The following is a 144,179-nucleotide window of genomic DNA, read 5'->3' as shown; positions in this document are numbered from 1 at the left end:
ACACCCATGTTTTCAAGCACTTTCTATAAAATTGTAGTAGTGAAAACCGGAACCATGACCTTAATGACAGGACACAAACCAGAATTCAAATATTCCCATGATTACTTTTTGCTGAAGTACTCATTGAAAGAAAATTGGAGGGATGAATTCATAGAGGGGCGCGAGGCTGCCGTTCGGCCCCTCGGGGGCGGGGGGGGGGGTGGTGGTGTGAGGCGGCCATTCGGCCCCTCAGAGGAGGAACAGGAGGTGGCCATTCAGGCATATGGATGATCTATGTCACAACTCTGTATCCCTTAATACCCTCAACCGAGAAAACCGCTATTGATCTTCATCCTGATCATTTCAATTGACCCACAGCTCTTTTGGGGAGGGGAGGGGTAAAAGAGAGTCATACACTTGAAGCATTCATGCTCTCTTATAATATTAAGCATCTGAAAACAGAAAATATTAGAAGTACACAGCAAGATGATCAAAACCTAAAAAAAAAACGACAGATTAATGCTTGGATGGGATCTTTCAATCAACTCTAACATTTTGCTTCGATGCCATTCACCCTTCCACCTCCTGAAGCTACTGCAAGGAAACTAAAATTTGCTTAAAATACTTAAATAGGCATTCTCAATTCAGGCAATCCCTGCCTTCCTCTGGACAGGCCTGGCTGTGATAGTGAGTTATAAGAGGGTACAGTGCAGTAAACCTGTTTACATACTCCCTTGGGTAAAGAAGGACTTGTATTTATATAGCACTTTTCACAACCATTAGATGTCTCAAAGCATTTTACGGTACTCTTTGAAGAGTAGCCACTGTTGTTATGTAGCAAACGTGGCAACCAATTTGCGCACAGCAAACTCCCACAAACAGCAATGTGATAATGACCAGATAATCTGTTTGTGTGATGTTGACTGGGGAGAAATATTGGGCAGGGCATTGATGGTATATTCTTCATTGAAATACAAAAGGGATCCATTATATCCACCCGAGGCAGACAGGACCTCAGTTTAACATCTCGTCTGAAAGACTGCACTTCTGACAGTGCAGTACTCCCTCGGGACTGCACTCGGTTTTTTTGTGCTGAATAAGTCCTGGAGTGGGACCTGAACCCGGAACCTTGTGACTCCGAGGCCAGGGTGCTACCAACTGAGCCATGGCTGACAAAGATTAATTCCAGAACCCTCCTGCTTTCAGGATTTGGCTTCCCCCTACATTCAACTTTAAATAGAAGAAAAACTCAAAACATCTCTGAATGTGGGCCTGGAATGTGCAGTTTAGATTGAAAGTGCAGCGGAGAGACAGGGCCATCAGAGTTTGAACTGCAGGTATCCCCAAATCCCAACATTGATGCACTGAAACTTTTGGGGCAGGAATAGTGGGAATTTTCTCATCGAGGAACTACCAGGCACTTAGATCTTATTTGTTGCTAAATCTGTTAACTTGCTTCCACAGTTGTCAGAATAACAAGAGCTTTCCCATCAACAACAGACGCGCACTCCACCCACCCCCCCCAACCTTATCTTTTCATTAGTACTCTTCATTTCCCCCCCCACCACCATCCTTTCCCATCCATCAACTCCCACACAAGGAATCTCCCCTCCCACCAACATCCCACTCCCACCAATTCACAGAAGCACTTGTCTGATTCTCCCCCTGCCCTAGTTTGCCATACACTGTGGGAAGAGAATTCCCAATCCCGAGCATCACTGCCCATTCTGGACCAGGAGTGTCAGGTAAGGAACTAGGGGAGAAATGCTAATTACCATTACAGAGCACAAATCCAAAACATTAACTCTCTGCATGACACACGGACAGGCAGGGCATGTCCATCTCCTTTGAATATACGAGTCCTATTAAAGGGGTCAAGGACAACAACTTTTCTCTGTCTTCCGTGTGTTCAGGATTCAGCTCATCAGGACTGGAACATTCCCACATGCTGCCGATTCCTCACCCAGCCAAATTCTCCATATCAGGGTGGCTTTGGAGAGGGAATATGCAGTGTTTCATAACCAGTACACACCATGGGATAGAGAGTGTGTTGTTATGGCACAGCAGATGGTAAATGTCGAGCTGCTCAAATCCCAGAGGGAAACTTGAAAAGCTGCCATGGCTGTTTGCAATTTGTACTTTATTTTGAGATGCTTGCCTTGAATTCAGTAGTAATCAGCCCACCAAGGCTTAGGGTTTCTTTTTTTACAAAACTAAATTAAACATTTATTAATAGAAGAAAAGATTTTAAGCACATACATAGGTCTACAAATTACTACTGTAATAACACCAAAATCCCCTAGTAAATCTGACGCCTAGTTACACCGCAATTAAGGCAACAGTAAAACAACACAGATTTCAACAGACCCAGGCAAAGCACACAATACCCTGGACAGCAATTCTCAAAGTGAATTCTCTTAGCTTTGGTTCCTGTAGTCAGTGGCTTGATACATAAAGGCTGGAGGCTTTTCACACTTGTGTTAGATCTTAGAATACCATCTGACACTCCTGTGTCCATTGAAACTACTTGTTCCTTTTTGATAGTTGTCAATGGAGCAACCACACTGCTAAAGTTTGGTACAAATTTCCGGTAAAACCCACTCATGCCAGAAATCTCAAAACTTCTCATTTTGTTGTAGGCACAGGGAAATCCATGCTAGCCTTGACTTTCACATCTCTCGGAGCCACCTTACCATGTCCAAGGGTATGGTCTAGATATGTAACTTGCACTTTTGCAATTCACTTTTAGCCAAGTTCATCACCAAATTAGCTTCTTGTAACTGACAAAACAATTCTTCCTGATGCTGTAAATGGTCCTCCCACATTTGACTGAAAACTATCAAGTCGTCAATATAAACAGCACCATTGCTCAATCCTGCAATTACTTTGTTTGTCAGTCTTTGAAATGTTGCAGGTGCATTTTTCATACCAAATGACATTGCTTTAAACTATCTGGTGTCATGAAAGTTGATATCTCCTTTGCTCTCTCCAATAATGGTACTTACTAATATCCTCTCAGCAAGTCAAGCTTTGTGATAAATTTTGACTGCCCCACTTTCTCAATACAATCTTCCAACCGTGGTATAGGATCCGCTTTAGTCACAGCATTCACCTTTCGATAGTTCACACACAGTCTCTGTGTTCCATCTGGTTTTGGTACCAGCACAATAGGCGAACTCCAGTTACCGCAACTAGACTCCTTGATGCCACTTTGAAGCATGAATTCAATTTCTTTCTGTACTTGTGATAGCTTTGCCGGATTTAATCTATAAGGGTATTTACTTTATTTAAGATGAAGCTTCTACACATACATCATATATAGCTAAATTTGTCCCTAGCTTATTCCCACAAATACCTTCTTCAAATCACTTTCACACATGTCTGGAAGGTAATTCAATATTACATTTAAATTTTCAAGTACCCCCTCATTATCCAATTTGCTTAGAGGAAAATCAATTTCAGTATCCTTCATTTCTACCTCTTTCTCTTTATCCACCACCACCACTAATACCTCCTTATGGTCCTCTTCCCTGTCAAAGTAATTTTTAAGCATATTTACATGACACACCCTCTCTGCTCTATCTGGAGTATTTATTAAATAATTTACTTCACTCAGCTTCTTTTCAATCCTACAAGGCCCACTAACCCTTGCCTTTAATGAGTCACCCACTACTGGTAACAGAACAAGCACTTTTTCCCCTTCAACAAAACTATGAGCTGTAACTTTCCTGGCGCCTTCACGTTCATTATTTGCTGTGATATCTTTCAATATTCCCTAGCCAACTCACATGCTCTACCCAATCTTCCTCTGAAGTTTGATACATAATCCAGTAGATTCTGAATTTTGATCCACCAATTTCTCTTGAATCAATTTCAGTGGTCCCCTTACCTCATGACCATAAAGGGACTAAAACCAGCTGATGCATTAGGAGCGTCCCTGATAGCAAATAACAGGAATGGAATTCCCTTACCCAAACCTGTGGATAGTCCTGTCTATACACCCTCATCATAGCTTTTAAAGTTTAATGTCATCTTTCCAAAACCCTTGCGACTCAGGATGGTAAGCTGTTGACTGGAACTGTTTTATCCCCAAAATGTTCATGACTTCCTTAAACAACTGTGACATGAAATTTGAACCCTGATCTCATTGTATTTATTTTGGTAAACCATATCTTTGATCAATTCCTCCACAATTCTCTTTGTTGTAACATTTCTCAAAGGTATTGCTTCTGGAAACTTTGCAGACACATCCATTATCATCAGCAAGTACTGATTTCCACTTTTAGTCTTAGGGAGGGGTCCTACACAATCGATTATGACCCTAGTAAAAGGTTCTTCAAAAGCTGGAATTAGAATTAAAGGGTGCTGGCTTAATCATTGCTTGTGGTTTCCCTGTCACCTGACATGAGTGACATGTTCTACAGAATATGCTACAACTCTATGCAATCCAGGCCAAGAAAATTGTTTTTGTATTTTTGCCTGTGTCTTTCTAATTCTTAAATGTCCTCCCATTGGAGCAATTCTCAGAATCTCATTTCTATATCCAAATGGTATAACAATCTGATGCACTTCCCTCCAGGCTTCATTTGCTGAAAGATGACAAGGCTGCTATTTTCTCATGAAAACGTTATCCTTAAATAATAACATTCTGGAAAACATTCTGCCTCTGTTTCTGAGTAAACTGTTTGATGTAACTGTCTTATTGGCGTATCCTTTTTCTGTAACTCTACCAACTGTCTTGAACTAAATACCTCAGCTGTATTATCCTCCATTCTTTCTTCTTGAACAATCTTATCAAAAACAGCATCAACTAATTGGACTTCAACATCTTCTCCCTGCCTTTTCACTTCCTGTTTTTCCTGTTTCAACCTGTGAGCATGTGATCTTGTTATCACCCAATCTGGAAACAATCCAGGATGCTCTCTCTGCAACACTTCTGTGAAAACACTTCTACAGGCTGCTCAACTATCATCAGCATCACCCACGTCTGCAACCCAGCTATATCATTACCTAAAATAAATTGAACTGCTGCAAAGGGAATTTTTTTCCACTACTCCAACAAATCATCTCACCTGTTTTCCACTTACTCTTTAAATTTCACCATCCACAATGGAGTAGGTTTAGCATCACCATGAACCCCACTTATCACCTGTCCCTGCAATACTCCCTCTGAACAACAAATATCATTATCCCACACATTAAGGATTGAAGCCCCTGTGTCTCAAAATTTTAAGATCTTTACCTGCTCTACCCTGTACAAAAGTAAAGGCTTTCCCTTCACATACAAAATCTCTTAACCTGTCTGCAACCTGCTCCTCAGAACTCTCTTGGGTAAATTGTGAACACATTCCCACTTCTTTACCTATCACTGACTGTTTCTGTTTTACCTGTACACAAACCACTGGCTTTCCGTGTCTGAATCTCAGAACCCACTGTACTTTTGCTTCCAGTTCCTGGGAATTTCCACCGACTCCTCCTTTTCCCTGACTACCCACCTTCCTATATATATAGCTCTATATATAATCATCGGCTATCTCTGCTGCTTGTCTTACCGATTCAACCCTCTGTTCCTCCACTACCAAAGGAATTGAATCTTTAAATTCTTCTAAAATAATTACTTCTCTTAAGAGCTGCATATGTCATCTCTATCTTTAATGTCATCTCTATCTTTAATGCCCGTATCCACGGGTCAAAATTACTTTGTTTTACTCTCTCAAACTTGATATAAGTTTGCCTAGACTGTTTTCTCATATTCCTAAATTCCTGCCTGTATGCCTCAGGAACCAAACCATATGCACTCGAAATAGAAACAGAAATACCTGGAAAAACTCAGCAGGTCTGGCAGCATCGGCAGAGAAGAGCACAGTTAACGTTTCGAGTCCTCATGACCTTTCAACAACACTAAGTAAAAATAGGAAAGGGGTAAAATATAAGCTGGTTTAAGGGGGGGGGAGGGTTGTTGGGACAAGCAGCCAGTGATAGGTGGAGATAACCAAAAGCTGTCACTTGGTTATCTCCACCTATCACTGGCTGCTTGTCCCAACAAACCCTCCCCCCCCAACCAAAACCCCCTTAAACCAGCTTATATTTCACCCCTTTCCTATTTTTACTTAGTTCTGTTGAAGGGTCATGAGGACTTGAAACGTTAACTGTGCTCTTCTCCGCCGATGCTGCCAGACCTGCTGAATTTTTCCAGGTGTTTTTGTTTTGGATTTCCAGCATCCGCAGTTTTTTTTGTTTTTAGGCACTCGAAATAGCCTTTTTCACCACATCATAGTTCACCAACATTTCTTCTGACAGTGAAGCATAAACCTCGAGTGCTCTACCCACTAACCTGGATTGTAACAACAATGTCCAGTTTTCATGTGGCCATTTCATCTGTTTAGCTATCTTCTCTAGTGAAATAAAGAATGCTTCAACATCTCTTTCTTCAAACTTTGGAACTTGTACAAATTTAAACATCGCCCCATTTGGTTCTGATCTGGAAATAAGTCCTTCCGCATCTTCTAGGATCTCTTTTTTAATGCCAGCAGTTGAAGCTGGAATTCTCTCTCTCTTTTTTGCTTCAGTGCTTTTCAAACCCCACCAATTCTAACTCCTTCTGCTGCTTCTAGTTCCAATTTTTACATTTGCAACTGAATTTGAGCCCATTCCAATGGCCCACCTCTTGGAGAACTCAAGTCTCTCGGGTATTCCTTCCAATTTCAAATGCTGCGCTATACCTTCAATTATGTCCGATTTCCTTACCCCTGCAGGTAATCCTAATTGAAACTTATCTGCCAGTTCAATGAACTTAGCTTTATTTGCCTTTTGTAAACCAGCCAAAGTCGCAACTTCAACTCCCAGACAAATCTCAGCAACTGCGAAAGCCACATTGCAGTCTCACTGCTTTTAAAAAAGAACCTCACACCACTCCTGAATTCAAAGTGCTTTTCATATTCCAAACCTTAACATTCACCAACTCCAAACCAATCAAGGAATCTCAAATATATCCCAAAAAGACTCCCCAATTTGATATGGCACAGTGGATGGTAAATGCCGAGCTGCTCAAATCCCAGAGGGAAACTTGAAACAGCTGTCACAACCGTTTTGTTTTAAGATGCGTGCCTTGAATTCAATAGTAATGAGGTTTTTTTTTTTACAAAACTAAATTAAACATTTATTAATAAAAGAAAAGATTTTAAGCACATACATAGGTCTACTACTACTATGATAACTCCTAGTTCCTCTAATGAATCTGACACCCAGTCACACCTCCATTAAGGTAACAGTGAAAACAAATAAATTTCAACAGACTCAGGCAAAGCACACAATACCCTGGACCCGCAGTGTTTTCTTAGCTTCGATTCCTGCAGACAGCAACCTGATACCTTGAGGCTGGAGGCTTTTCACATGTTAGATCTTAGAATGCCTTCTCCTTACACTCTCCTTTATATAGCTTTCTCCCATTTAAATGTAAATCTCATTGGTCCAATACACCTTTGCAACTTTACTTTTTCCATAATATAAATATTTCATAGTGCTCATATTATCAGTAATCTTTGTGAAAACTAAACACATTGTTTGGTTTAGCCTCTTATGGCTAGGTGTAACACCTTACCATCTCTTTGAAATTCACTACTCTGGTTTTTCCAAAAATACAATTGTTCCTCACGCCTCACATTCTAAAACTTCAGCCATGTTTATGTATTTAGCATTTCAAACCTAGCTTCCCTTTTGAACACTGAAAAGCACCAGACTGGCTGTCTCTAATTCAATTAAATCCCCCACGCACATCTACACAGAGAAACTAATCCAAACCCCACTATTAACCTACCTTTATAATAAATCACAATAATATTATGTAAATTATTATATTTTCATGAGTGCCTCATGGACACATAACATGGCTCTCACCACTCCAGTTAGGTGCTTATGCTCCCAGTTCCAATCCAGAGACTCTTGTGCATAAGATCCAGCCTGACACTGCAGTACAGTACTAAGGGAGTGCCATACTGTCAGACACACAGTCTTTTGCAAGAGACTTTAAACTAAGGCCTTTGTCTTCCCTTTTGGACGAACAAAAAAAAAAATTTCCAAGAGCTAGCGAGTTCTGGATAAATACTTACTCCTCAACCGGCATCTCAAATTATCTGGTCAATACCCCATTGCTGTTTGAGAGAGCTTGCTGCGCGCAAATTGGCTGCCCTGTTTCCTACATTACACATCAAAAAGATCTGCATTGCCCGAGCTCGTGAAAGCTGCTTCATAAAAAGCAAAGTCTTTTCTTTAACACACGGGAGGGCTCATGTCCCTTTCTCTCCTTTGTTTACTTTTATTCCTTCCTGGGATGCAGCAAGGCAGGCATTCATTGCCCGCCCTCGATTGCCCCGGCTTGCGGAGCCGCTTCAGGGGGCAGTTAACCCCATTGCTGTGGGTCCGGAGTCACATGTAAGCCCGACCAAGTCAAGATGGCAGATTTCTGTCCCCAGAAGGAGCATTAGTCCCCTTTCTCATACTTGGAGAACTTGTTGGGCTTAACCATTAGGGGCAGCCCCCTCTCTGAGCCCACCCCAGTCAGGCAAAGGAGCAGAAACTATGGGGAGGGGTGGGGGTGGAAATCATTCAGCAAGACAAGCTCCTTTAAAAGGACACCACTGCTGTGGGTGGGTGTTAGAGGGGGGCGGGCACCTGACACTTGAAAGACGCGACGCAATGGAAAACATGAACTCCAACCTTCTGAAAAAAGAGGGTGGTGGAATATAAAAAAAAAATAGAAATATATATATAAATAACGTTTTAAGCAGTCAGGCTCCCCTCCTCCCCCAGCCAAAAAAAAACCCAAAACCCTCTCCAGCATTGCCTTGTTCAGCCTTTGCATGTTGTAAACCAAAATGAAACCACACAGTGTGTGCGAGAGAGAGAGAGAGAGAGAGAGGAGCTGATTGCAAAGAGGGAATTCACCAGCGGCTGAAGCTGAACCGATTTAAAGTCCTGCTTTGTGTTTGAATCAGCCAAATGTGTGCAGCCATCAGGCAGAAACTGCATTAGTTCAGGCTCGAGTCTGCCCACTTGCTTTGTCCAAAGAGAGAGAGAAAAAAACAAACCCCCAAATCACGAGAGCCTCTAATAAAAAGTTAACGCCGCTCTGGCAACACGAGGTGATTAAAAAGCTTCTTATGAATCGGCCTCTTAACAATGAACAAGAACATGTAGCAATTCGGCGCTGGGTCCCCGGGGGCGCATTTTTAATACAAATACTGCATTTGGAAGGGGTGGGGGGGGGGGTGTGTGGAATGATGTTTATGATTAATTTTCTTTTTATTTTGCATTTGGGTTAAACCCCCCCCCCCCCCCACTTTTTAAACGGAGTTTAAGGAACAGCAGCACTTCCCCCACCCCAGGGCCGCTCCTGCATTTCAGGGATTTGTTACTGACATGAAATGGCACAAAGCAAATGTTGCAATCTTACTGCGGGGGTGGTGGGGGGTAGGGAGGGAGGGAGAGGGAGGGATGGGGTGGTGGTGGTGGTGGGGGGGGGGTGTGGGGGAGGGAAGAGGGAGGAGGAGTGGGGGAGAGGGAGGAGGAATGGAGGGGGAGGGAAGAGGGGGAAGAGGGGGTGGGGGTGAAGAGGGGATAGAGGAGGGGAGGGGTATCTGCATTTGTCTTACCTCCGGGAGTGGTGGAGAAGAATGTCCCCCCTGGGGTAGTGCAATAGTCATGAGGTAGCTGCGTTGCATCGTTCAGAATAACCCTCCTGGTGGGGATTACTCGACATTCACTTTGCTGACAACTTGCAGACATCTTAAATCAAATTTCTGTTTTCCAAAAACAACAACAACAACAAAAGAAAAAAAAAGAAAATTAATGTTCGGCGGCTTAAAAGGGAGGAGAAGGGGGGTGGGGAAGAAGGTGCGGGAAGGAGAAATTTTAAAAAAAGCGTCCCTGTTCGTTCCTTTCTGCCTATTCCAACCCGTCAGCAGGACTTACTCTCTGGGCCAACAGTGAGGCACCACCTACTGGATGAGCTCTTTTCCGTGATGTCTGCTTATTGAAAGAGAACACACACAAACACACACACACAGCAAATCTTCATTTGTGGCCAATGCAGTAAATGGCAAGAATGTGACCTTTAAAGGGACCCCCGCCACCTCCCCCCTCACTGTCTTCATGAACCTTTCACAACCCTATAGTTTATTAATATACCATGCAACGTTACTTTGACTCCTTCCCTGAGCCCGTATTATCTGCCAATCGCACGAACGGACTTGCTTGTCAATCGTAAAGCAAGACTTGCGTTCATATAGCGCCTTCCCAGAAAGGGGGGGGGGGGGGGGTGGGAAACCACAACAGCTCGGAATTGTCAGAAGGCACTACCATGGGCACCAGCACCACTGGGTTCTTCCTTATTTATTCATGGGATGCAGGCATTACTGGCAAAGCCAGCATTTGTTTGCCCATAGATAAAAACAAAAAAACTGCAGATGCTGGAAATCCAAAACAAAAACAGAATTACCTGGAAAAACTCAGCAGGTCTGGCAGCATCGGCAGAGAAGAAAAGACATCCTTTCTTGGACTCGAACTCAAGTTCTGTCAAAGGGTCATGAGGACTTGAAACATCAACTCTTTTCTTCTCTGCCAATGCTGCCAGACCTGCTGAGTTTTTCCAGGTAATTCTGTTTTTGATTTGTTTGCCCATCCCTAGTTACCCTGGAACTGAGTGTCTTGCAGGACCACTTTGGAGGGCAGTTATGAGTCAACCACATTTCTGTGGGTCTGGAGTCACATGCATGTCAGCACAGAATAAGGATAGCAGATTTCCTTCCTTAGGGGGGCATTAGTGCACAAGAGGAGTTTTTATGACACTTGTTTCATGGTCACTAGAGACCAATTTTTCAATTCTAGGTTATTAAATGGATTGGATTGAAATTCCACCAGCTGCTGTAGTGGGAATTGAACTCATACTCCCAGAGCATTAGCCTGGGGCCTCTGGATTGCTAATCCAGTGATAGTACCACCATGCCACCTTCTAGTGTACTGCTACCCCTCCAGGTATTCAAGGCCAGTTTGACCAGTCATTTCCAAGTTTTACTGCTTTTTCTCTTCTGGACTTTCATGACCCCAAGGTGTCTCAAAGTGCTTTACATCCAATCATGTTCCGTTGAAATGTAGTCACTGTTGCCTTCACTGAATAGACTCAAAGCTAAACCAGACAGATTTCATGGTTATGGGGGCAGGAAAGAGTGCCATTAAGACACCATAAGAGACCAGCCATGATCTTATTGAATGGCAGAACAGGCTCGATGGGCCGAATGGCCTCTCCTTGCTCCTGTTTCTTATGTTCTGGCAGGAAACGGGACAGCCAATTTGTGCCCGACAGGTTCTGATGGGACTTTTGATATCGACTTCGAGTCCTGTGAGAAAGTCGCTCAGGATCGCTGCAACCAAATAAAAATCGGTGCAGTGTCCGTTAAAAGCAAGCGTGTAGCAGAAACGGAGAGAAGGTGCAAAGAGAGGAAATCCCGAGCCAGCAACTCATCCAAAAACTCAGTCATCCACGGCATCCTAGTCTGTTTGCAGCACATCCTCCAGGGCAGATTGGCCTCAGCAGTCACCTACACGCCCACCAGAGGGCTAGCAAATACCCCATTAACATGGTCACCTTCACCTCGAAGGATGAACGTTGAAAAAGTTAGTTACGAAGAAGACCTGCATTTATATAGCGCCTCTCACAGCCACTGGAAATCTCAAAATGCTTTACAGCTAATGAATACTTTTGGAGTGTATTCGCTGCTTTTTAAAAATTCGTTCATGGGATGTGGACATCACTGGCTAGGCCAGGATTTATTACCCATCTCCAATTGCCCTTGAGAAGGTAGTGGTGAGCTGCCTTTCCAAACCACTGCAGTCCATTTGGTGTAGGTACACCCACAGTGGTGTTAGGAAAGGAGTTCCAGGATTTTGACCCAGTGACAGTGAAGGACATATATTGGCGATATATTTCCAAGTCAGGATGGTGAGTGACTTGGAGGGCAACTTCCAGGTGGTGGTGTTCCCATGTATCTGCTGTCCTTATCCTTCTAGATGGTAGCGGTTGCTGGTTTGGAAGGTGCTGTCGAAGGAGCCTTGGTGAATTCCTGCAGTGCATCTTGCAGATGGTACACACTGCTGCTACTGTGCGTCGGTGGTGGAGGGAGTGAATGTTTGTGGATAGGGTGCTAATCAAGCGGGCTGCTTTGTCCTGGATGGTGTCCAGTTTCTTCAGTGTTTTTGAAGCTGCACTCATCCAGGCACACGGAGACTATTCCATCACACTCCTGACTTGTGCCTTGTAGATGGTGGACAGGCTTTGGGGAGTCAGGAGGTGAGTTACTCACCACAGGATTCCTAGCCTCTGACCTGCTCTTGTAGCCACAGTATTTATATGGCTAGTCCAGTTCAGTTTCTGGTCAATGGTAACCCCATTGTTGATAGTGGGGAATTCAGCGATGGTAATGCCATAGAATGTCAAAGGGGGATGGTTAGATTCTCTCTTATTGGAGATGGTCATTGCCTGGCACTTGTATGGCACAAATATTACTTGCCACTTGTCAGCCCAAGTCTGGATATTGTCCAGGTCTTGCTGCATTTGGACATGGACTGCTTCAGTATCTGAGGAGTTGTGAATGATGCTGAACATTGTGCAATCATCAGCGAACATCCCCACTTCTGACATTATGATGGAAGGAAATTCATTGATGAAGCAGCTGAAGATGGTTGGGCCTAGGACACTACCCTGAGTGATGTCTTGAAACTGATGTGATTGAGCTCCAACAACCACAACCCTCTTCCTTTGTGCTTGGTATGACTCCAAGCAGCAGAGAGTTTCTCCCCGATTCCCATTGACTCCAGTTTTGCTAGGGCTCCTTGATGCCACACTCGGTTAAATGCTACTTCAATGTCAAGGACAGTCACTCTCACCTCACCTCTGGAGTTCAGCTCTTTTGTCCATGTTTGAATCAAGGCTGACCTGAGTGGCCCTGGTGGAACCCAACCTGTGCGTCAATGAGCAGGTTATTCTAAGCAAGTGCCGCTGGATAGCACTGTTGATGACCCCTTCCATCATTTTACTGATGATCGAGAGTAGGCCAGATTGGATTTGTCCTGCTTTTTGTGGGAAAACACCACAGCTCATTAGTGCACAGCAAGATCCCACAGACAGCAATGTGACAATGACTAAATAATCTGTTTTTGTGATGTTGATTGATGGGTAAATTTTGTTCAGCACACAGGGCATAACTCCCTGCTGTTCTGCAAAACAGTGCCACGGGATCTTTTACGTCCGCTTGAGAGGTACTGCATTGGAGTGTCAGCCTTGACTTTTGTGCTAAAGCCCTGGAATAGGACTTGAACCAACAACATTATGACTCAAAGTCAGAGAACCAACAGAGTCTGAGTGGGCAACTGTTAGCCAGGACACAGATGGGAGAGTAGTGAAATGAAGCATAAAAATAGGTAATAAAATTAGCGTCATCACCTTCTTTCCCCAGAGCCTTAGAGGTAAAGATAGCCACGCAAGCCTTTGGGCCAGAAAGCTACAGGTTCAATTCTTGGCTAGGACTGAGTTCATCAATCTTGAGTTGGGATGGAAGCAACTGGCTTGGATGCCCCTAATTGTCACCTCTGGGGAGGTGCCAAGAATCAACCTGGTTTCACATTCCTGGTTATTACACTGTGAATTATGCTGGGAAGTGTATTTGGGTGGATGTTGAGAGAAAAGTCAGAATCAGGTCTGGATGGTGGACTTCCCAACAACTTGCCTTTATCAGTTAAGGCATAGATTACAAAAGTAGGGAGGTCATGTTGAAGTTGTATAGGATCTTGGTGAGGCCACAGATGGAGTACTGTGTGCAGTTCTGGTCGCCACATTATAGGAAGGATATGATTGCATTGGAGAGAGTGCAGAGGAGATTCACCAGGATGTTGCCTGGGATGAAACATTTAAGTTATGAAGAGAGGTTGGATAGACTTGGGTTGTTTTCGTTGGAGCAGAGAAGACTGAGGGGCGACCTGATCGAGGCCTACAAAATTATGAGGGGCATGGACAGGGTGGGTAGGGAGCAGCTGTTCCCCTTAGTTGAAGGGTCATTCACGAGGGGACATAAGTTCAAGGTGAAGGGCAGGAGGTTTAGGGGGGATGTGAGGAAAAATTCTTTTACCCAGAGGGTGGTGATGGTCTGGAATGCGCTGCCTGGGAGTGTGGTGGAGGCGGGTTGCCTCACATCCTTTAAAAAATACCTGGATGAGCACTTGGCACATCATAACATTCAAGGCTATGGGCCAAGTGCTGGTAAATGGGATTAGGTAGGTAGGTCAGATGTTTCTCATGTGTCAGTGCAGACTAGATGGGCCGAAGGGCCTCTTCTGCAGTCTGTGATTCTGTGATTAACCTTATGCTTGACATACATTCACATGGGCAAGGAGCAAGTCTGTGGTACTGGTGGAACTGTACCACAGCACCTTTTGATAGAAAGGGTCGTTGGCAGAGGGAGGGAAGAGTGGGAAGGAGGGGAAATTGGAAAACAACATTTTCACAAGAATACTCTCCTCACTAAGAGATGTCAAGGGTTAATCGAGGGAACCACATTATCATTTAGTGACATGTATTTGAGATTATTGTTGCAGTGAGCTAGGCCACTTGTTGCTGAAGCATGTTGCTGTATGTAGTGCTCAGGTGTGGTTCAGTGGTAGCATTTCCACTCATGAATCAGAGATTTGTGGGTTCAAATCCCATTCCAGAGTATTGTGGTTGATATATCAGTGCAGTATTGAGAGAATGCTGCAGTATTGGAGGCCCTGCCTGCTCTCTAAGTGAATTTAACAGATCCCAGGAGAGTTCTGACCAATGTTTATACATCAACCACAATATGAGATTATCACCAAGAAATCAAAGGGGGAATTCAGAAGAAACCTTACCAGGGAATGGTGAGAATGTTGAACTCATTCCCACAGGACGTAGTTGAGGTGAATTCTATAGATGCATTTAACAGAGAAAAAAAATTTATATAGCACTTTCACTGCCACTGATGTCTCAAAATGCTTTACAGCCAGTGAAGTACTTTTGAAGTGCAGCCACTGTTGTAATGCATGAAATGCATCAGCTAATTTGTTCACAGCAAATTCCCAGAAACTGCAACGTGTTAATGACAAGATGATCTGTTTTTTTGTGATGTTGATAGAGGGATGAATATTGGCCAGGACTCTGGGGACAACTCCCCTGCTGTTCCTTGACGTTATGCCATGGGGTCTTTTACACCCACCTGAACAGGCAGAGGGAGCCTTGGTTTAACATCTCATTCGAAGGACAGCACCTCTGACAGTGCAGCACCCCCTCAGTATGCACAGGAGTGTCAGCCTTGCTTTATGTGCTCAAGCACAAGTGGGACTTGAACCCAGAGGCAAGAGTGATACCAACTGAGCCTTGGTTGGAAGGAATAGAAAGTTACACTGATGTGACAATAAGGAAAGAGAGTCCAAGGAGGCTCGAGCAGAGCACAAATGCTAGCATGGCCTGGTTGGAGCAAATGGCCTTCTGCACTTTATATTCTGCATAATCCTGTGCAAAAATGTCACTGAAAAAGACAGTTGACCTGGTCATTTATTTGTTTGCTGTTTGTGGGAGCTTTCTGTGCACATATTGGCTACTTTGTGCAGCAGATTGCAACAGTGATTGACTTTAATAGTACATCATTGGCTGTAAAGCACTTTAGGGCATCCTGAGGTCGTGTAGGGTGATGTGTGAATGCAAGTTCTTTCTTTCTTGGGTCTAAGCTTCAAGCTCCTCATTCTGCATGAGGCGACATTCCAACTTTAATCTGGAGGAAAATTTGATTTACAATTTGTTGCCTGGTTCTGAATGTCTCATTCATTACAAGTTTCATGTGCCACTTAAAAATCATGAATCGTGACAGTCAGTAAAGAATGGGCCACAACATCGCAGTCTGTGATTTCTATATGAGATTCCAAGGGCTGCATTGAACTATTCAACCAGGATAAAAGATAGGCTAAAGTGGCTGGCACCAATTCAGCTTTGTTCACAGCCGCTTTGACTAAACTTTTAGTCCCCTGTTCTTAATTGTTCCTTATGTGACTTAGTTTCAAATTTGTTTGTAATCACTCGTGTGAAAACATCATGGGATGTTTTTAACTACATTAAAGTCACTATATAAATGCGAGCTGTTGCTGTTTTAGGATACTCTCAGCAGACTTTAGGATGGGCTCGACTTCACTGAACTTACAGAACACAGCGAGGTCAGCCCAAAGGGCTTTGGAATAGTTCAGTCCAAATGTAGCCATGTTGTAGATAAGGCTTTCAGCAGAAGATAAGCCAAGGCCGGGGTGGAGATGGGTGATGTAACAGGGTAGATGGTGGATAGGATATGAGGTCAGATGCTCAGCTCAAGGTCTAAGAGGACGTCAATATTTTGTGTGGTCTGGTATACCCTCAGTCATTGGCCTTGGAGAGGGAAGGAGTCAGTGGCTAGGGATCTGAATTGTGGTGGGGATTGAAGCCAATGGCTTTGACCGTCCCAATGCTTAATTGGGGGTAAATTAAATAATCTCTGCTGAGATTATAATGATGCATCAAAGAGTGTTTGGTATTAGCTTGTCTTGTATCACAAGCTTTGAAGCAGTTAAAAAAATCTAGGTGTTCATTTTAATTCAGTGGACCTGATTTCCAGTTATGCACAAGGTTATTTATCAGGATCCGCAATCTTTCTTCAGATTTTTTTTATTCATTCATAGGATGTGGGCATCACTGGCTAGGCCAGCATTTATTACCCATCCTTAATTGCCCTTGAGAAGGTGGTCATGAGCTGCCTTCTTGAACCACTACATTCCATGTGGTGTAGGAACACCAACAGTGCTGCTGGGAAGGGATTCCAGGATTTTGACCCAGCAATAGTGAAGGAACGGCGATATATTTCTAAATCAGGATGAGTGGCTTGGAGAGGAATCCTAGGTGGCGGTGTTCCCATGTATCTGCTGCCCTTGTCCTTCTAGAGGGCAGCAGTCGCTGCTTTAGAAGGTGCTGTCGAAGGAGCCTTGGTGAGTTCCTGCAGTGCATCCTGTAGATGGTGCACACAGCTGCTACTGTATGACGGTGGTGAAGGGAGTTAATGTTTGTCTATGAGGTGCCAATCAAGTGGGCTGCTTTGTCCCAGATGGTGTCAAGATTCTGGAGTGTTGTTGGAGCTGTACTCATCCAGGCAATTGGAGAGCATTTCATCACACTCCTGCCTTGTGCCTTGTAGATGGTGGACAGGTTTTGGGGAGTCAGGAGGTGGGTTACTCACTGCAGGATTCCGAGCCTCTGACCTGCTCTTATAGCCACAGTATTTATATGGCTAGTCCAGTTCAGTTTCTGGTCAATGGTAACTTCCAGGATGTTGATAGTGCGAGATTCAGCGATAGTAATGCCGTTGAATGTCAAGGGGTGATGGTTAGATTCTCTCTTGTTGGAGATGGTCATTGCCTGGCACTTGTGTGGCTAAAATGTTATTTGCCACTTGTCAGCCCAAGCCTGGATATTGTCCAGAACAAAAACAAAAATACCTGGAAAAACTCAGCAGGTCTGACAGCATCTGTGGAGAGGAACACAGTTAACGTTTTGAGTCTGAATGACTCTTCATGAGTTTTTCCAGGTATTTTTGTTTTTGTTCTAGATTTCCAGCATCTGCAGTATTTTGCTTTAATCTGGATATTGTCCAGGTCTTGCTGCATTTGGGCATGGACTGCTTCAGTATCTGAGGAGTCATGAATGGTGCTGAACATTGTACAATCATCAGCGAACATCCCCACTTCTGACCTTATGAAGTAAGGAAATTCATTGATGAAGCAGCTGAAGATGGTTGGGCCTAAGACACTACCCTGAGGAACTTCTGCAATGATGTCCTGGAGCTGAGATGATTGACCGCCAACAACCACAACCATCTTTCTTTGCGCTAGGCATGACAACAACCAGCAGAGAGTTTTCCACCTGATTTCCATTGACTCCAGTTTTGCCACACTCGGTCAAATGCTGCCTCGATGTCAAGGGCAATCACTCTCACCTCACCTCGGGAGTTCAGCTCTTTTGTCCATGTTTGAACCAAGGCTGTAATGAGGTCAGGATCTGGGTGGCCCTGGTGGAACCCAAACTGGGCGTCAGTGAGCAGGTTATTGCTAAGCAAGTGCCACTCGATAGCACTGTTGATGACCCTTTCCGTCACTTTACTGATGACCGAGAGTAGACTGTTGGGGCAGTAATTGGCCAGGTTGGATTTGTCCTGCTTTTTATGGACAGGACATACTTGGGCAATGTTCCACATTTCCGGGTGGATGTCAGTGCTGTGGCTGTACTGGAACAGCTTGGCTGTGGACATGGCAAATTCTGGAGTGCAAGTCTTCAGCACTATTGCCTGAATGTTGTCAGGGCGCAAAGCCTTTGCAGTATCCAGTGCCTTCAGCCACTTCTTGATATCACGTGGAGTGAATCGAATTGGCTGAAGACTTTGCATCTGTGATGCTGGGGACCTCTGGAGGAGGCCGAGATGGATCATCCACTTGACACTTCTGGCTGAAGACTGTTGCAAATGCTTCAGCCTTATCTTGAGCATTGATGTGCTGGGCTCCCCATCATTAAGGATGGGGATGTTTGTGGAGTCTCCTCCTCCAGTGAGTTGTTTAATTGTCCACTACCATTCACGAGTTAATGTGGCAGGACTGCAGAGCTTAGATCTGATCCTTTGGTTATGAAATCGCTTATCTCTGTCTATTACTTGCTACTTATGCTGTTTGGCATGCAAGTAGTCCTGTGTTGTAGCTTCACCAGGTTGACACCTCATTTTTATGTACGCCTGGTGCTGCTCCTGGCATGCCCTCCTGCACTCTTCATTGAAACAGGGTTGATCCCCTAGCTGGATGGTAATGGTAGAGTGGGGGATATGCCAGGCCACGAAGTTACAGATTGTGTTCGAGTACAATTCTGCTGCTGCTGATGGCCCACACCACCTCATGGATGCCTAGTCTTGAGCTACTAGATCTGTTCGAAATCTATCCCATTTAGCACAGTGGTAGTGCCACACAAAACGATGGAGGGTATCCTTGATGTGAAGGCGGGACCTTGTCTCCACAGGGACTGTGCGGTGGTCACTCCTACCAATACTGTCATGGACAGATGCATCTGCGGCAGGCAGGTTGGTGAGGAAAAGGTCAAGTATGCTTTTCCCTCTTGTTGGTTCCCAGACCCAGGCTAGCAGCTATGTCCTTTAGGACACAGACAGCTTGTTCTGTATTGGTGCTACCAAGCCACTCTTGGTGATGGACCTAGAGGACCTTCTCACCCTCAGTGCTTCCTCAAAGTGTTTTTCAACATGGAGGAGTACTGAGGGGGAATGTAGGGGTGGGGGTGGGGGGTTGGGGGTGGGTGGGATCTGAAAAACTGAAACATTAAATCAAGATTTTTTTGTGGTGAAAATACCCCATGAAGGTTAACAAAGTCTCTTTACAGTGTGAAAGCTGATTTGAAACTGGGTCAGTGTTTGTTGGGCTGATGACCAAATTGATTTTTGTTGAGTCACATGGTGGTATAACATTTGCTTTTGCTTCCTTGGCATTTATGGAAGGAGCAAAACAATGAATTGAAAATCATTTGGACCATTTAAAAGATTCTGGCAGTTAATGTAGAGGACAGTGTGTGTGGATGTGAATGTATGTGTAGTTGTGTTTGTGTGTGAGTTACAAAGATGGTGAATCATAAATTAACAACGGGTTTTACGAGTTGAAAAGTACCTTGAGATTTGGGCTTATTCTCTGTGTGTTAAACTGAGTGTTTGCAAATTTAAACTAATATTTATTATCAGATTTATTTTTAACTGTTCAAGAGTCAATATTCTTCTCTTGAGCTTGCCTTTGTTTACATTGAACTTACAGAACAGAAACAGGCTGTTTGGCTCAACTTTGTCTGTACCATGTTTACATTCCACACAGGCCTTCTCCACCCTACTTAACTTAACCCTATTGTTGTAATCTTCAATTCCTTCCTACCCCATGTGTTCATTTGGCTTTCCCTTTAGTGTATCTACGCCATTCAACTCCATTAGACCGGTGCAGGATACAAATGGAACATTTTTTAAAAACAGTGTAAAAATGTGGAAGACAAACAACTACCCAAAGTGAAAAGAAGGTAATGTGGCAGAAGAAAGACAAGATGGCTGACCAATTGTGTGCAAAGACAAAGAAAATCAAAACAAAACTGTTTCTATGTATTTAAGGAACCTAGCTGTCAACTAAACAGAGTTGAGTACGAGGAATGGCTAAGGAAAATGAAGACTGCTCACTGACGAGTTAAAGGGATCATGGAGAAGAGGATCATAAGCAATTGGCGAAGTAATGGGAATAGCTTTTCATTTATGTTAAGAGTGAGAGAACTGTCAAAGATTGCACTAGGCCTTTGAAGGACTCACGGGGTATGGCGGAAATATTGAATCAGTACATTGCACTGTAGAAGATGAGCCAAGGCCGGAGCAGAGTTGGGTGACGTTACAGGGTAAGCGTAGATGGTGGATAGGATATGGGGTCAGAAGCTAAGTTCAGGGTCAAATCGGACGTCAAAATTGTGAACGGTCTGGTACAGCGTCAGACAATGACAATGGAGAGGGATGGAGTTGGTGGCAAGGGAACAGAAATTGCGGTGGGGACTGAAGACAATGGCTTTGGTCTTCCCAATGTTTAATTGGAGGTAAATGACATAGATCTGCTCGGATTATAATGATGCATCAAAGACTTATTGGGACTTTGGAAAGGGTACAAAAGATGACCAATATTAGGGGTGGCTAAGGTTTATAAGATAGATTAAAGGAATGGATTATGTCCCAGTTAACAATTTGTTCAAGTTAAATAGGTTAGGGAAGAGCAGAGGTTACAATGCTCAATTGTGTAAGGCCAGATCCAGATTAGACATCAGGAGGTGTATTTTTCACAGAGAATAGTGAATGTCTGGAATGTCTCATCTCGATTCCTGTTACTAGCCAGGGTTGATGTTGCCTTTTGTAGAATCACAGGCTGGTTACAGTGCAGGTGGAGGCCATTCTGCCCATCATGTCCATGCTGGCTCTCTTCAAGAGAAATTCAGCTAGTCCCACTCCCAAGCCTTTTCCCTGTTGCCTTGCAAAATGCTTTCCTCTTCAGATAATTAGACATTCCCTTTTGAGAGAGTTAATTGAATCTGCCTCCATCACACTCTCAGACAGTGTATTCCAAATACTAACCATTTGCTGCGGAAAGAAAAGATTTTCCTCATGTCACACATACTTCTGGCAAACACCTTAAACTTGTGTCCTCTGATTCTTAACCCTTCCCCAATGGGAACAGTTTCTCCCTCCTTACACTTGGACTTCAACTTACAAAAGGGCAAGTATATAAAGGAATTCAGGGCCAGACTATCTTCTGAGCTATTTTTGATCACCTGGTTAACTAAGAGAGGAATTTTCTTGATTCCTAACTCTTCACCCACATATTGGGCAGACAATATAAACCAAAGGGTACAATTTGAGAGAGGGTGCAGGAGCAGAGAGACGTGGGTGTGTATGTGTATAAGTCATTGAAGGTGGCAGGACAGGCTGAGAGAGCGGTTAATCAAGCATAGAATTCCCTAGACTTTATTAATAGGGGCAGTATATCTTATAGATGGTACACACTGCTGCCACTGTGCATCAGTGGTGGTGGGGGTGAATGTTTGTGGATGGGGTGCCAATCAAGTGGGCTGCTTTGTCCTGAATTGTGTCAAGCTTCTTGAGTGTTGTTGGAGCTGCACTAGTCCAGGTAAGTGGGGAGCATTTCATCACATTCCTAATTTGTGCCTGGTAGATGGTGGGCAGGCTTTGGGGAGTCAGGAGGTGAATTACTTGGCGCAGGATTCCTAGCCTCTGACCTGCTCTTGTAGCCACAGTATTTATATGGCCAGCCCAGTTCAGTTTCTGATCAATGGTAACCACCAGGATGTTGATAGTGGGGGATTCAGTGATGGTAATGCCTTTGAAAGTCAATGAGAGACGGTTGTATTCTCTCTTATTGGTCATTGCCTGGCACTTGTGTGGCACGAATGTGACTTATCAGTACAACCCTGAACGTTGTCCAGGTCTTGTTGCATTTGGACATGGCCTGCTTCAGTATCTGAGGAGTCGCAAATGGTGCTGAACATCGTGCAATCATCAGCGAACATCCCCACTTCTGATCTTATGATGGAAGGAAGGTCATTGATGAAGCAGCTGAAGATGGTTGGGCCTAGGACACTACCCTGAGGAACTCCTGCAATGATGAACTGGGACTGAGATGATTGAGCTCCAACAGCCACAACCATCTTCCTTTGTGCCAGGAATGACTCCAACCAGCAGAGAGATTTCCCCCCGATTCTCATTGACTCCAGTTTTTGTAGGGCTCCAAGCTTTGTGCGAAGCCCAGGTTAAGTTGGAGCTGGACTGTTCCATGTTCCTTGACAGTGACAGGCAGCTTTCTGGCAGGCCTGCCAATGCACCAAGCATTTCAATGTACATGCCCAATAGCCTTTCTCTGTACACCAGTCCATTCCTTTGACAGCTGGCACACACACCATCCTTTCTCCCCTCACATGGCTGCAGTCCACTTGTCCTGGTGACTGCCCACTTGCAGATCACACACCTATACTACCCTCTGAGGTACACTTATGGCTGCATATCAGATCTAGTGATCGTGCTTCTTCCTCAGAGAGGTGCTCTTTATTGTCACACACCACTGTTTGGACAGGTGATAGGTCTTGGCCATCTGAAAACATGACTGCACAGGCAGATTGCTTTTCTTTAAATTTATTTGTTCACGGGATTTGGGCATTGCTGGCTGGGCCAGCATTTATTGTCCATCCCTAATTTCCCTTGAGAAGGTGGTGGTGAGCTGCCTTCTTGAACTGCTGCAGTCCATGTGGTTTGATACACACTTGCTCGGCCATTTCAGAGGGCAGTTAAGAGTCAACCACATTGATGTAGGCCTGGAGTCACACGTAGGCCAGACCAGGTAATGCCAGCAGGTTTCCTTCCCTAATCTGAATCAGATGGGTTTTTATAACAATCAACAATAGTTCCATGGTCACTGTTAGACTAGCATTTAATTCCCGATTTATTAATTGAAGTTAAATTCCACCAGCTGCCATGGTGGGATTTGAACCCATGTCCCCAGAGCCTAATCTTGCTGCGGGTGGGGAAATGGGGTGGGGTGGGGTGGATAGCAGAGTGGTTACATTTTCTACAGCTTGTGCTTGAGCCCAGATGAGGGTGAAGTGGGATTTGAAAAGCTACATCGGACAGAAGCATCTTGCCAGGCTTCAGCAATGCCAGTTGCAACAGGCTCTGTGACAGTCGTGCCAGGAACATGGGGCCCCATCTCTCCCAACAGCGCGAGGGCATGCAACTGTGTCTGTCCCCGGCTGGGTCATTGCTGCCGCCTTCCATTGCCACCCCACCCTGCAAAAGGCAGAGCAATGAGTATCAATGAACGTGTTGGGGTGACAGGGTGAATAGCTGACAATCTGTGCATGGACGCAAGCTGTGATCTATGAGCGTGAGGCTTGTAGCAGTGGTGAGTTTGTCAGGGTGATATGGAGCATATGAATGTTAGACATGAGTCCTGATTGTTTAATAGGTGGATATCCATTTACTGAATCAGGCAGCAGAAGACATTCTATGAATCACAACTGTTTTATTGCTAAGCTACAGTTCAGTACAAATTCTTGTCTCAAATCTCTCCAGAAGCAACCCCCACTACTGGAGAAAAAACCCAGCTCTTAAGTACAGGCTTCAATGAGCATCACCTGCTCACAATTCACTCTGAATCGTGCCCTGGTTTGCTGTTAAAGGGACCTGCATTTCTAACAGTGTCACTGGTTGCTAGAGACTTGGTTAGGGAGTCTAAAACAGGAAAAGGGACCGATCATTTAGAACTGCGATCAAGAGAAATTACTTCACTCAGAAGGCTGCGAATCTTTGGACTTCTTTACCCCAGAAGGCTGTGGATGTTCCATCGTCGAACATACTTAAGGCTGGGTTAGACAGAGTTTTGGTCTCTCAGGGAATTAAGGGAAATGGGGAGTGGGTGAGGAAATGGAGTTGAAGCCCAATATCAGCCATGATCGTACTGAATGGCAGAGCAGGCTCAATGGGCTGTATAGGGTTTACTCCTGCTCCTACTTCTTATGTTCTTTGTGGGAGAGTGCCCTCTCTCTGAACTCCTGCTCCATTTCTTGGCTTTCTCCCTGTTGGCAAAGTCTCTCCCAGACACTTACTGCAGCCAGAGTGCACTTCATGAGGTGCAGGCTAGTTTTATCTTATGTCAACTTCGAATGAACCTTGACCTCTTGGTGAACCTGTACCCCTCAGCATTGCATGTGGAGCTGAACTTGCCGCAAGGTCAATGGTGATGAGTCGGCATCACAAAGTTTGTGTGCTGCTGCATTACCTCAATCAGGCCTGGGGTATTGACATATCGCCATGCCTGCTAACGAATCTTAATTAGTTTTGAGCCCAACAGCCGAGAAAAATACAAAGAGATCAGGAGAGACACTAAACGAATGTGTCAAAGGTGATGAGATTTGGATGCAGAACTAGGTTGTCCACAAATGGAAACAGGTCCATTGCCCATACAATTGGAGAATTTTATTAATAGGTATTAGTTTTTATTCATTCATGGGATGTGGGCATTGCTGGCTAGGCCAGCATTTATTGCCCATCCCTAGTTGTCCTTTTGCAGAGGGGCATTTAAGAGTCAAGCCAAACCAGGTAAGGAGGGCAGATTTCCTCCCCTAAAGGACATTAGTGAACCAGATGGGTTTTTACAACAATGGTTTCGTGGCCATCATCAGATTTTTAATTCCAGATTTTTATTGAATTTAAATTCCACCCTCTGCCGTGGTGGGATTTGAACCCAGGTCCCAAAGCATGTTCTGATGAAGAGTCATACGGACTCGAAACGTTAACTGTGTTCCTCTCCGCAGATGCTGTCAGACCTGCTGAGTTTTTCCAGCTATTTTTGTTTTTGTCCCAAAGCATTACCCTGGGTCTCTGGAATACTTGACCAGTGACAATATCACGCTGCCACTGCCTCCCCTAGTGATTCATAAGCAAACTAGTCAGTGACTGATTTTCACAAAAGCCATTCAACTGTTCAATCCACCTCCTTCAGGTACCATGCCCTAAGACCATAGGCATCCATTGGATTGGTGCTTGGCAAAGTCCTGCGGAGGTTTGTCATTACCTTCTGCAATATGGCTGATCAGGAAACTCTCCCACATCAGAAGGATTTACAGGCTGATAATCTACCTGTTTACACCATGTTCTGAACACATCTTCCACAACCATTGAGGCCTGGAGTGGGACTTGAACCCACAGCTTCTGGCTCAGATGTAGGGACGCTACAGCTCTGCCACAAGACCGCTCTATAGCTACAGATAAAAATGGAAGTAAACAGCGAGATCTTCCAGTCCCACCCACTGGCGGGATTTACAGGTGTGACCAAAGCCAATGGACTTTTGGTTGGTTCACTGCATCTTCTGGTCCCGCCCACAATGGCAGGACAGGAAAATCCCAGCCAAAGTCTTTACATTTGCTGTTAACTTAGTGTCACCACAGCAATGGGGGAAAGGGACGAGAAAGTTTGTATGTGGATTTTACGGCAACAGGAGTGGCTGGTTTTTGAGCGTTTGGCAATTTCTAAAATGAAAGGCTGACACCAAAAAAATCTCATTTTTCAAGTGGATTTTCATTCTTGCTGTCTACATGCTTGCTTTGTGATGTAAGGCATGAATTAATTCATCTTGCTAAGGCTTAAGAGATCAGACTCAAACCATGACCCCAGCCTGTCTCTATTATATTTCAGGTCAGAGATTGGACATGGAAAACAGGCACGACAGTCCAAGCTGAGTATCAAAGCAATGCTCCGGGCAAATGATATTATGGGTTTCCTGTTTGTCTTAAAGTCTTTTTTGAAAATGTTTTGGGAGAGCACAGTATCCCCTTTCCAAATCGCTGAATTCTTGATTTCCAGTAACAGCAGATTATCTGGTTCACTTTAATGATCAATCAAATAAAGGGACCTAACCTTAAAATTCGAGCTAGGCCATTCAGGGGTGATGTCAGGAAGCACTTCATCACAAAAGGTATTGTGGAGCACTCTCCTGCAAAAGACTGTTGAAAATTGCAGATATGAGATTGATGGTTTATTTGTAAATCAGGGGATTAAGGGACATGGAAGATGTTTGATGGGCTGACTGGCCCTACTCCTGTTGCTATTTTTCTAAAGGAGGGTCTCCCATTTGTGGATATGCATTCACTTTCTGGTATGATGCACTCATTTGGAAGTGTCTTCAGTTGGCAGCACTCTTGCCTGAAGGTACAAGGCCCACTTCAGAGCTTGAGCACAGGAATGAAGGCTGACACTCCAGTGCAATCCTGAGGGAGTGATGCATTGTTGGAGACACTGTCATTTAGATGAGATGTTAAACCAAGGCCCCATAGATGGAGTAAAAGATCCAATGGCACTACTCTGAAGAACAACAGTTGCCTCTGGTCTCCTGGCCAATATTTATCCCTCAATCAATAATAGAGAAACAGATTCTCTGGTCATTATTACAGTGCTGTTTGTGGGAGCTTGCTGTGTGCAAATTGGCTGCTGTGTTTCCTACATTACAACAATGACTAGACTTCAAAAGTACTTCATTGACTGTAAAGTGCTTTGAGATGTCTGGTGGTCATGAAAAGAGCAATATATATGCAAGTCTTTCTTTTCTTTTTTCACCCTTATTGGCACCTCATTCTCCCACTTTTATCTTTAACCCTTTTCTTGATCTACCCCACAACCCATGCCTAATGGAATACTGAGTGTAGATTTCAATTGTACCCTTAAACATTCGGAAAAGGAACAACCTGGCAATTTGATTTCACTCACATATGCTTCTAACCTTGCACGTCCTCCCAACGTGGACGTGACTGCCTGTTCTGTGTGTGTGTGATAATATAGGTATGGGGATGGATAGCAAGTGGGGAAGTGCAAACACTGCCTTGTCACCTGTGTATTCTGTCCATTAGTGAGTGTGAGGATCTTCCATTGGAAGATGTGAAGATTTGACATTGATGAGTGTGAGATGAAGGCGTAATCCGACACTTTTGAACTGCATCTTTTACAATAGTCAGACTGAAGGATTGTGTTACTTGTTTTACATCTAAATTACTGATCTTCGAAATTAAGGTAAATCGATTGGGCCCAGATCATATTCCAGTAATTCTAATCTAGACTCTGCCAATAAGGAGATTGATCGGATGGCACTTCAGCGTTCCTCTTCTCAATGACTCTCAATTCATACTTCAGCTTCAGAAATGTTCCCGGATATTTTATCGGAATGTAATAATATTCCTGTGATATCGTTGCAGTAACCGAGCAGTACACCGAGTTCTTATTATTTGCAAAGCCTCCAATAAAATGAAGGGATTAAAGGCTTCAAGTGTTGGATTCTGTCCACGATTGCAAATCCATCATCAACTCTGCTGCTGTTAATAGCCCACTGTGTCTTTCAGGAAGCTGGTAAGGGTGGGGTTCCTTTTTAAAAAATAATTTTTGTTTGTGCATCTCACCAGCATGACCAGCATATAAAATCCTGAGGGGTCTTGACAGGCTAGATGTGGAAAGGGTGTTTTCTCTTATAGGAAAGAATCTAGAACTAGGGGCCACTGTTTAAAAATAAGGGGCTGCCCATTTAAGACAGGGATGAGGAGAATTGTTTTCTCTCAGAGGGTAGTGAGTCTTTGGAACTCTCTTCCTCAAAAGGCAATGGAAGCAGAGTCTTTGAATATTTTAAAGACAGAGGTAGCTAGATCCTTGATTAACAAGGGGGTGATAGGTTATCGGGGGTAGGTGGGAATGTGGATTTGGGGTTAAAATCAGATCAACCATGATCATATTAAATGGTGGAGCAGGCTCCAGGGGCTGAGTGGCCTACTCCAGCCTAGTTTGTATGTTCATATGAACGGCCCATCCCTAATTGCCCTTGAGAGGGTGGTATTGAGCTCCCTACTTGAACCACTGCAGCCCGTGGTGAAAGTACCCCCAAAGAGCTATTAGAGAGGAGGCTCCAGGATTCTGACCCAGTTATAGTGAAGGAATGGCAGCACATGTTAAGATGGTATTTGACTTGGAGGGGAACTTGGGATAGGCGATGGTGTTCCCATGCGCCTGCTGCCCTTGTCTTTCTAGGTGGTGGAGCTCACAGGTTTGGGAGCAGCTATCGAAGAAGCCTTGGTGTGTTGCTGCAGTGCATCCTGTGGATAGTACACGCTGAAGCTTGATGATGGAGGGAATGGATGTTTAAGGTGGTGAATATGCAGCAGATTAAATGACTGCTTTGTCCTGGATGGTGTCGAGCTCCTTGAGTGCTGTTGCAGGCAAGTGGAAAGTATTCCATCACAGTCCTGACTTGTGCCATGGTGGTGTTGGAGAAGTTTTGGGGAGTCAGGAAGTGAGCCACATGCTACAGGATACCCAGCCTCTGACCAGCTCTTGTTTATGAGGCTGGTTCAGTTGAGGTTCTTTCCATTTGCAGCCTCCAGTATGTTGATAGTGGGTGATTTAGTGATGGTAATAGTGATGGCAGTTAGACTCTCTCTTGTTGGATATAGCTATTTTCTGGCACTTGTGGTGCACAAGTGTTACTTGCCACTTATCAGCTCAAGCCTGAATATTGTCCAGTCTTGTTGCATATAGGTATGAGCTACTTCATTATCTAAGAAATTGCAAATGAAGTCAAACACAGTAATCATCATTAAACTCTACCATTTCTGACCTTATGATGGTGGAAAGATCATTGATGAAGCAGTTAAAGATGGACACTACCCTGAGGAATTCCTGCAGTGATGTTCTGGAATTAAAATGATTGACCTCCAACATTTCCCTTGTCATTCCCAGTCATTATAAATTTTCCCCCCCGGTTCTCATTGACTCCAGTTTTGCTAGGGCTCCTTGATGCCACACTCGGTCAAATGCTGCCTTGATGTCAGTGGCAGTCACTCTCACCTCACCTCTTGAATTCAGCTCTTTTAACGTTGTAATGAGGTCAGGTGCTGGTGGAACCCAAACTGAGTGTCAGTGAGCAGGATATTGCTGAGTAACTGCAGCTTGACAGCACTGTGGACAGTAGCTTCCATCACTTTGCTGATGATCGAGAGTAGACTGATGGGGTGGTAATTAGCCAGATTGGATTTGTCCTGATTTTTGTGGAAAGGACATACCTGGACAATTTTTTATTTTATCAGTTTCATGCCAGTTGCTATGCTGGAACAGCTTGGCTAGGAGTGCAGTTACTCCTGGAGCACAAGTCTTTAGCACTACAACCAGGGTGTTGCCTTTGCTGTGTCTAGCACATTCAGCTATACCTTGATATCACGTGGAGTGAATGGAATTGGCTGATGACTGGAATATTTGATGCTGGGAACCTCGGAAGGAGTCCGAGATGAATCATCTGCTTGGCACTACTGGCTGAAGGTGGTTGCAAATGGTTCAGCCTTGTCTTTTGCACTCCTGAGCTGTGCTCCCCCATCATTGAGGATGCAGAAGTTCATGAAGCCTTCTCCTCCTAGCAGCAGCTTAATTACCCATCACCATTCATGGAGTAGCAGGACAGCAGGATTTTGACCTGATCTGTTGGTTACGAAGTCTCTTAGCTCTGTCCAATGCATGATGGTGGTGGGGGAGTGAGGGGCATGAGGCCATGAGATTACAGTTGTGGTGGAATACAATTCTGCTGCTGTTGGAATCCCAATTTTGAGCTGTGAGATCTATTCTGAATCTATTCCAGTTAGCACAGTGGTAGTACCACACAACATGCTGGAGGATATTATAAATCGTGAAAACTATATTCTGAACATTAGATTTGTCTGTAAGTCAAAATGGACTCTGAGGCCACATGACTTTTGTGGAATTTAACCATTTTTTGCTTATCTCATGAGGAGACAAAAGGATGCATTTTCAAACATGAAAGATATTTGGAATTCAATGAACGATTGACAAATGTAAGTGGACCCCATTGATTTTGATGGTTTCCCATCAAACATAAGGACATTTTGCCTGTATGAAACTTTTTAAGGCATGAAAAGCCATTCAGCAGGTGGGAAGTGGATTCAGACTGTAATTAAATGATCATAATGTCTTATTTGGAAGATGACCTGGTATTTGTCACAGGGTCACATAATGCAATGGCCATCTTTACTCCATGTTAAAAATATAGCCAACTGCTACAAGCAGATGGAACTCCATGACAGAACTTCATCACATGGGGAAAGGGACCAATAAGAACAGCCATTGAATTGCTGGAATCAGCCAGACTAAATAAGGCCACATCTCAGTTCCTCGAAAGAGAAATAAAAAGAACATCCTCTCTCCCCAACTACATGGTTCCAGTTTCAAGCCTACCTGAGAAAACCAACCTCCTGCAGATTGACTTTGGGAGCCATCGCACCTGCTGAGACATCTCTGCAATTTCAAAGCCTTCATTTTAGACGACGTAACGAAGCAACCACGAAATAACAGGCCTGCATCAAAGCGGAGACTGAGATCCATTCCATTTTTATAAGTAATGTTTTTAACTTCATCTGTACCTAGTTTTGTGTGTGTCTGAGTGAAAGAGTGAGTAAGATGTAGTTTATTTTCAGTAATTTCCAGGACAAGGGTGTGGAAAAATAAACTGTTTCTTTTGTTTAAAAAATACATGGAGCTTGCTGCTGGTTATTTAAAATTGACTCACTCACTCCAGGGGTAAGAAATATACACATCTCATATAGAGATAGAAATAGTCATGGGTAATAAAAGGTCACACCTTAAAATTATCCATGACAGTATTCTCTGTGTGAAGACAGGACTTCATCACAACAGGGACCATGCATTGCTCACTCCTACCAATACTGTCATGGACCAGATGCATCTGCGACAGGTAGATTGGTGGCGACCAATTATTCTCTCATGTTGGTTCTCTCATTACCTGCTGCAAGCCCAGGCTGGAGGAAATGTCCTCCTGAACTCAGCCAGCTCAATCAGTAATGATGCTACCGAGCGACATTCGGTGATGAGACATTGAAGCCCCTGCCCTGGGTATAATCAGTGCCGCTGTGCTTGCTCCAAGTGATCTTCAACATTCAGAAGATTGATTCATCAGCTAATGGAAGGTAGTAGGTGATAATCAGCAGGAGGTTCCCTTGCGCTGAAGGAGAGTCATACGGACTCGAAACGTTGACTCTGTTTCTCTCTCTGCAGATGCTGCCAGCCCTGCTGCGTTTTTCCAGCATTTTCTGTTTTTTGTTTCCTTGCGTGTGCTGACCTAATGCCATGAGGCTTCATGGGGCCAGAGCCACTGTTGAGAACCCATGGAGGGTCACTCCATGCCAAATGTATACCATTGTGCTGCCACTGCGGTCAGATCTCTTCTGCTTGTGGAGAGGTCGTTCCCAGGGATGGTGATGGAGACATTTGGGGCCTTGGCTGGCTGGATATGATTCTGTAGCTACAATTATGTCAGCCTCTTGCTTTGCTAGCCTCATGGGACAGCTCTCCAAACTTTGGCATCGGTTCCCCCAACGTTCGTGAGGAGGACTTTGAGGATTGACTGGGCCGGGCAGGTGTGCCCAGGTTTGATGCATGGGTCCTAGGTAGTTGGTCCACTTGGTTTTATTCTTATTCTTGTTTGGCTTCCTTGGCCATTTCAAAGGGCAGTTAAAAGGCAACTTTTTGCAGCCAACCTGAAATTGTGGTCTGGTTAATATTGAGGAAGAATGCGATAAAATACAAGAAGACATGGGTATTTTTGTTTTGTGGAATATGGGCATCACTGGCAAGGCCAGCATTTGTTGCCCATCCTTAATTGCCCCTGAACTGAGTGGCTTGCTGGGCCATTTCAGAGGGCAGTTAAGAGTCAACCACATTGCTGTGGGTCTAGAGTCACATGTAGGCCAGACCAGGTAAGGATGGCAGATTTCCTTCCCTAAAGGGTATCAGTGAACCAGATGGGTTTTTACCACAATCAATGATAGTTTCATGGTCAACATCACTGAGACTAGCTTTGGATTCCAGAATTATTAACAGAGTTTAAATTCCACCAGCTGCCATGGTGGGATTTGATCCCATGGCCTCAAGAGCATTATCCTGGGTCTCTAGATTACTAGTCCAGCAACGATACCACTACGTCACCCTGCCACTCAACTTTGTGCAGTTATATGCTTTTTCCTTAAGTTTGATGCTTTCCTTAACTTCTTTGGTTACCCACAGATGGTGGGTCCTCCCTTTAGAGTTTTTCTTTATGGTAGGATTTTTTGTGTTGCAAAAATATACATTATTCAAAAATAAATATCTAAAAGAACATTATGACATACATTTCAAATTGTCATAACAGAGTGAAATAAATAATCAACTTTTTCCACAGAGCATGTTGCACTTTGAGGTGCCTCAAAACAATTGTATTAACTATATACATCCAGGACAAGCTTACATCCTGAGGGGCCTTACACCATTACCAGCGCTCGGTGTACTATGGCTGAAAGGCCTTGCACAATGCCCATTGCGTCTTTACAGTGGCTGTGCCAAGCTTGGGTGTGTCCCTTAGCACGTAGTTCTGGACCTTGGAATGTGCGAGTCTGCAGCACCTGGTCAGGGACAACTCTTTGCATTGAAAGACCAGCAAGTTTCGGGCAGACCAAAGAGCGTCTTTCACTGAATTGATGATCCTCCAGCTGCAGTTGATGTTTGTCTCGGTGTGTGTCCCTGGGAATAGCCTGTAGAGCACAGAGTCCTGTGTCATGGAGCTGCTTGGGATGAACCTTGACAAAAACCATTACTTCTCTCTCCTGCCTGCTTTGCAAAGGCACATTCTAGAAGGAGGTGTGTGATCATCTTGTCCCCATCGCAGCTACTTTAAGGGCAGAGAGCAGTGATGCAGAGACTTCAGGCGTGCATGAAGGATCTGATGGGGAGTGCTCTTCTCACCATCAGCCAAACTAGATCTTGTTTTGAAAGATTGGTGATGAGGCATTCTGCCAAGTGACTTTTACTGTCTGTTCAGGGAACCATGTGACAGGATCCACCATCTCCTTTTCCTGCAGATCCTCAAGGACTACTGCCTGATGGACTTGTGGTCAAAGACATTTCTGTACACAAACTTTTCCATGAGGGTCAGATGATACAGTATGGTGCAACTACTTGGAGCGTTCTGCAGCAGTGTGGCCAGACCCATCCTTTGCAACACTGGGGGCAAGTGGAACCTCAGCACATAGCGACACATAGGGCTAAATTTTGCCGTCGGCGAGCAGGTTCCCCCCGCCCCATTTAAATTTTCAGGAAGGCAGGGGCACAGCCAAATCAGCTGCGGGCCCGCCAACCTGTCAATGGCCAATTGAGGCCATTAACAGGATCATTGAAACAATTAAAGGACCTGCCCGTCCAACCTTAAGGTTAGCGGGCAGGCTAGGAGCCCCGGCGGGCAATAGAAAAAACATGAAACCTCATCCAGCGGTGGGATGAGGTTTCATGTAGGGATTTGAAAAGTTTAATAAAGTTTTAGTGTAATTAATGAACATGTCCCACCTCATGACGGGAACATGTTAAGGATTTTTTTTTCTATTTTTAACGTTTTTAAAAGCGTCAGCAATCTCCCTGAGGCTGCACTTAGCCTCAGGGAGATATGTACACTTTCATGCACATGCGCGAAAGAGCACATTCTCGCTTTTAGGGAATTCCAACCCCCCCCCCGCATTCTCACTTTTGGGGAATCCTCCCCCCCGCATTCTCGCTTTTGGGGAATCCCCCCCCCCCGCATTCTCGCTTTTGGGGAATTCCCCCCCCCACCCCCGCATTTTCGCTTTTGGGGAATCCACCCCCCCCCCCCCAGCATTCTCGCTTTTGGGGAATCCCCCCACCCGCACAGGAAGCTCATGGCGCTTCCCGGCAGAAGCCTTAATTGGCCCGCCCATGTAAAATGGTAGCAGGGCCCACTTCTCCGACGAGGATCGGCTCCCTGCCCGCTAGGGATTGGGTCGGACCTGCCCGCCTGGCAGGCAGGAAATTCTGCCCATAGTGTTTGTGTACTGAGGGTCCACACACAGCTTGATGCAGCCGCACACAAACAGGTGGCCATCAGGATGAGGGCGATGTCAGGTACGCATTTCATTCCTCTATCCAGAGCTTTGTACATGGTGTCTCTGTGGACATGATGAATCTTTGATCTCCAACTGAAGTAGAAGATGGTTTGAGTGACTGCTGTAGCACAGGATTGGGGTACGGGCCACACCATGTACAGCAACACTGAGAGAACTTCACACCTGGTGACCAGGTTCTTATGCACAATGGAGACGAAGCATCGCTCCCACATGCCCGGTTTCTGCCTCACCTTGGTTATATGCTCCTCCCAGTTTTTTTGGCACATGTCCCAGACTCTCCAAACCACATCCCCAGCACCTTCAGATAGTTTTACTTGATAGTGAAGGGGTCAAAGGTTCGGTCAGCCCAGTTCCCAAAGAACATGGCCTCACTCTTGTAATGATATATCTTGGTGCCAGAGGCTAGTTCGGACTGGTTGCAGATGCTACTCAGTCTGCGCACCAGCAGTGGATTTGAGCAGATAACTGTGAGACCGTCCATGTACAGGGAGGCTTTGACCAGCACGCCACCGCTGCCGGGGATTGTCACTCCTCCCGTGCTCAAGTCCTTCCTGATGGACTCAGTAAAAGGTAAGGTTCAATGCAAACACATGAACAGGACAGGAGGGAGACGGCAGCCCTGCCTGACTCCAGGTTTAATTGGAAAGCTTTCAGATTCCCACCCATTGATTGAAAGTGTGCTACTGGTGTTTGTGTAGAGCAGTTGAGTCCAATTGCGGATTCCCTCCCCCAACCCCATTTTGGAGAGCACATCCATCGTGTAGGTGTGCGATGCTCTGTCAAAGACCTTTTTCTGGTGCAGGTTGTTGGAGCAGGTGTCTACACCCCTATCCCGTAAATAGGCGAACATATCCCTGAGTAGCTTGAGATTATCAGAGATCTTCCTACCAGGTACAGCACAGGTCTGATCAGGGTAGATCACCAACGTCAGACCTGATTGGTGATGACCATGGACAGAGTTTTATGGTCCATATTCAAAATATACTTATTCTAAGTATTCTGGAAAATCCCCTTAAATGTCTGCCACTGCTTCTCTATTAGTATATTCTCTAGGCTTGCATCTCAGTTCACTTCAGCTAGCTCAGCTTTCACGCCCACACAGTTTCCCTTATTTAAGTTTAAAATACTAGTCTCAGACCCACTCTTCTCCCTTTCATACTGAGTGTAAAATTCAATCCTATTGTGGTCACTGTTACCTAAAGGTGCCTTTACCCTGAGGTTATTAAATAATCCTGTCAATTACACAACACCAAATTTAATATAACCTCCTTTCTGGTTGGGCCCAGAATGTGCTGCTCTAAGAAACTATCTTGAAAGCATTCTATGAACTCCTCATCCAGGCTATGACTGCCAATCTGACTTTTCCAGTTTACATGTAGATTAAAGTCACCCATGATTATTGCCATCCCTTTATCACAAGCACCAATATTTCTCCTTACCTACCTTGTCCTACATTGTGGTTACTGTCAGAGAGCCTGTAGACCACTCCTATTCGTGACTTCTTTCCCCTACTATTCATCATCTCCACCCAAACCGATTCTACTTCCTGATCTCCTGAACCAAGATCATCTCTAACTATTGAACATATGCCATCCTTGATTAACAGTGCTACCCCTCCACCTTTACCTAGCTTCCTATTCTCCTTGAGGGTCATATACCCCTCAATATTGAGGACACAAACCCTGTCATCCTGCAGCCACGTCTCCATAATGGCTATAAGATCATATTTATTTACTTCAATGTGCGCTGTCAATTTGTTTTCTTTGTTATGAATGCTACATGTGTTCAGATCGAGAGCCTTTAGTTTTGTCTTTTCAATCCAAGTGTGAGCTTTCATCTGCATTCCTGTATGGCGATCTCTAGCAGCTCCCTCTCTCTGGATCCAGAGTCCAAAACCATTCTCTGTGATGTTCAGTAGTATTCTAGAAAAAAAACTTGTAACCTGATCTTAACATGACTTCCTCTGACCTTCCCCATGACAATGTGAATCACATGGGCTGTGTATCTAGGTAGAAATGCTAATTAGCTATCCTGGCCAGCCCAACTATCTTTCATCTTGAAACTAAAGGGATAGTTTTAAGCACAGCTATTTATAAGACTACATTCTCAACATTTTTCTGGGTCTTTGGAGATTCACTGTTTGGAGTCTCCACTGTTAACGCAGAGGCTGCTGCCATCGTCTCCAAGCGTAAATACCTTGCACCATCTTCCCAATAAAACAATCTAAGCCTTCCTTAGATTTTTAACACTTCACCAACCAAGGCTTACTGTCAGGCAGACTTCAGAACAGGTCACATGACCCACTTAATTTTTACCTTAAATTAAAAGACACAGTTCCAAAAAATAACAATGTTATAAACCTCATAATTATAACAAGCAGTCAAAGCAAATAAGATAGATGCCTGTAAGGGAAAGCCATGTAAGTATGTGGTGGGGAGAGGAATAGAAAGAAATGCAGATAGGGTGAGATGAGGTCAGGTGGGAGAATGCTTGTGTGGGGCATAAACTGCAGCACAGGGTGGTGATCCAAAAGGCCTAATTCAGTGTTGTATGTTCTATGCAGTTCTATGTTAGTTTGGGACTTGTATTCAGATAGGCCAGACAAGCTCAAAGCAGCAGGTTCCTTCCCTCAAGGATGTCAGTGAATGGTTGAGCGAGAGTGGTATGCGGTTTTCAGCAAGAGATTTCCTTGTCCATTTTTGACCTGAAGCCATGAGTCTTCATGGAATCCACAGTCAAATGTTGAAATCTCCCAGAGATGTCTCTCTCCACCCAAACCTCAACCCCAATGATGAAGAATTTATTCTCATAACAGTGATGGTAATTCAAAGATACTCAACTACTGGCTACAGAACACCATGGGCCATTCGAAAGAACGTGATACAGTGCAAAATAAATTCCAGTTCTTTCTTCCAATGTTCTAATCAATCTGTTTTGTTTCTACAGTGAAATGGATGCATCATATATCGAGGCTATTGAGGACAAGATTAGGAACAAAGTTTTATCTGTAAGGATTCGTATTTCGGAGTATTTTGGAGATTATGACAAATTACATACTGATTATATCACAAGTAAGTTAGAAAAATCTTTCTGCTGAAAGACAACTAGAAAATTGTCAGTGTTAAATACATTCACTGTTTATGGGATTCCAGTACCAGTACTATATGGTCAAGGTTCATCTATTTAGCCTAGTGGGGGAGGCAGTGGTGTCACTAGTCTAGTAATCTATGGCCCAGGCTAACGCACTGGGGCCATAGATTCAAGTCTCACCATTGCTGGTAGAGTTTAAATTCAATTAATAAAATCTGGAATATAAAGCTAGCCTCAGTAATGTTGACCATGAAGCTATCATCAATTGTTATTAAAACCTCATCTGGTTCACTAATGTCTGCTAACTGTATCTGGTCTGGCCCACATGTGACTCCAAACCCAGAATGTGGGCAATTAGGGATGAACAACAAATTCTGGTCTTGCCAGTGACACCTGCTTCCCATGAAGGAACTAAAAAAAAAAAATTCCATGGCCACTGAACTGCTTTGTTTCCCTGCCCTTGGTGGGCCTGAGAATTCAACAAATGCATCCTCAGTACAAAGCTGTATTCCCACAAAACAGCCCTTTCTCATTTTTAAAAAATGAATTCACGGAATGTGAGCTTCGCTGGCTGGGCCGGCATTTATTGCCCATCCCTAATTACCCTTGAGAAGGTGGTGATGAGCTGCCTTCTTGAACCGCTGGAGTCCATGTGGTGTAGGTACACCCACAGTGCTGTTAGGGAGGGAGTTCCAGGATTTTGACCCAGTGACAGTGAAGGAACGGCTGATATATTTCCAAGTCAAGATGGTGACTTTTTTAATCACCTGTCCAAAACCTGGTTTACCTCAACTACTACGTGTGGTAGTGAGATTCCCATTTTTTTGATCCTTTGAAGGCAACGACTGTTGTTGGAGTAAGTTCTTGAACCAACTGGTGCACGAGCTGAGAGCAGCTAGCCTGGCATATGCTGAGATGAGAAGTTGGGGTCTTCTGCTCTGCAATGGCTTACTGCACACTACACAATGTGTTTCCCTCATAGACCAGCATGCAGAAAACTCCTCTATATATGACTGTCCATGGAGAATTTATTTTCTACTGTGGCGAGCATGTGTAAGACTTAGCTTACCATTTATTTGCCTTACAGAATCGCAGTTCCTACGATGCTTGGACCAAACTGTGGGGATTCATCTCAGCCCAGAGGAGATTAATGCCCTACTCAATAAATATGATTTAAAGTGTGATGGGACTGTCAACTACAGTCACTTCGTTGATGTCATTGAAAAACGTAAGTGAAGACTCAATGGAGGCCAGAATGGTGGGAGGGAGGCTGGAAGGATTCCAGAAAGTGGGATAGAACCTCCTGAAGACTGTTGCATTAGAAATAAGGTATTGGCCAACAGAGGTGCAGTGGCCAACGTCAATAGTACATCCAAAAGCAAAAAGGTCCGGGTGCTAGAAATCTGAAATAGAAACAGAAAATGCAGGAGATACTCAGCAGCATCTGTGGAGAGAGTAACAGAGATAACATTTCAGGCTAATGACCCTTCATTAGAACATCAATCAATTGTCCATAATTCTTTTAAGGACTTTTGCCCGAATTTCATAACCATCAATATGACAGCTTGCTGATACCTATGCTGACCCCACCCTACATACACACTTTATCCCGCCCCGGAACCTCTAACTTTAACCCTGGACTTCCTCCTGTTTTCTCCTCCCTATTCCCTGTTTACTACCAGGGCTGATGTATTTTAATAATTGCTATATAACTAGGCCTTTGTAACTTGGGTTTCCTGTGGCTTTTGCTGCTGCTGGACCTGAGCCCATCTCTTTTATTTCCACTGTTAACAGGACCCAAGTCGGTTGGTGAAGCCGAAACCAAGACACAGAGAGAATCTCAGTGCTCTCTTTACTGAGAGTTCATTGACTTGTTCAGTCCCACAGCTCCCCTCCCAATCAACCTAGTGTCCCAGCTATCGCCTATTTATATGTGCTCAAAGACACTTAATACCCATCACCTGTTTCTCTTAACTGTAACAATATAATTGACAAGACATTAACATCCACTTTTTATTTTTTCTTCCCCTTTTTTTACTTTTTTTCTCTTTACCCCTTCTAGACCCTTCTCTCCTGTCATCATGCCTCCTCTTATTTCCCCTCCTTTGTGTACTCTGCCCTCTCAAATTCACACACTAATCCTTCAGGACTTCTTGAACATACCACTCTCCTGCTGCCTGTCCACCATCCAGTACGATATGAGCAGAAATTCCCTCCAGCTGAATATTGGGAAGACTGAAGCCATTGTTTTCAGTTGCTGCCATAACCCCTGCTCTCTAGTCAACTACTCCCTCCCTCTCCCTGGCAACAGTCTGAGGCTGGACCAGACTGTTTGTAACCTTGATGTCCTACCTGAAAATGATAAATGAAGGGAGAGACGTTTTGATGGACTCAATGATAAAGGCAGGCCTAGCGCTAACCCATGAAGACTAGAAGGTCAATTCGAGGCACAGCCTCAGGATAAAGGGTCAGCCATTTAGGACCGAGATGGGGAGAAATTCCTTTCATTCAGAGAGTTGTGAATGTTTGGAATGTTCTATACCACAGCACATGATGCTCAGTTCTTAAATAAATTCACTGATAGATTTCTGGACTTGAAGAGGATCAAGGGATTTGGGGATCAGGCCAGTTGATGAAGTTGAAGTCAAAGGTCAGCCATGAGGGAGAGCAGGCTTGAGGGACCAAAGGGCCTAATCCTCCTCCTGTTTCTTATGATTCGGCGTCTGTGAAGAAGTGAAGCGACTAGGCCAGTGGTTTCAATGCCCAGGGGAAGGAGGAAGAAGACGACCATTTTATATTCATAAGCATCCAGATGTCCCTGCTGGAAAGGAACATGCTTGGCTTTGATGACCGCCCCCACCGTGGTCTACATTTTATCATGAATTACTGCCTGGGCTTCTGCAGACCATTTGGATGAGGTAACAAAGGATGTGGAATTCTATCATAGCACAGGCCTCTGTCTTAGGGAGAGGGCAGGATTGGTGAACAAATGTGGAAAATCATGTGCGTAATCCTCAGCTCTAACAAGCTACACCATGCTAGCCAATCTCCTCTGGTGTTGCACATGGAGTGAGTTAAGAGCAAATACAATCTTCAGGTGAAGGGAGATTGGAGGGCAAGGAGATGATTGGAGTAGAGAGCACAGATGTGATTCAACCCTCAATTTAACTTCGTACATTATGTCCTCATTTTTTAAATCATACTTCGATTTGTTATTATTTTATTTAAGCAAAATTTACAACAATTTGGAAACAGATAAATAAATTTGGTTACAGTATAGGATCAAAATGGAGGCACTACAGTGCCCCCACTTGCAGGAGGGTGTAACTGCAGCAAGGCAAGTTTCCACCCTAAATGTGGACATTGACATTTATAATAGAAAATGTTGACAGAAAGTGCATGCGGATAGAAGCCTTTACTCTATTGTAGCTAAAGATATTAGCCTGGTTATCTTTAATAAACAAAATCCTTCATTTAAGGTGTTAAATCATAGTGTGTGAGATAAATGAGATTGTTTCTGCATTAATTCCGTACTCTATTTGTCAATAGGTTTCGATCCCAATAATTTGAGGAAAGACCCAAGTCTACAGGTAGTGGAAGCTCCAGCATTGTGAGTACAGCCAATCATTATTACAGTAATCACTCTCCCAATGTTTATGATGTGCAATCTCAAAATGGCTTCATTGCTTATACAAGACCCGATAGGGATTAGATTCTGTATTAAATTCAAACACCATCCTTTTGCTTTGCGTCTGCAACCCAAATGAATAGGATGAAAGTCTTCTCCCCAAAATGAAAGGGGATTTGGAAGTAATTCAAGGCAATTGCTAATATCACAGCCCAAGATGCAGTGAATTCAATGCTGATCATGGATGCAAAGAAAAATTAACCTGTTTCTTTTTACTGTGTCAGCATTCAACCTGTCGAGCCCAAAACCACATTCATATAGAATATAATTTTTGAAACTCATGAGCGACTGGGTTGTATTTTCACAGCCTTGGAGAGGTCAACCCTGAAAATGACTCAGACTCCATGAAGTGCATTGAGACCCTCATGAAGCAGCTGTGTACCTATTATAAATACCATGGGATCGAAATATTGCCACCATTCCATGACTCAGACAAGCAAAACATTGGGACGGTGACAGATAGTCAGGTGAGACGAATGGATAGAGACTTTTATAAGTCAGAACTTCCAGCCAAGTATTGGTTTGAAGGTACTGTAGCTTACAGGCTGCAGTTTAACTGGAGTCAATTGCCAAGTTGTTAAAGAACCAAAAGGTACTGGTGACAAAAAAAAAAACAGAAGAGTGATGCTGGGGCAAAGTCAGTGTTCACCGTCAGCACTTTGAGATAATGTGCTGGACCCGATTGTTTCCAGTAATTCATCTACTGTTTGTTGTGCAGAAAAGGGCTTAGTGTACCCCATACCTGTGGAACCTGGTATCTTTTATAGATCTCCAGCAGGACTGGGTGCTAAAGATGGTGTGAGTCTGACTCACTAGGTTGAAGAAGCAAGACAGTAGTTACATGACAATTACTGGCTGCAGTAAAATATGTAGGAACGCTGTATCTCCTCACTGGCCTCACCCGCCGGCTACAGACTTAAGTTCATCCAAAATTCTGCTGCCCACATTCTAATTTACACCAAGTGCTGTTCTCTCCTCTGTTGACTGATCAACATTGGCTTGCGGACCACCAACGCCTTGATTTCAAAAATTTTCATCTGCTTGTTCAAATCCATCTCCCAATCTCTGTAAAATCTCTGGGAGCTTTGCATTCCTCCAATTTTGGTGCCTTACACGCTCAAAATTTCCATCACCTCACCATTAGCTTCTGCCAGCCATGTAGACCTGAGGATCTGAAACTGTCCTCACAGCCTCCTGCCTCTCTGCCTCTCTCTTAGTCCTTAAGATGCTCTTTAAAACCTACCTACAAGTTTAATATCCCTGCTGGACTAACCCTTCCATCTTCTTGACAATGGAGGAAATTATTGTGCTCAGAAACAAAAAAACTAATGAACTTCATCTAGATCTGAGCCATTGGATTCTGCCCAATCTATTTCAATTTACTATTGTTTAGTTAATTAGTTAATAACTACTAATTGGATCATTAAGCTGTAGGCAGTTCCTTCAGTCAGGTTATTATTTGCCTTTTCCCAGGGAATGTGTTTAAATGCATTGTAGTTTTAATAATCTGTAATATTGCATATCTTTCTCTTGCACTAGCATCTCTTACATGCATCTCCACCAGTGAGATGGTCTTAGATGATGTACAAGATTTCAGGGTGTGTGAATAGGTCATATCGAAAGGTATAGCTAGAGGAATGGGGAAGGATGTTGGGATGAAGGGAATGTCAGAAACTCATGATGGAAAGATTTCCAGTTAACAGGGGGAGCCCGCTGAATAAATAGGTGTTGAAATCTTGCTTTGGCCAGGACCCCAACTTCAACTGATAATCCGTCAGCAGTTCCAATATCACAAGGCTAATATTGGGGGGGGGTGCAACCTGGATGAGGGGGTCCCTTGGTGGGGGGGAGGGGGGTTTAACGAGAATGTTTAATGCAGGTGGGCCTGACATTCCAGGATCGTTGACGATTGATCTTTTTGTTCATCGCGTTGATTCGTCTTCTTGGTTGGTTCTGCAATGGTCAAAAGGATATTGGATCCTTGTGAAGAAGGAGGTCATGAAATTAGGGATGATGGTTTCAGTGTTAACGTACCCATGAGGTTATGAGAACGTCTTGTGGTGCAGTGCGTACTGTCCCTGCCTTTCAGCTAGAAGCTCTGGGTTCAAGTCCCACTCCAGGCCAAGAAAGGTGTGTCCCTAATGTGGCCAAGCAGGTTGAGCCTCAACCTACAAATCCTAGCAACACACGCCAGTGGCAGGCAGTAAGAATGGGATAGATTCCTGGCCAGCCATGTGACAGAAAGGACCTTGGAACCTCCACCACCACCATCCATAGCCCAGGCCTACAACATGCATGTTGCCACAGCAACTTGGACTCCCTGAGTGAACTGTAACACACCACCGTCACCATACTTCTCCATAAAGGCAGGTGCAGTTGCAAAAATGCTGAACTTGTGGAAAAATCCGAAACACGTTTGAAACTAGGTCAAAGGTTTAAATTTGACACACCAATGAGATCGCCTGCTTGTTCTAAAATAAACTCTCAGGCAGCTGTTTGCTTTTAGCATGTCTACATGCCAAGACTGCATTAATAGCAGTGGCTCTGTGGTACTGGATTGTCATGCCAACATTTACATTAATCCCATGTGAACATATATACTCAGGGTAAGCTAATTATAGGTAATAAACCTTTGCCACTTGGGTGCCATGCCAACCAATAAACTGCACTGTGATTTGTTGCCAATTATACACATTTCAATGCCACTGCGACACCCTGTGCCAGCACAAATAAAACCCACCCTGATTTCCCTGCTGCTTTGTCACATTGTCAGTGTGTCATTATTTTAGAGTTTAGACTGTTTATATAAAGCCTCTCGGCTTGTGAACAGCTCCGTCAGTTTAGGAAATTGAGCTCTGGGCTCGGCACCTATTAGAAACAAGGCAGTTGTGACTGTCCAAGCTCGTTATCATACGAAGCCTCTGGAAAGAGAAAGAGAAAAAATGGAGAGAGAGAGGGGATGAGTTCATTCCATCAGCCTCGGCCTGATTAAATTTTGGAGCACTGCTCTCGTTACTTGATGCAAGCTATTTTGGGGAGTTGCTCTGACTTCATGCAGCAACTGTGCTTTTACAGGTGAGGAATCTGATGCATGATGCATTTTATTCTGCTCTGCTGCATGTTGCAATACACCAGGCACGGGGTTGCTGTTCAGTTTTAAACGTTGGACGGCGTGCACGATTGTTGGTCCTATTCGAATCCAGTTTGTACAACATCCCACTGAAGCTGAGAGGTATTCAGAGCGCTGATTTATAACTGGCCTCGCAGCAGACAGTTTTGTTTCGCGTACTGGAGGATGTACTTTGACTACGCTGAGGACTGAGTGGGCTTTGCATTAACAGAATTACATGGGGCTGAATTTTCCCGTTGGCATGTGGGGACGGGTTCCACACGCCCACGTGTAAAATGACGCGCGGTGACATCGGGCGAGCGTCCCAGCGTCAGCACGCGCCATCGCGATATTTGGGAAGGTGGGCACTATAAGTTTGGAGGCATGTCCGCCATCAATTAACAGGTCAGCTAAGGCCCTTGAGGCAGCAATTGATCGTGTGTCGGTGATAGTGGTTGCATGTTACGCTCTCCACAATCTGGTGCTGGAAAGGGGCGATGCAGTGGACGAGGAAGGCATAGATGCAGTTGCTCCGGCTGCCGCGATGGGTCCAGCGGTAAGTCCGAGGATGAGCACGCACAGGGAAATGCTGAGGGGGTAGACGCTGACCCAGGCATACTGCAGGGAGGCAGGGACACTCGGGAGGCTTTAATCCAAAGAACCCTCAGCTAGCCCACCACAGGTGGACCTTCAATGCACGCCAGGGCTGCAAGCTCCACACTCGATACTTGAGTGCTAAATCAGCCTGGACACTAACATTAACTAAGACCCTTGTCAATAAAGCTCAATGTCAAACAACTCACTCATAACATCATGGGTTCCTGTTCACCTGCAGAAGTAAGGAATCACCCTGAGGCATGGCAACATGTCAAAATTTATTGAGTGAACAAATATAACTTCATCAAGCAAAACAAAAACGGTGTTGGACATCCAACAAGTCTTCCACTAAGTAAAATGGGCCAACATAAAAGCACCGGTGATAAACCCATGGTGTGCCTAAGGTGCCTTTTATTTATGCTTATGGGTGCTACGTCTAGGTGCTGTCCCCTCGCTGGCACTGGCACCTGAGACAGCCTCACTGTGCTGTCCTGTTGGCCTCGATGACCTTGGCGGACATCCTCTCACCCGTGGAGCATTGGATGGCCCCGCCTGGGAGGGAGCAGCCAGTTCCACAGCTGGCATCCCCCCAATCGCCGCATCAGCTGCCACAGTCACTGGCAGAGGGGCGGAGGAGCCCTCACCACCGTGCCCTGGGACACAAGCCGAAGATCTAACTCCCACTGAGGTGCTAGTACCTGCAATGGTGCCAGCCTGGCTGAGATGGTGTGACGCTGGTGAGTGCATTTGCTCGGGGGCTTCAGGGGTGAGAGGTGGGCCCTCCGCCACCTCCTCCTGGCCCTGCTCTGGTGATGCTGAAAGGAAGAAAGAGGACATTTGATTAGTTACAGTGCAGACAATGTCAACTTGCTCCCCCAGATCATTGTGAGCTCCATCCTTCCATAAACAATGGTCAACCCATGTTGCTAACTTCAATCACTGAGCATTCAGCAGTGCCATGACTTCTGGGACACACATGGTGACCTGAGTGCTCGCCAAACATACCTCCCCGTGGCACCCCAGCCTCACCGCCACCGGTGGATCTGGGGGTATGGCACCTCCCAAGATCCATGGCCTGCTGCTCGAAAGCTGTTAGGATGGCCAACTGGGCCTGGCCTCCACCAGTCCACATCCGATCAGCGGAATTGTGCGCAGTCTCTTCCTGAAAAGGAGAGGGGAGCATTGATTAGTCCAGTCTGCACCTGAATTCCCATCGCATCCCTGCCAACCCAGCCAGAGTGGGACATTGCAGGACTCCAGTTCTTCATCACCCTGCAGCTGCCACACACTCACCCAAACAAGCGGGGGCTGACCCACCGCCACCCCCCCACCACCCCCATTGCCCAAATGCTGCCTCCTTCACATGTGGCACCACCAGGTGTTACTTTGCTAAGCAAGGAGGCACAAGCACGTGGAGCGCCAACACCAGCAGATGGATTGGTGCCCCACCACCTGGAAGTTCCCCTCCCAGCCTGTTAGCACCCTGACTTCGACATGCTTCTCAGTTCCAGCACTCTGCCTGGGTGCAGACCCTTGACTTTCACCCCGATTCTATACTCTGGGTGTCAGTGTCACACATGCTGCAGATGCAGAACACGTCCTAGCTCAACCCTCTCAGGGTGAACTGGGCAAGGGCAATCTCTGTTGTCACACCCAGCGAGGGATAAATACGGTGAGAGTTTCAATGCCATTACCGTACTCAGAGTTGCCGGGGGTGGGGTGGGGTGGGGTGGGGGGGGAAGGGTGACAGCTGCATTAAGTGACTTGAGGCAACATGGTGCTCACCCTTCCCGAGCGCAGGAGGTCGTAGCATCTTTTGCGGCTCTGGAGCCATGTGCGATGCACCACATCATGGGAGCTCACACCTTCGGCCACCTCCTCCCATGCATGTTTGGTCAGGTGGTGGGGTCTCCACCTCCCACCCCTCGGAATGAGGACCTCCCGCCACTCCACCACCTCCTCCAGGAGGGCAGCTAGGCACTCGTCAGAAAAATGAGGGGCACACTGCCCCGCTGACCTACCCTCCGGCCTGGCCTGTCCTGCTGACCTACCCTCCAGCCTGGCCTGCCCTGCTGACCTACCCTCCGGCCTGGCCTGTCCTGCTGACCTACCCTCCGGCCTGGCCTACCCTGCTGACCTACCCTCTGGCCTGGCCTGCCCTGCTGACCTACCTTCCAGCCTGGCCTATCCTGCTGACCTACCCTCCGGCCTGGCCTGTCCTGCTGACCTACCCTCCGGCCTGGCCTACCCTGCTGACCTACCCTCCAGCCTGGCCTATCCTACTGATCTACCCTCTGGCCTGGCCTACCCTGCTGACTTACCCTCCGGCCTGGCCTGTCCTGCTGACCTACCCTCCGTACTGGCCTGTCCTGCTGACCTATCCTCTGGCCTGGCCTACCCTGCTGACCTACCCTCCGGCCTGGCCTACCCTGCTGACCTACCCTCCGGCCTGGCCTATCCTGCTGACCTACCCTCCGGCCTGGCCTATCCTGCTGACCTACCCTCCGTCCTGGCCTGCCCTGCTGACCTACTCTCTGGACTTGCATCATGAACATTCCCGCTCTGCTGAGCCCTGCTCCCAACCATTGCGAGCAGCCTTTCCAAGGCTGCCAGGCCTTTAGTCGCCATTGGACCCAGTGGTCTGAGCGTGCCCACCACCGCCCGCCCACTCCCACTGTGCACGGGAGTCATGAACTACGCTGAGCAGGCCTTAATTGGCCGGTCTGTGTAATATGGCGGTGTGGACCTGACTGTGGGTGGATTTTGGGTCCACCCGACATGGGGAAAGTTTTCCCCGTGGAAACTACAAAACAGAAACAGCTCGTTAGGCCAGCCAGTCTCCGTTCATTTTCTACGTAAGAGTTGTCTTATCTGTTCCCCACTGCTGTTAAACTTATTCCCTTTTCCTCAACCACCCTATCTGACCTATGCTTAAATGGCAGTACACCCTGTGTTTCAAACACCAACTCCAGTGAGTGTTGCTGACTGGGCCAGCATTTATTGCCCATCCCTAATTGCCCTTGAGAAGGTGGTGGTGAGCTGCCTTCTTGAACCACTGCAGGCCAAGTGGTGTAGGTACACCCACATTGCTGTTAGGGAGGGAGTTCCAGGATTTTGACCCATAAGTATCAGTGAAGGAACAGCAATGTATTTCCATTATGGGAACTTGCAGGTGGTGGCGTTCCCATGTATCTGCTGCCCTTGTCTGTCTAGGTGGTAATGGTTGAAAGGTGCTGTCAAATGAGCCTTGGTGAGTTGCTGCAGTGCGCCTTGTAGATGGTCCACATGACTGCCACTGTGCATTGGTGATGGAGGGAGTGAATGTTTAAGGTGGAGGATGGGGTGCTGGTCAAGCAGGTTGCTTTGTCCTGGATGGTGTCACATTCTTGCCTGTTGCTGGGGCTTCACTCACCCAGGCAAGTGGAGAGTATTCCATCGCACACCTGACTTGTGCTTTGTAGACGGTGGACAAGCTTTGGTGAGTCAGGAGGTGAGTTACTCACTGCAGAATTCCTAGCCTCTGACCTGTAGACACAGTATTTATATGACTGCAAAACAAAAATAGAATTACCTGGAAAAACTCAGCAGGTCTGGCAGAATCGGCGGAGAAGAAGAGTTGACGTTTCGAGTCCTCATGAACTTAGTTCTGCTGAAGGGTCATGAGGACTCGAAACGTCAACTCTTTTCTTCTCCGCTGATGCTGCCAGACCTGCTGAGTTTTTCCAGGTAATTCTGTTTTTGTTTTGGATTTCCAGCATCCGCAGTTTTTTGTTTTTATTTATATAACTGCTCCTGTTAAGCATGTTGATGGTGGGAGATTCAGTGATCTTATTGCCGTTGAGCACAAGGGGAGATGGTTGGGTTCTCTTATGTTGGAGATGGTCATTGCTTGGCACTTGTGTGGTATGAGTGTTATTTGATTATCATATGCTTCAAACATCCAAAAATTACTTTTGAAACAGAGTCAATGTAAAGTAAAGAAGTCTAGCACGTAGCACTACAAATGTCACAATAATTGGTTTCCTCTGTTGGCTATGATATCCTAACATAATCTAACTATTGATATATAAGCTGAAACTTCTCTTCTGCTTCCCCTGCAGTTTCGCCGTGCTATAATACGTCCTGTTGGTCTGACGGATGAGATGGTGTCAGTAATTGCCTCTCACTATGTAGTCCCAGGGAAGCCTGGCTTCATCAACTACCTTAACTTTTACAATGACATTCTCGCCGGGATCAAGGCCATGGAGACAGATCACCCCATTAGGCCACCAATTCCCTATGGCTACTGGCCACCTGAGGTATGTGTTCATTTTCCACATAACAGTTGCCTCATCTGTCCCCCCTTTGCTAGTAAATTTATTTCCTTTTCCTTCAACTGCCTCTCTGACCTATGCTAGACCTTAGAGCAGAGAAGGCTGAGGGGGCACCTGATAGAGGTATAGAGAATTATGAGGGCCATAAATAGGGTAGATAGAAATAAACTTTTTCCCTCAATGGAGGTGTCAATAACCAGGAGGCACAGATTTAGGGTAAGGGGCAGGAGGTTTAGAGAGGATTTGAGGAAAGGTTTTTTCACCCGGAGGGTGGTTGGAATCTGGAACACACTGCCTGAGGGGGTGGTAGAGGCAGGAACCCTCACAACATTTAAGGAGTATTTAGATGAGCACTTGAAATGCCATAGCACACAGGGCTATAGGCCAATGGTTGGAAAACGGGATTAGAATAGATAGGTGCTTGATGGCCGGCATGGACACAATGGGCCGAAGGGCCTGTTTCTGTGCTGTACAACTCTACGACTCTATGACTAAGCTGTGTGATGCTTTGAGTCACAATGTCTCAATGATGAGGCAGAGCGGCAGCTGAGAAGTAAAGAAAGGAAAGCAATTCCTGCATTCCGAATCCCACGACCTCGTGGGACATCCTGTGCCATGTGCCCAAAGATCTGTGGGTCAAGAATCAGTCGCATGAAGACCCACGGCAGAAAGACACAACCCTGAGTAGATGTCATCCTCGACCCGAGGGAGAGCCGACCATGATGACGACATCCGGGTTTCGATGTCGAGTTTTGGTGTTTCTTTGCATTATAGTATTTGAGTTTTGGTGTTTGGGATTTGTTATTCAGGTTTTAGTGTTCGGGTTTTGCTAGATCTTTGGGTTTTCCTGTTTGGGTTTCCGACCTTTGTTTCAACCATTCCTTGTACAAAAATTCAGATTTTCCTTCGTTGTTTCCCATTTCTGTTCAGTTTTTTAAAAATAATAGCGGAATAGTTTGCGCTCAAGATGTTTGCAGATTGTGACAGAGACAGGGCGCAGTTTGATTGTGTCAGGTGGATGCCTCAGCGGTGAGGTTAGTGCCAGAAATTTGGGAAAACTGGACCTGGGGTTGGGATGTAAAATTCTCCATGTGATAAAATCGACCTTCTTGTCATCTCCTAAAAAGATCTGGTAAAATGGAAGCGTGTCTCCGAGGTTTGTCAGAGTTAATCCAGTGTCACGCCTGGTTCTGGATCACTTTATGGGATGTGTGCAATGGGTTTTAACCAGGTTCTTGCCTGATCTGGGGGTACTTGATAAGAGAGAACCATCTCCTCTACATCTTATCTTGTATTTGTTTAAAGGATGGTGCTGAAGGAATGGTTACTCTGTAGCTAATTCGTGCAATAGCTGTGATTACTTGAAAAATAAGAAAATCTTTAGACTGAAGTCCTACTCAAATAGTCACGATAAAACAAATCTCAAAAATATATTAACAATGGCAGCGACCGAAGACGGGAACTGATTAGGTTTCGAAAATATTTACAGATACCCAAACTGCCTTGGATTCTTGAGGTGTTTGACAAAATCCGAAGAACCGTTTTCCTGAAGGGTATTCGGACTTCAGAGTTCTTCAAAGATTATGACAAACTGAGGACTGGGCTTATCACAGAGAGCCAGGTGAGCTAAAGCACTTTGTGCGACAAAGGCCAAGTTGTCAACAACATAAGGAATGGGAGCGTGGGGGGCTATTTACCCCTCGAGCTAGCTGTGCCAGTCAATAAGATCATGGACGATCTTCTATCTCAATTCCACTTCCCTGTCCAATCCCCACGTCTCATATTGAAAACTGGAGCAGTCCTGTCGATTGTGTAGAGATTTCCCATGCAGAGGGCTACAGTATCAGTGACATTGCTGTTGTGGGTCATAGGAAATGAACAGATATGAGTGACATTGACCACCATCAGTTGGAGAATGTGGTCCATCCCTCTTTCTCTCTTACCTCCTCTCCTGTCTTTGACTCGCTGCTTTTCATTATTTCTCCCCTATTTTTGCCTCTTGTTTCCCTTCCTTCCCTGTCAGGTGTGGGATGCCAGGTGGTGACAGAGTACAGAGCAGCCAGGGAGACAGATTGGAGAAAATGTGGGCAGAAAATGTGGCCTTTCCACATCCCTCCCCCCAATACACATGCTGCAGCCCACAGCCATACTCCCACCGTGAGTTACCCCTCTACCTTCCTATGATCTTCTTGCCATCCGCCCTCATTCCAAAAACTGGCCCTCCCTCCTGCTACCCTTGACCATTCACCCTAGAATAACCTTCTCAACTCTTGTATTGTCAACTTTACATCCCCCCCCTTCACTCTTCTCATCCATAATCCACCATCTGCTGTCCACTCATTCCCAATGGATTTCCCCACAAAAGCCCCCTCAAGTTGACCCTCAACCTGTTTGCCCTCCTCTTCCCTACTCCCTTCCTTCCTGATTCAACGCCTCTGCAATTCCATCTGTTTCTTCTCACGTTGTAAGTTTTGTTTTTTGAAGTTGTCTCTCCACCATGAGTAGCAATAATAGTGATGGAGGCTGCGACTATAGCCAATCGTCCATCAGTTGTGCCATGTTCTAAAAACACAACTGCATTAAAATCCAACTTTTGCGGAGGCAAATTTAGACATTTTTGAAGGGGAATTGAATGTTGATGCAAAGTTTAACTCCTAGTAGAGCCTTGGTGCATGCCCTCCTGTCAACTTGATGTTAAGAAAAGAAAGGCTTGCATTTACATAGCGCTTTTTGCAATCATCGGGTGGGATTTTCTGGCCCCACCAGCTGCTGAGACCATCCGGTCCCACTGAAAGTCAATGGACTTTTGCCTGGGCCACCAAATCTCCCATGGTGGGTCCCACCACAATAAGGCTGGAAAATCCCAGCCATTGGACATCCCAAAACACTTTGCAGCCAATGACATTCTTTGGAAGTGCTGCAATGTAGGGAAATAGCAGCCAATTTGCACACAGCAAGCTCCCACAAAGAGCAACGTGATAATGACCAGATACTCTTGTTTTTTTGTGATGGTGACTGAGGGATAAACATTGGCCAGGTCGCTGGGGAAAACCCCCCTGCTCTTCTTTGGAAAAGTGCAATGGGATCTTCTGACATCCACTGAAACAGGCAGGTGGGGTTTTGTTTTGACATGTAATCGCAAAGACAGCACCTCCAACAGTGCAGCACTCCCTCAGTAGTATCACACTAGAATGTCAGCCTTGATTTTTGTCCAAGAGAAGGGCTTGAACCTAGACCTTGTGACTTAAAGGCAAGAGTATTACCAACTGAACCATAGCTGACCTGCCTTTGGAATGTTTTCTAGGTGCTTTTTCCAGCATTTTGAAGTGCATTGCGATTCAGCATTTGAAATCCTGATTAACTTATTCTGAAATAAAATAATTTATTCTGAATGCATAGTTGTACGTGATAAATATTAATGTAAAGCAGTTGCTATGAACCACAATTGTCTCTTGATTTTTGTATCCCTCAGAGTGTAATACTCAGTAGCATCTTTTGGTATGTCTATAGATGTCAATGAGAGAATAACAAAAAGAACGATAGTCAATTGGCTTGCATCAGAAAATATAGATACAAATGTAAATAATAGAGTATTTCTCATGTAAAATCTATTTTTTGTAAAAAAATGGAGAGCCTGGTGGATAATTCAGATGGAAACACTGGTAACAGTCGCTATTCCAACCATACATGTAATGGAAACCAAAATGGTTGCAGCCTTTACCACAGGGACATAATTGTGTGATTTATTATTCATCCTTTTCCACAGTTTAGGCGAGGTTTGTACCTGACTTGTGGAAAGGAAGGCACCTTAACAGAGCAAGACATCCAGACACTCCTCAAATGCTTTGGCACAGGAGATGGCAAAGTTCGCTATCGTGATTTCTGTGATGTGATGGAACACGGTGAGCAGGGCTTCTCCAGTATCGGCGAGCTTACCTTCTAACTTTTCTTTCGGAAGAAGGGACCGACATGTTGGCGTTCCTGCTTTGCTATCCCAATCGAGGCCCTGTAGCCTTGGCGTGAACCCTGCCCTTCACCCCGCCAGCCCACCGTAAGACAATCTGCACAGTCACATGATCACCTGAGGCAAAATGACAGCAAAGGAAGAGATAACCGGAACAGCCATTTTGACCTTCTTAACCAATCAGGACGCTAGAAAGCATCTCCAAATTGGAAAAGTTACGTGATCATACCGCCTAAATGGGATAATGGTGTACACCAATTTTTTTATAAGATAGATGGATGAAATTTGGACAGAATTTTTAACCTCCAGTACTGGGCCATCGGGAAGAAAAATAAGTGCACCTCAATCCAAGTGGCACAAAGTGGCCTTGATCCAATTGAGACTTAATATTCTCTCCCAATAGGTCATGTTAAAGATTAGGGAAGGAGCAGGAGCACTGAGGGTGCAGATTCTGTTGCTTAGGGGAGAAAGCTTGTTTGTTTTCTGTACATCTTTGTGTGTTTAAGCTCCCACCCCAGCCCACACATCCCCCCTACCCCACACACCCCCGCCTACCCACCCCACCCCTCCTCATTTGTTGGCTGGTACTCACCTCCATGCTTTGTCAAGTGCCTTCAGCTGTTCTGATATAGGCACTTTATAAATATAAAAGGACATTTTACAGGTAGTTAAAGGACTGAAGATATTTAAAGGACTAGTTAATGTTGGAGATGTTACTTATTGTGAATGCAACAGCAGTCAAACAAAGATCTTTTTAATAGATCAACAAGATCCTTTTGGAGTTAAATGTAGCTGAATGTGTGTTTTTGCATCGGTATGCAGTACTGATGAGATTCTATCCCAAAACTTTTCTTTTCTCAGCATATAATGTCCCTCACCTGGAAAAATATCCCACGGCGGATGTGTGCAGGCCACCAAGAGGAACTCTGTTCCAGGTGAATGTTCAAATGTTAAGAAAGCATTCTCAGGTCTCGAGTGAAGTCTAGTCGGTTCCGTATAGAGATGGCATAGTTGCTGTCAGAACCAGGTTGTACATCACATGGACAGACCGTGAAGTTAAAGTGGGCTGAATGGCCTCCGTCTGTGCCATTATGACTCTATGGGTTGAATTTTGCCGGTGGGTCATGGGCCCTTTAAGAAGTGGCTTGCAGGGACCACCATCCCACTATTGGCAGTGGCCTGCCTCATAAAGATTCCGGCTTAATCACAGGGAGAAGGAGAGGGCGCCTCTAGTTGAGGCATCCTCGAAGGGCCAGGTTCAGGTAGGCAAGCAGGCCCTGGCGTTCGGCGGGGTGAACCCTCCAGGGGGCAGCCATTGTTATTGGCGTACCCCTTCAGTGGGACATGAAGACTCTGGGAAGGAAAGACCCTCCCCTCCCACAAATTCCCTGGGAGGCTATCTCAATGTACCTGGTGGTCTCCCCAGGTGGCCTGACACTATGACAGCAGCAACATCCCAGCGCCATGGTACAACAGCCATTAAAAGGTCCGTTAGTTGGATTAATTGGCTTCGGTCAGTGGGCGGTTTAGTTGCTGCCTTTGGATAAACCCAGGCAGCGGGTAGATGTCAGGTTCCCTCCTGACACTTTACGCTGTCATTTTACCGCCCACCCTCATCACCTCCTGCCTCCAGCCTGTTTCCAATTGGCTGATTCAATCCTAGCCCATGATTCTATAAGGCTTTTTTTTTAAAAAACAGCATGGAATCCTTGGCTTTACAAGTAGCGATGTAGGTTTGTATTATGTAGCATGGGAAGGAAGAGTTGCGGTTTTGTTAAGTGATACTTTAGTATCGCTAGTTATAGACCTTGACAGACATGTGTCTTGTCCCTGTGGTACTTGGAGGGAGCTTTCTGTTTAAAATAGTTGAAGACAATGCCTCCAGTTACAGATCTTTCCTTTTAGAAGTTTTGTCTAGAGAAGACATTCAAATAGGCTTCACGTTAAATCTCAGTGTGTCCCCCACCTTTTAGAAAAACATCAACACTGTCAGTCAACTGAATTAATATTCCCTGGAGGTTGTGTGTTAGCCGAAAAAGGAACGCGATAGAATCATAGACCCTGATATTGACAGGCGGGCTGGGGAGGGGTTAGGAGAGGGGAAGCCAGAAGCTGAATTTAATGGCAGATCCTCTTTTAAATTTTTGTCTCTATTTCCCGGCTGGCACCCGGTCAGATTGAGAGGCTGATTGTTTGTTGGGTGGGACGGCCTGTGCTAGAAGGCCACTGCCAGGGGACAGAGAGGAGGGACGGAGAGATCATGGGTTAGATGGTAAACCAGATTTGGGGCGTGGAGAAGAGAACTGTGGGGGCCAGGGCCTAGAATAAGGAAACAGGTTTACTTGGGGGGAGAAGGGGGGATGCGGGAAGCTGGCGGAAGCATTTCTGCTCCTCTTGGCCCACAATCAGTGTTGTAAAGGTACCTAGCTGATGGGTCTAGCCCTTTATGCCTCCCCTCAGCTGCCAAGTTTCTCGATCCACAGCCTGAATGCCTAAAAGTAAAACTGTGGTAAAATTCAAATTGATGGACTCACCTCTGGAGAGCCTCTAGCTGGTTTCCCTTTCCTAAACCCACCTCCATTAAAGCCATGTTAAAACTACCCCCCCATGGAATCATATGCTATCGAAGGAGGCCATTCTGCCTAGCATGTCTGTGCCAGCTCTCTCCCCACAGCTTTACAGCAGATATTTTCTTTTCAATTATATATCCTGTTCCCTTTTGAAAGTTACTATTGAATCTGCTTCCACCGCCCTTTCAGGCAGCGCATTCCCGATCACAACAACTCACTGAATGAAAAACATTCTTCTCTTTCCCTGGCCATTTTGCCAATTATTTTAAACCTGCATCCCCTGGATACTGGCCCTCACTATCTCACTATCTACTCTAGCAAACCCCGAGATAATTTTGAAATCTCCCCTGGACCCTCTCTGATCTAGAGAGAACAACCCCAGCTCCTCTAGTCTCTCCAGAAAATTGAAACTCCCTCATCCCTGGAACCATTTTAGTCAATCTCCTCTGCACTCTCTTCAAGGCCTTGGTGTCCTTTCTAATGCCTGGTGCCCGGAATTAGACACCAGAATTTGGCTGAGGCCCAACCAGTGATTTATAAAGATTTAGCATCAAGGGGATCTCGCTCTTGAGGTTGACTAACATTGTTTTGTTTCCTTTCTCCCATAGCTTGGGGCAGAGCTAACAGATTTAGAAGAGAAACGTGTGAACACAGTGCTCAGAGAGTTTGCCCAGCAAGTGGAGATGAGGCAATTTTTGGTGAATCCATTCTTCAAAGATTTTGATGAGGTGAGGATATAGTTTGGAAAGGCTTCCAGATCCCTCAAAGCCATGGGCTTCCCACAGCGACTGGCTGAGATTCCATATCTGCAGTATCAATGCTCTCATTATATCATATTTCCCCAATCACCCATTAACCTCCTCACCCCCAGGCAATATAACAAATTCTCACCATTGCTTCATTTCAGGCATCCTCCTGGGGAATCATTACTGAACTTTCTCCAAGGCAATATACCCTTCCTAACTGTAGGTTAGATTTCCAACAATTCATATTCAATGGGCAGAAAGTCAAGAATGTTCCAGATGGCCAGCACTTGACGTCATCATCACCATCTTAACCATGGTCCTAAAGGACCATAGGCATCTCTCTCCATTAGAGAGAGACAATTTTGACACCTCGCAGCTTAAGGGGTACCACTCTGCAAGTTCAGGGTAAGGCTAGGAGACAGGGCCTCCATAAAATACCACAGCCAGTCCGGAGATTGAAGCCGCACCGTTGGCATCATTCTGCATCACATGCTAGCCATCTAGTCAACTGAGCTAACCGACCCCCCCCGCTCTTATTATAATTTGCCTTTACATCCTGTACACTTGTGATGAAATAGTATTTTTGGTCACTTTGGTTCCTATGAACTAGCTTCTTACTTGTTCACCTAAATCCATTTGTTTGTCTACTCCCCCACTGCTTCACACTGGATTCCCATTGTTCCTTTTGAAATTCACTTCCTCTTTATATAGCCTCGTGATCATTTAATCCTAAGTGTCTGAAACTTTCCCTACTACAGGTGTAATTATCCAGATTAGCTCAGCCTCCCTTTCTAACAATGGTTACAATATTGGCCTTTCTCCAGTCCTTCAGACGTCTACACCCAGCGGAAACATAGGCCTGGAATTTGACTTACCTGTCCCGCTGGGAGTGGCGGGGGGAAGCAATAGGGTGCGGGTCTGGGGAGAGTCGGAAAGATGTTGGGAACCGGGCATTGGAAAGGGAATGGGGTGGGGGGGTGGGGGGGGGAGTATTGGACTGGGGTGTATGGAGGTGATTGGAAGGTCAAGTGGTGCCAGTTGGAGGGGATTGCTCAGGCAAGCACGCTGGATCCAGATGGCAGGTGCAAACCCACTTACATCCTGGATCCCCAAGTTCTCGGTGGGATGTAATGGTTGGGAAACCTGGTCAACAACAGCTAAAGCTGTAAGGCTGAATGACAATGGAGCTCGCAGCCTGATTACCATATTTAAAGCTGCAGGCCACCTCCTTAAATCGGATTATAAAGAAAAACCAGTAAAACTTGGGGAATGGCTGGCACTGGTCCGAATTGAAGATCCATATGAAGGCAAACAAGACCAGTTCAGACCAGTAACCAGCCAATTCCCACATTTAACTGGCTTTTCCTTCTGGTTTCCCTTGCAACTTGCAGCCTCAGCTAACGCTGCACGCGAGCAGGTTGGAAAGGCGGGCTTAGGTCGGGAATATGATCTTTAAGATTTTAAGTGCACCTGCACACCAACCTGACCCAAACAGTTCAACACCACCCACCCCCCCAACTCACTCAAAAGAGTCTCACTAATTAATATGTGGGTGTGTTCAATTAAACAGAAAGTTGCGTACAGGAGACTCCTGACTAAGTCCCAGTTTGAGAGGGGATTGGATTACCTGGGGTTCACCGTGCTGCCAATGGACTTCAAGCTGCTCTGCAAGAAATTTGAGGATCCAGTGACTGGAGAAATAAACTATGTGGCGTTTAGCCAGGCTATTGATAAAGGTAGGAGAGTCTCGATTTGATTCCTGTATTCCACTGCTTAAAAAGGTCTTGAGGAAAGCAGGTTGTGAAAACAAGTGCTTCCCAAACTTTTCCCCAATGTGACTTTTCTATCTTTGTGTGACCCCCCCAGAGTGAAGATTGGGTGGAGCAGGGTAGAGTTGTTGAGCAGGGAAGTGGGGGGGGGCGGGTGCTAAAGAGTTGTTGGGCGGAGGGGGGTATTTGTTGAGTGTGGGGGACGCGTGGAAGCTGTGGGCACTAAAAAAAAGGCAAAGACCTACCTTTTCACCGGCTGTGGTAGCAGCTAGGGTTGGCAACCCTCCAGAACTGACCTGGAGTCTCCAGGAATTGAAGGCTAATTTCCGGGACAGTGCTTGTGTGCAACCCTGGAGAAAATTCATTGGGACATTAAAAGAGAATGGGGTTTTCTGGTCATTTTCTTTGAATGTTTCTCTTCACCAGATATAAAAATACTGAAAATAGGGAAAAAAGGGCTGTTTGGCTGACAGTCAAGCATCATCCAATTGGGTAATGAGTCTTTTGCTATCCAATTGGCGTAGGAAGGCAGTGTATCACAAGGAGGGATGTGTTGGCCGACTAATGGCTGGAGTGTGGGAGCAGGTGATGGGATGAAACCTCCAGGAGTAAATTTAATCACAGTTGGCAACCCTAGCAGCAGCGATCAGGCCTCAGAGAGCAGGTCATCTGGGCCGCACCCAGCGACAGAAAAAAACCATCAGCATTTACAGGGGCCTCTCAATCTGTCAAAACTGAGTCTGACCTCCATGGCCACCATTCCTGTCTCAGAGCTTCCAACGCCAGAACCTCATCAATGTGACCCCCACTTCGGTGGGGGGGGCGTGATCCACAGTTTGGGAACCGCTGTGCCAAAGCACCTTTTGCTGGCATTATTTTCAGGTGGATTAGCAGGTTAAAGAACTTTTATGTTGAGGCTTTTCTCGCCCTTGCCCTCACCCACCCCTCCCCCCCATCCCTCCCACCCGCAACCCCCACCCCCACCACCTTCTGTATGGATGATCCTGTGTCCTCCAAGGTCACTCCTTAGCCTGAACGTCAGGAGGGTGACCACCCCCTCCCCACCCCTCGCGAGGCCTCTGAAAACACCAATGTTGCTTCTCGGAACTTCCAGGGTGACCTCTTCCGATTAGTTAAACAAAAAAGATTCACACTTCAACCTCCTTGGGCAGGGTTTTCCACCTGGCATGTGGGAGAGTGAAATAGCGGAAATAGCGCACGATGGTGTCGGGCGGGCTTCCTGACACCATCCCGCACTCGGGCGACATTTCAGTCAGCGGATGCTCACGAGAGGCGGCAGTGCCCGTCGACAATTAAGAGGCCCTTTAAGGCCATTAGTCAATTAATTAACACGTATTCTTCTGCCCATCTAACGTTACAGTTGGCGGGCGGGTGAATCAGCCAGGCGGCCTTTGGCTTATTTTTTTAAGGGAACCTCAGCCCCGGGCGGAATGAGGTTTCCGACATGAATTTAAAAAAAAAATAAAGGTGTTTTGACCTAATTGTTGTTATGTTTCTGTCCACGCCAGCGAGTCCAAGCGGGGACATTTTTTTCCAATTTTCAAAATCTTTCATTTTGATTTAGAACCATGGAACCATAGAACACTACAGCACAGAAAACAGGCCACTCGGCCCTTCTAGTCTGTGCCGCATTTAAACTGCTTCAGCCCCCCCTGCCTTCAGGGAGCTTCCTGTACGCGCTCCCCCCGCACACACGCACAGACTCTTGCGCTCACCCTCCTCCTTCCCCCACCCCAGCAGCACTGAGCTTCTCAGCATGCCTTTCATGCTGGCCGGCCGTCGATTGGCCAGCCAGGGTGTAATCGCGGCCGGGGGGTCCGATCGCGGGCGGTGGGCTGCTTCCTCACCACCCCCAGGCCTGCCCAACCACCCAAAAATCCTGCCCCCCACCCCCCCCCCACCCCCATGTCTCACAAAAACCAGTGCAGGGAATTCCACCGGACGGTGTGTATCTGCCACTCATCACTGTTCTGATGGCTAAGAATGGGAAATGCTCTTCTTTCCTGTTATATCATTTACCTGATAGATACAGGCTCTTGTAACTTAAACATCTGGCTGCCAGAAATCCCAGATAATCACTAATAAATCCAATGAGGCATTCAGGAGAAACTTCTTTACCCAGACAGTGGTCAGAGTGTGTGGAACTCGCTGCCAGAGGGAGTAGTTGAGGTGAATAACCTGGGTGCATTTAAGAGGGAGCTCGATAAATACATGAGGGAGAAAGGGATAGGCGGCTATACTGATAGGGTGAGATGGAGGAGAGAGGAGGGAGCTTTTGGGCATCATAAACACTGGCATAGGCTCATTGGCTGAATGACCTGGTTCTGTGCTGTAAATTCGTAATTTGATGTAAAGTTGGAGTTTTATTCCTTGACCTCTGTCCCTCCTACTTGCGTTTTATTGATCTTAGTTTTGTGGATCACTGGTATGCTATCCAGGCGTGTGACCTCTCTTTACTGGTTGTCACCAGCCAATGCTGCAGATTGCACTATGGAACTGGCTGATGGATTCATAATCTTGGTCCTTCAACACCACCTACACGTTTGGTTTTGTGAGATTGAATGGCCTCCGATTGCACCAAAGTCTCATTTGTATATTTAGTCTGGGATGGAGGAGCATTGGACTCGGAGTAGGCAATTCAGCCCCTTGAGCCTGTTCTTCCAATAGGGCTGCCAACCCGCTAGGATTGACCTGGAGTCTCCAGGAATTGAAGATCAATCTCTAGGACACTGCTGTGTGCAACCCTGGAGAAAAATCATTGGGACATTAAAAAAATAGTTAAAACAATTTTTTTTGAACATTTCTCTTTACCAGATATGAAAATATTGAAAGTGGCAAAAAAAAGGCTGTTTGACTGACAGCCAAGCATCATCCAATTGGGTAATGAGTCTTTTTGCATTCCAGTTGGCGTAGGAGGGCAGTACGTCACAGGGCTGGATGTGTTGGCCGACTAATGGCTGGAGCATGGGGGCAGGTCATAGGGTGAAACCTCCAGGAATACACTTAATCACAGTTGGCAACCCTGTCTTCCAATCAAGACAGGCAGATGATGTTGAGGCTGCAGTCAGATCAGCCATGATCTTATCGAATGGTGGAGCAGGCTTGAAGGGCTGAATGGCCTACTCCTGCTCCTATGTTTCTATGTTCCAATCAGTTAGTTCATAGCTGATCTGTACTTCATCTCTATTTACCCACCTTTTCTTGATATCCCTTAATACCCTTAGCTATCTATCAAAACTATCAATCTCAATCTCAAAATCTCAATCCACAGCCATTTGGGGTAAGGAGTTCCAGATTTCCATGAACCTTTGTGTGAAAAATTCTTCCTGATTTCTCTCCTAAATTGTCAAGCTCCTAACCTAAGAGAATCATGGAATCACATAGAATACACGAGAGAAACAGGCCATTCAGCCCAACCAATACATGCTAGCAGTCATGGTCCACTTAATACTCCACCATCTTCCTCATCCAATTCTATAAGCGTATCCTTCATCTTTTCCCTTCTCACTCAAATGAGTATTTAGCCTTCATATAAAAGCATCTACACTATTCTCTTCAGCCATCCCTGTGTTAGTGAGCTCTGCCCTTCTCAATCCTCTTTAGGTAGAAAAGTTTTTATTTGGTTTCTTGGTGACCATCTTATATTAATGGACTCTACTTTTGCTCTTCCCCATGATAAGAAACCCACTCCCTGTGCCTATTCCATTACAACATTTCATAATTTTATAGACCTCGATTAGGTCACCACCTCAGCTTCCTCCTCTGAAGCTAAAAGAGACCTAGCCTGTTCTGCCTGGTATCATCCCCGTAGATGAATTTTTGCACCTTCTCCAGTGTTGGCAATCAGAACTGTACATAGCATTCAAAGCATGGTATGTGGGTGGATAGAAAGAATATTTTTGTAAGATTAAGTATAGTCTAGTGGGAGAAGGCTTGTGTGGAACATAAAACACAGCATTGACCAGTTGACCTATTTCTGTGCTGTAAAATTCTACGTAATGTAGTCTTCTTTTTCTTATCATCCTAGGGTTGGTGCAAACACGAGGCAAACTAGGCAGTCACCCAGAGCGGTAAAAATTGTGGTGGGGGTAGGGGGTGGGATTTGGGAGGCCACAAAAAATATGAATGAGCTTGGGGTAGATTCAAATATTTAGCCATGATCTGGTTGAATGGTGGAGCAGACTCGAGGGGCTGAATGGCCTACTCCTGCTCCTGTTTCTTATGTCCCTAAATATTCATGGAACGACTTAAGTAAAGAAACAGGCTTCGACAGTGGGAGCGAAAGGACAAGAATTGACTCATATCTGTCCACATATGCTGACATACATCCAGATTTCCACGTATTTACATTGCATTCTTTCCCAGGATTTCATATTATATTCCTCATTCTGTGACAGTTTTCCAAATTTGTATATCTACATGACTATTCCAAAACTGCAAGGATTGGGGAGACGGTGGTGTAGTGGTAACGTCACTATATTAGCAATCTTGTGGTCTAGGTGAATACTCTGGGGACGTGGGTTCAAATCCCAGGGCAGCATCTTAGATTTGACTAATAAACCTGGAATTGAAAACTAGCTTCATTAATGGTGACCATGAAACGATCATCAATTGTTGGGAAAAACCCATTTGGTTCACTAATGCCCTTTAGGGATGGAAATCTGCCCTCCTACACGTGACTCCAGACCCACAGCAGTGGTTGCTTAACTGCGCTCTGAAATGGCCTAGCAAGCTACTCAGTTCAAGGGCAATTAGGGATGGGCAACAAATGCTGGCCTTGCCAGTGATGCCCACATCCCATGAAAGAATGTAATTTAATCTTGCCTGCTCTATCGTAATGATAATAAATTGTGCACAAGATCATTTGTTAACTGTTGCAAGGACAGCAGTATTACATCATGTGAGTCATATTACACATTATAATGTGCATTCCTTCCAGTACATATCCTGTGAAGAGTGTAGAACAATGAGAATGTACAATCAGTAGCACCATATTCTCCTTTTTCATTTAAAATAAATCTGTAATTATAAATTTAGAATTTTTATTCAGACTAATGCACCATTTTCGTTTTCAAATGTTAATTGTGGGTGGCGGGGGTGGGAGGGTGTGAGGGCCGAGCAAGGCTGAAGGTTTGCCTAGGGCACCTAATATTCCTGCGCCAGCCCTGTGGCCTCTTTTTCTTCTCTCCCTGTTTTACTCTCTCTTCCTTGCTGCTTGAGAATCTGGATGTGCAGGAAACTCCCCTTTCCATTAGTGAGAGTGTCAGTGGTGTGGAAATGCCACAGACTCCTGATACAATCCACCCGTGTGGGAGATTGTGTACCTGATAAGGTACAGTTTGTGCAGTTTGCTTTGGAGCTTCACTCCGACTTCAAGAGCTCTTAACTGAAGCAGGATCGAAATTCAGATATAAAACAGTTTACACCAGGATTTGTCTATAATTCGAGAGAGGCTTCACAATGAACCCTTGCAGTACCGGATGTTTGCCTCTAGAGTGTCTCGGTGAGCAGTAAATCAGCAGGCTGCCATGCAACAGCTCTGGTAGAATTTCAATTGACATTCAGAATAACTGGGTCCCAAGGCCTTACATGAGGATGGGAAATGGGGCAGTGTTTGTGATCAGGCAATAGCCAGGCAATGTCCCCAATCAATAATGTGCATATCCTACTTGGTTTGGTGAGGTTAACCTTATTTACGTGATGGGCCATACACCAGGGGCCTGGCATTGGGAGGTTGGGCAGGAGGAAAGGGGGAAGAAAATCACCTGTAAGCAGTTTATTGAGGGTAAATGTAAAGGGAGGCAGCCACTTAAAGGTGCTTGACTATACTCATGGGAGTTTAGAACAGTAAGAGGTGTTCTTATTGAAACATATAAGACACTGAGGGAGCTTGACAGGGTATAGATACTGAGAGAATGCTGAGGGGGAATCTAGAACTAGGGGTCTTAGTTTCAGAGTTAGGGGTCTCTCATTTAAGACAGAGATGAGGAGGAGTTTCTTCTCTCAGAGGGTCATTAGCCTTTGGAATTCTCTTCCACAGAGAGCAGTGGAGGCTGGGTTATATATATTCAAGACTGAGTTAGACAGGTTTTTGAATGACAAGGGAGTCAAGGGTTATCAGGGACAGGCAAGATCGTGGAGTTGAGATCATAATCAGATTAGCCATGATCTGATTGAATGGCTTAACAGGCTTAACGGGCTGAATGTGCTACTCCTGCTCCTACTTGGTATGGTCTATGGTGACTCATGGTGGGGAAAGAAATGTTTATATCCTTTTTCAAACACGTTTATCACACCTCTGTGTCTTTTTGGGGACAAAATTGGTTGCCAAAACTCAGCAGCTAACACAGTAAATGCAGAGCGGGTGGGGTGACACGGTCCCTGGACCCCAATTTGGTAGCCGCTGAGGTGGAAGTGGTTCAGCACAGGCTGGTAACTGGGAGAATGCCTCTGTTCGCTCAACCACTCCTCAGGATGGCATTCCAGCAGACTTGGCAGGAGGGGAATGCAGTGAACTTGAGGCAAAGCTACTGCCCCTACTGCTGCTGCTGGCAGTGCCACCCTGGGGTTCATAGCTAGCTGTAGTTGCCCTTAAGGTGGCACACTGCCCCCTCTGAGCTGCTCCTGCTGACTCAGATTCTCTGCAGGTAGAGTTTCTGATGGTCTCTGTGCCCGTAAATGGGAATGTGTGAGTACTCCGGGGTGGGTGCATTGTGTCATTGTCCAGCTCAAGTAAGCTCCATTGTTTTTCCTCTTCTACCTCCATAAAGGGCACCTCCATAGGACAACCCATTGTACCAATAAAGTGGGCATTCTAGAAAAGGGGATGTCACATCACTTGGCACAAATCAAAGAAATAAAGGAAGAAAATGCACAACCCAACTGGGAAAAAAACCTTAGAATGTCTTAAGAAAGGTCTTCTACATACCTTTCCACGTACATCATAGCGTTTGGTGCCAGGGAGACTGGAAGTAAACACGTGGGAAAGCAAGAGGAAATTAGCAGGGACTCTGGCATTTTAATATCCCAATCCGCTTTTCAAGATTACTCTGGGGTCCTGACTGCTCTCACTTTACATTCTTATGAAGGAGTCTACCCAATGGTTACACGACCATGACATGTTTTGACCAAGTCACTACAATAATTGACCAGCCCCAGAAATGACAGCTACTGTCTCTGTGGTTGTTGGATTGGGCACAGAGATCATTGCTTTAACTTTCAGCTTTGATGGTTGACCATCTAAATCTGTGGACAATGAAAGGAAAATACCCTATGGAGACTTGACGTAGTCAGGAGTTGGATCTTTTACAACATGGATCACCTTGGTGAGGGATCATGGGCGCTTGGAATATGGGTTAATGAGTGAAAGCCAGCACAGGTTTGTTAAACAAAAACAAAAATACCTGGAAAAACTCAGCAGGTCTGAGTTTTTCTAGGTATTTTTGTTTTTGTTCTAGATTTCCAGCATCCGCAGTATTTTGCTTTTATCTCAGGTTTGTTAAAGACAGAGTTGTGTTTGACTCATATGATGGAACTCTTTGGTGAAGTAACGGAGAGGGCTGAAGAGGGCATTGTATTTGATTTGCTGTATATGAACTTTCAAAAGGGGTTTGATAAAGTACCATTTGTTAGCAAAATTGAATTAAAGGGTCAGTGGCTGCATGGATCAAAAATTGGCTACAGGAGAGAGAGCAGAGAGCAGTGTTGAATGATTATTTCTCAGACTGAGGAGAAGTATACAGCTATATTCCCCAGGAGTCAATGTTGGAACCACTATTTTTTTTAATATGTCTTAATGACCTTGACTTGGCTAGGTGTGACTGGAAACACAGGACTGGCTACACAGGACATTATTTGCAGAGGACACACAACTCGGATGTATAGTAAACTGTGAACAGACTTCAGGAAGACATAGACAGAGAGGTAAAATGGGCAGTCAAGTGGCAGATGCAATTTAAAGCAGAGAAGTATGAAGTGATTCATTTTGGATGGAAGAATGAGGAGAGGCAGTAAAAACAAAAAGGTCCAATTCTAAAGGAGATACAGGAACAGAGACACCTGGAGGCGTAGGTACACAAACCTCTGAAGGTGGCAAAGCAAGGAAATGAAGATGTTAAAAAAAAGCTTAATGCCTATGTAAACACAGGCGTAGGCTGCAAAAGCAAGCACTGCAAGTATTTAAGATTCTTAAAGAGTAGAGAGCAGGGGTGAAATGGGATGTAGACAGAATGAAGGGTCGGCCGCCTGTTGTATGCACTGCTCGGTGTTTACTTTTGTTGACTTCAATAGTTTTATTGTATAACAAGCAGCAAAAATAATTCCACTGCCTTCAGTGATTGGCTGGAAACATACTGATCAAGAAAATTCTCTTGAACACACTTCTGGAACTCTTTCCCCCCCTCTGCCCTTTACTATCCCAATCTACATTTGGATAATTAAAGTCCCCCATTATCACTGCTCGATAGTTTTTGCACCTCTCAGTAAATTCCCCGCAAATTTGTTCCTCGGTAACTTTCCCACTGGTCGACGGCCTATAGGATACACTCAGTAATGTGATGGTCCATCTGTTGTTTCTCCTCACCTGAACTCAGCTGAAGGGGATTTCATTCTATTAATGTGCAGCTGGTGTGTGACCACAGGCAGTGCAGCATATACCTGTAGATGCCCATTATCCTGGCAGCAGTCACGCTTCCTTCATTTAGCTGCAGGCCACCTGTATTTGAACAACTATAGCAAGTTCTCGGCTGGCTACCAGACAGCATGGACAACCCACCCAAGATAAACCTCACAGCTCAGGTCCGGAATCCATGCACAAGTACAGAGCAATCCTACAGTGAGAGCCATGCTACCACAAGGTACTTTATAGAGGACACCATCAGCATTCTCGAGCAGCACTCCAGCTGCCTGAATCGCTCTGGATCGCCCCACTCTGCTCAGCTGGTTGGTATTCTCAGAACGTAGCCACCATGAGGGAACAGATCCTGCTCTTTCCTATCAGGCAAGATTCTGAGAAGCACTAGGCAGAGCAATTGGAGGAAGAGAAAGGGAAGCCACAGTATAGACAGCCCCTTTCTGCCCGGGCTGTACATGATTAGATTACTCCTGATAATTGCACACTGTTCAGCACCATTCATGACTCCTCAGAAACTGAAGCAGTCCACGTCCAAATGCAGCAAGTCCTGGACAATATCCAGGCTTGGGCTGACAAGTGGCAAGTAACATTCGCACCACAGAAGTGTCAGGCAATGAACATCTCCAACAAGAGAGAATTTAACCATCACCCTTTGACATTCAATGGCATTACCATCACTGAATCCCCCACTATTAACATCCTGGGAGTTACCAGAAGCTGAACTGGACTAGCCATATAAATACTGTGGCTACAAGAGCAGGTCAGAGACTAGGAATCCTGTGGTGAGTAACTCACCTCCTGACTCCCCAAAGCCTATCCACCATTTACAAGTCAGGAGTGTGATGGAATACTCTCCACTTGCCTGGATGAGTGCAGCTCCATAAAACACTCAAGAAGCTCATCACTGCCCAGGACAAAGCAGCCTGCTTGTTTTGCATCACATCCACAAACATCCACAAACAATGCACAGTAGCAGCAGTGTGTACTCTCTACAAGATGCCCTGCAGGAATTCACCAAGCCTCCTTAGACAGCACCTTCTAAACCCATAACCAATACCATCTAGAAGGACAAGGGCAGCAGACACATGGGAACACCACCGCCTGGAAGTTCCCTTCCAAGTCACTCACCATCCTGACTTGGAAATATATCACCGTTCCTTCACTGTCACTGGGTCAAAATCCTGGAACTCCCTCCCTAACAGCACTGTGGATGTACCTACTCCACATGGACTGCAGCGGTTCAAGAAGGCAGCTCACCACCACCTTCTCAAGGGCAATTAGGGATGGGCAATAAATGCTGGCCTTTAAAAGGTGCAATCTCTCTTTAACCTCACTTGCAACCGTACGTCTAGGAGCAGTGGTGGGGGTGTGGGGGGTGGGGGGAGGGGGGGTGGGTAATGGAGGGGGTGGTTGGGAGGGCAATGAGGTAGTGGGGGGATGAGGGGGAGTTTGGCATGGGGGATTGGGGGATAAGGGGGGATGGATGTGTGAGGGGCTGGGGATGGGGTGCAAGAGATTTTCCTCCCCCATTGGATGGGCTCACCCGGAATCTGGCCAGGGGACGATCCCCCCTCACCCATTGCACTTGCGTTTGTGCCCGGCTCACAGCAGGAAACAGGAAGCCTACCCTGAATGTATCAAAGGCCATTCTCTGTGGTCCCTCTTCCAGAATACACCGGTTTTAAAGTGGATTCCTTTGAGCCTGAAACACCGGCAGAAGAGTCAACGCCTACCCTGGAACACCAACGACTTGGGTTCACTCCGCAGCCGAAGACAGGCTCCAGCAATGTGGACGTGGGTGAACTGCTTGCTCGAATGCGCCACCATGTTCTAGTCAACAGAGTCAGGGTGAGAAATGGAGCTTCTTTCACTTCCCATTTTTAATCTCCTTTTTTTATGGCTTCTCCTGTTGGATTCCCCCACCACCATCCCAAATCCCCTCCTTTCCTTTCCTCTTGCAGGAGGGTGAGTGACCAGCAACATTTTGGTGGGGGGGGGGGGTGTAGGGGGTTACCATCATAGAATCGCTGTGCAGAAGGAGGCCTTTCAGCCCATCATGCCAGTGCTGGCTCTCTGAATGAGAAATTCACCTAGTGCCATTCCCCATAACCCTGCACGTTCTTTCTTTTCAGATAATAACACAATTCCCTCTTGAATGCTTCCATTGAACCTGCCTCCACCACACTCTCAGACAGTGAAATCTAGACCTTAACCACTCGCTGCATAGAAAAGTTTCTCCTCGTGTCGCCATTGATTCTTTTGCCATTTATCTTAAATCTGTGCCCTCTGGTTTTCAATCTTTCCACCAATAGGAACAGTTTTTCCTTTTCTACTCTCTCTAGGCCCTTATGATATGAGCATTGACCAGAAACATTACTATACCAGTCATATAAATATCAACTGTGACTACAAGAGGAGTTCAAAGTTGGGAATTCTATGGCAGGGAACTCAACTCCCCACTCCTCAAAGCTTGTCCACCATCTACAAGTCAGGAGTATGATGGAATACTCTCCACTTCCCTGGATGAGTGCAGCTCCCACAACACTGAAGAAACTCGACACCATCCAGCCCACTTGATTGGCACTCCATCCACCATCTTAAACACCCACTCCCTCCACCACCGAAGTACAGTAGCAGCAGTGTGTACCACCTACAAGATGCACTGCAGCAACTCACCAAGGCTCCTTCGACAGCACCTTCCAAACCCATGACCTCCGCTACCTAGATGGACAAGGGCAGCAGACAATGGGAACACCATCACCTGCAAGTTCCCCCCCAAGCCACACAACATCCTAACTTGAAGCTATATCGCCATTCCCTCACTGTCGCTGGGTCAAAAATCTGGAACTCTGTCTTTAACACCACTGTACTTGCACTACATGAACTGCAACAGTCCAAGAAAGTGGCTCACCACCACCTTCTCAAGGAGATGGGCCATTAATGCCACCTTGCCAGTGCCATTCTCATCCCAAGAACAAATTTTTAAAAACCCCACAGAGTAGCAACCCCCCCCTCCCATCCACTCCCCCAACTCTAACTCAAATATATTTCCATTTCAGACTGTTGATTTCATTGAGGACTTTGACACTTTGCGCAGTGGACGAATCACCATCCCAGTCTTCAGGAGGACTCTGAGTATAATTGGATTCGACCCTGAACTAAATGATGCCGAATTCAGAGCTTTGGTGGAATGTTATGAAGACCCCAAGATGCCCGGCTATGTCACCTGGACTAACTTCACCAAGAACATCGACTCAGGTACAGAATCGTTTGCTCAGCCAGCGAACTGGAGAGCAGGAGTGAGAGACATGAACTGGAAATGTCTTTATAAAGATATAGTGCAACCTCCATGTAGCTTTATTGTCTTTGTAATGTTTCCTGTACTCTACCAGTTCTATACTTCAGACTTGTCAGAGGCCCACTGTGGCCTGGACATCTTGTAGAACTTTCTCTTACTGAAGAGTTGCCTCACTCCTATTTAAATAAATGCCAACTCTCTTTCCAGTGTTCACCCTCCCTGAGTTGGAGAAGAGACCCAATGTAAAGGTCCCACCATTAGAGACTTACCAGTTGCCGAAGGTTGGCACTGTGGATGCAGACATCTTAAGCCCCACAGAGCGGGCTCAATTCGAGTCATTGATGTGTCATTTGAGGGATCGGATTATCCACCGGCATCTCGAGACATATCCAGTGTTTCAAGATTTTGACAAGTATGTTGGTTATCATTTTCCTTAAGAAAAAGCTTATAAGTGTATTCCTTAAATTAATAGGCTGACTCCAAGGAATGTAGCAACAGAAGGAGACCATTTAGCTCCTCGGGCCTGTTCCCTCATTTAGCGAGATCATTGTTGACATAACTCTGTATACCCACCTTTGCCGTAGATCCCTTAATACCTTTGGTTAACAAAAATCTATCAATCTCAGATTTAAAATTGACCACTGGCCCAACATCAACTGCCAGTTACAGAAGAGAGTTCCAAATTTCTGCCGCCATTTTACTTTTATCCTTTTACAGGAGGTGGGTGTCAGCATTTATTGCCCATCCCTAATTACCCTTGAGAAGGTGGTGGTGAGCTGCCTTCTTGAACTGCTGCAGTCCCTGTGGTGTAGGTACACCCACAGTGCTGTTAGGGAGGGAATTCCAGGATTTTGACCCAGTGACAGTGAAGGAACAGCGATATGCTATATATATATTTGCATGCAGGAGTGTTTCCTAATTTCACTTCTGAAAATTCTGCTTCTAATTGTTATGTCCCTGAGTCCTAGATTCCACAAACAGTGGAAATAACTCCTCTCCATCGGTTGTCCTCCTCCTTCAGATACCATGCCCTACGAGGGCATTGGCAGCCATGAACTTCCATTGGATTGGTCCATGATTATGTTTGGCAAAGTAGACAGTGATTTGCCATTACTTTCTGCAGTCTGGCTGACTGATGAAACTCTCCCACTCTTACCGCCTGCCATCAGGCATATTGGAAGGAGTTACAGGCTGATAATCAACCTGGTTGGCTTTGCTATGTACACACTTCCTTGAACCTAGAAACCGTAGGTAGGGACACTCTAACTGCGCCACAAAATCTCTCACGATCAGTGCCCCTTAATATCTTGAAAATTCCCAGCAAATCACTCCTGAACTGTCTAAATTACAAGGAATAGAACCCTGATTTTTGTCATCTCCCTTAATTTAATCCTTGGAGTCTAGGTATCATTTTGGTAAATCTATGATGCGCTCCCTCCTAAGGTATGGTTCCCAGTACTGCTCATAATTCTTCTGGTGTGGTCTAACCAGGGCTTTGTATAGAAGAAGTATGACTCCCAACCCCTTGTATTCTTGTCATTAAGGTGTAAAGGTCAGCATTCCATTAGCCTTTTTGTTTATTTTCTGTACCTCTTCATGACATGGACCCCTAAGTGGACCATCACTGTTTCCAGATTTTCTCTGAGAAAGTACCCTCTTCTATACATTTAAGATCCAAAATGGATGGCCTCACATTTGCCACAGTTTTGGCCATTCAATCAATATCTCTTAGTAATTTTATGCTTCCATCTAAACTGCTTACAAGACTATCTTTGGGTCATTAGCAAACTTGGATGTACCAGTTTCTTATCCCACCATCTAAATTGTTAATAAATGCAGCGAATAGTTGAAATCCTAACACAAATCCCTGCGGGATGTCACTAGTCCCTGACCAGGATCCCTACACTCTGTCTCTTGCCAGTCAGCCAATTACTTAGCCAGGTTAATAATTTGCTGTTGATTCAATGAGCCTCATCTTTAACTAGCAACCTCTTCTGATGTATTCTATTTAATGCCTTCTGGAAGTCCATATAAATAACATCCATAGACATTCCCCTATCCGTTACTTCAGTCAACTCTTCAAAAAATTCAATCAGGCTCATTAGTCAGGATCCACCCTTTCCAGGTCCATGCTGAGCCTCTCTGATTGGCCAAAGTTCAATGATTATCAACACCCTCGTTTAAGTGAATTAAGTGTGAGTACTGAAGCTAATTGTGCAGATTGCGCAAACAGCCAGGAAAAGGCGCAGTTTGTATTCAGTACACAACACAATGAGGTGATTATTGGCAAAGGGACTTGCTGTACATAGATTGCGGAATCCAACTATTCCAAACCTGATTCTAGGTAATTTTGATGCTTCCTAATTCATTCACCCAACAAGCACAATTCTCCAACAGGGTACAACCTCCGGACACAGTCCTTTAAGGCTTTGATGCCCCAATCTCCCATCTCACTAGACATCCAGTCACAGGCTGTTCTTCAGTTCTCTCCGTACATATGTACTGAGCAAGGACAGTTTACACTCAGCTCTTGCCTCTGGCTCAAGTAGGTTCAATTCCAAGGACTTCAGCACAAGATCTATGCTGACACCTCAGTGCTGTACTGGGGGAGTGCTGCAGTGTTGGAGGTGTCCTTCTCTCTTGTGATGTTAAACTTAAACCTTCAGGTGCCAGAAAGGAGCCCACGGCTTGATTTCAAGGAGTCTGGGGTTATCCCCAGTGTCCTGGCCAGTACTTAGCCCTCAAGCAACATCGCTAAAAATCAGATTACCAGGTCATTATCTCATTGTTGTTTGTGGGAGCTTGCTATGCACAAATTGGTTGCAACATTTCATATATGACAACAATACTTACATTTCAAAAGTAGTTTTTTGGGTGTAAAGAGCTTTGCGAAACTCTGGGAGCTTCCAACATCGAACCCTTGACTGATGTTTGTATGACTAAATTAGACACCCATGTTACAAGCTGAGTGGCTGTAAAATGGGGTCCTGATTGGGAGGGGGGTCCTGATTGGGAGGGGGCCCTGATAGGGAGGGGGGTGCTGATTGAGAGGGGATCCCGATTGGGAGGGGGTCCTGATTGGGTTTCCTGATTGGGAGGGGGGTCCTGATTGGGAGGGGGGTCCTGGTTGGGAGGGAGTCCTGACTGGGAGGGTGTCCTGACTGGGAGGGGTTTCCTGATTGGGAGGGGTTTCCTGATTGGGAGGGGGGTCCTGATTGGGAGGGGGTCCTGACTGGGAGGGGGTCCTGACTGGGAGGGGTTTCCTGATTGGGAGGGGTTTCCTGATTGGGAGGGGGGTCATGATTGGGAGGGGGTCCTGATTGGGAGGGGGTTCCTGATTAGGAGGGGGTCCTGATTGGGAGGAAGGTCCTGATTGGGAGGGCGTTCCTAATTGGGAGGGGGTCCTGATTGGGAGGGGGGTCCTGATTGGGAGGGGTTTCCTGATTGGGAGGGGGGGTCCTGATTGGGAGGGGGTGCTGATTGGGAGGGCATTCCTAATTGGGAGGGGGTCCTGATTGGGAGGGGGGTCCTGATTGGGAGGGGGTCCTGATTGGGAGGGGGTCCTGATTGGGAGGGGGTCCCGATTGGGAGGGGGGTCCTGATTGGGAGGGGGTCCTGATTGGGAGGGGTTTCCTGATTGGGAGGGGGGTACTGATTGGGAGGGGGGTCTTGATTGGGAGGGGGTGTTGATTGGGAGGGGCTGCTGATTTACCCACTGTGCAGAACAACATATTCTTCCAAAGGAGACTTTGCTCTGGTATTAATGCAGGTCTGCCTGTGACTGTAATGGTAGCGAAATTTTACCTGAGAATTGGCCTCCTCACATGGTTATACTCATTCCAATGCAAAATGACAATTGGCCCCTACACTCAGTTTACACTGTCATGGGGTCATCCCCTTTCACCCATGTGTGAGCAACTGGTTTCAAAGTATTGGATACGAAGTCACCTGGAAGCTGCCCATCCTCCCAGTAGATAAAGATATTCAACTTGGGGTGGAACATAGGAGCAAGGAGTAGGCCATTCGGCCCATCGAGCTTCTCCGTCATTCAGTCAGACCATGGCTGATCACCTACCTCAATGCCACTGTCCCGCACTTTCACCATATCCCTTGATGTCATTAGTCTCCAGAAACCTATGGACTTCTGCCTTGAATGTGCTCAATGATTGAGCTTCCTGGGGCTGAGAGTTCCAAAGATTCACCACCCTCTGAGTGAAGAAATCCCTCCTGCACTGGGTGGAAGTCATAATACGAAATGGGGTGAGACAGTTACCCAGTGGAGGAGTTTACTTTTAATTAACGTTGAAACAGGAATAGGCCATTCAGCAATATTCCACCATGGATAGTCTAATTACTCTTTTGGTTAATAAATCGTGTGTGTATATAGTAAATTCAGAGTCCGAGAGTGACCCCCATCTCGGGTGTGCAGTGTAGATGGCGGAGTTCCACTCTGTAAGTCTTGTCGCTGTCAATTTTCTAGACATAACAATAAGCATGTGTTGCGGGCCCAGTTCCGCCGGTGCCTTTCTCAGCTCAACCTGCCAGCGACCGAGGAAGAGATGGATCTCCTGGACAAAGTGTTCTCTGATGAACTGGGCTTCAACTACATCAGGTTCCTGGAGCAGGTGGATCCCCAGGAGAAGCCTGAGAAGATGTGAGTACGAGTGTGCGTTACCGGATGGTGTAAAGGCACTGGAGTGGCAGGCGGGGTTTTCCACCTCCCCCTCACCTCCATCGCCTCTTGCTGATAGTTTGTGTTGGGTTATATCGACGTGGGTGTCAATGACATCTTAACTTAGTAGATGTCCTCAAGTTTGGAACTTTCTACCTGCTGCAGGAGTTTACTAATCCAGGGCCGCAGTGCTGCCGCCCCCTTCCAAGGACGGCTATCCACGTCCAGGAGTGCTGGCCAATGGGAGGGCTGAGTGCTCAGCAGCGCCACCAAGCGTGGTGGCCACTGCCAGCACTGCACTTGGAAGAAAAGGATGCCATGCTAAGTGGGGTCAGGGGTGGGTGGATTGGTTGGGGGGGGGGGGTCGGGTGGCGGTGTTGGAGCCAGTCAGGTGGGTCCAGGTGGGGTTGTTGGGGGTGTGGTGAGGGCAAGTGTCACAATTGCCGTGGTGGCACCCATTGTCCCTGAGCCTTTTTGTGGGGCAAAGAGTGCCTGAATAGGAGGACACCCCCCCACCTCCCCTGAGCCTGCCAATGGTAAAATGCCAGCGGTGACAGGAAGAAACTTTTGGCTGGCCATTTAAATGACTCAATTGAGCACAGGGCAGGAGGGCCAACAACCCCACTGCCAGCAAGATGCCTTGGTGCCAGGGAGACGATGGGCACTCCACCACAACCCACCCCCCCCCCCCCCCCACCAACCCACCTTCCCTCACCATTTTACCTGGCAGCCTTGCCTCCCAGCCCATCCCCAAAGGGCTGGTAAAATTCAACCCCACGTGTCTGCCATAATAATGCAGACCAGGAAGCTATTTGGCAAGGGGAAGCATTAAAACCAAGCCAGATCCCACCTCTGCTTAACAAACATTTTCCAACAGGTAAGGATCAGAAGATGGAACCCAGGATGAGTTGATTCCGATCATCAGTCTCAGAGTTGCTAATGTCGATGTGACTGTAAATGAGTTAATTCAGCATAGATCAGGAAAGGGCTGGGAAGGGACATGGTTGTTGCCGATGTTCTGGTGAAACTGGAGCTAAGCATAGGCATCCGATGGAGGAGGATGGCACGACTGACTCTGCCAAAGGTTGCAATGGACACAAGGAAGACAAGGAAAGATCACAGAACCATGGCTCCAGTCCAGGAGAGATGACCAATAGTTCAGCTGAAACCCATTGATAACCCTGATGCTCTCCCAGCTGATGCCCCACACCCTTCACCCTTTGTAAACGCCATGGAGAATTCTTCTGCTCATCTTCGATTCTGCAGTGAGTGCCCCTTCCTCACCACGCCAACCTCCGCTGACCCACGCTGTTGAGTCTCGAGCCAAGCAAGCTGGTTGCTGGGCTGTGGTGACTCGGAGCTGTGCTGTGGTGAGTGGGGCCTGGGAATCGGGGAGGTGGATTTAAGGCTGTGTTACTCCACGAGCAGGTTGGACCTTTTTGCATCTTTGACATTTCTGCTTTTATTCTTCCACAGGTACAACAAACTAATGAATGAAATTCACCTGCTGAATAAGTCAAGGAAAAGCTTTGAACAGCGGGCTTCATCTGACATCAACTGCATCTTAGAAAAGATTAAAACCAAGGTGAAAATATTTAGCACAGGTTATCAGAGTCCATTCCCATTCTCTCTCTAACAACACAGAATTACAATATCACTATCACATTACTGCTGTTTTACAGACTGCCCCTCACATCTGGCCAGACTCCCCTGCTGCCCGCACCCTAACTCACACCAGGTCTCACCCACCCATCACCCCTGTGCATGCCGCTCTACTTTGACTCCCGGTCTGGCAAGGCCTCACTTTTAAAATTCTCATTCTTGTTTCCAAATCCCTCCATGGCATCACCCTCATCTTTTCCAGCCCCACAACCCTCTGAGATCTCTGCACTCCTCCAAATCTGGCTTTTTGTGGCCCTCCCTTTTATTCACTTCGCCACTGGTGGCCGTCCCTTCAGTTGTTTAGGCCTAAGCTCTCAAATTCCTTCCTGTAAAGCCTGTCTACCTCTCCCTCCTCCTTTAAGCTTACCTCTTTCACAAGCTTTTGGTCACCTGTCCTAATATCAGCGTCAATGTTAACGGTGCTATATAAATGCAGCGGTGTGTACTATATACAAGATGCGCTGCAGCCACTCACCAAGCCTCCTTCGACAGCACCTTCCAAACCCATGACCTCTACCACCTAGAAGGACAAGAGCAGCCAATAATTGGGAGCGCCACCACCTGGAGGTTCCCCTCCAAACCACACACCATCCTAACCTGGAAATATATCGCCGTTCCTTCACTGTCGCTGGGTCAAAATCCTAGCAGCACTGTGGATGTACCTACACCAGATGGACTGTAGCAGTTCAAGACGGTGGCTCACCATCACCTTCCCAAGGGCAATCGGTGATGGGCAGTACATGCTGGCCTTGTCAGTGACACTCACATCCCATGAACAATTAATAACAAGAGAATTCTCTCACTTTTTCACACCTTTTTGCGAGGGAAGTGTGCAAAGATACAAAACAGCATCAAAGCCAGGCTCTGCCAACAATTCTTGCAGACCTAGGTGCAAACACTTTCGCACTAAAAGGAGCTTGTGCTGGTTAAAATGATGGTGAGACCATCAGGACTAGTAGCCCTATGGAAGAGGCTGAGCTCTCAGCCTGAGCACAAACCTGCTACTTGCTTGGAGAGCAACCAACCGCTAACCTACCAGCCGTAATGACTAATTATCTGACTGGTACTTGTCAAGCCTGACACATAAGGAATGAACATTTTGAGACCCCCATGGATATCGACCCCAGCAAAGAGTCTTTGATTCCAGGGAAGGGGAGTATGAATGTTGATGAGGTGAATAATGACCTTAGTAGTAGAGTTGAGGTCATATCCATTTTCCCCATCACAACCAACTCACAACATCTAAACTGCAAAGTGAAATATTCCATACTAAAACCCCAGATGTCTCATATTGAATATACAGTACTTAACATCGCAAGCTTAATAAATCTCAGGGTTGACTATTGATTTCAGTATAAAGGGGAGGCAAGTACAATGTTGCCATATTATGCCCCTCTCAAGTCTAAAATCACCCCTCCTCCTTTCTAAGACCACGTTAGAAGGATATGAGGCTTTTAGTGAAGCAATCGTGTGTTTAAATGTTAGTGGTTCAGATGTGAGTCATGAAAGAGAAAGACTGCTGTTTCCTGCTGCGAGCTGCTCCTTACCTGTATTGTATTGGTTCAGATGTACAGAAAGCCGATTAAGATAGGCGACCATATGAAGGACTTTGACAAACTGAATAGCAGGCGTATTCTAAAGAGTAACTTCAGGAGGGCGCTTGACTTGGATGGGTTTGAGTTACAACCTTCGGAGATGGCAATTCTTGAGAAAGCGTAAGTAGACATTGCAGATTTTCTGCTTGAAACAACAGGGCTTCAACCCTGTTATCATTAAATTCACCACCTTTTTGAATTCCTTCTGTAAATCTCTCCATCTCTCCCTCCTCTTAGACACTCCTTAAAACCCAGCTCTTGGACCAAGCTTTTGGTCATTTGTCCTAATATGTGGCTCAGTGTTAAGTTTTGTTTGACAATACTCCTGTGTAGTGCCTTGGGGTGTTTTACTACGTTAAAGGCGCTATACTAATGCTGTAATGTTGTTTAGATCCCAAAAGTGACAGCTGCAGTAACAGATCTTATATAAGTTTCTGTCTATGTAGCAAGTTATAGGTTATAGGGTCTCCTACTGAGGTACTGAGTACAGAAAATTGTGGAGCGACACAGCTGAATACAGGTAGCTTGTACCTTTCCCTGGCTGGAATCTGGGTTTGTGGAACAGCTGTGGACCTCAGCAGGGCAGGGAATAAAATATTGCAGCTAAGTAAATTTAATATTTTCAAAAGCTGAACTTTGGAAACTGTTTCCAAGGGAGATTAAAGCTGGAAGTGATTACCGGGCACTAAACACAAACCCATTGAAATACCAGTTCACTATCTACACATCGCAACAGGGACCCATTGAGCTTAGACTGAGTCCCTTCAGGTGGTTGGTGTTTTTCTCAAGTTAGCACTTTCTGGCAACTCCTGCGACCAACCAGGCCCCAGACGTATAGGCTTTTATCTTTCCTCTGGCTCCCAGCCTATGAGGTCAAGAGGGGGATGTTTGGGGTCTGGTTACAGATGTGAGGCGAGTCCCAAACCTCTTAAAAGCAGCAAACCAAGGAAGGTAATCTTTCAGCTTGGAAGCTGCATTCTGAAGACCATGTGCTTTCGCATTCCACAGCGAGTGCAACGCACTTGAGCCAAGTATGAAATGTAGAGTCAATGCTAAAGTCCTCATCCCTATGTTCCTCCCAGGTTTGCTTGTGCACCCCAATATACAGTGCACAACCCTGCACCCCACTGTCACGCTTGCTCATATTTAATGGTACCATTGTTCACACCAAGCTCAATGTGGTCTTCAGTGCTCTTTCTATGCCAGTTGAAGGTGTAATTGGCCTCATGAATGGAGCCTGTGCTGGCTAATCTGGTTCCTTGTAGAGGGGCAATGTTGACTCCAAGCTTGTGTAGCTCAGGGTCAATCAGGGCCGTCTTGCATGAAAACTGTAAAATTCACCTCCAATATTCTCCCTCCACCTGGACGCCTCCCTCTGGTTTCTTACCTCCTCTTGAGCTTTTCATCAAGAACTGTAAAATTTCGGCATGACATCAGTCGTCTCAATTTCTCTGCTCTTCTCACCCATTCTAATCTGTCTCTCTCTGAACTTACTGCACTCCATTCTCTCAGGTCCAACCCCAACATTGTCATCAAACCCGCTGACAAGGGTGGTGCTGTTGTTGTCTGGCGCACTGACCTCTACCTCGCGGAGGCTGAGCATCAACTCGCAGACACTTCCTTCTACCTCTCCCTGGACCATGACCCCACCACTGAACATCAAGCCATTGTTTCCAGGACTGTCACTGACCTCATCTCCTCTGGAGATCTACCTCCCACAGCTTCCAACCTGAAAGTCGCCCAACCTCAGACGGCCCGCTTTTACCTCCTACCCAAAAACCACAAACAGAGCTGTCCCCGTAGACCGATCGTGTCAGCCTGTTCCTGCCCCACGGAACTCATTTCTCATTAGCTTGACTCCCTTCTCTCTCCCCTTGTCCAGTCCCTTCCCACCTACATCCGTGATTCTTCTGACACCTTAGGTCACATCAACAATTTCCGGTTCCCTGGCCCCAACCGCTTCCTCTTCACCATGGACGTCCAATCCCTCTACACCTCCATCCCCCACCAGGATGGTCTGAGAGCCCTTAGCTTCTTCCTCGAACAGAGGCCCGAACAATCCCCATCCACCACTACTCTCCTCCGTCTGGCTGAACTTGTTCTCACACTGAACAATTTCTCCTTTAACTCCTCTCACTTCCTCCAAATAAAAGGTGTGGTAAGGGTACCCGCATGGGCCCCAGCTATGCCTGTCTCTTTATGGGGTATGTGGAACATTCCTTGTTCCAGTCCTACTCCGGCCCCCTCCCACAACTCTTTCTCTGGCACATCGATGATTGCTTCGGTGCTGCTTCATGCTCTCATCGGGACTTGGAAAAATTTATTAATTTTGCTTCCAATCTCCACCCCTCCATCATTTTCACATGGTCCATCTCTGACAATTCCCTTCCCTTCCTTGACCTCTCTGTCTCAATTTCTGGTGATAGACTGTCCACCAATATCCATTACAAACCCACCAACTCCCACAGCTACCTCGACTACAGCTCCTCACACCCCACTTCCTGTAAGGACTCCATCCCATTCTCTCAGTTCCTTCACCTCCGTCGCATCTGTTCTGATGATGCTACCTTCAAAAACAGTTCCTCTGACAAGTCCTCCTTCTTCCTTAACCGAGGTTTTCCACCCACGGTCGTTGACAGGGTCCTCAACCGTGTCCGGCCCATCTCCCACGCATCCGCCCTCATGCCTTCTCCTCCCTCCCAGAAACATGATAGGGTTCCCCTTGTCCTCAGTTATCACCCCACCAGCCTCTGCATTCAAAGGATCATCCTCTACCATTTCCGCCAACTCCAGTATGATGCCACCACCAAACACATCTTCCCTTCACCCCCCCCGCCGGCATTCCGTAGGGATCATTCCCTCCGGGACACCCTGGTCCACTCCTCCATCAGCCCCTACTCTTCAACCCCCACCTATGGCACCTCCCCATGCCCACGCAAAAGATGTAACACCTGCCCCTTCACTTCCTCTCTCCTCACTGCCCAAGGGCCCAAACACTCCATTCAAGTGAAGCAGCATTTCACTTGCATTTCCCCCAACTTAGTCTACTGCATTCATTGCTCCCAATGTGGTCTCCTCTACATTGGAGAGACCAAACATAAACTGGGCGACCGCTTTGCAAAACACCTGCGGTCTGCCGCAAGAATGACCCAAACCTCCCTGTCGCTTGCCATTTTAACACTCCACCTTGCTCTCTTGCCCACATGTCTGTCCTTGGCTTGCTGCATTGTTCCAGTGAAGCCCAACGCAAACTGGAGGAACAACACCTCATCTTCCGACTAGGCACTTTACAGCCTTCCGGACTGAATACTGAGTTCAACAACTTTAGATCTTGAACTCCCTCCTCCATCCCCACCCCCTTTCCGTTTCTTCCCCCTTCCTTTTGTTTTTTCCAACAATTTATATAGATTTTTCTTTTCCCACCTATTTCCATTATTTTTAAATCTTTTATGCCTTGCTAGTCTTTCCACCCCACTAGAGCTGTACCTTGAGTGCCCTGCCATCCATTCTTAATTAGCACATTCGTTTAGATAATATCATCACCTTCAACAGCTCTTTGTTCCTTTGTCTGTGACATCTTTTGATTATCTGCTCCTATCACTGCTTTCTTGTCCCTACAACCACCACCCCCCTGCACTTCTCTCCCCCCACCCCCCCACCTTAAACCATCTTATATTTCACCCCTCTCCTAATATTCACTCAGTTCTGTTGAAGGGTCGTGAGGACTCGAAACGTCAACTCTTTTCTTCTCCGCCGATGCTGCCAGACCTGCTGAGTTTTTCCAGGTAATTCTGTTTTTGTTTTGCATTACACTCGCTGTGGAATGTGGGTTATTGTTCATGCCAGGACAGAAAGTCATCACTCCAGCTTCCAAGACGAAAGATTACCTTTTTTGTTTGCTGCATTGCCCATGGTTTGAGGAGGAGCAGACTTGTTGAGCGTCTGTAACTGGCCCCCCTCCAAACCCCCCACCCTTGATCTCATAGGCTGGAGGAAAGACTATACTTCTGAGGCCTAGTTGGTTACAGGATTGCTGGAAGGAGCTAGCTTGAGGGAAACACCAAACACCTAAAGGGATTCCACTCAAGATTTTGTGGTCAGCTTTATCCCGTGAGCCATGAACTCTTGTTGTTAATGTTGAAAGACGTCAATGGGCAGGGCCCAGATTGCCATGGATGTAGATGTGATCTTGTCCTCCAGATGTGCCATTCCCTAGCCAGCACCCTCTACATCTGCAGTGCCCACCGGTGAAACCCAGCCTAGTCACTAATCCCCTCGATACCCAGAAGGAAAAAAAATCAGTAAAAACTGGGAAGTACGAATACTGATCCAAACTCTTCTTTTCCTTCTGGGTAGAGCCCCCACCTTGGCAAATGAAGTTAAATTAAAGCCCCTCACTAGTCCACCACCTTAGCAATTTCATCCCCCCACCATGTAAAACGCACACCTCAATACTAATCAACCTCAGTAAGCCGCCATCTCAGCACTAAAACCCCCCCCGACAGGCCCCCACCTCAGCACTAACTCCCCCTCAACAACCTTTCACCATAGCATTCTAATCCCCCACATCGCTCCCTAAATTCCCTCAACTAAATCCCCCAATAATTCCTCAATGGACCTCTCGCCACAGCACTAAATCTCCAAAAATAATTCCTCACCCCACAGCAAAATCCACCCAAAATAATGACCCCTCACTATGACACTAGAGACCCCCGGGTAGCTCCTCACCCAGCACTAAAACCAGACTGGAGAACATACAGCCTCTGATTAATCAGCGAGGCCTCACCCAGCCTCATGAGGCCTCAGGATGGTCCCAGTTGGACCCCGGAGTGCAAGAGTACTGGAGGGAAGGGGCACCCTCCCTGACTCCAAGGAGCAACTCGCAGGGCCAAGCCAGCTCCCTACTCTCTGTGGCTTCCAGCCAGCCTTACGCTCAGGCTTCACACTGCACCAGGCCCCAGATTCCCCCCTATCCACCCTAGGAATGGTGAGGCCACACCTGGAATCCGGTGTAGAAATTTGGTTTCCATATTTAAGGAAGGATATGCTTGCAATGGAGACAGTACAGTGAAGGTTCGCTAGATTGATCCAAATGGGATGAGAGGGTTGTCCTATGGTGAGGCGCTGAGTAAACCGGGTGTATATTCTCTGGAGTTTAAAAGAATGAGAAAACATTCAAGAATATGAAAGACAGGGTAGAGACCAAGACATTGGGCAGAATTTTACCGCCCCTCCTGTCGGCTTGATTTTCCAGTCCCGTCAAAGTCAGTGGACTTTTGAACAGCTTTCCGCATTTTCCAGCCCCACCCCCACCGCAACGAGGCCTTAAAATTCCGCCCATTGTCTCCCCGGGCTGGGGAATCTAGAACATGGGATCGCAGCCTCAGGGTAAGGGGATGATCTTTTAGGACTGAGATGAGGAGACATCTCTTCACTCAAAGGGCTGTGAATCTTTGGCATTCTCTACCCCAGAGGGTTGCGGATGCTCCATCGTTGAATACACTCCGCACCAGGTATGAATCGTGTGAGAAATCGGACTACGTTGATTATAAGCAATTCATCGCTGGAATTGAATCCATATTTACACTCGAGCATCGAGAAGTTTCCTCGAGCAGAGGTATGATCAGTGGCCTTAAAAAATTTCCCTTTCCGTCTCTTACTGGAGATATTAGATCCCAAGTAAAACACGCGATTTTCAGGCCAAGAGATTTAGTCCATGAGTAATTTACAGCAGAATTGAAAACAATTTCTTTCTACTCATGTGTCAAATAGGCAGATTTCTTTTGCTCTCTCAGGGAATCGAGGGATATGGGGAGCGGGCAGGAAAATAAGAGTTGAAGCCCATGATTAGCCATGGTTATATTTGAATGGTGGAGCAGGCTCAATGATCAGTAGGGTCTTCTCCCGCAATAAAAACGGAACATGCTGGAAAAAAATCAGCAGGTCTGGCGGCAGCTGTGGAGAGAGAAACAGAATTAATGCTTCGAGTCTAACATGACTCTTCACCTGAGTTTCTCCTGCTTCTCCTGGTCTTCTCCTGCTCTTAATCCTTATGCTCTTACGGGTGCTGCACTGTTGGAGGTGCTGCCTTTCGGATCAGACATTGAACTGAGGCCCTCTCCCGGCCCTCTCAGGTGGATCCTATGGTCACCATTCAGAGAAGAACAGGGTCATTCGCCCCCGGCCAATATTTATCCCTCAATCAACATCACTAGAAATAGATTATCTGGTTGTTATCACATTGCTGCTTGTGTGAGCTTATTGTGCATAAATTGGGAGCTGTTTTTCCTACATAGAAACATAGGAGTAGGCCATTCAGCCCGTCGAACCTGCTCCTCCATTTAATTAGACCATGGCTGACCATCTACCTCAATGCCACTTTCCTGCAGTATCTCCATATCCCTTGATGTCATTAGTCTCCAGAAATCTATCAATTTCTGTCTTGAACATGCTCAATGATTGAGCTTCCACAGCTCTCTGGGGTAGAGAACTTCAAAAACTCACTACCCTCTGAGTGTTGAAATTCCTCCTCATCTCAGTCCTAAATGGCCTGCCCATTATCCTGATACTGTGTCCCCTGGTTCTAGACTCAACAGCCAGGGGAAACATTCTATCCACACCCACCCTGTTATGCCCTGTAAGAATTTTGTAGGTCTCAATGAGATAATCTCCCGTTCCTTGAAACTCTAGAGAATTGAGGCCCAGTTTCCTCAATTTGCCCTCGGAAGACAATCCCATATGGTGAACCTCTGATGCACTCCTGCTATGGCAAGTTTACATCAGTAACTACACTTTATTGGCTGTAAAGCACTTTGAGACATTCTGAGACCATGAAAGACATGATATATATGCATCTTCTTTCATCCTCTCTTCATCCTTATTTTTGCAGAAAGGTCAGTAACATTTTCCACATTTCAAACTGATGCCAATATGATCTTGTATTACAGACTGTTATCAACATTGTCCCATATTCAAACTATTACAAACATGTAATACTGGGAACTATCCTAAACATCATCCTACGTCACCAACTACAATAAACTATTGTTAACATTACCCTCCATTATAAACTGTTACAAACATTACGGACTAGATGATGAACAATTAAAACATTTGACGTATTTTTTCAGCATTAAGTGTGGATAATCTCAGGCCTTTCAATTTACACCCTGCACCAGGTATGAATCGTGTGAGAAACCAGATTACGTTGATTATAAACGATTCATCGCAGAAATTGAATCCATATTTACACTTGAGCATCTTGAGAAGTTTCCTCGAGCAGAGGTATGATCAGTGGCCTTAACAAATTTCCCTTTCCATCTCTCACTGGAGATGTTAGATCACAAGTAAAACATGTGATTTTCAGGCCAAGAGATTTAGCCCATGAGCGATTTACAGCAGAATTGAAAACACTTTCTTTCTACTCATGTGTCAAACTGGCTAAGGATATCTTGCTCCAGAATCTTTTCTTTGAAGCTGATTGTTCCATGTTTATCTGTATACAGGAACCCTCAGGGCTGGGCTCAGTTTGCTGAATGTAGCATTGACACCAATGTCCTTCTGCTGAAGAGAGGAAAGTCAGATTAGCCAGAGCGGCCACTCATTTTGTACGTGTGTGTGTGTGTGTGTGTGTGTGTATGGCTGTGTGAGTGTATGCCTGTGTGTGTGTGTACCTTTGTGTGTGTGTGTGTGTATGTGTATGGCTGTGTGAGTGTGTGCCTGTGTGTGTGTGCCTTTGTGTGTGTGTGTGTGTGTGTGTGTGTGTGTCTGTATGGCTGTGTGAGTGAATGCCTGTGTGTGTGTGTACCTTTGTGTGTGTGTGTGTGTATGTGTATGGCTGTGTGAGTGTGTGCCTGTGTGTGTGTGCCTTTGTGTGTGTGTGTGTGTGTCTGTCTGTCTGTCATGCCTGCGTGAGTCTGTGTATGGCTGTGTGTGTGTGTGCCTGTGTGTGTGTGTGAATGTGTGTGTGTGCCTTTGTGTGTGCGTGTGTCTGTCTGTCTGTCATGCCTGCGTGTGTCTGTGTATGGCTGTGTGTGTGTGTGCCTGTGTGTGTGTGTGAATGTGTGTGTGTACCTTTGTCTGTGTGTGTGTGTCTGTCTGTCATGCCTGTGTGTGTCTGTGTATGGCTGTGTGTGTGTGTGCCTGTGTGTGTGTGAATGTTTATATACATGTGTGTGACTGTGTGTCTGGGTGCGTGTGTGAGATCACATGGATCTGTATTCACATGCATTGATGGCAGATGACAGACTCTGGTCTGGCAATCACTCCTTCAAAGCAGAATAGATGCTGACGCACAAGGACTGATTTGCCCAGTTTGTGAAACCTGCTCTAGTCCTCATCCGCCTAGTCATCCACATCAGGAAATTGCCAGCGTGATGAAGAGCCCAGGGCAAACCTGCCAGTGAATTCCTCATGGATGTTACCAATGGGCAAGGCTTCTTACCTACAGCAAACCCAGAATGTACCCTTTCCATTATGGAATTAAATCAGAAAATGCTGGAAGTACTCAGCAAAACTGGCAGTATCTCTGGGGCGAGAAACAGAGTTAACGTTTCAGTTCGATGGCCTTTCATCAGAACTGGAAAAAACTTAGAGATGTAACAGGTTTTTAAGCTAGTGCAGAGGCAGGGAAAGTGAGGGAGGTGAAGGACTGTGATAGGTTGGAAGGTGGGGGAGATTAAATGACAAAGGGATGATGGTACAAGACAGAAGGAGACGATAATGGGACATGTAAGGAAACAGAAGATGGGTCCAGAGGAGGTGGAAATGAGAACAACAGCAACAACAACCGCTGTCCAAAAAACCAGGGGTTTGATCAGAAATTGTTCAACTCATGGAAGACTGGAAAGTGCCTAATTGAAAGATGAGGCTGAGGGAGTGGGGGGGGGGGCACCTAAAATAGGTCAGGTGCCCACCCCTCCACCTTCCCGCCCACCCCCGAGCCAATCGGATTGGCCGGAAGCTCCCAAGGGCGGGCTTCCTCGCCAGTGAGGGGCGGAACTCCCGATGTCACCGTGCCCTGTTTAAATTTTCCGGAAGATGGGGGGGGGGGGCAGAAAAATCAGCTGCCCACCCACTGACCTGTCAATGGCCAATTGAGGCTATTGACAGAGAGTCATTCAACTAATTAATGGACCTGCCCGTCCAACCTTAAGGTTAGCGGATAGGCCAGGAGCCCCGGTGGGACTTAGAAAAAGTATGAAAGCTCATCCATGGGTGGGATGAGGTTTCAAGAAGGGTTTTTATAAATGTGATTAAAGCTTTTTTAAAAAAATTATGGACATGTGTCACATGAGGGGACATGTCAGGTGAATTTTTTTTTTCTATTTTTAATAATTTTGACAGTAGAGCCGATCTCCCTGAGGCTGCACTTAGCCTCAGGGAGATGAATGCGCTCTATCATGCGCATGCGTGAAAGAGCGCACTCTCGGGTGTAGGGATTACCCCCCGCCCGCACAGGGATTGCATAGCGCTTCTGTGCAGACGTCATGCTGTGCAGGCCTTAATTGGCCCACCCACGTAAAATGGCACCGCGCCCCCGATTGGGGGTACCAATCACCCGCACTTCGACTTCGCCCCCGACGGGGGGAAAGTTCTGCCCTCTATTGCGATTTCAGAAGGGATAGGAGAGGTGAGGGCAGAAGTGCAGGAAATAGAATGGATAGAGTCAACCATGGTTGAGGCAAAAAACAATGCACCAGAAGCACTGGTGCAGAATGTAGCATCATCAGAATGGATGCAATGGAGACTGAGGAATGGGGAGAATGGAATAAAGTCCTTACTGAAGGTGGGGTGGGAGTTGGGGGTGTAGTAGGGGTTGTAGTAAGTATTGGTCGATAGCCTATCCCCAAGAATGGAGATAGCAAAGTCGGGGAAAGGAAGAGAAGAGTTGGAGATGGGCCGTGTGAAGGTGTGAGAAGGGTGGAAGTTGGAAGCAAAAGGGTTGATTGAAATTTTGCAATTCAAGTAAGGAGCGAGAAATGGGACCAATAGAGTCATCAATGCTTTGGAAAAAGAGCTGGGAGAGGAGGGCACCTGAGCAGGATCAGAACATAGAATCAAAAACAAAAATTGCTGGAAAAACTTAGCAGGTCTGACAGCATCTGTGGAGAGAAAGACAGAGTTAACGTTTCGAGTCCAGATGACTCTCCTTCAGAACTAAAGAGAAGTAGAAATGTGGTGAAATATATATTATTTAAGGGGGTGTGGGGCAGATGAAGCTGGATAGAGGGCCAGCGATAGGTGGAGGCAAAGAAGAGATTGCAAATGATGTCATAAACAAAAGGTCAAAGGGGTGTTGATGGTGGTGATATTGGCTAAAGGAGGTACTAATGGTGACATTAAGAGTAGAAAGCAGGATGGGCAAGTGACAGATGGCCCTAGTGGGGGTGGAGTGGAGGGAGGGGACAGTTTGAGAGAAAAGATGAAAATAGGCTAAAAGCTGGGGATAAAACAATGGATGGAAATAAATTATAAAATTAATAATAGAAATAGGTGGGAAAATAAAAATATATATGTATAAAAATTAAAAAATAAATACTGAAAAAAGGGGGATCAGAAAGGGGGTGGGGATGGAGGAAAGAGTTCATGATCTAAAATTGATTAACTCAATATTCAGTCCGGAAGGCTGTAAAGTGCCTAGTCGGAAGATGAGGTGCTGTTCCTCCCGTTTGCATTGAGCTTCACTGGAACAATGCAGCAGGCCAAGGACAGACATGTGGATATGAGAGCAGGGTGGTGTGTTGAAATGGAAAGCGACAGGGAGGTCTGGGTCCTGCTTGAGGACAGACTGAAGGTGTTCCGCAAAGCTCACCCAGTCTGCGTTTGGTCTCTCCAGTGTAGAGGAGACCACATTGGGAGCAGCGAATGCAGTAGACTAAATTGAGGCAAGTGCAAGTGAAATGCTGCTTCACTTGAAAGGAGTGTTTGGGCCCTTGGACAGTGAGGAGGGGGGGCAGTAAATGGGCAGGTATTGCACCTTCTGCAGTTGCATGGGAAGATGCCATGGGAGGGGGTTGAGGTGTAGGGGGTGTCCCAGAGAGAACAGTCCCTACGGAATGCCAACGGGGGACGGGGGGGTGAAGGGAAGATGTGTTAGATGGTGGCATCATGCTAGAGTTGGCGGAAATGGCAGAGGATGGTTCTGTGATTGCGGAGGCTGGTGGGGTGAAAAGTGAGGACAAGGGGGAACATAGAATGTTCCACATATCCCACAAAAATTACGCAGGTATGGCGAGGACCCATTAAGGTTCACACAACAACACCTTTTACCTGGAGGGTGTGAGTGAACTTAAAGGCAAAGTTGTTCAGTGTGAGAACATGTTGGATCAGGCAGAGGAGGGCAGTGGTGGATGGGGACTGGCTGGGCCTCCAGAATAGGAGAGCCCTCAGGCCATCCTTTGTGAACTGCTTTGAACACTGGAAGTAATCCTACTTTTGTGTTGTATGTATTGAATCAATGCAAATGTAGCAGCTCAGACCAAGGCCACTGGTGTGAAATAGATAGCGTTGGCCGGTTGTTTTTGTGTGTTCTTTAGCATTGTTAATGTTAGATTTTTAAATATTTGTTTTCAAGTGACCACTTAATATAAAACGTTCAGCAGAGCCTGGACTGATGTTGAGGAAAGTTACAGTTAATTTGTCAGGGAGAGGAAACTAGAAAATAGCAGAAGGAAGCAGCGATAAGATCAGAGGACAGAGAGTTATAAAGAGCAAACATGCGAAAAATTGCAGGGTCCAGAGTAAGGAAAATAACAAAATTGACGAAGAGGTATTAAATTGTACATGCGTCACTGTCCATGGAGTAACTAATAAGATTGGTGAACTGCGGGAGCAAGTTGTCACATGGGGTTATGAAGTAGTTGCATTAACAGAGATTACTCAAAGTCAGGAATGGGTTCCTAATATTCCTGGTTACCGAGTATTTGGGAACGATGGAGAAGGAGAAAAAAGGATGGATGATGGCCGGAATTTTGAGGAGGTGATGGGGGAAAGATGGCGAGACCCCTGTGTCGCCTCTTTTCAGGAAGGCCCGCCGTATCTTGTGCCGCTCAGGCACTTAACAGGCCAGCGGTGGGCCATCCCCTGGGATCAAGGACCCTGGGAAGTGAAAGTCCTGCCCACCGAGGGCTACTGGCCAATCAGAGGTTGGCAGCTCTTCTGTGAGCAACAGCCCCACTATGGAGGTGGTGGTTAATGCTGGTACTACACCCACCCGAGTTCTTGGATTGAGGAGGAACCCAAGGAGCAGGTGAGTGGTTGGCGGGTGACTCTCAGCCTGCTCCCCCTCCTCCCAGATGCTGGGACCCTTGATCAGGCACTCAGTGCCTTTGAACTAGGGAACTGACCCCCCCCCGCCGCCCCCACACCCACCTAGCCCAGCCCCGGGACCCCACAAGCAAACACGCCAAGTTAACACCGCAGCAGTGAGGTGAGAGCCTTAAGTGGGCATTAGTTGCGCCAATGAGCCTTCCCGCCATGGAATTAATCGGGGGGGGGGTGGTGGCGAGGGGGGGAGATGCGGAAGGTGACGGGCTCCCTGTCCGCCATGCTCCTGCCTGATTAAATGCCCCCCGCCTAGAAACTTTTCATGAGGGAGGGCAGAAGATTCCACCCATGCTACAGCTCTAAACGGGAAGGTCTTGCTCGCTGGCACCCAGACTGAATCTATTTGGCTTGAATTAAGGAATAGAGGGAGAGCTGTTTAATTGTTGGGAGTTTTTAATAGAACGGTAATGAGTGAGAAGATAAACAAACAAATTTGTCAGCAAATCTAGCTGCAAATTTAGGGGCAGATTGCAAAGGCATGCAACAAAGATAGAGTAGTAACATGAAGAGACTTTAATTATCCTAATATTGACTTTGAAAAGCATAGTATTAAGGGTGGTGTGAAGGAGAGACATTTCTGATGTGTGTAGAGTGGAACTTTCTCAATCAGCACGTTTCCTGTCCACCAAAGAAGGAAATAACCCTGAATCTGCTGAATTGCCCATCAACCCTGGAAGCAGATCATTGGCTGCCAAGGTGGGATGGTCAGAAGTCCCACCTCGGTTAGCTGGGACTTGGCCCCAGTTGTTTCCCTCCCCACTCTACCTCATTCCCCCCACCCACTCCCCGTGCCACTTCCATGCCAACTCCTGCCCTTCACCTATCCCCATGCCCCCTCATGCCCCCATGACCCCCTCCATGCCTCCCATGCAACATACATGCTGCCTCATATACCCCTGCCACCTCCATAGTCACTCACCCAGCCTCTATAATGCACAGACCTCAGGAGCCATGTGGAGCTGAAAAAGAAATTAAACTTCTGACAATACGAGCATACAAATTCGGAGCAGGATTAGGCCACTTGGCCCCTCGTGCCTGCTCTGCTCTTCAATAAGATCATGGCTGATCTGAATATAGCCTCAACTCCACATTCCTGCCTACCCCCGATAACCTTTCACCCCCTTGTTAATCAGGAATCTAGCCACCTCTGCCTTAAAAATATCCAAAGACTCTGCTTCCTCTGCCTTTTGAGGAGGGAGCGCCAAGACTCACTACCCACTGAGAAAAGTTTCTCCTCATCCCTGTCTTAAATGGGCGACTCCTTATTTTTAAACAGTGACCCCTAGTCCTATATTCTCCCAAAAGAAGGAACACCCTCTCCATATTCATTGTGTCAAGACCCCTCAGGATCTTATATGTTTCAATCAAGTCACCTCTTACCCCTCTAAACTCCAGCTTAGCCTGACTGACCTTTCCTCATAAGACAATCTGGCCATTACAGGTATTAGTCTAGTAAACCTTTGCTTCCAACACAGTTACATCTTGCCTTAAATAAGGAGACCAATACTGTACACAGTACTCCAGATGTGATCTCACCAATGCCCTGTACAACTGAAGCATAACCTCCCTACTTTTGTATTCAATTCCCCTCAACTTTCCTAATTACTTGCTGTACCTGCATGCTAACCTTTTGTGTTTCATGCACCAGGACAGCCAGATTCCTCTGAATCTCAGAGCTCTGCAATCTCTCACCATTCAGACAATAAGCTTTTTTTTTATTTTTCCTGCCAAAATGGACAATTTCACATTTTCCCATATTATACCCCATTTGCCAGATCTAGGCCCACTCACTTAACCTATCTATCCCACTCTGTAGACTCCTTATGTCCTCTTCACAACTTACTTTCCTACCTATCTTTGTGTCATCAGCAAATTTAGCAACCATACCTTCGGTCCCTTCATCCAAGTCATTTATATAAATCGTAAAAAGTTGAGGCCCCAGCACTGATCCCTGTGGCACAATATTCGTTATGCTTTGCCAACCAGAAAATGACCCATTTATGCCTACTCTCTGTTTCCTGTTACCTAGCCAATGTTCTATCCATGCCAATATGTTACCCCCTACACCATGAGTTTTTATTTTCTGCAATGACCTCTGATGTGGCACTTTATCAAATGCCTTCTGGAAATCTAAGTACAGTATAACCATCGGTTCCCCTTTATCCACGGCACGTGTTACTTTTTCAAAGAACTCCAATAAATTGGTTAAACATGACTTCCCTTTCACAAAAGCATGTTGACTCTGCCTGATTACCCTGAATTTTTCAAAGTGCCCTACTATAAGGCCTTTAATAATAGCTTCTAACATTTTCTCTATGGCAGATGTTAAGCTATCTCACCTGTAGTTTCCTGCTTTCTGTCTCCCTCCCTTTTTGAATAAAGAAGTTACATTTGCTATTTTCCAATCTAATGGGACCTTCCCCGAATCTAGGGAATTTTGGAAAATTAAAACCAATGCATCAACTATCTCACTAGCCACTTCTATTAAGACCCTAGAATGAAGCTCATCAGGATCCAGGGACTTGTCAGCCTCAGCTCCAACAGTTTGCTCTGTACCACTTCGCTGGTGATTATAATTTTCTTGAGTTCCTCCCTCCCTTCCATTTCCTGATCTACAGCTTTTTCTGAGAAGTATCCTTTGTAGTAAAAACCAAAGCAAAATACCTATGAAATTCATCTGCCATCTCCTTATTTTCCATTATTAATTCACAGATTTACTTTCTGTAGGACCAATGCTCACTTTGTTAACTCATTTTTAAATAGCTATTGAAATTCTTACTATCTGCCTTTATATTTCTAGATAGCTTTTTCTCCTACTCTAATTTTTCCCTCCTTATTAATCAAATAGAGCTCTCGCTCATACACTCTTGATGCACAAAAAAACCTCATATTCATGAAGCCCATTTAAAGATTTTAAATCCCCTCATGTTCAATCTGTTATAAAAACAAACTTCTATTTAGTAACCATATCAAAGAGAGCTAATGCTTTAATAAACTATTTAAACTGCAATCAAAATGTAAATTCATCATCTCCCTGACCCTTCTCCACACCCCCAGCTGAGACAAGTGCTTCTGTAGATTTTAAAACTCAGCCAAGCATTCATAACAACCTCAGCTGGAATAACAGCCCTTGGGAAATGTCAACAATGAACTCTATTGAAACTGCAGCATCAGATGGTAACTTTTTTTCTAACTTACACCAGATGGCTTGTCAATCAAAGTGATCCAGCAGCTAGCATTTCTTTAATTCTAACTGACAACTTCAGCCAGTTTTTCTTTTTGTTTTAAAGGGGTGACATTTCAAATCATGACATTTGTTCCCCCTTCAAGAGCATTTATGTCTACTCCATAAATTTGTGACTCCCGCACTGCATCTAAAGGCCCTTGAAATGATAATTTTCTTGGTCTTGTGCTAGCGCAGAATGTTTACTAAGTCTGCTAAGGTGAAGAAAACATTAACTTTATTAGAACACATCTTATTGTGAGCTATATCTCACCACACGGTTGTACAAAGAGAGCCTGACTCCATGAAAATGCAACCGAATGTTTCAGGCTGAGGACCTTTTGTTAGAACTGGAAACATTTGATTTAGAGAAACAATGGAAAGAGGCCAGAAAATATTGAAGGTAAAACGGTAATCTGGGGAAAAGTAAATTTCAATTAAATGAAGAGACTCAGCACATGAAGATAGAGGTCATTCAGGGAAGAGATAGTTCAGGTAGAAGCTGGGCACATTCCTATGAAGGGAAAAGGCTGAGTATCCACAACTAATGTATCCTAGATGACAAAGGAAATAGAAGTTAAAATAAAACAGTCAAAGAAGATCATGACAGATAGCAGGTGCATTTTTAGGCTCCATTACTAATAACAAGGAAGGTTATGGAAAGTATAGGCGTGAATTGAAAATATTAATATGGAAGGCAAAGAGACATTACAAGAAAAGATTAAGAGACAAATTAAATTGAGCCCTAAAATAGCTTATAAACATTTAACAACAACAACTTATATTTATGTAGTATTTTTTAAACATAATAAAATGCAGTTGCTTTGTAGTACAGAACTTGAGTATTGCTGAAAAAAAAGAGACATGCTGTCAAAACTTTTCATCTTGCACTCATCAGGACAGAATGCCAAATCTCAAAGAGAGCAGCAATTTATACTGCATGAGACGTGGGTGCTAATTGGTTGGCAAGTGGATTCTGCTTGGTAGATGCTTTGCCACGGAGAATACACTAGGGAATCATTAACTGACAAACTTTTGTTTAAACTCAAACCAGGCCAGCCAATTCTGATTGGCCAAGACATTGCCATGGCAAATGAGCCAGCCTTTTGTTTAGTTGGAAAAGGCTCAATGTGTAGGCACGTTCTCCCTGTTTGCAATTGACAGAGCCCTGTGTGTGAATATACGTAGCTTCAAGCACATGTAAGTGAGCCACACTGTGAGCCCAACTGATAATCTTAAATTGGTTGTCAGTTCAGTTCTTAGTGCAGTCAGGATTGTTGAGTAAGTGCTGTCCAATCAGAATCATATCTGATGTTGGACAATATTTTCTGAGTTTTGCAAGCATAGGCTAGTTGAGTACAGTCAGTACTTTGGTATTACTTTGGTATTTGGTCAGTACTTTGAATATATTTGGAATCTCTGTTCACTGATGCTCCCACCCTATAGGTAACCCAGTACAAGCCACCTCCAGATTGGACCCTGAACATGCTGTCTACAGAGGAGGTCACTGTTTACCAGAAGGCCATGGCTAGACTGGCAGAAAGGGTAAGCACATCATGAGGAATTTGATAATGGTCGCTTAACGGTAGCAGAGGTATGGAGAGTAGAATATGCAGGTGGTAGTGGGACTGGACTAGCAGCGCAGAGGCCATGAGTTCAGATTCCACCACAGCAAGATGCATAGTTGAATTTGATAGAGCCTCAGTAAATCTGTTAAAATTTGAGAGTCGGCACCAGGAAAAATGACGTGGAATCTTTTGGATTGTCATGAAAATCCAACAAGTTTGTTCTTTAAGGAGAAACCAGCCACCCCTATCCAGTCTAGCCGACCCGTGACTTTAGTCCCACACCACATGGTTGGTTCCTAAAGCTGTCAGACCCACTATGTTGGCAATAAACAGAGTTGCTCACATCACAAGAAAGAAATGAAAGAGTGAGTGAGCTGCATCCACCCTGGAATGACGTGAATAAGGATTCACAATCTCAGGGTGGTTCCAGTGGATATTCCCAATCTTACCCATGTTGTGGGGAAAGGCTGAATTGCAGGTCAGGTATAGATAGCTGGGTAGGTCTGGCCACCAGGCTATTCAGGCTGCTGTTGGAGATGGCCCTCATAGGTCGAAGGCCCTCCGACTCCTTGGTAAAAAGTGAAAGAAAACTCACGATGGGGGTCCTCTTAGGCCCTTTGGTCTAAAAGGGGGAGAAAGTCCCGGTGAATGACCCAGAGCCATTGGAAGTGAGTAGCCCTTGATCATACTGAGCAAAATAGGGTGAAGGGACCGGGAAACATTAGGTAACATTTGAACATGTAAACCTTGAGCTGCCCATTTTGAGAGGCCCAGGAAATGCGGAGAGTGGCTAATGGATCTGCTGACCAATGTAAAGCATCTACTACCCTTGTCTTTTCTGTAGTATCTGGAAAAGGACCACCCCTCACACTCTACAGGGAGAAACATCCGGCCTATCATTCTCTTTCAAACCCTGATGAACCATTTCCAGAATGTTCTGTTCTTAGTTTACAGACAGGCCAATATCCCCTCCACCGCTAGTGACTCATCACGTCGCATAACAAACAGATTATTTACGGTGATAAAAATGATGATGAACCCCATCGATTTTCCAGAGCTCTGGTAAAGATGCAATAATCATCAGCACCCCCTCACCACTCCTCCCCGCCACCCTCACCAGCACCAATAAAGGAAGACACAGGGCTTGACTTTTAGTCCCAGGCAGGGGCAGGAACTGAGCTAGGCAGGGGCTAAAAATAGCACTGCCAGTTCCCCAACTCAATAGCACCCCCTCCCCCCCCACAAGCCATTTCCCCAGAGGTGGGATGGCGGGGGCCAAACAAACTAATTGACGGCTTATTGAGGCCCTTTAAAGGAGGCCAAGTGGGATATTTTCTGTCCGTCTCCAGGCTCCCACAGGCGCTGGGGGGTCAGTTTAGGTGGCAGTTGGGCAGGGCACAGCACTCCAGGCTGGCCTGAGGCCTTCCCTCCCTGCCTACCTGCCTGGGCTCAGGAGCAGCTGCAGCCCCCACCCCCACCCCTCCCCCCACTGGTGGAGTCATCTCCCCAAACCCCACCGCCTCCCCTCCATTTTGAAGCGGCCTCTCTTCCACCCGCTGCTGTGTTCAAGCTGGAGGCCTCCGGCATCAAGAACTGGCCAGACCAGGGAAAAGAGTGACTTCTTCCCGCACACGGCGGGTTTCAGGCCCACAACTGAGACTGCCAAAGGGATTCAGAAACCCGCAGGGAAATATCCAGCCCACGATTATTGATCACTTACGGACTCCACCGCTTTCTTAACTATTTGAGCTTCCCTAGCTGCTGACACCACCCATAAGAGAACCCACACAGGAATTCAGCTAACCTGTTTTTTTTCAGTGTTTTCATGAATTGGGCTCCAGATAAGAGAATTTCTCCCTAACCCTCTGCTCCAGACCTTCTATTCCTGGTCAGATACAGCAAATTACCATTTGATAAAACTCTGCTTTGGCTTCATCCGGTGCCTGTGTTTCATCCTAGGCACCGCACCTCAGGAAGGATATATCGATGTGGGGAGTGGGTGCAGCATAGATTCACCAACATTGCACCTGGGATAAAAGGGCTAAATGGTGAGGGTAGATTATACAGGTTAGACTTGTATTTCCTTGAGTATATAGGATTACTGGGTGACCTATTTGTAGATTTTAAGATCATTAAAAGAGATGATAGGGTAAATCTTCTTCAGTTCTCTATCCAAAGGCAGGTCAGACCCACAGCACCACGAGTAGGGCAAGAAAGCAAGTCCCAGAATGAGGATCGAACCCAATGCTGTTGGCTCCAATCTAATCCACACCAGCCGTCCAGCCAACTGGTCCCCAAGGATTCCGAGTTGCCTTGGCAATATACACTCTACAAGCACATTGTAGTCTGGAGCCATGGATAGTGATGGTAGAAGCTCCAACGTCATTTCCATCACACGGCTGGCCAGGAATCTCTCCCGCTCTTACTGCCTGCCACTGGCGTGTGTTGCTAGGATTTGTAGGTTGATGCTCAACCTGCTTGGCCACATTATGAACACACCTTCCTTAGCCATCAAGTCCTGGACTGGGACTCTGGCTCAGAGGCAGGAACACTACCCACTGTGCCACACGACCTCTCTTCAGGGTAAATAAAGAGCGAACATTTCTTAAGTTGCAAGAGGCTAGATCGAGTGGGCAAACCTTAAAATCAGAGCTGGGCCACTCAGGGGTGATGTCAGGAAGCATTTCTTTGCAAAATGGATAGTGGAAATCTGGAACACTCCCCCAAAAGATTATTGAGGCGTTGCGGGGGAGGGGGGGGGGGTCAATTGAAAATTTCAAAACTGAGATTGATAGAAATCTCTGACATTGCTAAAAGTTACGGAGTCAAAACAGATGGATAGATGGTCAAATAGACTGGCAGGACAGACTTGAGGGGCTGAGTGGCCTATTCCTGTTCCTATGTTTCTTCTGCAGTTTAGTAAGGTCACTGTAAAAGAAACCAGGCAGTAGGGTTCATTTCTGGAGGGTTCCTGCTGCAAGAGACACAGGAGAAAAACCATAGGGTTGGGTAGGTTGTGAATTGTGTTCCCCTCCATCACCTTTGAACACTCTGTGATCATTAAACTGTTGGAGCTGGCTGAGGCGGTGGGGTGGTGTGCGGAGGAAGCTATTTGGCCAGGTTGGGGCAGTTGGAAGCAGGGATTCACGCGATGACCACCACCCCCCACCACCGCCACCTCCGGGCATGTGTCCATCTCGAGTTGCGGACCCAATTTTCATCAGGGGGGGTACAGACTCTGGAAAATGTCGGCCCGGGACGCGAGTGAAAAGAAATGTTTCTCGTTGGCAGGTGAGGAGCAACCGACCCCAGCTCTTCCCCCCGTTCGAGGACTACGACCGCCTGAACGTCGGCAGCGTCACACAGTCGCAGTTCCACCGGGTGCTGGCGGAGCTGGAGCTGGAACCCCTGCTGAGCCTGCAGGAGACCCGCGTCCTGTGCCACCGATTCCGCGTGACGACCGGCAACCGGGACGATGTCAACTACATCGCCTTCTGCGACGCCGTGTACGACGCAGCCTGTATGGGCAAGCGGATACCATAGGCACTGGGGCGCAGAGGGGAATATCAAGCCACCCGACCCCACCTCCTGTACCGTGGCTCTCACCCACTGGGAAATGATCCGCTGAAGCTGGAGAACAAAGCAGGAAAGCTCGACACTTCCCTCCAAGCGACGCAGGCACTTCCCAGAAGTTTATTAGACGTGAGGAAAAAGATATTCTGACTTTCGAAATTCCCTGATAGCTTCCATAAAATTCAGCGATTCAATCCTACCTGTGGCGTTTCCAATATCTGATTTTTTTCTAACGATATTTTATTTGATATAATTGTTAGGTTATTTGCTCCCCGCTTTTGGTACTAAACTAAAGCCCCTTCTGCCCTCTTGGGAGGAGGTAAATGGATCCCAGATGCTATTTGAATAGGAGGTCCTCCCCCGTGCCCTGTCCAATATTCATCCCTCAACCAAAATCACCGCAAAATGCAGATCATCCGATCGTTTACCTGGATATTCCTGAATGTGAAAAGGCTACCATGCTTTCCCTGCCCTGCAACAGTGCCTCCATTTTCTAACTGGGTGTGAAAGGCCTTTAGGACATCCCAGGAATGGAAAAGATATTTTATTAGTGTTTGGAGCAGGATTCCACAGGGATCTGCTCAAGCCTAGAGGAAGGAGGTAGCTAGAGCTGTGAGTGGCAACTCCACAACCCCCCAGTACAGCAGCTCAGCACTTCGGAGGTTTAATGATCTTTCCAGGTCGGGCAAGATAGAGAGGCATAAAAACAAAAAAACTGCGGATGCTGGAAATCCAAAACAAAAACAGAATTACCTGGAAAAACTCAGCAGGTCTGGCAGCATCGGCGGAGAAGAAAAGAGTTGACGTTTCGAGTCCTCATGACCCTTCGACAGAGCTCTGTCGAAGGGTCATGAGGACTCGAAACGTCAACTCTTTTCTTCTCCGCCGATGCTGCCAGACCTGCTGAGTTTTTCCAGGTAATTCTGAAGATAGAGAGGCATTCTGAATGCACTTTACCATTTGCAGTCACCTCCCCCTGACCATGTTAAATTGCTTCAAGAGTTTACAATCAAAGCCCATGATGTAGTGATAATCCCTTTGCACCGCAGTCCTTCAACCACAACTCATCGTTAACGCTCTCTGGAGTAACATCACTTCACAAATAACTGGGCTTGTGTCGGAAATTGTGAGAAATAAATACAAACTAGCTGCCATCTGACCATAGAATGGCTACAGCACAGAAGGAGGCCATTCGGCCCATTGTTTCCATGCTGGCTCTCTGCAGGAGAAACTCATCTAGCCCCACTGCCCCGACCTTCCCCCATGTCCCTGCAAATCTTTCCTCCAACCAAACTAAACACACCTCGACACTGTGGAGGATCTGAGTGAGGGAGCTATCTAGTGATTAGATTGCAGTGTAGCCTCAACTTCAAACCAGGCCAGAGCATTAGCTTTACTGTAATTATCCCGCCTAATGATTTCTTGCATCTCCAAAGCGAGGTTCAAAAACCCTTCTTCGCTTCACAGTGTTGATTGCCTGGAAACTAGCAACAGTGGTTTTATCAGCTGTAGCTGCATTTCAGCAGCCCAGCACTGGGAGGCACACAACAGGATGAAGGCAGCTCTGAGATGAGCTGTTCGCAGCGAAGGAGCAGGTCTCCTCCCGTCTCACCCTCGCCACCCGCACTGGGGAGCTTCAGTTCTGCCTGAGTGCATTTCTGCTGCTGAGCGATGATGTGACCTGAGAGTCAGGATGAGTCATACCTGGGTTTCATGGGCTAGGCTGAGTTGGAAACGGATCATGAGGAGGCAGCACCCCTTAGGTAGACCTGCTCAAGGACCAGGATCCTAACATGCTGAGGGAGCTGTGAATGGGCTTTAGATAAACCAGCAGCAAGAATGCGGAATTAGAGGGTTATTACTTGACATTGGAGCCATGTATGTGTGATGGCACGATATTGAAGTGAGTGAACTCACAAAATAAAGCAGAATAGAGCTGAACATGTTGGTTTTGATTGGTGATTATGCTGTTCGTGGTTAAATATTTTCTGGTTCTCTTGAATGATTGCTGATAAGCTATATAAATAGTGACCAGCTGGCTATGCGGAAGCAGCTTGCGTAGTTGTCCTTTGTATTGTGAGATGATAAAATACATGAAAGTGAGAAAGGCTGTTCAGCCCATCTTAGCTCATTCCAGCCAGGGCAGCCCTACATTCTCCTCAATTTTAGTGTTTACTCTGAGTGTTTATTCCATTAACAATCGCTCTGTGCTTGAAGGTAAGCTTCCTGATAGTCCACTGCAAAAACTCGCCAAACTTGCTCCAGTCCCCTCTCTTGCCGTGACCCCAGCCATTGAAGAGGACAAGGGCAGCAATACCGTAGCAGCACTCCCAAGTTCTTCTTGCAGGCTATCTTAGACTCATAGATGTAAAAAGCACAGAAGGAGGCCATTCAGCCCATCATGCCCACTCCGAACAACAAAGATCTGACTGCACTAACCTGGAGGCTATGGCAATGCAAATGAATATCTAAATACTTCTTAAATGTTATGAGAGTTTCTGACTCAACCACCATTTCAGGCAGTGAGTTCCAGACTCCCAACACCCTCCGGGTGAAAAAAATTCTCCTCAACTCCCCTCTTAGCCTTCTATCTCTTACCTTAAATCTATGTCCCCAGTTATTGACCCCTCTGCTAATGGAAAAAGTGTCTTCCTATCCACCCTATCTATGCCCCTCATAATCTTATACACCTCTATCAGGTCCCCTCTGAACCTTCGCTGCTCCAAGAAAAACAATCCCAGCCTATTGAACCTTTCCTCATAGCTCAGACCCTCCAGCCCAGGCAGCATCCTGGTAAATCCCCTCTGCACCCTCTCCAGTGCATTCACATCCTTCCTATAATGTAGTGACCAGAACTGCACACAGTATTCCAGTTGTGGCCTAACCAGCGTTTTATACAGTTCTAGCATAACCTCTCTGCTCGTGTATTCTATGCCTTGGCTAACAAAGGCAGGTTTCCCTTATGCCTCTTAACCACCTTATCTACCTGCCCTGCTACCTTCAGGGATCAGTGGCTATGCACACCAAGGCCCCTTTGATCTTCAGTACTTTCCAGGGTCCTACCATTCATAGTGTAATACCTTGCCTTGTTAGCCCTCCCCAAGTACATTACCTCACACTTTTCTGGGCTGAATTCCATTTGCCACAGCTCTGCCCACCTGACCAGTCCATTGATATCCTCCTGCAGTTTACACTATCCTCCTCACTATTTACTACCCTATCAATTTTTGTGTCATCCACAAACTTCTTGATCATACCCCCTACATTTAAGTCCAAATCATTTATGTACACCACAAACAGCAAGGGTCCCAGCACCGAGCCCTGCAGAACCCCACTGGATACAGACTTCCAGTCACAGGAACATCCCTTTACCATCACCCTCTGCTTCCTGCCTCTCAGTCAATTTTGGATCCAGCGTGCCAATTAGCCTTGGATCCCATGGGCTCTTACTTTCTTGACCAGTCTGCCAAGGGGGACCTTATCAAAAGCTTTGCTAAAGTCCATGTACACCACATTAAATGCATTACCCTCATCAATACTCCTGGTTACCTCCTCAAAAAATTGGATCAAATTTGTCAAACATGACCTTCCCTTAACAAATCTATGCTGACTATCTCTGATTAATCCATGTCTCTCCACGTGCAGGTATATTCTGTCCCTTAGAATTCTTTCTAGTAACTTCCCCACCACTGAGATTAGATTGACTAGCCTGTAACTTCCTGGTCTATCCCTTCCTCCCTTTTTTAATAATGGGACAATGTTAGCAGCCCTCCAGTCCTCAGGCACTTCACCTGTGGCCAGAAAGGATTTGAAAATTACTGCCAGGGCCCTTGATATCTCTTCCCTTGCCTCCCTCAACAGCCTGGGATACATCTCATCCTGGCCTGTGGATTTATCCACTTTTAAGGCCACTAAACCCACTAGTACCTCCTTTCTCTCTGTGTTAATTTCCTCTAATATTTCACAGTCCTCCACCCTGATGTCTATATCTGCATCGTCCTTTTCCACTGTGAAGACTGACGCAAAGTATTCATTGAGGACTACACCCATGTCTTCCGGGTCTGCACATAGATTACCTCTATGGTCCCTAATTGGCCCTAGTCTTTCCCTAGTTATTCTCTTGCTCTTTATATAGTTACAAAACCCCTTTGGGTTTTTCTTTATTCCACCCACCAATGCTTTCTCATGCACTCTCTTAGCTTTCCTCATTTCCTTTTTAAGTTCCCTCTGCACTTTTTATACTCTTCTCGGGACTCTGCCATATTGAGCCCTTGGTATCTGCCATAAGCTTCTCTATTTTCCTTAATCCTAACCTTTATGTCCCTTGACATCCCGTGTTCTCCAGTCTTGGTTCCCCCCTTTGTCTTTATGGGAACATATTTGCCCTGTAATCTCACTATTACCCCCTTTAATGCTCCCACTGCTCGGACACAGTTTTATCTGCAGGTAGCTGCTCCCAGTCCACTTGGGCCAAATTGTATCTCATCTTAGTAAAATTAGCCCTTCCCCAGTTTAGAACTTTTATTCCCAGCCCAACCTTATCCTTTTTGATAACTATCCTAAATCTAACTGAGTTATGGTCACTATCTCCAAAATGCGCCCCTATTGAAACACCTTCCACCTGCCTGGGCTCATTTCCGAATATTAGGTCCAGAACTGTCCCATCCCTTGTTGGGCTTTCTACATACTGGCTAAAAATGTTCTCCTGGATGCAACTTAAGAATTTTGCTCCCTCCCTACCTTGCACACTAAAACTATCCCAGTTAATATTTGGGTAGTTAAAATCCCCGACTATTACTGCCCTATTATCCTTACACTTCTCTGAAATTTGATTACATACTTGATCCTCTATCTCTCCCTGACTGTTTGGGAGTCTATATTACACACCCAGCAGTGTGTTTTCCCCTTTTGTGTTTTTTACTTCTACCCATAAAGCCTCATTTGATGATCTTTATAAGATATTACCCATCCTCACTGCTATAATTGATTCCTTGATCAATATATTGATCCCTCTCCTCTTCTATCCCCCTCTCTATTCTGAATACCCTATAACCAGGAATGCTGAGTTGCCTATCCTGCTGTTCTTTTAGCCAAGCCTTGGTCATAGCTAAGATATCATACTCCCACGTGTCTATCTGTGCCCTCAGCTCATCTGTCTTATTCCTCAGGCTCCTTGCATTAAAATCTTGACCTGGCGGCTGAAATCTTTGCCAGCTCAATATCCTGGAATCCTCTACCCAACACCATTGTGGGAGCGCCAACACTACACAGACTGCAATGGTTCGAGAAGATGGTACCAGCATCTTCCCATGGGCAGCCAGCCATGTGCAATAAAGAATTTTCCAGCGTTGCCCACATCCTGAGGACAAATGTGAAAGGTCAATCAGGGAACATGAAAGAGGGCAGAGAGGAAATTGGATGATTAACCCCATCCTCTGCCCTCATGACATCCCCGTAGCAACCAGTACAAGGGTGTCATTAACAGTAGAGCAGTGAAGCACCCAGGGCCCCCCTGTCTCAGCAAAGGGCTGCTATGTGGCATAGAATGTTCTAATGAGAGTTGGGGGCGGGGGAGGAGGAGGGGGTATTTAATTATGAAAAGTAGCTAAAGGAAACAAATTAGTTTTAAACATTATCTTTGCCCTTGACAATTGATGACAATCAATAATTCGGCAATAACATCCTGCTGAGTTGTACCTGAGCTGCTTATGTGTCTTTCCTTCAAAGAATGTCTCACAGGCACACAGACTCAGGTGACACCACTTTATTGGGGAAGCTAACAGCACAAATGGGGATCTTGGCTGTAGCGTGGAGATGATGGGAACTGAGGGTATCCCTGACACACTCCATAATTGGGTAATTCTAACTTTGGATGACAATGTAAAATGGTTGATATTGAATTACCTGCTTATTATACCTTACTCTTGATTTGCCCTAAGTTAAAATTGCCCCAAATTAAGACAAGAGCAGAGTGGTGAGACACCAGAGGGAGGTTAATGACAGGGAACAAGGTAAAAAAAACAAAAATATCAGCACAAAGGGAAAGCGCTGATTAGTGAGTAGCTGGTGAGCTTTTTATATACTACTCTTTAGTAAGCCTTTAGTTTATTTCTGTTAAGGTTAGTTGGCCTAATAAATTGAGGCATGGCACCTCAGTCCCATGGAATGCACATCCTGCCTCACATGGGAACTCCAGGGCATTTTTCATGTTGTGGAAAGCTACATGTGTGTGAACTGTTGGCAGCTATAGCAGCTCCTGCTCTGGGTTTCAGAGCTTGAGCAGCAGCAGGTGTTGCTGTATTGCATCCGTGAGGCTACGAACTATATGGATAGCACACTTCTGGATGTGGTCACCCATAGTTAAGAGAGTGCAAGCAGAGAGGGGATGGGTGACTGCCAGACAGTCAAGGAGGACCAGGCACATGGTGGAGGAGTACCATGTGAGTATCTCATTCTCCAACTGGTATTCAGTTCTGAATACTGGTGAGAACGATAGTTCCTCTGGGGAGTGCAACATGACCTAAGTCCACAGTATCATGGCTGGCTGAGCTGTATAGTGGGGGGGTGTGGGTAGGAGGAAGATTGGGAAAGCAATATTGATAAGAGATTCCACAGTTAGAGAAACAGACAGGGACTTCTGAGGCTGTAGATGTGAATCTAGGATGGTATGTGGCCTCCCTGGTGCTAAGGTTAAGACTGAAAACACTGATTGGTGAGGGTGACCGACCAGCAGTCATGGTCCTTATTGATGCCAATTACATAGGCAGAAAGAGGGATAAAATCCTCAAGCAGCTTTTATAGAACTAAGAAAGAGAGTCTAGCAAGCAGGACCCCAAAGTGCCCTAGTGGGTATAGAAATAGGTGGGTAGAGCAGATGAACATGTGGCTGGAGAGAAGGTACAGGAGGGAGGGCTTTAGGTTCATGGGACATTGGGACTGGCTTTGGAGGAGGTGGAAGCTATGTAGGCTGGACCGGTTGCACCCCAAAAGGACCAGAACCAATGTTTCTTGGGAGGATATTTGCTAGTGTTATTGGGAGGGTTTAAGCTAACTTGACAGGGTGATGGGCACCAAGATGCAGCATTAGAATAAACAAGGTACATGAAGGATTTGAGAGACAGATAGCATTATAGTAAGAAATGATCAAGGGTGAGGTGAGACCAGGTGAAGAGGGATGCAGTAAGGTCTAAATTAGGGTTTGCCTTTACGTAAACACACAAACTCTAGTAAATGGATAGCTAGGAAAGAAAGGAGGAGGGTTGGCAGTATTGATTAAGGAGAATATTACAGTGCTGGAGAGAGAGGATGTTCTGGAGGGTTCAAGGACACAATATATTTGGTTAGAGTTAAGAAACATTCAAGGTCCCATTATACTACTGGGAATATTCTGTAGGCCACCAAATAGTAGGAAAGATACAAAGGAACAAATCTGCAAGGAAGCTACAAAATTATAGGTTCAAAAACTATAGACTAGTGATGATGGGAGACTGTAATTGTTCTAATATGGACTGGAATAGTAATAACATAAAGGGAAGAGAGGGGCAAGAGTTTTTGAAGCGCGTTCAGGAGAATATTCTTGATCAGTATGTTCCTGGCCCTACGAGGAAGGAGGCATTACTGGATCTGGTTCTGGGGAAAGACATGGGCCAAATGGATCAAGTGCCTGTAGGGGATCATTTAGGGAACAGTGATCATATGGGTTATTGATGGAAAAAGACAAGGAGAAATCCAGAGTAGCAATACTTAATTAGAGGAGGGCGAATTTAACTGGCAAATGAATGGATCTATCTTGGGTAAGTTGTAATCAAAAATTGGCAGGCAAAACAGTGAAGGAGCAATGAGCCGCTTTTAAAGGGGAGATTGTTCAGGTACTGTTCAGGTAGATGCCCATGGGAGGGAAAGGTAGGGGAATCAAAGCCAGAGCCCCCTTGGTGTCAAAAGAAATAGTAAGATGAAGCAGAAAAAGGGGGCATATGACAGCTGTCAGGTGGATAATGCAAACGAGAGCCAGGCTGAATACAAAATGGTCAGAGGGGAAGTGGAAAACAAGAGAGGCAAAGAAAGAGTATGAGAAGAGACTGGCAAGCAACATAAAAAGGGAATCCGGAAGTCTTCTACAGGCATATAAATAGTAAAATGATAGTAAAAGTAAAAAATAATAGTAAAATAATAATAAAAAGAGGAGGGGTGGGACTGATTAGGAACCTAAGAGGGGACATATGCATGCAGGCAGAGAGGGAATAGTTGAGATACAAAATGATTACTTTGCACCTGTCTTTACCAAGGAGAAGACACTACAAAAGTCACAGTGAAAGAGGAAGTACTTGATATACTGGATGGGCTAAAATTTGATAAGGCTGGCTTAAAGATTAGAAAGGCTGGCTGTACTTAAAGTTGATAAGTCACCAAAACTGAATGAGATGCATCCAAGAATACGAAGGAAGGCAAGGGTTGAAGTTACAGACATACTAGCCAAAATCTCCAATCATCGTTAGTTAAGACATTATGCTAAAGTACTAGAGAATTGCAAATGTTACACCCTTGTTCAAAAAAGAGCATGAGGATAAACCTAGCAACTACAGGCCAGTCAGTTTAACCTCAGTGGTGGGGAAGACTTTAGAATTGATAATCGGGGGCAAGGTTAATGGTCACTTGGACAAGTGGGAGTTAATTAAGGAAACCCAGCACACATTTGTTGAAGGCAATGTTTAATAACTTGATTGAGTTTTTTGATGAGATAACAGAGAGCGTTGATGAGCGTAATACAGTTGATCTGGTGCATATGGACTTCCGAAAGGCATTTGATAAAATGAGACATATGTGGCTTGTCAGCAAAGTTGAAGCCTATGGGATAAAAGGACAGTGGCAGCATGGAAGTGATGGAACAGAGGACCCAAAGGCAGTCAGCACCAGCTAGAATAGCTGCCCAGTCTGCATCCTCCCACAGCAGCCACTTTCTGACAGAAATTTTGGGCGGGATTTTCCACAACCGCCCACCCGCTGGGATCTTCCTGTCCCGCCGCAAGTCAGTGGACTTCTGGCTGGGGGGGGCCACCTCGCCCACGGTGGGCCCCACCCGTGAAGGGGCCGGGAAATCCCGGCCCTTTTCTCTTACTAATTTAATCAGTTTTTTTGAGGAAGTATCAAGGAGGATTGATGAGGGTAGTGCAGTGGATGTTGTCCACATGGGTTTTAGTGAGGCATTGCCAAGGTCCCACGTGGTTTGGTTGAGTGGGCGGAGAAGTGGCCAGTGGAATTCAATCCAGAGAAGTGTGAGATGATGCATTTGAGGAGGGCAAACAAAGCCAGTGAATATGCAATAAATGGGAGGATATTGAAAGGAGTAGAAGAAGTGAGAGACCTTGCAGTGCAAGTCCACCGGTCCCTGATGGTGGCAGGACAGGTGGATAAGGTGGTAAAGAAAGCATATGGAATGCTTTCCTTTATTGGACGAGGTATTGAATACAAAAGCAGGGATGTAATGCTGGAACTGTATAAAACGCTGGTTAGGCCACAGCTGGAATTTTGTGTTCAGTTCTGGTCACCACATTACAGGAAGGACATAATTGGTCTGGAAAGAGTGCAGAGAAGTTTTTCAAAAATGCTGCCAGGGCTTGAAAATAGCCTAGGTTGAATAGACGATGATGCCCCAGCAGAGAGGTCAATTACCAGGGGGCACAGATTTAAGGTGATTGGTAGAAGGATTAGAGGGGACATGAGGAAAAACTTCTTCACCCAGAGGGTGGTGGGTGTCTGGAATTGGTGGTGGAGGTAGGAACCCTTCCCTTAACTCATTTAAAAGACACCTGGATCTGCACCTAAAGTGCTGTAACCTGCAAGTCTACGGACTGGGCGCTGGAAAGTGGGATTAGAATGGGCAGCTAGTGTTTTATTTTTTCTTTTCCAGCCCACGCAGCCATGATGGGCTGAATGGCCTCTTCCTGTGCCATAACCTTTCTATGGTTCTATGGAAATGAAGTTAGCTACATGACAGGAAACAGAGAATAGTGGCGAACAGTTGTTTTTCAGATTAGACCATGATTTCCAGTAGGATTCCCCAGGGGTTGGTACTAGGACTCTTCCTTTTCTTGACAAATATTAATGACTTAGAAAGACCTGGGGGGTATATGCACAAATCGTTGAAGGTGGCAGGGCAGGTTGGTGAAAAAAGGGTATGGGATTGGGGACTTTGTAAATAGGGGATAGAGTTCTCTTTGGATAAGAGCAGGTTGAGAGGAGATTTATAGAAGTGTTCAAAATCATGAAGGCTCTAGACAGAATAGAGAAAGAAGGAAGGATGGAGACGTGAAGGACACCAATGACAAAAGAAGCAATAGTGACAGGGGAGATGGTGGCGTAGAGGTATTGTCAATGGACTAGTATTCCAGAGATCCACAATAATTCTCTATGGACCTAGGCTCAAATCCCACCAAGGAAGGTGGTGAAAATTGAATCTAATAAAAATCTGGAATTCTTGATTATCACTAAAAAAACCATCTGGTTCCCTTTAGGGAAGGAAATCTGCTAAAGCATTGAAATTAGGCTCCCAGCATGCAGTGGCAGGAAATGCAGCCTGCCATTGACAGGTGGAGCAGGCAATAGCAAACTGGCAGTGGTGTGGAACCAATTTTTGGCCATCTTGCCATATTGTCCGCCCAACGCCATGACGCCCAATGCCAAAGGGGCCAGAAAATTCAGGCCCAGGTCTCCTCCTGTGCTGCATAATAGAAATACTAGAATGATACAGCACAGAAAGAGGCCATTCGTGCCATCATATCTACGTCAGCTCTTTGGTAGCACCATCCAATTAATCCGTCTCTCCTCTTTTCCTATAGCCCTGTAATTTTTTACCTTAAGTACTCATCCAATTCTCTTTTGAATGTTACTATTGAATCTCCTTTAAACACCTTTCCAGGCAGCACATTGTAGATCACAACAACTCGCTGTGTTAAAAAAAGGTTTCCACACGTTGCTGCCAATTCTTTTGCCAATCACCCTAATTCTGTGTCCTCTGGTTACTAACTCTCCTGCCACTGGAAACAGTTTCTCCTCATTTAGCCTGTCAGGACCATTTAACATTTTGAACACCTCCATCCAATCTCCTCTTAACCCTCTCTGCTCTAAGGAGAACAACCTCAGCTTCCCCGGGCTCTCCACATAACTGTCTTAGTCCTTAACCCTTAGTCCTTAGTACCTTTGTAGTAATGATTCTGTATGGTATTTGAGCTAGGAAGTGGAGCTAATTGGATAGTTGTTTCAAAGAGCTGGCACAAGCATGATGGGCAGAATGGTCTCCTTCTGTGCTGTACAGCTCTATGAAGAGAGTCCCATATTTAATGCCTGGTCCATGCTGAGTTTTCTGGTTCAACTGGGGCTGTGATAGGAGACCTACAGTGCTCCCAGGTGAGAGCAGAATCCTGCTCAGGATTGTTAGCTCTGCAGGGAATGACATAGGGTGTGGAAGGTTGGTGAAGGAGACGACCGTGCAGGCCTGTCCCACAAATAGCAAGCTGGAAGGTGCTGAGTAGACAACTACTGAGGAATGGTCAGGCAGAAACTGGCTCAGGGAGGCCAGCGAGGCCTCTCTAACTACACCGCAATCTGGGCTGGCTGGAAAAACAGAGGGAAATCAAAGTTCCTGTTTTAAGAGTAGCTGGAAATGCAGATTTACAGTTCCATATTTACTGAACACGATATCAAAACAGATCAGAGGGAGTGTCAAGAATGTGCGTTTGCCCTGGGGAGCTCGGTATGTGTGTGTGATTCTGTACAATATGAAATATGAGACATTTCCACAAGCAAACTATTCGGGAGTGAACTTAACCATAAGGTAAATACTGCATCAGTTTCAATATAGAGAACATGTTGATAGTAGCAAAACTAAATTACTGCCCCAGGATCCAGTTCCGCCTCCACTAATGCACAGATAGTTGGCAATTACCTATCAGGGATGTAAAACAGGATGGAATGGAGATAGTAGCTAGAAAAATAAATATTGACTAAACCTGTTTGAATTCTGCTCTGTAGAAATAGGTGTTCATTAGGATGTTTCATCATTACAACTCTATTGCAGTTCTGCCAGAATATGAATGCCTGGAATATCAGGAGGGTGGGCTGGATTGTGAGTGCCACTGCGATGAGGGTCAGGGGCTCCGAGTGAGAGAGGGTGAAGGAGAGAAGGGGAGGCTGCAGCATGGAGCATCTGTACATGCAACTTGGGTTGCCAACTGTGATTAAGTATATTCCTGGAGGTTTCACAGCATGACCTGCCCCCAGGGCTCCAGCCATTAGTCGGCCAACACGTCCATCCTTGTAGTGACCTCCTACGCCAACGGGAAAGCAAAATGACTCATTACCCGATTGGGTGATGCTTGACTGTCAGGCAAACAACCCTTTCTTCCCCATTTTCAAGATTTTTATAATGGGTAAAGAGAAATGTTCAAAGAAAATAACCAAAATAAAAACTGCCTTTTTTAATGCCCTGATGATTTTTCTCCAGGGTTGCACACTGGAGGTTGATCTTCAATGCCTGGAGACTCCAGGCCAATCCTGGAGGGTTGGCAACCCCTACAGTGCAGCTCCATGTAGCCTATTGCATAAACCAACCATTCCTGACCGTTTCTTCCAGTCGCCTCACTCTAGTAAACTATGGAAACAGGTTGATACTGGATTGAATGGAAAAGCAGGTTGCAAAAGGGTCACAAGGATCTCGTGGTGAGGACTGCCAAGATCGTCTCGCCTCTCGCAGATAACTAAAGGGCCCCGAGGATTTTGCAAACCTCGACAGGGGCACAAGCTCTTTTCTGTCAGTTCCAAAGGTCAGTCACAGAGCAGTGTGGGGAAGTGCCACTAATCCCTGAAAGATTAATGTTTACTCTGCTTCCTTTTTTGACCTGGCACAGCACCTCATTTTGGGCTTGACTAGTGTCTAGAGATTTGTGGATTAGGAGGAACCTTCTCGTACCAGCTCTTTGGGTGGAACAGTGTTTATTTTACATTGTTTGAGAAATGAAAAGCTCACAAGAGGTGTGGCCCGCATCAGCATTCCATGTTTTGCTTTGGATGTGTTGCTGCTTGCGTAATGAGGTTTTATGAGCTGTTATTATACTGTAGTTAATGACACTGTTATCCAGCTCATGACAATGAGAAGAAAGGCAAATAAGGTTGAATAAAGTCTCACAACAAAGTTTATTTTGTCAAATTCAAAGTAATTTACTAGAATTAGCTAAAATACTGTGGATGCCAGAGAGCGGGCTCTGCTCGTGGAGCCATACCTCACAAAAGAAGAGCACTTACCTGATCAAATTCTTGGGAAGGGAATTGCCATTGTTTTTGTACCCTGCTGACCCACTCACCTCCCCCCCCCCCCCCCCAAAAAAAGCAGCCAGCTTGATTAACCGTTTCCAGTTTCCTGCCCTCATCTCTAAAGAAACTCGCTCGGTTTGGGTCATCGTTGCCACTCACAGCAGCTGCCCTTTTATTCAGGCAGACCAGTTTTCACAATGAACCTTGACATGGCGAATTGGCAGGCTCTATTTGACCACCAAGGCATCACACTTCTGACCACTATAAGCCCTTTGAAATAAAAACAGAAAGCGCTGGAAAAACTCAGCAGGTCTGGCAGCATCTGTGGAGAGAGAAACAGAGTTAACGTTTCGAGTCCGTATGACCCTTCTTCGGAACTGAGTCATATTGGGTTTGAGACGTTAACACTGTTTGTCTCTCCACAGATGCCGCCAGACCTGATGAGTTTTCCCAGCACTTCAGGTCTCCAGCATCCACAGTATTTTGCTTTTACTAGTGCCCTTTGAACTTGACAGAATTGACATGGCCGTGACTTTATTCAACTTTATTGCCTTTCTTCTCATTGTTATGAGCTGGACAACTATGCCTCGCTTCAGCTCAACATTTGAGCTAAGTGCCACAAATTGCTCTACCCTGAAGAGCTGCATTTGTCACATTGAGTGTGAGGGTTTGTTGCCATAGTAACTGCCAAGTCTGCTAGTCACATGTCAGCAGATAGGCTCCCTGATGTATGTTTAGGCTTCTGCTTGAGGGGGCTCTCCCTTGTCTGCATGTCAGCTTTAACACATCAAAATGTTGTGTGAGATTTCTCATGTTTGTCAGACTGAACTTCACATCGATGTCCAGTACACTGACATAGGCTCCTCAGGAGATGGTAAGTCCTCATCCATTTCCTCCTCTTCTAGGACAATCTAGCGATTGTCTTATAGACAGAGGGAGCTCAGCATCACAAAGAAAGGAAGACTTTGCAAAATTTCTCATTTTTAATATAATATAAACATATTCTTTAATGTGTAAATCTTTCTGCTTGTCACATTATGGGATGACAGTGCTCAAACACTTATTCCAGTTCGACTTCCAAGGGATAATAATCCGACTCTATAGTCCCAGGAGGGAGCCTTCTCATTGGGACTGCATGCCAGATGTGTCAGCCCAATTTTTGGGCTATTATTTGGAATGATTAAACACAGAGTGAAGCCCATTACTGTGGACTTCAATGACAAACATGAACCTCAATCCTGGGAGAGACATATTGCAGCATTGTGTATTTTACATGTCAGCTGTCTTTGTGGTCTTCTCCAGGGAGATTACCAAGTCATGTTCAATTCTTGTCATGGGTGTGGGACAGTCTGGACAGAGATGATAGTTTACCTCATGAATCATAGCAGTAATTGTTCCACTGGGACCCTACAAATGCCACTTATTAAGGTGAGATAATGAATGATAAAGCTCAATGTTAAAGTTTCTTTAGCTGCCTGGAGAGGTTAGTAGCAGCTTCAGGGTTCTCTACATATTCTGTACATACACTAGAGGATTGTGAGATGTTGGTTTGTATTCCCTGGAGTATGGGAGATTGAGAACTGATCTTCTCAGGGTTTTTAAAAGGTTAAGAGGGATTTGATGGGGAAGATAATGGCAAAACTATTTTTTTCTGGTGAGGAATCAGGAGCGAATTCACATTATTTTAAATTTAGTGTCAGGCTCATGTTTGACGGGAGTGTTCTAACCTGGTCCCCTGTGCAATATCGGGAGGTTTCATTCTCCCACCTCTATCTTGTGACCTCCCAAAGTTTGCTGGTGATTTCTGGCTTCAGAAATGAATGTTGTCCTCGACCAGTCTCTCACTGTGGAGTTAAAGTAAATGAGGTATCTCGTCAGAGGTGGAACTATTCAAGCACTCAGCAGCGGTGAAGTAAAATGACAGACTTTGGAATTTTAATTGCAGGTTTATGTCCCGGCTATTTATCCCTCAACAATACCCAAAATAGATTATCTGTCCCTATGTCTCACTGTTGCTTGTGGGAGTCTGCTGTGCCCAAATTGGCTGCTGTTTTTCCCTGTAGTGACTACAAGGTGTGAAGCGAGCTGGGGGCTTCTGAGGATGTGTGACACAAATTTAATTATTGTTTTTTTTACATCCTTAAAGAAACCACTCCCACTGCCAGGGAGCATGACAGCACAGTGGTTAGCTATTGGGCCAGCATTCTAGAAGCCTGGTTGAATAATTTAGTAGGTGTGAGTTCAAATCCCACTCATGGCAGCTGTGGAATTAAATAATTTGCAAGTACAAGCTAGCATCATCAGTAACTACAGCCAGAATCTTTGGCTCAGTGTGTGAGGATGGGGCCCGCTCGCCATTGTGTAAAATGTCAGGTGTGCATCCTGATGTCACTGCGTGTCATTCTGATTTTCAGTTCGATGGGTGCACACAGGAATTGGCTGCGCGCCTGCCAAACTGTCAAAGGCCTTTTAAGGTCATTTAAATATCAATTAAATGAATTAACCTTAAGGTCGGGGGGGGGACAGGCAAAGAGCCCAAGCGGCTTTCACATTTTTCATGAAGCCTCATCCACAGGCGGGATGAGGTTTCATGAAGGATTTATAAATGCAATAAATTTTTTATTAAAATTCATTGACATGTCCCAGCTCATGTGACACTGTCACATGAGGGGGCACATCTGAAAATACTTTTTGTCTTTAGTTAAGTTTTGAAAAATGAGATTAAACTGAGATTTCTGCACTCTTTCACGTGTGTGCAACACTGGCAAAGGTGGCATTTATAACCCATCCCTAATTGCCCTTTAGAAGATGCAAGCCAACTGGGAGATTACTGGCTAATTATATCATTGTGGGGGAGAGGCGACAGAAGGTGGAAAAGAGATTTTGAGGCCTCCTGTTTGCTGAATGGCGGTGGGGGACGGGGCCTATGAGGGGTGTCAGCACCCCAGAAATGGTGGTTCCAACCTCTAACCCCATTCCCAATGATCATGTGCTACCTTCCTAAGAACCTTGTGCCAAGTGTTAGGTAGTGGGCCCTTGAAACATGCAAATTGGGATCCTATGATTATGTAGAACCCCAGGGGCTGTTTTAGGCCTCAACTCTGTAAAGTGTGCACTGGCAATGTAGCCAAAGAGCCCAGAAGGTAGGTTATTAATTGTCTTTGTGGGGACAGGAGTGCTTCTCTGAGGCACTTCCACACAATTAACACAACCCACACTGCCCGGACCTACCTTTCCTTGGGTCCAGACATTGCAATGGTTCAAAGCCCCATGAGTAATCCCCACGATCTCTCATATGCAGCAATGCAACAGGATTAGTATCTCAACTCATGAGACTGGTCAAAGTCTGTTCTTAACCTTGCCCCTGGAGTAAGAAAGAAAGAAATTGCATTTATATAGCGTCTTTCATGTCTTCAGGGCATCTTGAAGCGCTTTACAGCCAACTGAAGTGCAGTCACAGTTTTAATGTGGGAAACACAGTGGCCAATTTACGCCCAGAATCAAAGAATTATCACAACACAGGAGGAGGCCATTTGGCCCATCATGTCTGCACCAGCTCTCCAAATGAGAAAATTACCTTGTACCATTCCCCTGCCTTCTCCCTGTAACTCTGCACATTCCCCCTTTTTAGATAACAGTCCAATTCCCTTTTGAATGTTTCAGTTGAACCTGCCTCATCCACACTCTCAGGGAGTCCATTCCAAAACCTAACCACTCGCTCTGTGAAAAGGTTTTTCCTCATATCACTTTTGCGCCTTTTACTAATCACTTCAAATCTGTGCATCCCCATTCTCGATCCTATCACAAGTGGGAACAGCGTCTCCCTATCTACTTTGTCCAGGCCCCTCATGATTTCGAATACCTCTATCAAATCTCCTCTCAACCTTCTTTTCTCTGAGGAAAACAGTCCCAACTTCTCTGATCTATCTTTGTAGCTGAAGTTCCCGATCCATGGAACCATTCTCGTGAATCTTTTCTGCACTCTCTCTAGTGCCTTCACATCCTTCCTAAAGTGCGGCGCCCAGAATTGGATACTGAGCAATACTGAGGCCGATCTAGTGACTTATACAAGTTCAACATAATCTCCTTGCGCTTGTACTCTATGCCCCTGTTAATAAAGTCGGGGATAATGTATACTTTATTAACCTCTCTCTCAACCTGTCCTGCCACCTTCAACGACTTATGCACATATACACCCAGGTCCCTCTGCTCCTGCACCCCCTTCAGAGTTGTGATAGTGATCAGGTAATGTGCACCAATGATGTAACTTGAGTAATAGATATTGGCCAGGACGCTGGGATACCCTGCTCTCCCTCAGATAGTGCCATGTGATCCACCTGAGAAGGCAGATGGAGCCTTAACTGAACATCTCACCTGAGAGATGGCAGCATCAACAGTGCAGCACTCCTTCAATCCTGCACTGGTGTGCCTGCCTAGATTTTGAACAAAGTCTCTGGGGTGGGGCTTGAACCCATGAACTTATAGCTCAGAGTTAAGAGTGCTACCCCACTGAGGACATGGCTCTATATAAATGCAAGTTGAAGATGTTCCGATTATAAGCTTTCAAAACACCAAGCTCCCTATTCCCACTTTATTTTGTACTGGTTGAAAAGAAAAGACAGAATAATGGATTGGAAAAAAACAAAGACCAAAAGCCATCAATATTATTGTGAACGAAGGGAACAGGTCAATGCTGTACTCAGCAATTCCACAATAGAATTAAAAGGATTGAGTTAAGTGTCAAAAAAATTGGGTCTCTGAATTCTTGATGCTGACTTTATTTCTAACAGTTTTGAACGTTAATAATAATACAGGATTGAATACAGTACATTGTCCATCCTCTGAGTGTATAGGATAAAACACAAACTATCAGAAAAACAGTCCCTATGCAACAATGGTCTCCATTTTAATCTCCCTAATCTGAGGGGAAGGCCGAATTCCATATTGGCACCAGAGAATTCACAAAGGGATACCTGAGCTCTGTGATATCTCCCATTTAGATGGGGTCTGGGGTAACACCCACTCCGACTGGGAGAGAGGGCCAAGGGCACAATCAAGCACACACAAGCTGATTTACAAAAGGACCTGAGGCACAAGGGGTTTTTCTTAATGCAGTGGGTTGCTATGATCTGCATTCCACTGCCAAATAGGGCAGTGGAAACAGATTCAATAGTTACCTTCAAAAGGAAATTAGATAAATACTTGAAAGGAGAAAAATAGTTACAGGGATATGGGGATAGAGCGGGGGAGTGGGACTAATTGGGTAGCTCTTTCAAAGAGTCAGCCCAGAAACAATGGGCCAAATTATGTGCTGCATGATTCAACAGTAACAAGATATCAATTCCAAAAATAACCAAGATTAAAAGCACCTTGTCTGCACTGCAGGAGGCGAAGCGTCTGTTTGAGGGGGTGTGGGCGGGGATGAACTGTGTTTGGCAATTGGTGCAGCATTGACGAGGCCATGTGTCTGGGTGGGGGTTGCCCCAGTTCAGCTGAAATCCCCCTCCCCTCCAAGAGGCAGTAACGCCTCATTCAATCAGTTCAACTGCAACAGTTTGAGCCCAGGACAACAACGGAGGAATGTTTTACATCCTTTGCCTTTGTAAAGCTGCTCCGATGGAAGACGCCTGAAACTCCAGGGAAGGTCGATAGATCCACGCTGGGGAGGGCAGGGAGCTGGGTCCCAACTGGAAATCCAAGGCAGGTAGCCCACGGTTTTGCACAGTCTCCACGGTGGCTATCCTCCCATCAGAGGCACTGCCGGAAAGGAATGGGAGATAGATGGGGCCCCAATTTCTTCCCAGTGCTTTGACTGGGTTCTCTGCTTGTTGTGACCTGATTATGCCTATGTTTGCTGGGACAGATTTGCATCATGGACACCCTCAGCACAGGCCCTCCCACTGACAGGGCCTCACACCTGGAAATGGGGGCAGGGATTGCAACCTCAGCTGCAGCCTCCCGGCCTTCTGTCTGCCGCTGAGCACAAACGAAAGCCAGAGATCGATGGGCAGGCTGGAAGAGCCAGGTAGCAGTTACCTTCTTTAGGCCCCCCTCGTCTTTCTGGCTGCCCTCAGGTTCCCCGGGCCAAGGGCTGGTGGAGCAGACTTACCCTACACCTAGGCCTTGATGCTTGTAGAGAAGCTGGAGGAAAGTGAGACAGGAGGGAACGCCCCTTGAATTACTGGGGGTTTGGGGGAGGGAAGCCTCGGACCAACATGAAGAAAATTACTTGACATAATAAGAGATCTCTGCCTCACATCCTTTGCAACTGGGAACTGAGTGCTGCCCAGGGCTTTGGGAGGAAAATTGGGACCATGATGCTTCCCACAGGCTGATGCAGTGCTAACTGGCTGTTCATTAAGAGGCAAGCGAACCTGTGGTCCACAAAGAAGAATAAACATTTTGATAGAGATGAAGAGATTGACACTACATAATCTAATGAATACGGAGAATGGCGTGGTTCCAACAGCCCGTAATCCCGCAGCCCGTCTGCAGTAGGCATTCTGCATGTCATTTGTCAAATGTGGCCATATTTGTGCCCTTGGGTTCGGACAGAATTGCAACCTTCTCATCATCAGGTCTACTGACCAACACGTAGAGGACGGAAGAGGTTATGTAGTAAAATTCAAAGGTAAACGACGCGATAAAAACGTAGAAATTTGTGGCCAAGATCCATTCACAGATGGCTCCTATGTGTTGCTTCTTGATGTCTGGATGGACAAAAAAGGCCAGATCTGGAACAGAGTTAAGGAAAAGGCACAACAAAGAGCTGATTCATTGTTAAACTATGCGCATAGCATCTTCCTCCCTCCCTCAACACAAAAATATTCCACTCACTTCATTTCCGTTGACGTGATCTCTACCTGGAGGCCCTGTCCAGTCACTGGATGGAATCTTTCTCACTAGGGAGCTTTCCCTGAGATGCCACTAGGCTCAGCCATGCTCTTACACATCACCCAGAAACTGATATACAAGCAGCTTGGCTTTATCCCTCTATCTTCTATCTTAACTCAAGAGTCCGTGTGTGAAAATGTCTCTGGTTGACCTGACCTTTGACCCAGAGGGGAGACAAGGAGATTTTCATTTTTACCACGTCAGTTACTATGATCGGAAATGCAATGTCTCTCCTCTTATCTCCGAACCTTGTCTCCACCTCTCGTCTCTCCTCCCCTTCTCCCCCATCTCCTCTCCTTTCTTCTCCTCATTTCTCATCTCCTACCCCTCCCCCTCCCTTCATCTCCCCTCTCCTCCTATCTTTCCTCCCCTCCCCTCCTGTCCCGTCTCCTCTCCCCTCTCTTCCTCCCCTCCCCTCCCCTCTCACCACTCTTTGAGCTGTGCCAATCTGGCATTCCCACATCTCAGGGTCTTGATCATTTCACGTTGGCATACCCACAAAGAAGCTCAGTGAATCTCGAGCTTTGCCCCCTGCTCCTGGGAAGCCTCCCCAGTCCCGACTTGGAGGGGGCCAGTAGTTCTGAGCAGTTCCTGCTGCTGGTGCCAATCCATCGTGCATTTGCGGGATTTGTTAAATGCAGCCTCTGGAAGCATGGGATTAGCCTTCCCAGCAACTGGATTGAGCCTCGACTGTGACAGTCAGTGAGCTATTCCACCAAAGGAAGCAGCACAGTTGAGCAGAGTGATCAAAAGTCCTGGATAGATAAAAACAAAAAACTGCGGATGCTGGAAATCCAAAACAAAAACAGAATTACCTGGACAAACTCAGCAGGTCTGGCAGCATCGGCGGAGAAGAAAAGAGTTGACGTTTCGAGTCCTCATGACCCTTCAACAGAACTGAGCAAATCTAAGGAGAGGGGTGAAATATAAGCTGGTTTAAGGTGGGGGGGGGGTGTGGTTGGGTGGGGGGACAGAAGTGGAGGGGGGTGGTGTGGTTGTAGGGACAAGCAAGCAGTGATAGGAGCAGATCATCAAAAGATGTCACAAACAAAAGAACAAAAGAACACAGAGGCGTTGAAGGTAGTGATATTATCTAAACGAACGTGCTAATTAAGAATGGATGATAGGGCACTCAAGGTACAGCTCTAGTGGGGGTGGGGTGGAAAGGCTGGCAGGGCATAAAAGATTTAAAAATAATGGAAATAGGTGGGAAAAGAAAAATCTATATAAATTATTGGAAAAAACAAAAGGAAGGGGGAAGAAACAGAAAGGGGGTGGGGATGGAGAAGGGAGTTCAAGATCTAAAGTTGTTGAATTCAATATTCAGTCCGGAAGGCTGTAAAGTGCCTAGTCGGAAGATGAGGTGCTGTTCCTCCAGTTTGCGTTGGGCTTCACTGGAACAATGCAGCAAGCCAAGGACAGACATGTGGGCAAGAGAGCAGGGAGGAGTGTTAAAATGGCAAGCGACAGGGAGGTTTGGGTCATTCTTGCGGACAGACCGCAGGTGTCCTGCAAAGCGGTCGCCCAGTTTACGTTTGGTCTCTCCAATGTAGAGGAGACCGCAGTGGGAGCAACGAATGCAGTAGACTAAGTTGGGGGAAATGCAAGTGAAATGCTGCTTCACTTGAAAGGAATGTTTGGGCCCTTGGACGGCGAGGAGAGAGGAAGTGAAGGGGCAGGTGTTACATCTTTTGCGTGGGCATGGGGAGATGCCATGGGTGGGGGTTGAGGAGTAGGGGGTGATAGAGGAGTGGACCAGGGTGTCCCGGAGGGAACGATCCCTACGGAATGCCGCCAGGGAGGGAGAAGGGAAGATGTGTTTGGTGGTGGCATCATGCTGGAGTTGATGGAAATGGCGGAGGATGATCCTTTGAATGCGGAGGCCGGTGGGGTGATAAGTGAGGACAAGGGGGACCCTATCATGTTTCTGGGAGGGAGGAGAAGGCGTGAGGGCGGATGCGCGGGAGATGGGTCGGACACAGTTGAGGGCCCTGTCAACCACCGTGGGTGGAAAACCTCGGTTAAGGAAGAAGGAAGACACACCTGCCCCTTCACTTCCTCTCTCCTCACCGTCCAAGGGCCCAAACACTCCTTTCAAGTGAATCAGCTTCTCACCTGCATTTCCCCCAACTTAGTCTACTGCATTCGTTGCTCCCAATGCAGTCTCCACACATTGGAGAGACCAAACGTAAACTGGGTGACCGCTTTGCAGAACACCTGCGGTCTGTACGCAAGAATTACCTAAACCTCCCTGTCGCTTGCCATTTTAACACTCAACCCTGCTCTCTTGCCCACATTTCTGTTCTTGGCTTGCTGCATTGTTCCAGTGAAGCCCAACGCAAACTGGAGGAACAGCACCTCATCTTCCGACTAGGCACTTTACAGCCTTCCGGACTGAATATTGAATTCAACAACTTTGGATCTTGAACTCCCTCCTCTATCCCCACCCCCTTTCTGTTTCTTCCCCCTTCCTTTTGTTTTTTCCAATAATTTATATAGATTTTTCTTTTCCCACCTATTTCCATTATTTTTAAATCTTTTATGCCCTGCTAGTCTTTCCACCCCACCCCCACCAGAGCTGTACCTTGAGTGCCCTACCATCCATTCTTAATTAGCACATTCATTTAGATAATATCACCACCTTCAACGCCTCTGTGTTCTTTTGTTCTTTTGTTTGTGACATCTTTTGATGATCTGCTTCTATCACTGCTTGCTGGTCCCTACAACAACACCCCCCCTCCACTTCTCTACACCCCCCTCCCCCTCCCCCCACCTTAAACCAGCTTTAGATTCACTCAGTTCTGTTGAAGGGTCATGAGGACTCGAAACGTCAACTCTTTTCTTTTCCGCCGATGCTGCCAGACCTGCTGAGTTTTTCCAGGTAATTCTGTTTTTGTCCTAGATAGCTTTACTTCCCCTTCCCAGCCTGTGTGAGTGAAGCCGGTTGAAGAACAGGAGTGAGAGCATTAGAGGAGCTGGGAGAATTTCTTTGCAAACAGGAAAATTGCAGGGTTATGGGCAAAGAACAGAAGGAGTAGAACTAATTGGACAGCTCTTTCAAAGAGCTGGCACGGACGCAATGGGCTGAATGTCCTCCTGTTTGCTGTAAGATTCCACAATTCTACAAAAATGCAACTTGTCTCCCTTGGTCAGTGTATGTAGGGGCTGGAAGCAGTGTATACGGCCGCTCCTGAACCAGGACAGGCACAACCAATGAAGGATACAGCTAATAGAAAAGACCACTTGGAAAATGGCCAGGACTGCACGGACAGGCGCCAACAAGCACTCCTTTCCTGTTATATGGAGCCTGAATGTTAAAGCTGTCTGTAATATGCAATAAATACAACCGCTGACAAAACACAGCGAGGCTCCAAAGTAATGCAGCACCATGAGAACCGATGGCTGAAAGAGAAACAATCCATGTTAATGCACCAAAACATGATATTTTAATACAACACTTTATAATGCATTCAAGCCCAAAGTCGATAGCACAAAAACATAAAGCATCAATCACAACAGATCCTAAAAGAAGTGACTTACTGTTTAGCTGTGTTGAGCTAATGAAAGAAAAGAGTTTGTCAGGTAATGTTCATTTGGCCATCCCTCTTGCCCGCTATCCATCCCATTCCTCCCTTCCCCATCATTCACCGTGTCCCTCCCTCCCATTCCCCACTTTCCAACATTCGTCAAGCGGATCCCTCCCATCCCTCATCCCTCACGGTATCCGGTTCTCCTCACTCAGGGTGCACATCCTCGCCAAATCCCATCCTTCAAAATTTCTAAATATCTCATTACCCACCCATTTTATTGGTAGAAGCCTTTAAACTAGGGATAATTGAGACCATACAGTGCAGCCCAGGCATGTTGGGGAAATATTCCCAGTGCCAGTTCCTGCTCTGTGCCTGGGAAAACAACAGAAGCCAGCAGGTCGTGAAGCATGTCCTTGTATCAGTGCAGTGTTATAATAGAACTAGCCACAGGCGAGGCCATTTTAGCCACTTGTACTAATTTTAATAGAAGATGCCTCACACACAGTCACAGGTAAACGTACTTCCTTCTCTCTCTGCCCACGCCTAGTGGCGTATGAAGCAGACGCAGCACATGCTCATGTCTGTTTCCTTGGTTAGCTTTTCCCGAAACAGGCCACTAGCCTGTCACCAGAGGCTATAGCTTGAGGAGCACCACTCCACATCCAGCATGGCTGGCCAGGAGACTCTCCCCACTCTCTCTGCCTGCCAAAGGCACATTAGGAGAATTTACAGGCTGATAATCGGCCTATCTGGCCACGTTATAAAGGCACCTGCCATTGCCATCAATTTGATGTCACACTTGTTCAAATGCTGGCTTGATGTCAAGGGCAGTCACTGTCACTTTACTTCTTGAGTTCAGCCCTTTTGTCCATGTTTGGACCAAGGCTGTAATGAGATCAGGAGCTGAATGGTCCTGGCAGAACCTAAACTGAGAGTCAGTGAGCAGGTTATTGTGTGAGTGCCAGTTGATAGCACTGTTGATGACACCGTCCACCACTCTCCAATGATTAAGAGGAGGCTGGTGGAGCAGTAATTGGCCGGGTTGGATTTGTCCTGCTTTTTGTAGACAGGCAATACCTGGGCAATTTTCCACCTCGCTGGTTAGATGCCAGTGTTGTAGCTGTACTGGAATAGCTTGGCTAGAGGCATGGCTAACTCCACAGCACAAATCTTCAGCACTATTGCTGCAAGCAGTCCTGTTCTTGTAGCTTCACCAGGTTGACACCTCATTTTTAGCTATGCCTGGTGCAGCTTCAGGCATCCCTCCTACACTCCTGGCTTGTGGTAATGGTAGAATAGGGGATATGCTGGGCCATGAGGTTACAGATTGTGGTTGAATGTAATTCTGCTACTGCCAATGGCTCACAGTACCTCATGGATGCCCAGATTTGAGCTGCATCTATCCCGTTTAGCACGGTGGTAGTGCCACATAACACAATCCCAATGTGAAGACAGGTCTTCATCTCCACAAGGCCTGTGTGGTGGTCACTCCTACCTACATTGTCATAAACAGATGTATCTGTGACAGATTGTTGTGGATCAAGGCCTAGTCAGGCCCTCACCACCTGCCACAGACCCAGTCTTGCAGCTATGTCCTTGAAGTCCCCCACCCAGAGTACATTCTGCGCCCTTGCCTCCCTCAGTGCTTCTTCCAAGTGGTGTTCAACATGGAGGAGCAGTGATTCTTCAGCTGAGGGAGGGCGTAGTAGAATCATTACAGAGATGGGCTTTATATTCCAGATTTTCCTTCCCTCCTTAATTATAATTTAAATTCTACCAGGGTAGTAACCAGCAGGAGGTTTTCCTTTCCCATGTTTGACCTGATGCCATGAAACTTCCTGGGGTCCAGAGTCAATGTTGAGGACTCCCTCCCGACTGGATTCCATGTGTGCCGCTGCCTCTGCCCAGCTGCTGGGATAGGACTTACTCAGAGATGGTGATGGTGGCATCTGAAACACTGGCTGTATGCTGATTCCATGGGTAACAGTTAAGAGTCAACCACATTGCTGTGAATCTGCAGTCACATGTAGGCCAGACCAGGTAAGGATGGCAGATGGGTATTTATGACAATCAACAGTAGCTTTGTGGCATCATTACAGAGATGGGCTTTATATTCCAGATTTTCCTTCCCTCCCTAATTATAATTTAAATTCTACCAGGTACTATGATGGGATTTGAACCGACATTCTCAGAGCACAGGCCTCAGGATTGCTTGTCCAGTGACATTACCATTATGCCACCATCTCCATTAAGTAATGAGGTAGAACTCACTGTCTATGACAGTTGTGGAATAGGGGACAATCAATGGTTTCAAAAGGAAATTGGATGGACACTTGAGGGCTACGGGGATAACAGCAGAAAAATGGGACTGACTGGGCTGCTTACAGAGAGCCATTTGATGGGCCGATTGGCCTCCTTCTGTGCTACAATGACTCTATAACTATATGACAACACAAACACTCACACATTTAACATCCTAATAAATTCACAAAATTTTCGAGTTCACATGTGTACGCCTTGCAAATGAGTATTGAGATCACAGGCCCAATGATGGTGTCCATTACTCAGTTTTTATTAATCAAAAATTTTATCCAGCATGGTTAATGTATTGGACAACACAGCACCTACAAATCAAAGGAAACCAGTCTTCTATTCTCCCAATAGTTATCCCCATAAGCAGACTCCCCTTCACTAAAGGAAGCCAAGCGCTGGCAACAATCTTTTGAGTCTACCAGTTAACAATTAAAGCAACAAAAAACTAATTTATTTGAAGTGGGCACAAGACCTCACTCCTTGGCAAGGCGTCCATTTTGAACGGAGCTTTCACATTCCCTTCCCCTACGAAACTGATTGTGTTCCTGTCACAGATGTAAGCACTTACGTTACAGTTTCCGGCGATGAAGCCTCCCACGGAGCCAAAGAAGCCTATAATCATAGCGGCCTTACTCAGCAGAGCCTCGTCTACTTTCCGATCCACTATCTGAGCATGTCGAAAAATACACACCAAAGCAACTGGAAGAATAAGACCGGTGGCGGGGGGCAGGTTAATAAATGGGATACTCTCCCTGAATTCACACCATTTATTAGCTGCTCTCTCCTGTACACATTGCTTCCCAATTTGACAACAGTTGGAACCATTGTGGTTTACAGCACAATAGGTGGACATTTAGCCCATCATGTCCATACTGGCCCTTTACTTGGGAAATCCAATTATCTTGTTTCTTCAACTGGTTCACCCATTGTTCCTTTCAAAGATTCAATGCTTTCTGCCTCAGAAGTGATAAAGCATCTGAATAAAATTGGAACCCTTTACTTGCTTAGCGTGTAGATACCAACACAAGCTAGTTGGGCTGAATGGCTTGTTTCCATGCTGTAACCTCTGTATATTTTCTGTGTGCAACAACTCTCCACATAAAGACATTTTTCCTAAATTTTGATCTAATTGAATGGCGGAGCGGGCTCGATGGGCCCAATGGCCTACTCCTGTTCCTATGTTCCTAACATCTCTCCTCACTCTATTGGTGACTATTTCAAATTTGCGTCATAGAGTTTCCAACCAGAAGAAATAATATTTCCCCCTTTGCTCTCTATCAAAATTGTTCAAACCTTTAGAAATCTGTTAAATCTTCTCTTAGCCTTCTCTGCTCCAGTGGAAATAGCCCCAGTGTCTCGAGTCTTACCTCCTAACCAGTTTCTCATCTCTGTTGTCAGTTGGCCCACCATGTTTCAATGTGAGTCCATTGTCCTAAAGCCCTAATTCCATTGCAGAACCTCAGCATCATTAACCGGCCTGATGGTGTGGTGGTTATGTTATTGGCAGGGCTGAGCTACCAATCCAGAAAGTAAGGGGTCAAATCCCATGTTGTAGATTTGGAGTTGATTTTACGAATCACATGCAGGTACAACCAGCAAATGGTTTGTTAGCCTTTATTGCAAAAGAACTGGAGTACAAGGGTGAAGATGTCCCTATTGCAATTATAAAGGTGCTTGGTGAGACCGCACTCAGGGTACTGTGTTCAGTTTTGCCCCCTTGACCTAAGGAATTTGTCTTTGAGGGAGTGCAATGCAGGTTCACTAATCTGATTGCTGGGATGAGGGATTGTCCTATGAGGAAAATAGGCCTATATTCCCTGGATTTTAGAAGAATGAGGAGTGATGTCATTGAAATTCTTAAGGGGATTTACCAGGTAGATGCTGACTCAATGTTTCCCCTGGCTGGAGAAACTACAACACAAGGTCACAGTCCCAGAATAAGGGGAACAATCATTTAGGCTTAAGGTGAGGAGAGATTTCTTCATTTAAAGGGTTGTGAATCTTCGGAATTTGCTACCCTAGAGGATTGTGGACCCTCAGCCATTAAGTACAATGAAGACAGAGATTGATAGATTTTTGGATGCTAAAGGAATCAAGGTGTGTGAGGATTTTGTGGGAAGGTGAGGTTGATCTTAGTGAATGGTAGAGCCTGCTTGAAGGGCCGAACAACTTACTTCTCCTTCAGTTTCTTAGGCAACCCAGTGTCAGGTATGACATGGGCAGGTGCAGAATAAAGCTCCCTCGACACTGCCCCAAATTGTGTATGAACCCAACAGAAGAATGACACTCCCTGTGGCATCAGAGTGACAGGCTTCATTCCCTACATGAGCAATCCCTGTTGCTTCGCTGAGAATACCAATTTAATGCCAATTGGCACTACATTGTGGAGTAGTTCCAGAATGTGGGATCAGATTTACCTGTGAATAGACTGAGAACTGCCCAAGGCTGTTTGATAAAAGGACCTTATAACTGGCAGAGACAGAAAACCTTTCTGTCATTAGAATGCACTCAATTCAGACTCAGATCTGAAAGGCAGCATGCTTAGTCACTGGAAGATGTCCCTCATGCAGGGGGGATGGGCCAGTCTTGGACACGGGCCTTTCTAGGTTAGCGTTTACCTGGAACATTGGTATTGCTCAGACGTGGAATTACCCAGTATTAATTCAGCTGTGAGAGTGAAATGATCTAGGGCATAGCCTCTCAATGCTGTCGTTCAATGGGATACAGGATGAGAAAGCAACACTTCACAATTACGACCCACTCTAACCCACGGTTACCCAGCTTCCACAGACCACTGTGATCATTCAGTGTCTCCAACAGCACCAACCCATTGGTCCGTCAAAACAAAATCAAATTACAGCATAAAAATTCCATTCAGTGCAAAATGGATGCATTTCATTTGCACAGTATAATACTCACATAAAACAGACACTGCGTTAAGCACCGCACTATAGAGGGAGTTTTCAGGGAGGTTCATTCCACTGGTGCTGAAATAAATGGTCAAGTATGAGTATGGAGCCACTGTCTGTTATTCAGCACAGGCACAAGAATCACACACAAAGGATGGAAGTATCAGTGGATGAGATGTGGACCATTCAGACAGGGTGCAGCACTTGAGATCCTAGACACCCACTGACCTGCAGAGGAGTCACAAGGTTTACTTAATGTACTACTCCCAATGCTCCCCAGCAAAAATGCAAGCCAAGGCACTCGCTGTTGTGCAATAACCTTTATAGTCGCTCAGTAGTACAGAGTTTGAATCTCGCTGAATAGACAGGCATATTGCCTCATCTTGCACTGATCAGGAGAAACAAAAGAATACCAAATTTCAAAAGATCACAATTTATACTACAGGGGAAAAGGGAGCATGTCGACTCTGAAGGACGTTGCATTGGAGAGAGCAATGGGAAACTATTGGCTCCCCAAGATCTCGGGAATTCAAAAAAGGCACAAGGCTTTCATTTGCAGAGAATGAGTCATTGCGTATGAATGTTTATTGCTTTTAGCAAGCATAAATGAACCACGCTACGAGCTCAACTGATTATCGTAAATTGGTTGTTAGTGTGGTTATTAACACACTCAGCATTGTTCAGCAAGTGCTGCCCGATCAGGAAATATCATCTAACAGTAGATGTTTTCAATAGATGCCCCACATTCAACCTCCCCCCCACCACCCATCTAACAGTAGGCAGCTAACGGTATGCAGTAGAAGCATAGCCTTATTTTTTTAATCACCTCAACTTGTTCCCCTATTTAAGTCCAACTTCTGTACTAGTATTCCAACCTAGTGTTAAACAACACAAGATACATTCACCCAACTAGACCTGAGCCTGAGGTGTTGGATGTTCTTCACATTTAAAGTGATGGTGGTACAAATATTTCACGTGCCTCCCATCACATTTTACTGAAAATCTAGTAACAATATCACTTTGATCAGCACAACCTGCCCTGCACAAATCAGTCAGCTCCAGATGTGGGCATTTCAACATCATAGAGGGGGCAAAAATTGGGAATGGGGAGGGTTGTGGGGGAGGTATCACAGTTTGAGGTATTTGATTTGCTTTGAGCTGCTAACTTTTCTCTGCGAAACCTAACAATTAGCATCTCCACGGATGTTCGAGCACAGAATGATATTTTAGAAATTCCTCGATGGCTCCATTCTAAACCTGGACATTCTGCTTCAGAACCGAAGGGGAGTCATCACTGCAGCTCAAAGAGCTGGAGCTGAAATCACAGAACAGCATGGAAAGGAGTTGAGCTCCCTGACTCCTAAGTGACTGTTGTACCTGAGTCAGGACCCACTTCCACACTGAGGTGGACACCGGGAGCTCATCTCTCGGAAATTCCACTCCCCTCTCATCACCACACTGCAGGACCGATGAGGAGACGGTGCCAGCGGCTGATCACACCAGCACTCTGTGGGATTCCGCCTGCTTTAGGGTGACCAATCCTCCTGGCGTCTTCAGGAGTTAACGATTAATCTCCAGGACAGTGACCCAGGAGAAATTTTAGAGACTTCATTCACAGGATGTGGGCATCGCTGGCCAGGTCAGGGGTTCAAGCCACGCTGCAGGATTTGAGCGCAAAATTTCAGCTGACACCTCAGTGCAAACCTGAGCGAGTACTGGTTTCTGGGCAACAGGGGCTGCAGCGGTTCGAGAAGGAAGCTCAACGCCACCGTCTGTAGGGCAATTAGGGATGGGCAATAATTGCTGGCCTAGCCAGCGATGACCCACATCCCATTGAATGAATTTAAAAAACAGCTTTCAGGTGACAAGACATTAAGCATCTGCCTGGTCGGGGAGGGTAGATAGGAAGGCCCTATTCTTTTTGGGGTGGGGGGGCGGTGTTGGAATCCCACAGCTTTTATTCAATGAGGACAGAGGAGTTCTTCCTGTATAGTGGCCAACATTAAATTCAACCAACGCCACTAATGACAGACTAATTGGTCATTTCTTGTTTGCTGTTTATTGGACCTTGGTATACGATTGGTTGCTGCAGCTCCTGCTTTATAACCAGAGTAATTTGTTGACTGTCAAGCACAACAGGACAGCCTGAGAATCTGGGAGCCACAATAAAATACAAGCTCTTTCTAAAGATTTTTTTCTTTCATGAGTTGTGAGTGTCACTGACAAGGCCAGCATTTGTTGCCCATCCCTAATTGCCCTTGAACTGAGTGGCTTGCTAGGCCATTTAAGAGTCAACCATATTGCTGTAGGTCTGGAGTCACATGTAGGCCAGACCAGGTAGGGACAGCAGATTTCCTTCCCTAAAGGACATTAGTGAACCAGATGGGTTTTACAACAATTGACAATGGCTTCATGGTCACTATGGCTGAAACTAGGTTTATATTCCAGATTTTTATTAATTTAAATTCCAGCAGCTGCTGTGGTGGGATTTAAACCCATGCCCCCAAAGCATTAGCCAGGGCCCCTGGATTACTAGTCCAGTGACATTACCACCTCACCAATGTCTCCCCCATTGTTAACCAAGGATGCATGAAACTCTTAAGTGCTGCTGATTTACAACAGAGATTTACAAGGATGTTGCCTGGACTGGAGAATTGAAGTTATGAGGAAAAATTAGATATTTGGGTTGTTAACCTTGGAACAGAGAAGACTAAGGGGAGACCTAATGAAGGTGTAAAACACTATGAAGGGTCTACAGAGGGTGGATAAGAAGGCCCTATTCTGTTTGGTTGAGAGGTCTATAACCTGAGGGCAGAGATTTAGGGCGAGAGGTAGGAGGTTTAGAGGGGATCTGAAGGGAATTATCTTCACCCAGAGTGTGGTGGGGATCTGGAACTCATTATCTGGAAGTGTGATAGAGGCAAGAAACTTCATAGCATTGAGAAGGCCTTAAATATGCACTTAAAGTGCCGTCATCTACAACGCTACCCACTAAGGGTAGGAAATTGGGATTAGGCTGGATAACTACTTGTTAGCCACTGCAGACACAATGGGCCAAATGGCCACATCCTGTGCTGTAAATTTCTATGATTCCATGTGAAAGAATCCCATATATTCCAAGGATTGTCTGTCATCTGCAATCTGATGTTTTTTCTGTATCATTTGTTATTAAGCACAGGCCAGTTCAGAGTGTCCAAGTGAATTTACCATGTTAACCTTGAGTTCTTATAAGCTGCATGTTCAGATGACCTGTTCTGAAGTGGCCTCTTGGGCATTCTTCTTTTTGAGTTCTCTGCCCCAAGGCAAGTCTGACCCCTATCCCTGTGATTGCCACAGTAAGTAGGGAAAGGACGCAGGTCCCGAATCCACCCCAGCCAGAACAGGGATCAAACCCCACATTGTTGGCGCCAATCTGATCCACATGGGCTGTCCAGTCAACTGAGCCAACCGGCTCCCAAGTGGTCTGAATTGTGGTAACAAACACTGTCACATGCATGTTGTAACCTGGAGCTGTGGATAATGACGGTAGAGGCTCTAATTTTCTTTCCATCATATGGCTGACCGGGAATCTCTCCTACACTGTATGTTGGAAGGATTTACAGGTTGATATTCAACCTGTTCAGCCGCATTATGAAAGCATCTGCCTTGGCCATCAAATCCTGGAGTTGGACTTGAGCCCAGAGCTTCTGTCTCAGAGGCAGGGACGATATCCACTGCTCCACAAGTCCTTCCCTTGGGCATTCTCCAATATGCGTGACCAATTGATACTTTTTTTTATTTGTTCATGGGATGTGGGCTAGGCCAGCATTTATTGCCCATCCCTAATTGCCCTTGAGAAGGTGGTGGTGAGCCACCTTCTTGAACTGCTGCAGTGCATGTGGTGTAGGTACACCCACAGTGCTGTTAGAAAGGGAGTTCCAGGATTTTAGCTCAGCAACTGTGAAGGAACAGCCGATATATTTCCAAGTCAGGATGGTGAGCGGCTAGGAGGGGAACTTCCAGCTGGTGGTGTTCCCATCCATCTGCTGCTCTTGTCCCTCTAGATGGTAGTGATCTAGGGTTTGGAAGGTGCTGTCTAAGGAGGCTTGGTGAGTTCCTGCAGTGCATCTTGTAGAGGGTACATACCGCTGCCACTGTGTGTCAGTGGCCGGGGGAGTAAATGACTGTGGATGGGTTGCCAATCAAACAGTCTGCTTTGTCCTTAATGGTGTCAAGCTTCTTGAGTGTTGTGGGAGCTGCAATCATCCAGGCATGTGAAGAATATTCCATCACACTCCTGACTTGTGCCTTGTAGATGGTGGACATGCTTTGGAGAGTCAGGAGGTGAGTTACTCACTGCAGGATTCCTAGACTCAGACCTGCTCTTGTACCCACAGTATTTATATGGCTAGTCCAGTTCAGTTTCTGGTCAATGATAACCCTCAGGATGTTGATAGTGGGGGATTCAGTGATGGTAATGCCACTTAATGTCAAGGGGCGATGATTAGATTCTCTCATGTTGGAGATGGTCGTTGCCTGGCACTTGTGTGGCATGAATGTTACTTGCCACTTGTCAGCCCAAGCCTGGATATTGTCCAGGTCTTGCTGCATTTGGACATGGACTGCTTCAGTATCTAAGTTGCAAATGGTGCTGAACATTGTGCAATCATCAGCGAACATCCCCGCTTATGAACTAATGATGGAAGAGAGGTCATTGATGAAGCAGCTGAAGACGGTTGGGCTTAGGACACTACCCTGAGGAACTCCTGCAGTGATGTCCTGGAGCTGAGATGATTGACCTCCAACAACCACAACCATCTTCCTCCAACCAATGGAGAGTTTTCCCCGATTCCCATTGACTCCAGTTTTGCTCAGGCACCTTGATGCCACACTCGGTCAAATTCTGCCTTGATGTCGAGGTCATTCTCACCTCACCCTGGGAGTTCAGCCCATGCCCGTGTTTGAACCAAGGCTGTAATGAGGTCAGGAGCTGAGTGTCAGTTTGTAGGTTATTGCTGAGCAAGTGCTGCTTGATAGCTGTTGATGATCCTTTCCACTACTTTACTGGTGATGGAGAGTAGACTGATGGGGTGGTAATTGGTCGGGTCGGATTTGTCCTGCTTTGTGTGTACAGGACAATTTTCTGCTATGCTGGGTAGATGCCAGTGTCGTAACTGTACTGGAATTTAATAAAAAGTAGAGCACAAGTTTTCAATACTGTTGCTGTAACATTGTCAAGGCCCATAGCCTTTGCAGTACCTTTAGCCATTATATCTTGATATCACATGAAGTGAATTGGCTAAAGGTGGCATCTGTGATACTGGGGACCTCTGGAGGAGGCCAGGATAGATTATCCACTCAGCACTTCTGGCTGAAGATTACTACAAATGCTTTAGCCTTATTTTTTGCACTGATGTGTTGGGCTCCCCCATCATTGAGGATGGGGATATTTGTGGAGCCACCTCCTCCAGTGAGTTGTTTAATTATCCACCACCATTCACAACTGGATGTGGCAGGACTGCAGAGCTCACATCTGCAATGATAGGAATTGAACCCTGGTCCCCTGGCAATTACTTTGGGTTTCTAGCTTACCAACCCAGTTACAACACCACTATGCCACTAATGCCTCCCTTCTATGCTTTATACATCCTGTGTTTTGTGCTCTGTGTCAGCATTTGGATAGAAACACAGGCAGCCATTCAGTCTATTGTGCATGAGCCTGTTCTTGAAAGAGGTGTGAGAAAGTCAGGGATGCACAAGAAGGCAGAATTAGAGGAATGCAGAATTCTCAGACGGTGGTTGGCGCAGAGTTTCGGAGATAGCATGGGTGGAGGGGGGGGGGGCGGCGTTGGGCGGGGTCCGGGGTTGGTGAGGTGGGTTGCGAGGTCATGGAGGGAGTTGAGCACAAGGGTGAGAGTATCAAATTCAAGCTAGAAAGAGAAAATGCTGGATGTCCATCATCGTCAGTGCAGAGAAAAGTAGAGTTGATGGTTCAATCAATGACCTTTTTCATCAGAAACATTAACCCTGTTTCTCTCTCCACAGATGCTGCCTAAACAACTGAGGTTGTATTTTCTGCCTTTATTTCAGATTTCCAGCATCCAAGGTATTCTACCTTTTAGTAAATTTGAGAGGTCAGTTTGTGAGCTAGTACAGGATGGGTTTACAAACAAAGAGATCGTGAACTACCTCCTACACTGGCCCAGAGTGCATATCCTTTCAATAGTAGGCACCTTAAACTAACAAACAAAAGCATGATCTCCTTAACTTTCTTTTATTCTTTCCTGGGATGTGAGTGTTATAGGAGAACACAGTTTTAAGCGAATACATGGATGGGAGAATGCAGTTACAGGAGAAAGCAGTTACAGAGGTGACAGTTATAGGAGAATGCAATACAAGGAGAACAATTACAGGAGAACACAGTTATAGGAGAGTGCAATTATAGGAGAACATTGTTATAGGAAAGCACAGTTGCAGAGAGCACAATTATAGGAGAAGGCAAGGAAAATGCAGTTACAAGAGAGCACAGTTACAGGAGGGTGCAGCTATTGGAGAGTGCAATTACAGGTGAACACAAATAACAGGAGAATGCAATTATCAGAGAACACAGTTACAGTAGAATACAGTTACAAGAGAGCATAGTTATAGTAGGACACAGTTACAAGAGAACACAGTTATAGCAGAACAGTTACAGGAGAACAGGTATAGGAGGGTGTAGTTACAGGACAATGCAGTTACAGGTGAGCGCAATTACAGAAGAACACAGTTATGAGCGAACGCAATTACAGGAGAACATGATTACAGGAGAACACAGTTACAGGAGAGTGCAGTTAAAGGAGGACACAGTTATGGGAGAATGCACTTGCAGCTGAACACAATTACAGGAAAATATGCTTATAGAAGGGCACAGTTACAGGAGAGGCCTTGTGGTAAAGTGAGGTACCCTGTCCCTTTAAGAGAATGCAAGTGTACTGATCATGCGACAGCACTGATGAATCGCTGTACAGCGCAGGCATCTGGGAACTGTAAGTCTAATTCTGGAGATTTCTGAGTGAGCATGTATGATCTGGTGCTCTGCCCTATGTCTCAATAAACCATCACTGTTTATTCTTACATCAGTCTCTCCCCGTTATTGATTGCAAGCAGCAAGTGATGAGAACATAGGAAGGTATGCAGTTAGAGTTCAGTTAGCTCATGAATTTATTTCCCCAAGACATAAAAGCACAGTTACAGGAGAACACAAATACAGGAGAACGCAGTTATAGGAGAACATAGTTAGAGGAGAGTACAATCACAGGAGAATGCAATTACATGAGAACACAGTTATAGGTGAATGCAATTAAAGGAGAACATAGTTATAGGGAAGTGCGTTATTGGAGAACACAGTTGCAGGTGAATGTAATTACAGGGGAACAGAAATACGGGGGAAAGCCATAACAGAAGAACCCAATTACAGAAGAACACAGGTACAGGAGAACACAGTTATAGAAGACTGCAGTTACAGGAGAGCACAGGAGGGAGCAGATATTGGAGAACAAATTACAGGGAGAATGCAATTACAGGAGAACGTAGTTATAGGAGAATGCAGTTACAGGAGAACACAGCTACAGGAGAAAACAGTTACAGGAGAACACAGTTATAGAAGAATACAGTTATAGAAGTTACAGGCAAACACAGTTACCAAAGAACAGAGGTACAGGAAAGCACAGTTACAGGAGAACATAGTTACTGGAGGACACAGTTATAGGAGAACACAGTTATAAGACAACACAGTTATGAGAGAACGCAATTACAGGTGAATACAGTTACAGGAAAACCCAGTTACAGGATAACTCAGTTACAGGTGAACACAGTTCTAGAAGAACTCAGTTACAGGTGAACACAGTTACAGATGGACACAGGTAAAGGAGAAAGCAATAACAGAAGAACACAATGATAGGAGAATACAGTCATAGGAGAATACAGTTATGAGAGAACGCAATTACAGGGGAACACGGTGACAGGAGAATGCAGTTATGTGAGAACGAGATTACAGGAGGACGCAGCTACAGGAGAATGCAAATGCAGAAGAACACATACTGCCTTAGTTCAAACATGGACAAAAGAGCTGAACTCCCGAGATGAGGTGAGAATGACTGTCCTTAACATCAATGCAGCATTTGACCGAGTGTGGCATCAAGGAGCCCTAGAAAAACTGGAGTCAATGGGAATCAGGGGCAAAACTCTCTGCTGGTTGGAGTCGTACCTAGCACACAGGACGATAGTTGTGGTTGTTGGAGGTCACTCATCTCAGCTCCAGGACAGCACTGCAGGAGTTCCTCAGGGTAGTGTCCTAGGCCCAACCATCTTCAGCTGCTTCATCAATGACCTTCCTTCCATCATAAGGTCAGAAGTGGGGATATTCGCTGATGATTGCACAATTCTCAGCACCATTTGCAACTCCTCATATACTAAAGCAGTCCATGTCCAAATGCAGCAAGACCTGGACAATATCCAGGCTTGGGCTGACAAGTGGCAAATGTCAGGCAAATGACCATCTCCAACAAAAGAGAGTTTAATGATCGCCCCTTTGACATTCAATGGCATTACCATCACTGCATAACCTACTATCAACATCCTGGAGGTTACCATTGACCAGAAATTGAACTGAACCACACATATAAATACTGTGGCTACAAGAGCAGGCCAGAGGCTAGGAATCCTGTGCTGAGTAGCTCACCTCCTGACTCTGCAAAGCCTGTCCACCATCTACAAGGCAGAAGCCAGGAGTGCAGCTCCAACAACACTCAAGTAGCTTGACACCATCCAGGGCAAAGCAGCCCACTTGATTACAACCCCCTCTGCAAACATTTACTCCCTCCACCACTGACACACAGTTGCAGCAGTGTGTACCATCTACAAAGTGCACTGCAGGAACTCACCAAGGCTCCTTTGACAGCACCTTCCAAACCCATGACTGCTACCATTCAGGAGGACAAGGACAGCAGACACATGGGAACACCCCCACCTGGAAGTTCCCCTCTAAGCCACACACAATCCTCACTTGGAAATATATCGCCGTCCCTTCCGTGTTGCTGGGTCAAAATCTTGGAACTCCCTCCCTAACAGCATTGTGGATGTACCAACACCATATGGACTGCAGCAGTTCAAGCAGGCAGCTCACCACTACCACCTCAAGGGGCAATTAGGGATGGGCAATAAATGCTGGTCTAGCCAGCGACATTCCATGAGTGAATAAATTAAAATGCATAGGAGAACACAGTTACAGGAGAATGCAGTTATAGGAGAACGCAGTTTCAGGAGAATGCAGTTACAAGAGAACACAGTTACAAGAGAATGCAATTACAGGAGAACGCAGTTACAAGAGATCACAGTTACAGGAGAATGCAGTTACAGAAGAATGCAGTTACAAGAGAACACAGTTACAGGAGAACACAGTTACAAGAGAATGCAGTTACAGGAGAACGCAGTTACAAGAGAACACAGTTACAGGAGAATGCAGTTACAGGAGAATGCAGTTACAAGAGAACACAGTTACAGGAGAACACAGTTACAGGAGAATGCAGTTACAAGAGTACGCAGTTACAGGAGAATGCAGTTACAGGAGAATGCAGTTACAAGAGAACACAGTTACAGGAGAATGCAGTTACAGGAGAATGCAGTTACAAGAGAACACAGTTACAGGAGAACGCAGTTACAGGAGATTGCAGTTACAGGAGAATGCAGTTGCAGGAGAACGCAGTTACAGGAGAACACAGTTATAAGAGAACACAGTTACAGGAGAACGCAGTTACAGGAGAACCCAGTTACAGGAGATCGCAGTTACAGGAGAATGCAATTACAGGAGAACGCAGTTACAGGAGAACGCAGTTACAAGAGAACACAATTGCAGGAGAATGCAGTTACAGGAGAATGCAGTTACAAGAGAACACAGTTACAGGAGAACACAGTTACAAGAGAACACAGTTACAGGAGAACGCAGTTACAGGAGAAAACAGTTACAGGAGAATGCAGATATAGTAGAATGCAGTTACAGGTGAATGCAGTTACAGGAGAATGCAGTTACAGGTGAATGCAGTTACAGGAGCATGCAGTTACAGGAGAATGCAGTTACAGGAGAATGCAGTTACAGGTGAATGCATTTACAGGGGAATGCAGTTACAGGAGAATGCAGTTACAGGTGAATGCAGTTACAGGAGAATGCAGTTTTCAGAGAACACAATTACAGGAGAATGCAGTTATACAAGAAATAGTCGTTTGGTAATATAGAACTTGAGTATTGCTGAAAAAAGAGACGTGTTGAAGCTTTTCATCTTGCACTCATCAAAATAAGTGACAGCTTCTCACTGAATCATTCCTCAGAGCACTGCCTTGACCAATCAGAGTCAAGCTGCCTGGTTTAAATTTCAAACAGTGCTTGGCAGTTAACTGTCAGTCAGCATCACTGGCACATTTTCCATGGCAATGCCTCCACCAGAGTTCACTTGACAACCACTCAGCACTCTCTTCTCATACAGTATAAATTGTTGTTTTCTCCTTATATTGGTATTCTTGCGAATTGTCCTGATGAGTGTAAGATGAAAAGCTTCGACCTGTCTCTTTTTTCAGTTAGGGAGAAAGCAATTACAGGAGAACACAATTATAGAAGAACACAATTACTTGTAATGACTGCACCACAGCAGGGGAGATTGCGGAGTGATTTGATAGGGGTGTTTAAAATGATGAAGGAATTTATTTTTTATTCGTTCATGGCATCACTGGCTGGGCCAGCATTTATTGCCCATCCCTAATTGCCCTTGAGAAGGTGGTGGTGATTTGTCTTCTTGAACCACTGCAGTCCATGTGGTGTAGGTACACCCACAGTGCTGTTAGGGAGGGAGTTCCAGGGTTTTGACCCAGCGATAGTGAAGGAACGGCCGATATATTTCCAAGTCAGGATGGTGAGTGACTCGGAGGGGAACTTCTGGGTGGTGATATTCCCATGTGTCTGCTGCCCTTGTCCTTCTAGATGGTAGTGGTCATGGATTTGGAAGGAGCTGTCTAAGGAGGCTTGGTGAATTCCTGCAGTGCACCTTGTAGATGGTACACACTGCTGTTACTGTGCGTCGGTGGTAGAGGGAGTGAATGTTTATGGAAGGGGTGCCAATCAAGCGGGCTGCTTTGTCCTGGACGGTCAAGCTTCTTGCGTATTGTTGGAGATGCACTCATCCAGGCAGGTGGGGAGTATTCCAATGCAGTTAGGTGCAAGTAGCTGGTTCCAGAGCATGTCGGACAAGGGAAGAGGTGGAAACCAGGAGTGAAGGGCTCACGTACAAGAGTCCAGAGTTAGGCCATGAAAGTGCAGAGACTGGGACTAATATAATTGGAGAATAATTTGTAATGTCACACATGAAGAATCACTGTGCCAATAATCTCTCCCACAGCGCACTCTTCTGCAACCAGGCAGGAGCTGTTGCTGAGGCAGTTGCATCACTTCATTAAATAGTGTAAAACTCCAGTAATGTCCTACACGCAGGCCTAATTATTAAGAGTGATTGCTGGGGAGAGAAAAAACAAAACTGGCCGAGAACATCGAGGTGTCCATGGATACAGCAAACAGCAGCTTGCGTTGTAACTTGGGGAATTGTCTGTGTAAAATTAAATCCAGTCTGGCATCATCCTCAGGACATCACGTCTGCACACAGAGCGCTGACGTTGAATGGCTTTTCCACTGCCTATGGGCGTAGCTTTATTTAGACACGTTGCACTGGGTGAACTGCACTCCCTCAGGCAAAAAGCAGAGCAGCCCTGAGTGCCTGGCAATATACCTTACTTTTGCACTGTTGGTCAGGAGGCTGCGCACTTGTACACAGCAAGATCCCACAAGCAGAAATGAAAGGGATGACCAGTTTTTGGTTGCGGGAGAGATGGTGGCCAGGTTTAGGGCTGAATCTTGAGAATTCTCTACTCCAGGGGACCGTAGATGTTCCATTGTTGAGAACATCTAAGGCTGAGTGAGGTACACAGAATTTTGGTCTCTCAAGGAATCAAGGGATATGGAGACAGGGTGGGGCTGAGGCAGAAGAACAGCCAAGGTCTTAGCGAATGATGTGGGGCAGGCTCATGGGGCTGTATGGCCTACTCCTGTTTATTCTGTTATCAACTTATTTTTTTAACAGCCTTGCTGTTTTTAAAAAGCACCATCGTTCTTTAATGCCCATCTGAGCGAGAGTTTAATATTGCATCCAAAAAGTGAGGTGCAGCACTCCCTCAGTACTGCATCGGCACCTCTGAAACATCTCCCGTCTTTTGACAGCCATTCATAGGTCGAGGTGAACCAGGAATCTCGAGATGTAAGAACAGAGGTGACCTGAACTCAGCGAGCCGGAAAGGGTTCTGGCCCAGGTCGACTGGAATCAAAAATTGGCAGGCTAACCGGTAATTCAGCAATGGGAGGCCTTCAAAGAGAAGATGGCTCAGGTATAGAGTGGACACATTCACATGAGAAGGAATGGGAGAGGATGGAAAGCTAGATCTCTCTGGATGACTAAAGATCAAGATGTTAAAATGAGAGAAAGGAAGCTTATGATAACTTGTAAAGCTCCGAGTACAGTCGAGAAGCAAACTGAATATAGGAAGTACAGAGGAGACTTAAAAAATAGAATAGGAAGGTCAAAGAGAAAGTATGAGATTAGCTTAGAGGCTAAAACAATAAGGAACCCAAAGACTTTTTTCTAAATACATAAATGGTGAAAGGATAATCAGTGGAAGAATGAGGCCGATTGGAATCAAAAACAATCTTGCAAAGACAAAGGGCACAGCTGAGGTGCTAAACCTGTACCTTCACCAGGGAAGAGGATGCTGCTAGTACAGCAGTAAAAGAGGAAGCTGTAATGATATCAGACAAAACAGATAAAGAGGAGATACTTAAAAGATTGACAGTTCTCCAAGAAGAAATGTCACCCTGTCCGGGTAGGGTGGATCTGAGGTTTGTGAGGAAAGTAAAGGGTGGAGATTCTAGACACAGCTTTCTAATCCTCCTTGATATGGGAATGGTGCCAGAGGAGAGGAGAATTGCAAATGTTACTCCCCTGTTTGCAAAAGGGCAGAGGGTTAAACCCAAGAGCCACCAGCCTATCAGTCTAATATTGGTGTGGGAAAACTTCCAGAGAAAATCACCTGGGACATTGTCATTTGGAAAACGTAGTTTGTTTTAATTTATTCTTTCATGGGATGTGGCCAGCATTTATTGCCCACTCCTAACTGCCCTTGAGAAGGTGGTGGTGAGCTGCCTTCTTGAACCGCTGCAGTCCATGTGGTGTAGGTACACCCACAGTGCTGTTAGGGAGGGAGTTCCAGGATTTGGACCCAGTGATAGTGAAGGGACGGAGATATAGTTCATGATTTTGATAGAGTAATTGCTCTATTGCATTGCATTGTTTCCAGAGGCATAGGTGTACGGTGATTCGCAAAAGAACCAGAAGTAATATGAGGAAGCATACTTTCACACAGTGAGTTGTTGTGGTCTGAAACACACTGCCTGAAAAAGCAGTGGAAGCAGATTCAGGAGTAACATTCATAGAGAATTTGGATAAATACTTGAAGGGGAAAAGGGTAGGGGAATGGGGTTAATTGCATAATTCTACCAAAGCACCAGCAGAGGTATGATGGACAGAATGGTCTCCTTCAGTGCTGTATCACTCCATGGAAAGGATTTTCCCATGGGCTTCAGGACCCTGACATTGGGACCAAATGGATCTCCTAAGCCCACATTTCTCGGCAGCCAGACTTGGTAGGAGGGGTGTGGGTGCCATTTTAAGTTAAGGACGGTTTCCAATGCTGCTGTTCCAATCAGAGGGTCGGCAGCACTAGAGGCTCAGCAGCTCCACTGAGACAGGTGGACACTGCTGAGGGAGGTAGGAGACCGAGAGGGCACCTCAAAGTGGAGGCACTCTCAGAGCCGGCAGTAAATAGTTATTTTAGAGGGGGGATGAGGGTAATACCCTCTGATCAGAGGGAAACCCCCTGCACTTGGACTGTTGGGAAGATGGGGCTGTCCTGTAATGTCTGCATCTTTCTTGGAGCTTTCCACTCCGATGCCCAACGTGACACCTCCCCCGTCCCGACCACTGCAAGCAGACCACCTCCATTAAGCTGACAACTTCCTCACATGGCCGAAAAATCACCGCTAATTAGAGCCTTAGTTATTTAAATTGGCTGCCTCGTCTGTTCAGTGGGCAGTCGATCCACGTTCCTGCCCAAGGAATTATATCAAGGAGTAATCACTATACATCTCCTTGATATAATTCCGGTCCCCACCACCTGTCTCCAAACCCGCTATCCCAGGCGCTGGGAAAACTTTTCCCGATGATTCTAACTGTTATAATTAATCGCCAACTCCACTATTGTATCGTGTGATTATTAGGATGGTGGAAAATGAACCAGATGATCTCTTATTATCAAACAACACCTATTGCACTTTATATCCTGCTTCTATCACAGAAACCCTTTGTATTGTGGCAAGACTTAATGGGTTGGGCTTTCCAGTGCCCTGAAACCCACCCATTTACACCATGGGACAGATATCCAAGCAAGTGCCCCAATAGGTAAACCGCTGCAATTTTAAGCATAGGTCCAACACTCTTTCCAAGGAAGGTTTACAGAAAACCAGAGCCACCTGCATCCAGCCTTGCATTACAGTCCTCATGAGCAAACTATGTCACTGTAACTTTACCTCCAAAGCTACCAGCCCCACCTGATTCATACATTTGTTATTTTTTCTTTATTTCTTTTATGGGGATGTGGGTGTCGCTGGCAAGGCCAACATTTGTTGCCCATCCCTAATTGCCCTTGAACTGAGTAGCTTGCTGGGCTACTTCAGAGGGCAGTTTAAGAGTCAACCACATTGTTGTGGGTCTGGAGTCACATGTAGGCCAGACCGGGTAAGAGCGGCAGATTTCCTTCCTCTAAAGGACATTAGTGAACCAGATGGGTTTTTATGACAATTTCATAGTTACCGTGACTGAGACTAGCTTTCAAATTCCAGATTTATTAATTGAATTTAAATTCCACCAGCTATCATGGTGGGATTTGAACCTGTGTCCTCAGAGCATTAACCTGGGCTCCTAGATCACCAGTCCAGTGATGTTATCACTATGCCACCATCCCCCCCCCCTAACATTACATCCAGCAACATAATCTAGAACAGATCCAACTCAAAAAGGATGATTGCAACCAGTTTGATGCTGACCTGTTGAGGGGTCTAATAGCTCTACTGTACTGCCAGTCTCAACAGCATAAAAACTCATGCAGTGTTTCAAAGGAATATTCCCCCACTGCTTTGCTATGTAGATCCAACACCAATACACTTCCATCACTGGTAAACCACAGTCCAACTGCAGCACCAGTACACCTCAACTAGTACAGTGCAGTACACTTCGAAGGTAAGATTCAGTAACATTATAGGCATGTGAAGGGTTAATGTGTACAGCAGTCTGAGTGCAAGATGAGTTGCTCTCCCCTAAGGCTGGATTTTGTCCCCTACCAAGTCTGGGGTTGAAGGGGGGGTGGAATTTTAATTCCCCAATTAATGGCGGGAGAGGGGTTAAATTTGAAATCCTAGCTCGCTGCGAACACGCTTCCTTCTAGTTTAACCAGTACAGGTTTGGGGTTGGCCTGGGGCTATGGATATGCGAGTTCTAATAGTGAGTGACCATTAACATCTCTTTCTCCCTCAGATGCTAACTAACCTGCTGCCTATTGCCAGAATTCCCAACTTTGACTAAAGATAGTTACATTGAATCACAACCGGCCATTTGGCCTATCCAGTCTGTTTATCCACCACATGAGCAGTAGAACTAATCCCAAAATTCCAGCTCTGTTCCCAGATCCCTTTATTCTCTGCTCCAACCATTATCAAACTATTCCAAATGTTAACAGCGGCCCAGAATTTTCTTTTTGGGTGCGTGCGGGGGTGAGGGGTAGCAGAGTACATTGCCTGTGGCCAAAGGGTCAGGCCTCAGACCCCCAAGACAATGACTGCGTCAGGATAAGCCAATCCTAAATAGGCATGTGCAAAGTGCCTAAAGATTGCTTCAAGAATCAGGAAAGGATGCCTCTTGTCTGTCCTTATCCAATATAACAATGCTGAAAATGTGGGCACGCTTTTTGGCCAACATGTTGGGGCCTTAGTAGTTTGATCAGTGCCTGATAAATGGGTGTTTGAGAGGACCAATTTCCAGGCCATGGACTCTTCAATCCTTCAATCATTAACTCTGATTACGCATTCTACCGACTCACAACCCTCTATGCAAAAAAAGCTTTTCCTGCTCTCAATCCTAAACCATATATATTTTATCTTTATTACCTCATTCCAGATTCTTGGATCCCTGGAAGAAGTCTGATTCTACCTAGCTTTGTTGCTGCAGGAGGTCAGAGGGTAGGAATCCTATGGTGAGTAACTCACCTCCTGACTCCCCGAAGCCTGTCCATCATCTACAAAGCACAAGTCAGCAGTGTGATGCAATACCCTCCACTTGCCTGGACAAGTGCAGCTCTCACTACACTCAAGAAGCTTGACAGTGTCCAGGACAAAGCAGCCCACTTGATTGGCACCCCTTCCACAAACATTCGCTGCCTCCACTACCGATGCACAGTAACAGCAGTG

General features: G+C 45.8%; 3 protein-coding genes across 5 annotated transcripts in view; 1 reads left to right on the top strand and 2 right to left on the bottom strand.

The window, feature by feature from the left end:
• Window positions 1–10,065, bottom strand: part of LOC121270847 (eukaryotic translation initiation factor 4E-binding protein 2-like) — a 23,650-nt gene extending 13,585 nt beyond the window's left edge. Inside the window, exons 1-2 of one of the 3 annotated variants that reach the window (XM_041176382.1) lie at window positions 9,949–10,065; window positions 9,630–9,776 (exon numbers count right to left, since the gene is read on the bottom strand). In XM_041176382.1, the coding sequence (XP_041032316.1) occupies window positions 9,630–9,762 (133 nt within the window). In that variant the 5' untranslated portion in view covers window positions 9,763–9,776; window positions 9,949–10,065. Of the gene's footprint in view, window positions 1–9,629 lie in introns of all 3 variants that reach the window. The other 2 variants (XM_041176383.1, XM_041176381.1) reach the window with 2 other exon arrangements.
• Window positions 10,066–34,609: 24,544 nt separating this feature from the next.
• LOC121270728 lies at window positions 34,610–90,109 on the top strand. The gene is made up of 22 exons (XM_041176108.1): window positions 34,610–34,757; window positions 35,977–36,034; window positions 37,134–37,258; window positions 38,365–38,505; window positions 40,827–40,887; window positions 41,273–41,493; window positions 43,472–43,571; window positions 44,567–44,630; window positions 48,772–48,969; window positions 50,474–50,605; window positions 52,751–52,886; window positions 53,810–53,883; window positions 56,127–56,246; window positions 57,835–58,000; window positions 68,356–68,534; window positions 69,746–69,944; window positions 70,192–70,396; window positions 74,465–74,638; window positions 76,133–76,241; window positions 77,885–78,033; window positions 85,092–85,197; window positions 89,654–90,109. The coding sequence occupies exons 1-22, from the start codon at window positions 34,610–34,612 to the stop codon at window positions 90,107–90,109; spliced, it is 3,321 nt and encodes a 1,106-aa protein (XP_041032042.1).
• A 26,562-nt stretch (window positions 90,110–116,671) lies between these two features.
• si:dkey-228d14.5 (uncharacterized protein LOC796266 homolog) overlaps window positions 116,672–144,179 on the bottom strand; it is a 51,140-nt gene continuing 23,632 nt past the window's right edge. The window contains exons 4-7 of the mRNA XM_041176127.1: window positions 127,566–127,633; window positions 125,215–125,345; window positions 122,028–122,205; window positions 116,672–118,643 (exon numbers count right to left, since the gene is read on the bottom strand). Of these exons, the coding sequence (XP_041032061.1) occupies window positions 118,420–118,643; window positions 122,028–122,205; window positions 125,215–125,345; window positions 127,566–127,633 (601 nt within the window). The 3' untranslated portion in view covers window positions 116,672–118,419. The remainder of the gene's footprint in view (window positions 118,644–122,027; window positions 122,206–125,214; window positions 125,346–127,565; window positions 127,634–144,179) is intronic.

This window comes from Carcharodon carcharias, chromosome 28, assembly GCF_017639515.1.
Source record: "Carcharodon carcharias isolate sCarCar2 chromosome 28, sCarCar2.pri, whole genome shotgun sequence".
NCBI lineage: Eukaryota > Metazoa > Chordata > Chondrichthyes > Lamniformes > Lamnidae > Carcharodon > Carcharodon carcharias.
The sequence above is the reverse complement of the archived record's forward strand: the minus strand, read 5'-3'. Positions and strand labels throughout refer to the sequence as shown.

Bases quoted from the DNA above. Each gene is read 5' to 3' on its own strand.
- LOC121270728 (XM_041176108.1), top strand. From the start codon at position 34,610: ATGCTACTCAGTCTGCGCACCAGCAGTGGATTTGAGCAGATAACTGTG. The intron at 43,572-44,566 runs GTAAGCTAATTA...GGTGCTGGAAAG, and splicing joins TGTGAACATATATACTCAGG to GGGCGATGCAGTGGACGAGG. The intron at 76,242-77,884 runs GTGAAAATATTT...GTATTGGTTCAG, and splicing joins TAGAAAAGATTAAAACCAAG to ATGTACAGAAAGCCGATTAA.